General features: G+C 40.3%; 6 protein-coding genes and 1 long non-coding RNA gene across 8 annotated transcripts in view; 3 read left to right on the top strand and 4 right to left on the bottom strand.

Annotated features, from left to right (window-relative positions):
* Positions 1-28271, top strand: part of hs3st1l2 (heparan sulfate (glucosamine) 3-O-sulfotransferase 1-like 2) — a 34469-nt gene extending 6198 nt beyond the window's left edge. Inside the window, exons 2-3 of the mRNA XM_072386923.1 lie at positions 24333-24724; positions 26147-28271. Coding sequence (XP_072243024.1) covers positions 24464-24724; positions 26147-26812 — 927 coding nt within the window. The 5' untranslated portion in view covers positions 24333-24463 and the 3' untranslated portion in view covers positions 26813-28271. The remainder of the gene's footprint in view (positions 1-24332; positions 24725-26146) is intronic.
* A 9418-nt stretch (positions 28272-37689) lies between these two features.
* Positions 37690-40458, bottom strand: h2az2a (H2A.Z variant histone 2a). Its single transcript, XM_072387359.1, has 5 exons — positions 40354-40458; positions 39300-39377; positions 39054-39167; positions 38836-38965; positions 37690-38661 (listed from the first exon to the last, which is right to left on the bottom strand). Exons 1-5 carry the CDS (start codon positions 40354-40356, stop codon positions 38600-38602), a joined length of 387 nt encoding a protein of 128 aa, XP_072243460.1. The 5' UTR covers positions 40357-40458; the 3' UTR covers positions 37690-38599.
* A 608-nt stretch (positions 40459-41066) lies between these two features.
* LOC140309491 (transcriptional regulator protein Pur-beta) lies at positions 41067-44362 on the top strand. Its single transcript, XM_072387358.1, has one exon. The coding sequence runs from the start codon at positions 41089-41091 to the stop codon at positions 42004-42006; it is 918 nt and encodes a 305-aa protein (XP_072243459.1). The 5' UTR covers positions 41067-41088; the 3' UTR covers positions 42007-44362.
* Positions 44363-63126: 18764 nt separating this feature from the next.
* Positions 63127-70144, top strand: LOC140309490 (uncharacterized). Its single transcript, XR_011916384.1, has 3 exons — positions 63127-63217; positions 64767-64844; positions 69870-70144. It is a non-coding gene; the product is annotated as an uncharacterized lncRNA (long non-coding RNA).
* ckap2l (cytoskeleton associated protein 2-like) lies at positions 68748-83175 on the bottom strand. Its single transcript, XM_072387357.1, has 9 exons — positions 83089-83175; positions 80561-80627; positions 80413-80467; positions 79005-80206; positions 78659-78854; positions 74308-74466; positions 71160-71220; positions 70464-70611; positions 68748-69128 (listed from the first exon to the last, which is right to left on the bottom strand). Exons 1-9 carry the CDS (start codon positions 83123-83125, stop codon positions 68816-68818), a joined length of 2238 nt encoding a protein of 745 aa, XP_072243458.1. The 5' UTR covers positions 83126-83175; the 3' UTR covers positions 68748-68815.
* A 1388-nt stretch (positions 83176-84563) lies between these two features.
* On the bottom strand, positions 84564-86712 carry LOC140309488 (interleukin-1 beta-like). The gene is made up of 5 exons (XM_072387356.1): positions 86652-86712; positions 86105-86346; positions 85707-85871; positions 85315-85448; positions 84564-85187 (listed from the first exon to the last, which is right to left on the bottom strand). The coding sequence occupies exons 2-5, from the start codon at positions 86322-86324 to the stop codon at positions 84966-84968; spliced, it is 741 nt and encodes a 246-aa protein (XP_072243457.1). The 5' UTR covers positions 86325-86346; positions 86652-86712; the 3' UTR covers positions 84564-84965.
* Positions 86713-96786: 10074 nt separating this feature from the next.
* On the bottom strand, positions 96787-140049 carry LOC140309500 (metal transporter CNNM4). 2 transcript variants are annotated; one of them, XM_072387371.1, is made up of 7 exons: positions 138613-140049; positions 122527-122670; positions 122092-122226; positions 119181-119350; positions 109744-109840; positions 103077-103255; positions 96787-102448 (listed from the first exon to the last, which is right to left on the bottom strand). In XM_072387371.1, exons 1-7 carry the CDS (start codon positions 140018-140020, stop codon positions 102191-102193), a joined length of 2391 nt encoding a protein of 796 aa, XP_072243472.1. In that variant the 5' UTR covers positions 140021-140049; the 3' UTR covers positions 96787-102190. The 2 variants fall into 2 exon arrangements, with proteins under 2 accessions (XP_072243472.1, XP_072243473.1); XM_072387372.1 differs by lacking the exons at positions 96787-102448; positions 103077-103255 and adding an exon at positions 106400-106973.
* Positions 140050-144179: the final 4130 nt, after the last annotated feature.

The raw sequence follows: 144179 nt of genomic DNA, 5'->3' as shown, positions 1-144179 counted from the left end.
GTGGAGGAGAACAGACACGTGCTACAAAAGTCTATTGATGCAACTCTTTCAACCTTACAAGTTTATCCTGTAAATGTTCCATATTAATATCACAACTAATCCAAAACAACAGCCCTAAAGTGCCCCCCCGAGAAAATACACTCTGTCTCATATAACTTTTATCTTGCATAAAGAATACAATAGTTTTAAACTTGAATTATTTTACACTCAGAAAAGTTAAAGCTCTCCACAAATACCAAAACAAAACAGGATCACAAACCACAAAAGCAATTAAAACCTGAGGCGATAAACAGGCAAATCAATTAAAAAGCGATTAGAACATAAAGTACTGTCGATAAAGTGCAGACAAGCAAAGCAGCAGCGATAAACACTCCACCCAAAACTGATTTTATAGTTTTTCAATGCTTTTTTTCAGAAGTTCTCAAAACACATGGAATGAGTCTGATTTTCCCCGGAAAGCTGATAAGATTTCAAACTTAGAAGGTTTAATGCAAATCTTTGTTCAGTCAAAATCCTACATCTCCAGAAAGCTGGCGCCTCAGGTTATAATGAGGGGGAAGAAATGCATGCTCTTTAACACTGTATTCTGAGTATTTTCTGTCATAAAACGAAGAAAATGACATGAAGAAATGGTGAGAAGAATGGGGGAGGAGTTGGAAACAAAGACAAAGGAAAATTAGGAACAAAGCGAGCAAAGTTTGAGGGGAATAATGTGACATGGTGTGAGCAAGAGCACTTTAAAATAAAAAGGTTATTTTAGAAAATTGGGAACATGGGATGTTTTTACGGGTGAGAGCCTGAGAGCAGCAATGACAAAGGCTTTGTGTCATGTCTGGGGATGGAGGGTTGACGTCTGTGTGTGAGTGGGAGGGGGTCTCTGCCACCTTGGTAGCAGAGAACATTATGGCTGTTTGGGCACATTATGGGGCATTAGCGATAGGAGCATCTCTGAATAATGCATGGCCTTTACTTATGAGCAGAGTGCAAATGTCCCCTGAAGAGCATTAAATCAGGGCGCGCTCATTCAGTCAGATTTCAGACTTAATCTAGTCATATCTATAACCCCTAGCTGTCTTTAACCTAAACTTATCCTTATTTCAAATCAGATCTTTACATTTACATGATATTGTTTACTGTGTAAGTTTTGATCCACCCCTCATTCCTTTATATTTTCCTTCCAAGCAGCCAGACTTTCTTGTCATCTTTTTAAGTGATCTTAAGCAATAATTCTCTAGGCTTTCTGCAGGTCTTTCAAAGTTTTTCTTTGGACATGGTCAAGCCACTTAAAACTGATCTATGAATCATTCAAGGATGAAAAATGCATCTAACTCAAGGGATGAACTAGTGTTGTGTACACTCATGATAGACAACATAGCAAATAACCAATTTTGATCTGTACCCTTAGCCATTTTAGGCTAAAAAAAAGATAATTTGTTTCCCTTTTCTTTAGTTGCATCTATGACAGATTCCAAAGATAACACTGTTTGACAGACATAAAATTGTGTTTTTGCACCAACAAGGTGTTTTCCAAAGAGCTATTATCTGAAAACTTGGCATATCTCAGCATGGTGTGCAGTGTGTCCTTAAGAAATTGAGGAAACTAATGAAATTGAAAGTAATTTTCAAAAGAAATAGGAGAAAATCTAGCAGACCTGAAAGATGCATCTGGATTTATTGTAACTCCAAAAGGTAGGGCAAAAAACGGAGTTTGCATGGTTTTAACAAGAGTGAAAGACAATATTTGGTCTGAGCACCTTCATTCTTCAACACAGTCTGAACCCTCTTAGACAAGCTTTCTGTCATTTCTTTAAGCAGTCTTCAGGAATAGTTCTCCAGGCTTCTTGAAGGACATCCCAAAGTTCTTCTTTGGATGTTGGCTGCCTTTTTGTTCTGTTCTCTGTGAAGAGAACCGCTTCAATAGTGTCTCCATAAGACCTGTTGCCACCGATTTTCTGTCCAGATCTTGTGTCATTTGGCATAGCTCAGCCTTTTCTCCCTGTTTCCTATCCTGCACCTGTCTCCTATTTTCCTGCCAATATATAAAGGAATGAGGGATGGCTCAAGATTTTTTGCGCAGTACTATATGTCACAGTGAATGCATTGTGGTGGCAAACAAAATCCACCACAACACACACACACACACACACACACACACACACAGTCATGCCATCTTTTACACGGAATACAAGAACAAACAACTTGCCAAAATATGACATTCTCATAAAGTGTGAATTAAAAAAGCGACTGCTGTCTGTCTATGAGTTGTGACTACATTTCATCCTGTCAACATAAAAAGGTGGCAACAGACGGTTGCTGCATCCTGATGAATGATTCTTGGGTCTAACAATGCAGTCAATGAGCCCATTAATGTCTCACACGCTTTTAGACACACAATCAAAACATTTTAGTGTCATTTTTTATGATTGCCTCCTCTGACTTTTATCACAGTGTGCTGAATCTTGCTGCTCCTTCCGTTACATATTCATTCTCTTCCAGAATGAGATGTCACTTATATTTCTCACACAAAAGTTACTGCAGGCCTGAAAGGGTCACCTGAGATCCGAATTAATGTGTTTTTAAAACCTTAAACATTGCCTAATGGACTGGAGGATGCTCTTTCACTTAAAAGTCTTCGTTTTGATTCTGAATCATCAAAAACTGACTTTGAAGCTTGAGTTTGGTTTGTAGTCCATTCTGCTGCACAGAATGGCATCAATGGCATGTTTGTGGGTTTTCTTACATAAACCACTCCCTTCACGTCTTTTCAAAATATCTTCATTTGATGAAGGTCAGGACTTTGCCGTGGCAACTGGCAACTGCAAAACCTTAACTTTGGAGTTAGAGTTTTTCCTCGAATCTTCCCTTGTAGGTTTCAGAATTCATTGTTTTATATATGATGGGGAGCCATTCTTGTCATCCAAATGCAGACTCATGGGCAGGAGGCATGCATCTAAAAAAAACAAAATAAATATGAATGATTTACTGAAAATGGCAAAGAGCTAAAGGCGCTGCAGGAGCAGGTAATCCAACAAAGTGCAACAAAAACAGAATCCAGAGGCACAAAGAAACAGCAGGGCAGACAAGCAGCGCAGGAGGATAACAGGAATTACGACAAACAAACTGGCAAAGGACAAAGAAAACTAAGATGTATAAATACTGAGGACAGTAATGACTAACGAAACACAGGTGGCATAATCAGTAAACTGAATCCAGCTGTGAGGAAGCAAAGGTAGACAGAATACACAAGAGATGAAGCCAACTAAGATATCAAAGGGAAAACAAACGTTGAAATAAGACATGTAGGAAAGATGGCTGTAATGCACAAGAAAAAAGATAAACACACACACACACACACACACAAAACAAGACAAACACAAAGAAATGTCTGTAGACTACAGACATTTTGATTGGGATGCAATGAAACAGGGCAAAACCATGATGATACAGCTATATGTGCTGGATATAGCTGTATCATTTTCCAAATACGAATACCAAAAAGTTCTCTTTTGTGTGTGTCATCCATCCAAATCTTTTTCAAGCTGTCATCGGGTTTGATTATGTAATCTTCAGCAGGTTGAAGACAGGTTGCTCTTATCAGAGAGCAGTGGCTTTGGAGTCGCAGCCCTAACACTCACACTGCTGTTGTTCGGTGTTAAAGGTTAACCTGGGTTCTTTGTTATCTCACTGGATTAAACATCCTTCTCTCTGAGCAATTCCTATCACTCGAACACTCCTGAGGAGGTTACCAACAGTCATGTCTATATCTACATAATCTGAGGGTGGATTTGTGAAGATAAATCTTCCGAATGCTTTTCTAACCTTGTCCAAAGTGATCAGCAACTCTTTGTCCCATGCCTACTTAAACCTGCCTTGTTCATGATGATTCCATAAATATGTGCTGTCGGGATGGACTTTTCACGACTTCTGTCTCATTGATATAACAGACTACCCACTCACTTTTTTATGATTTATAGTTATTTTTGCGGGACTATAAAGGAAATCTAAACATTATCATTGCAGCGAGTACGGCACAGTGTTGCTCTGAATCATTATAAATCTATTTTAATCAGGTCATTATGTCGCTGGTTTGGTTGATCTCTTTGTCTGTTGTGTTCGTATCTGTTAGCTTGACTTGGTGTGTTGTTTTATGATGTTTTTTCTTGTTCGGCAACAACTTTGCTCTCTGCCTTGTTTTCTTCACACCTGATCTCAGTTGATTATCACCTCCTGTTAGACTTTTTCTGATCAGGATATATATCAGGACATATATATATAATGTAGTATATGTCAGATTCTTGTCTATACACCCTGTTTTCTCTCCAGCTATGTTTTCAGACCTGTTTGTTTGGATTATGTTGCCTCCTCCACATTCCTTATGTCTTGTCTTTTTTTTTGCATCAGTACTGTTTGGTGTTTTGCTTGAATATAAATGTTTTTTTCTTTTTGGTCTCCCTGCCTTGACAGCACCTGTGGTTTCACTTTCAAATTTGACTTATTCTCCATCCTCCTGCCTGTGAGCCTGTATTAGGGTCCTCCTTTTGCCATGAACCGTGACACAAACAAACTGATCACTTGAAACGCTGTGAATTATCTGTACCTAATGCGCTAAATGCATTTAAAAGGTATTTTGCATTGAGATATTTAACAGACGTCCTATTTGAGGATATCGTGTGTGGTTTTAAAGAGTGAGAGTGGAGGAAGGCCACACACGCAGGAGGTCAGTGTTAACAGTATTTGTTCAACCTTGTGGCGGGAGTTCATCAGCCTGGCAGCCGCCCACTCTGTCAAGGCTAAGGTTCACAGTGACTCCAGCTTAGCAGGAGAATGCACACACAAAAAACATGCAGACCGTAGAGGCTGTCACACTTCATTAGCCCCGAGGTGACAAGAACTCCTGGTGGCAGGCAGATGGAGAGGGCCAGCAAGACTGCGCGCACACACGCACACACACACACACTGGTAATTTGTTTTGTTATGGTTTCATCTGTTTTCAGGCCAAGACCTGCAGGCAGAGTTAAACCCCAGTGAAAAGGAAAGAATATAACATTTTGTCTCAACCTTAAACCAGACTTTTAAATGATAAAATTCCTCTTATTTTCTCAGTCAGTAGCCATTCCTCTCAGTATGGTATGGAAAAATGCACAAGCATCTGTAGAAACAAGATATTATTGTAGTTATATAAAGCATAAATAAAGCTTAACAAGAAATTATTCTTACGCTTAGAGAAATGCAAACTTTAACATCAACAAGGTTGTGACAGGTGAACAGCTCAATTTGCTTAGGAACACTGCGATGTGTGTTTTAGGGCTTCAGAACTCTGCTGAACGGAGGTAACGATAAGAGCGTCAGGCGAGCATCCAATGTTTATTACATACGTTTGAGTTAGATAAAATTCAGTCTCCAGATTGTTTGGCCATTCAATCCGTTATATTTTGCTAGCTATTGCTGCATTGATAAGTGGATGCATTTTTTTTTTCTTTTGGTTGTTTTCCTGCCAGCAGGTCAGCTGCAGATCAGCCACTCTGCAGCTGGCAGGGTTTCAGGGTTTTGCTCGAGGGCACATCAGCAGAATGAAATATCTGCTAACACGCTGGGCTCAAGTCAGAGACTCCAGGCTGCAGGATGATCTTCCCACATACCATCAGTAGGAACAGCATCACTTCACCTGTGTTGAATACTGATGTGAGTTCAAATGTTTTATAAGAAAATCTAAAAAAGTTTTAAAATTTGTCGCTTTCTGAGTTAACAGTTGCAGCAGTGGAAAAGCTCAATTTCCCAGACATTTCAATGTTTGCTTCCATATTTAAATGGCCTTTTTTGTTGTTATTGTTGTTGTGTTGTTTGACAGATTTCTTGATGGTTCAAGCGTTTTTGTGGCTTTTAAGAGCAGAAAGACAAATATCTCTTAAATTTGTCTTTCTGTTCTGGTCATGGAAGAAGTCAAATGTAAAAAGCAGGAATCTGACTTCAGAATATCACACCAGCAAAACTCATTCTGCAGCACCCTCACGGCCTTTTCTCCTTTCTGGAGTCCTGGCGATTAAAATCAATCACTACAGTCTCCCACGTATTGAACCGCTCTGTACAGTCATTAGACTTAAATCCTGGCATGCTCCCAAAATATAAGAAAAAATATCTCAGCAAGGTCATAAAAAGTGAAGAAAAAAAAACTTTAAGTCCCTCAGAGTTTTAGGGTGACCTTGATAGATTCCACACAGTCGGAAGGAGTTCAAATCACAATTGGTGGAGATATATGTGTGTGTGTGTGAGCGGTTAGAGATGGATCTCATTAATTTTGAGTTGCTGAGACCCCCTGAGGACTTTCTGTTCGTATGTGTGTGTGTGTGTGTGTGTGTGTGTGTTGTGGTGTGACAGGGAGGAAGGAGGTGGTGTGTGAGAGGGGGTTAAGTAGGAAGGCAATAAAGCCATTTAAGAGTCATAAAGTGCTTGGTCAATCAAAACCACCCCCTGCCAGGCACCTCATGTCCTCTATGCTGTGCATGTGTAAATGCACAAAGTGATATTGTGTGCACATTTGTGTGTGTGTGTGTGTATGAATTAGAGAGGTACAAAGTGCTCCAACATGTTCCTGCGTATCTTGGGGAATGAGTTTGTGCACCCATGTGTCACAGTGTGTATAAATGTGTGTGATATGTGTGTGTACGCGCTGAAGGGGCTTATCAAGCCAGTCTGGAGAGGCAGTGGGATACTGGGCTCAAAGAGAGAAAGAGAGCCAGGCAATAAAAAAAAAGGATGCACCACCAGTGGAGCTCTGCTAAAATAGCAACAGAGCAGATGTAGCAATGCAACAGTAATTTATCTGAATACATTACAATTTCTTTGTGTGTGAAAATACACATGCTTGCATTTGCACCCAGGGCTGTGCCTGTCAGCCAGATTTTCTGCTTAATTTGCAGCACGACGTCCATAATTTTGCTTGCAGACCAAAAAATACAAAAAACCCACTTTTACATCTGAATACTCCTCATTTCCCAAAGATCCACATGCAGACACAAACTCTGTCCTTTGTTCTGTTGAGTCTTCTGCAGACTTTAAAGGTGGGATTTATTATTACACCTCAGTTTTCCAAGCACTGCTCCACAGAAACAAATACACAGAGAGGAAAAAGTAAGGAGGAAAACTGCTTAGCATGATGAGTGATGAGTTTTAGAATCTAACGAGCTAAGGTTCACTCCTCTGCTCTACTTGCTGAACAAGAGAATATTCATGCTGGTAAGGTTTGGTACAATGTATTTGGAAGCTTGTTTTAGCACACACACATACACACAAAGAAAGAGAAATATACAAACAAACAAAAAATACAACAACACAACTGACACTGAATCCCACAAAAAAAGAAATTTGGTAAGCTGAATAAAGAGACCGAGCTGAAGCACAGCAGAGCGGAAGGGACCCGTAAATTGTATTTGTTCAAATTATAAGCCAATTCCACTATTTTCTCATAGCTGTCAGGTACAAGAAGAAAAAAAGCTTGAGTAAGAGCCACAGAACAGTGTCATAATGTGTTTTGGTTTCAATATTCACAAGCTGTAATTTTACAAGCATAATGCACAATTTAAGCATAATTGTGCATTAAACATTGGATGCAGTACATGTTGGACCTCTCTGCACCAAGCAGTGAACTGCACTGAGACTCACAAAAATGAGAACCAAAGTCAGGCAGTCGATCACTCCAATAGAACATCTGAGGTGTGGGATTATTACGTCTTCATTTTCTCCTTCTTCTTCCTTGGTATCTGCTAGATTCCATCCATTTGAACGTATCAAAATACTGTCACAGAGCGCTGCACCCAAGTTGAACTTGTTTTACCTTCGGTGAAGCGCTCATGGACAAAATGCGTGACCTTGGCATCTATGTTATTGCATTGTGAAGCACATAGCACCCACCAAATCCTGCATGAAAGTCCCTTTAAACACACTGATTTAACCCAGTAATCATGACTGTGGGAGCTGTCTCATAGTTTATTATAACTGGCGGGGAATGCATCTCATTTTTGCGTGTCCTAAATACAAAATACAAATACAAGAACTCAGGATCTTGGTATATGGAGAACTAATAGAGGGTAATCTGACACAAGAAAAAGCATTTGTGGAGTTAATGTACAGCGATTGAGCCACAAAGTAAATATCCCCATAAAGGTGTCTGCTCATATATCACCCTTAAAAGCTACAGGAGGGGAATACAACTATATAAATAAGAGTGTTTCCAAATCAAAAGTGAGAACCTCATATGGAGAAAAGATGGACCCTCCTATCTGGCACAGTTATAAATTCAAATATTTGAGGAGTGATCTGGGTTCAGTTAACAACATATTTTGCAAAAAAAACTTTGTCACCTCCTGTTTGCGTTGAGTAAATACATCTTCTGGTTAGGGTTAGAAAGCAAAAGTACCTGGGTTTTGGGTAAAAAAAAATGGTTGGTCTGAAATGCAGCCTCTCTACTATTCCACCATTGCATTAATGTCTGCCATGTTTACGCTTCATATGCAGTCATTGCATTTTCGCATACTGTAATTGTCAGTTATTTCAGCCAGTTTAAGAAAATGACCCCTGGTGACATTTTTGGAAGGAGGGCAATCTTGGTCAAACAATAAGCACAGCATCTGCACGAGCCCCTAAAATCAAACAAAAATGTGGGTAAGCCATGTCAGCCATGTTAACAGCTCTGTATGTAAGAATTAAAAAAATTGTGAAAAATGCAGAGAATTTAACAGTGAAGTTCAGGCTTTATTGAGCTTTTATGAGATGGAAGAAATACAATCATCATCTGCTAGCCAGCATTAATATTCCTTAAACATTTCTATGAATGGTGCAACTGCAAACAGAAAATAAGCCTTTGAAAGTATGTAGTTCTCACCTTAGTCCACGATACATTCAGGAAGAAATGTCTGATCATACAGCGCCTGATATGAAATTATTGATTCGTTCCTGGCTGGGAATCACATTGTATGAGTTGAAACACCATCACTGCTATGACATGTCTTACTCATTTCTGTTTTCCTCACAGAAGAAGCTCTTAAACTGTTAGGTTTCCCTTCAGCACCCATGGTGTTTGATATTGTGTTACATATACTTATGGCTTAGGTATTGTGAAAAAAAGGGCTTTATGATTCACACATAACTGCCGTCCAGGTATCGGTCTCCCTGTGTGTCTATGTTGACTTTGGAGTTGAGTAGTTAATCATCCATTTTTAACAAAGCAAACCACCAGCCGTTTTGGTTTATTACCGTCACTGTAGGACACCATTTGGCTGAAACACCACACCAACTGTGGCATCATCTGCAACCACCACCACCCTCCCTACATCCCGTGATTACTTCTCCACCACCACCCCCACACTCTCTCTTTTTCCATCCTTTCACACCTCCATCCTAACAATCCTCAGTCCCTGGGGTCCACTGCTCAGGTGAGAGCAACCTAAACAATTGTTGCCATGGTAAACTGCCAACACAAGTCCAAACAACAACTAATGATGGTGATGATGGTAAATCATTTCCTCCCCCAGTTCCCTCTCTTCTCATTGAGCCCTCACTTTCCACTTTTCATCCTATTATCCTCCTCTTTAACAAAAACACCATCTGTTTTTTTTCTTTCTCTCAGCTTGCACTGTTTGTAACTCCTCCAAAGCAAAACACAGTTCAGGACCTGGCTGATATTTGGGCTCGTTGGTCCGTGATTATATTAACCAGACACAACTTGCTCACCCCCATCTGTCAGCGTGCCCTCGTTCCAGACGCCCATATGTAAGCAAGCGTGACACACAAGTAGCAAAAATTGACACTGAATTTGCCTGAAAAACAAGTTAAGCGTGTCTGTGTCCCCTTAATCTTTTGTGTGCCAACAGGAACACCCCCAAAAACCTCCCATCCCATACCCCCCCAAAAAAAAAAAAAACAGCAGACAAACAAACACACAGTGTCTTGCACCCCTCGAGTGTCCCGCTTTTCCTCAGTGATGGTTGGACTAAATCCCATCTGACAGGTCAGGCTCATCTCATTGTCAGTCCAAGCTGTCGTGGCTACTGTCACCGTGAGAGAACCCACACATGTTGCATGTCTGTAAATATGTGTGTATGCAAACATTGATGCTAGCTGTGGGGTGGGGACTGGGTGTGAAATCTGTGTGTGGTCAGAGCAATCATACATCATCTAATTTTTGGTAATGATACTGTCATTCTACTATAGCTGTTTTCAAACGTGCAACTCACAGCTGAAGCTTTTTTTCTGGAGGGTTTGTATGTAGACACACATATGCAGCCAAAGATTTCACACAGAGTGAGTGTAGATGCTCATGTTTTCTGTTTCATACCCTCAGATGCTTGTCTGTATATCGATCTCCACTTATTCATCTATACTGTGGACATATCAAAATATATAGGGTAGTAATATCAAGTCAGAATCTCTTTTTATGGTCATGAAAAGTGAAACCAAGGCAGATGTGCCTGAAACTCACATTCTGTCTAATGGCCTGCAGGGGCAACTCCTGTGATTGCAAAATGTAGTTATAGACATTATGTCAGAAAGATATTCTCTTTCTCACTTGATTTATCATTAGTTTTAACAATAGGTATAAATTGTTAGTTTCAAGTCTTTAGTTACTGAGGAAGATGTGCATTTTTAAATATTTGTTCAGATTTAGAGTAATATAGACAATAAACAGCTTTGAGACCTGCCTATTTTGATGGCTTTATGGCAATGTTGAGCTTCTGTGGTTTGCACTCAGATTCTCCCCTCACTCTTTCCAGTTAATAAAATCAAGATTTCCACTGCCGAAGTGCTTCGTTTTGATCGTTTACAAATCAGTAAGTGACCTCATGGTCATGGTTTTATTACTGTCAATGAACACGTTTTACCTAAGTTTAACAACATATTACTAACTGCTCCTTAATGTAGCCAAGCCAGACAGCTGGTAGAGATTGAGCTGGGGCTTATTTTCATAGATCTGTGTCTGTAAAATTAAGTCCATCTGGGCAATTTAAGGGCATGAAGGGGTTGTTTTCATAGAAAATGATAATAGTATATGAATCATGCTATTATAGATATTAGCTTTCAGGAATTTTGTTTAGGACACACTCTGCTACATGTCTCACATGAAGAATTTTTACTGTTAAGTTTTGAGTGTTTTGACACCATAGACTGCTTTAAAAATAATTTCATCCATTGGTTTGATGAGTACTGTGTTAAAGTCTCTTTTGTTATTGATTGAAATTACATATTTATGCACTTCATTTCTCAGATTGTAATGTGATAAAGTTCATCTCACTCATATGAGGCATAGTGTTTATTAATCCTCTCTGAACATTTACCTCAAAAATAATGAAGCACTTTTGTCAAAAAATATCAGAATATGCTGTGTGGGCTTTTTTTTCAGCAGAACAAACTTCAGCTTCAACAGACTTCAGCTTCTGTTGTTAACTTCTGTAATTACATCTAAGTGCAATTCAATCCCAAATAGACAGTGTGTATAATTTTGCCAACTGAAAGTCACAAGTCATTGTTGTGTAGCTGTGTGGAGATAAAGAATGAAAGAGAAAGACAATACGGCTCATGTACATGACTGAGGTGATAACCAAGCACATTTTCTTTGTCCCACGTCTTTGTATCGAAATGGCATGTACTGAGCCTGGTGCCATGTGGCCCAAAACACACACATGCAGACATTCCTGCAGCGGCCATCCAAGTGGAGTTTATGCCAGTGGCAATACACATACATGTAGGCCAGAACATCCTTTAATTAGAGTAAAATTTACTCACCATCTTAACAAGCTTTTCTTTCTGGCACACTTTCTTTTACATACTGTGCACGCAAACACACACAAAACTGCAGAATTACATGGCTACTTTATGCATGCACACACATATATCCCTTTGATAAAACTGCGCATCTTAATCACACTCCCCCCAGTGCACTATCTGATAAAATAACGGTAGAGCCCCGACTTCTTCATCTGCGCAAACACACACACATAGACACGCACACACTGATTTACCACACACAAAACTAAGCATACGAAATAAGAGACAGAGCTGGCACATTTTGGTGTCTGATATGGCTGACCCAGATCTTGGAGCATGCATGGCAGAAGATGTGAGGAGGAGAAAGGGTATAAAGGGGGAGGGTTGAGGGTATCTGGGTGTTATGCATGTATGAGTGAGTAAGATGATGAGGGAGTTGAAGGATAGTGGGTGTCGGCTCCTGGGTTCCTCACAGAGGATGTTTTCCCCCCAAAAGAGTCTAATTTGAAAAGCGGCAGGGGGTTGGTGGGGAAAAAATTGTCAAAAATCAGTGAAGGTCAGAGTTTGTAAAACATGAATATACAGCAGAATAAATGGAAGAAAAATTATGTAGAATGTGAGGATATTAGGTTCTCCCTTTACTGATACCAGCAGTTGTAAGAGTCCTCAACTGGAATGTTTTTGCAAGTCTTAATGGAAGAACTTGGTTGATTTAATTGTGCTGCTTTTAGCTGGATACTAACCATTAATCATTTGCTTCAAAACTAGTTATATTAAAAAAAAAAGTCTTGATTCTGTATTCCATAAATGATTCACGTGCCAATGTGTAGCATTACGGGGCAAATATTGACCGAAATACCATATAATTGCGTATCTAATTTTCAGCAGTGTAGAATTGAATTGAAATAGCAACTATATCAATCAATCAATCAATCAACTTTATTTATATAACACATTTTTAAAAAACAAGTGCTTTACATTGAGAAACAATTTAGGTTTAAGATTAAGATAAAAGGCATAAAAACACAAACACAATAACACTTAAAAAATAGTGTAAAGGAACAAACAAACTCAGTGCGAGTGCTTTTTAGGAAATGACAGACAAAAATTTAAGGTAAGTTAAAGGCGATGGAATAAAAGTGCGTTTTTAGAAGAGATTTAAAAACAGGAGGCAAGAAGCCCTGTCTGACATTTAGAGGCAGCTCATTCCAAAGCTTGGGAGCAGTAGCGACAAACGCTCTGTCACCTCTGAGCTTCAGCCTAGTTTTAGGGACTGTCAGCAACAGCTGGTCGGCTGATCTTAGGGATCGGGATGGGCAGTAAGGCTGAAGCAGATCAGATAAATATGGTGGAGCAAGGTTGTTCAGGCATTAAAAACAAATAACAATAGTTTAGAATTGATATTGTGTTTGTTAGCTTGAAATAAGCAATTTATATCTACTAAGGTCTTCCATGTACTCCTGGAATTATTTTATTAAAGCCCAAAACAAAAAAAAAATATCTATGGATATTATATATGGATAGATCTTTTATATTTCTTAAGGTTTTGCAGCCACCACAGTTTTTCATTCATGTTTAGAATAGAAGGGTGACAGGAGGGGTATTTGTTAGTTGCAATCTGCAACTTCACCACTAGATGATACTAAATTAATTCCTTTTCACGAGTTGACCTCATGAGTTGTTTGTTCATGCAGTCCAAAACAAGCTCTGATTATGTTAGAAGTCTACCTCTAAAAAATGGCTACTCTCATGATGGTGACGTAGCACATAGAATGTATTTCAGTCCTCACCTGCCATGCAGCTCTGATTTTATAACCATATCCAAGTAATGTGATTGATTAAGTCCAACCTGGAAATGACAAAAGTGCTTTAGTAAAGTGTTGCTGGTTCATTGCCAAAACTTAAGCAGAGGTGAAAAAGCAGTTGTCAAATGTTGATGTTGAATGTGTCAAAAATGTAGGTGTGGGTCTTACTCAAATGTTTGAACAAACAACCTGTCTGGTTGATCTGATTGGAGGACTTATTGCATCAAGTCCTACTCACTGTTCCCTTTAATTTTAGCAGCTTCTGCAAATTAGTGAAAAAGTAACAAAATTCTATGTAATCAAGGTAGTTATAATGCACCTCATTTTGTCAAGATCGTTGGTACAGGAAGGGAGTACCCAGATGCAGACTTCAAAAAACAACTTGATTTATTAACAAAAAGCACGAGGCTGGAACAAAAGACGCAGCTGAGCCGGATATAAAAAATACTTAACTGTAGAAAAAGCAAAACAAGACTATGGAACTATGAGGCAAAAACCTGATTTGACGAAATTGTGACCAACAAGGCTTAGACATGAATGGTAAAGTGAGGATTTTGCAATGACTATGAGTGAACCTGGAAACTAAATACTGTGGGGAGGTGATTGGTGACAAGGTGCAGCTGTGGAACAGAAAACAGGCGACTTGAGTGAAACTAAGTGACAGGGGAAAAAACATGACAAGAAAGTAACCTGGAAACCTGAAAACATAACAAAGAACCTGAAAACATGATAACCAAAACTTAAAACGTGACACATTTAATTTTTATAGGACACTGTGTGTGACATCAGTGTCATTGACACTAGTGAACAATGCCCGTTATGCACTCTGTTTGTCATGTTTGCCTGTCTGAGTGAAGAAAATCATCTCTTATTAAAATGCTCAACTTTCACGTTGGAGCATGTGGGATTTTATCTTCATTCTGACAGTTGACATTAGTTTATATTGTCCACATCTGATCCCTGATCTCTGGTTTGTGAGATGCAGTGACATCTGGTGACAAAGCTATACGTTCCAACAAACTGAATAAATGTGCCTCAACCTTCCTATCCAAGAGTGTAGAAGAAAACATAGATTCTTAATTTCACAACAATGATTTCTGCCAAAAGTTCATCAAAAAATGTTACACATTTACAAAGTAATCAAACCAAACAACCCATGATCTTTCCCACATCCTGAACCTAACCTGCACCACTTCATTAAACTAGATTTACAAGATTTACTTTTTAAAATCTGAAATCTATTGGAAAGGCACACAGAGGATCTCGAAAGTTCTGTCCCTCTAGAGGAGTAAATATATAATCTGAAGTTGAATTTGGGATGTTTACATGCTTCTTAGCACAAGCGTTTTACTTGTCCATATAAGATTTAGCAGAGAGACTAAGAGGATGCTGTCAAGTTCGTTTTTGTTTAACTCTCTGCCTGCTTCATCTTTGCCCTGTCTTCACTTTTAAATATCTCTTAGCAATAGATTAAATCTGGTTCTCATGCAGGCGGCTTAAGCGTATCTTTCCCCAGGCACAGCAAATGGTGCAGAGTGCCTCAGACTCCTCACACAGACAGACTGAGTGCCTGCAAGAGGTGAATCTCCTTCAATTCAATAGATTCAGAAAAGGTCTTCTCACCCACACTTAATGTTTCTTTCATCTGATCAGTGAGCTCAGTCTTGGCAGTGGTTAGGAAACATTGCTTGGCTTAAAGGGGTCTTTGTGGCACACTGTGATAGGAAAAAGAGGAAAATGGGGCATCTCTTGAGTGTCTTTTCTGTGTTCATATATTGTCAAACAATGCAAACCACCATCCAGATTCCAACTGTCTGCCATTTTTTCAAAGTAATAACTGAGCAATGCAGGAAGAATGCTGACGGTCGTCTTGCTGTGTAAGCAGGACCGATTCACGTCTTTCTCTTTTTTGATTACAGACTCCCCTTTAAGTGTTGGCCATCTCCTCCTCACGCGAGTAATGGGAACAGGATGGAAAATAGAATCAGTCTTGTTACATTTCCTTTGTTAGTCTGAAAAGCAATCATGTCCGTGTGTGTGTGCTGTAATCAGTGAGTGTGATTGGTAGGGAGGGAGCAAGGTACAACGGGTTGTATGAAGACAAACAGAAAACTGAGCAAGTTTAGCTGTGGGGGAAGTTTGGTAGCAAAGAACGAGAAATGGCAGCGGAAATTAAGGTGAGACCCTGACGAAAGGAACGGAAGGAATGCCTGAAATGAATAGCAGAGAGGCTGAACGAAAGAGGAGAGGAAAGGAAGGGAGACAGAGAGAGTTTTATCTGACTTTCACAGCCTTGGTGATATGACAGGCTTGGCAATCCAAAGCGGTTCACCATGACACCCCCTACCAAGGACAATCTTCTTGCTGCCGTACATACACATTCTCCTGCAGAGCACACACACACACACACACACTTCAGCCCAATCCTGCCTCCTTACCACCCGTCTCCCTCCTCCCTGCCACCCTCCATCTCCCTGTACAGGATAATCCATCCCCCACCCCCAAATACCATCGCTCAGTTAAAAGATTTTTCCAAGGGCCTGGATCTCAGGCAGTCACATGCTTCATGCTCACACAAGAGACATAGTCGCTACACACATGCAGATGACATCAAATACACACACAAACACGCACATCAGAATTTATAGGATACGGGTACTGTCCCAAAATACAGATGGAGGCATCTGCCTTTCACAGATAATTAAACTCCACCCTTCCCTTTTTCATTCTTCCCTCCATCTCTATCTTCTCCAGCCTTCCTAGATTCGTATATTTGTCATTATGGGGAGTTCATGCATCATTACCGGTCTTGGCATTGCTGTTGTTTATTCAGTCCTTCCATGCTGCCTAATGTGAATCACAAGAAGCAAAAGACAGGGACTTGCTATGAGTCATGTGAGGCTCATTGAGCAGCGCTAAGGGGCTAACTTAGAGCTCATATGGTGCAGATAGAGAGAAAAGTCCAGCCAGATAAGTAAAACAGAAATGTCTTTGTTTTAGAAAGACTTCTTTCTAAATGCTCTCATGAAATGGGGGCTTATACATCTATAATTTAAGATACACTAAATGAAGGGTGTATATACAGTATATATGGAAAAATTAGAAATTTCTTTTTTTTTGCCATGGGTTGCCAGTCCATCACAGGGCCAACACAGAGACAAAGAACTACCGCTTACTCCTGTTGTTAATTTAAAATCAATTAACCCTAAATGCATGTGCTTGTACAGTGGGAGGAAGCTGGAGTACATGTAGAGATCCCAAGCATGAACAGGGAGATCAGAAAGGACCAAGTGATGTACTGCAGCAAATTTAAATCTCAGAATTATCTGCATTATGATTTTTTAAAAATCAAATAACCAACAAGAGACACAACTTTTGAATTGCAGTACATTGTTTTACGGAACTTTTACCTATCATGTCAATGCATCTTTAGCTTTTAGAGTTTGTTATTCCAGTTGTTTCCAGATAGGCAAACACAAACTTTATATCCCTCCAAACTTCAGCTTTGGAACCTCAAGGGGTATACAACTGAATAAGATTTATGGCTTACTTAGTTAATGGCTTTGTAGGATATTTTGAGGTTAAAGTCTCCGGAGTCATGAAAGAAGTTCTTTTTTAACCTACTAGATCACCAAAGTAACTTAGGCTGCACTCTTAACCTGCTCTGGAGCAGTTTCAGATAAAATCCTCTGAAAGAATAAGGAGACTTTCACTGATTCATGTCCGCATGATATCCCAGACAGCAAACTCAGACCGAAACAACCTTTTAAATGTCATCAGGCAGAAGTATTTAAAGCTGATGTCTGACATTGTAACAAAATTGAAAGGGCTTAATTGACAATTGTAACATTTAGCACAATAGTCCAATCACTGTGCAGAAGAAGCATCAAATGAAACCAAAGACGTTCATTTTATATCAGCGCTCACTGAGGCTGAAGGGGAAAGCCCAAGTGAATAAAGATAACAACCACCATCATAGTACAGTTGGTACAGCAGCACCTTTGTTCCCACTTTGTGCAACGTCATATTTTCAATGTCATTTTAATGTGTGATGGCAGTAAAAGTTGGCCAAAATTTGATAAAGATCATAATAGAAGGATATGAGCAAGCATCACGGCTTTGGTTGAAATGGTTGAAATATTTTTATTCAGAATTGTTTATGTTGCTTTCAGTACTTTGTATTAAAATTGACTTCATTGTACTTTTCTGTACTTTTCTGACCCAGTTATTCAATGCTTGCATTCAGGCCAAATAACATTAACCTTATTTCTACCATGAGTCAAAGTCTAATCAATGTATTTTATTTGCCTGGGTTTGACATGCCCATGGAGCAGTTTTTCATTTCTAGATGCAAGGCTGTCTCCTCTCCTGTTTGTCAAGATTAAAAGTTCATTGACTCAAAAATATTTCAGGGCAAAAAGGTACAGCTTGTGTTTTATTTATGAGCAGCTAAGAGGCTGCTGCAGGGCAACCCCATTAGCATAGTGCTGGGGTTGTTAGTTGATCTATTTGAACACGGAGAGGAGAGAGTTGGGATCAGGCTGAGGACAAAGAGGAGCAAAGGTGACTTAAAGAGGATAGGTGAAGAGGAGCAGGAGGATATGGGAGGCGGACGAGGGAAATGAAGGTCACGAAGTGAAGTGGAAACAAAGGCAGGGGAATATTCCAGTTTACAGAGGAGTCACAAGAGACTCATGCAACCACTTAACACAAGGCATGTGTGTGCATCTCTTTGTGCAGCACAGACAAATTCCCAAAAGATCTCTTTGTCTGAGCTGCTCTCACACACACACACACACCAACTGAACACTCCCCACATCATGATTGGCATCAGCTCACAGTTTGCCACTTCACATCACAACGATGACTGTAGGTGTTCTGAATCAGACAATCTCGTTGACAGCAGCTAATCTACATGAAGCAGTGTTCATATGTAGGACAGATGATGATGGCTGAACTCAAAAATTGGCAGTGTGTAATCAGAAGATACAGCAGAGCAAGGTGGTTGAAAGTGGTGGTGGTCAAATACGGGATGTTGTATAATTGCTGTATGATGACAAAAGTGTGATAAAATGAAAGACAAAAGAAAAAGCATTGTGGTTTTTGCCAGCTGTGTTATTCTGTAGATCAGTTAAGGTCAATTAATCCATTTTGCATACAACTAAAACAGTCACCTGGAACAGGTCAGGGTTTGCATCACACCATAAGCATTCTTGGATGTCACCAAAGAGGACTATTGTCAGATCATGTCTTTAGAAACCATGGATATGTGACAGCGTTGGTCACATCTTTTATATTTCTGAAAACAGCTGCATCAGTGTGCACAAGTTCAGGCCTTTTAAACACAAGAAACAAACACACATTTTAAGATTGTCTGTCTTGGAGCTCTAATGTCAGCTATGTCTGGACGCCTGATTATGAATCCAGAGCGACACCTAGATTAATCAATCTTGGACACAAAGAAGTTCTTTTTTTCCATTGTCATTCACTGCCTGGTTGAATTTTGGTTACATTTAGGCAGGAAAAAAAGGACTTGGCTATTATCAGAAAAATATAACGCTTTGGTGTAAAATACAACCTTTAAGAAACTTCTCTCTGGTGACCAGGCAGGCTGATCACAAGCTTTAGCCTCATAAGACGGATGATGCAACCAATTTGCATTAGCAGAAGATCAAACACTGCCCACTGCATCTCTGGATATGCACAAACTGTTCTTTGGTGCTGGTGCCCTGACACAGCAGCTTAGGAAATATTAGTTGACAAGAGCAAGCACTGCAAACATCACTCCTTTTCCCAAGCAGACAATGTAAATTTGATCATTGTTTAATATACCTCTGTAAGATCAGATTGGACAAGTGGTACTCACAGGTAGTTGATCAGGCTCAGGTTGATGTGCACTGAGCACTGCTCAGAATTACAAGCTTATGTCTAAGTTGACTTTCATGGTGAAGGTGTTCAAAATAAGTTTATAAGCTTACAGATGTCTTGAAGGAGAATAACGCTCTCAGTCGTGCTTCTGTTGTCTGCGTACAACTGAAACAGCTCCTCTTAGAGTTTCTAATGCAGAGCGATGCAGGAGATTGTTCTGTGCAGGTGCTACTTGATCTCAGTTCAGCATTTGAGACTGTAGATCATGATATTTTGGTTGAAATTCACAGGCAGTCAGTGGCTATCTTGGTAAATGTTCGCATTCATCTAAACCTTTGTTTTCAGGTGTTTCCCAAGGTTCTGTTCTGGAGCCAATGCTTTTTGCCCTGTACTTACTCCCTCTTGTTTTCTTAATAATTATTTTCATAGGTGTATCGCACCAGATAATCTTTCTTTCTGAACAGAATTAAGTTTTAGAGAGTGTTTAGCTGACATTGTTCTTTAGTTAAGCCAAGAAAATACAGATGCTGGTTTCTAATCCAGCTGGCCCAAAAGTGCTAGTCTTGATTTTTGGTCTTGCTTGTTGAAAACAACTGTGCATAATCTTGGCATTTGCATGAGCCAGGGTTACTTCAGGGCCGTAGACTGTTATAGAACATTCTAGATTTAATTTATAATGTGAACAACCAATGCAAAAACAAAAAATTGGAATTGAGCATTAAGACCTGCAGTGTGAACGTAGCCTTAATTTCTTTATACCAGCTCAGAGCGCATTTAGCCGCCAGTCTTGTTCTGACATTCAAAGTCTTGCATGGTTTAGCCATTGCATATATAAAAGGCTCAATGAAGCCCTGCAATGGCAGTAGGTCCTCTAATCTAGGTTTGTTGGTTGTTCCTCAATCTCTTGAACAGAAAGAGACAGTGCTTTTGAGGTTGTTACTCCTAAACGTTGGGACTCTCCAGTTAGACCTGAGATTAGTAAATGCTATATTGCCCCTTTAAGAAGCAGTCCATGAGCCATTTGTTTGAACTAGCTTTCATTTAAATGTGTCTCATTTATCTGGTCAATTGGTTTATGTCTATTGTTTTAGTTCTTGTGTGTTTTTTTTAATAATTTTTTTGGGCAGCACTTTGTTCTTTCATTCTTGAAAAAAGCTATAAAATAAATTTTACTGGCTTTCTTATTTACTGACCCATCTTTGTTGCAAGGATGTGGAACAACCTCTTTTTCGTCTTTTCTCTTGGTGAACATGTAAAATGAGTATGAAATATAAAGTGATAGTTATTTAAACAAAGAAATGAAAAGTGACGAGTAATTTAAATATAAGACTAAGTATGTCTGATTTCTTATGCTCAGCCTTTTATTGATTATCCTTATTTAAAACTGAACCATACCCATCAACAAACAAACACCAAACACACGGCTGTACATTCAAACTCCTGTACAAAGGAGATGAGGGATGCTAAAGGTCTGATAGATGACGTCACTGTCGCCAAGCCAGGGTATGGCACAGAAGGTCGGGGATGCAGTGATGCTCCCTGAAGGTTCAATTAGTGCTGTGCTACAGGAACAATGCTAGACAGGGTTTGTCCTCTGAATCAGAACATTATTGCTCTAATTAATAACTTAGTCGCTTTAGCATAATAACAATAACAATAAAAACGGCAGCAACAGGAAAAGCATGGAGCAAACGGAGCAGCGTGAAGAAGGATTTGATGCTTTGTTAACAACTCTGTGCTGTATTGACTAAAATAAATCCTCATTCAATGTTTTGAAAATGGTCAAATTATAGCTTCAGGTCGTGTTGTTTTCTTCACTTAGCCCAAAGTAAACCCCACTTTGAAATGTTTAAAAGTAAAAAAATATAGCACTCCATAAATTGCACAGTGAACTTGATTCAGTCTCTGATCTCTCCCTACATGTAGTTTCACAGAGTCCGCGCTGTATTTTTCCGATTTGGGAGTGTGCCACAGATTTACTTAGAGTCTGTAGAGGGACAATTCAAATAGAGCAAATCAGCTATAAATTATATTGTTATATGTTTCGTGCAGTTTGTTTATAGGTGAGACGAGCTTAAAACAAGCTGTTGAGCCCCCTAAACTTTCTTTAAATGTAACAAGATGTGTTCCAGTTTTTGTTACTTACAAGGAAGTGCTTATATTACACAGCTGATGTGCTCATTTACAATAAGTCTTGTATTTAAATGCATATTTATGTAAGGATAAGCCTTAAACTGTGCTTGTGAAGTATTAAAAGTAAAAGTAGTCATTGCAGAGAAAGAGCCTGAGTAAATGCTACTCTTTTGTATTATACATAATTAGATCATTGTAACTATTAATGGCATTTTACAGTGACAAATAGTTCAGGTGGAGCGCATTTAAAAAAAAGAAAATGTGCATATTGAAAGAACATGTTGTCTGAAGTGACACCCTCCCATGCAAATTTTAAAATGATGGGAAAAAAAATTAGAAATTACTTATTTTTCTCAGTATTTCGATTGTTGAATGAAGAGCAGCAAAAACCTCTAAAATGTTTATGAATGAAAGTAAGAAGAAACAAGAGCTAAACATTTCAATAAATTTACATATTGATTTGATATGGTGTTTTATCGTTGGTATGTTTGAGGTTGTTTGGGCACCAGCAGCTTTTATTAAAGGTGTTGAAACAGGAAAGTGGTTAAGGACAAAAACAGTGCATGGGTGTCTGCTCAGCAATGTGAGCTACCCAGCAATCTGTGTTTGTGATGTTTATACTAGTCTGAACAAACAACATGTACATAGCATCACTTAAAACTCTCATATTTTCCTGACTGAATTTTTTCCAGCTCATACTGCTGTTTTAGGACCTCCTGACATTGAACAAGAAACACACAGGTGTGAATGATGACAGCTCTACCGGTACTCAGGAACTGGAACACCTAAATAGACTGCAGCCATCATCAGTGTGATTGCTTCCATCTGTGGTTAATGAGCTGAATGCATTGGGCTCATGCTGCAACCGCTCCTTCTCCTGAACTGAGGAAGATCATTTTCACGTAAAAATCAAACAGGAGTTCATGGAGTTATCTAAATATTTCCAAACTCCCCAGAAATGTCCAGCAGAGCACACAGAGACAAACTAGGGGCCAGAATGAAAGCTAGCACATGGAAGCGTGTCAGTACAATGAAAGAAACTTTTTCTAAATTCACAAATTATACATGAAATGCTGTCGTGTAATTTCAAGCAGAGCAGGATGTCTCCTGTGGACAGTGGAAATGCCAAACCTGAAAATCTCATTGTGTTTCAGTGTTTTTGTCGAAAGACCATAGATGATAAAGTTGTTAATTATGACATTTAGAGGTGCTGGTTGCCAGATTCTTTTATTTCTTGGAACACATTCAGTCTATTTTCAGTGTATATGCCAAGCTAAGTTGACTCAGCTCCAACTTTATTTGAACACCACAGGACAGATGTTTCAATCTTCAAATCTTGTTCTCTACAAGGCACATAATTTGCAAAAATGGCTAATTGCTCCTTAAGTGAGGATGATTTGGAGCTGGATGTTTTCAAGGGTTTTTTGTTTATAGTTAGTATTCGTGTTGATCTGCCAGTGACTCATGAGCAGGTAGAACTATATGGATCACATAATTTCCCCAAGAGCTCCCTGTTTAAACGTGTCTTGGGTTGTCACACCTAACATCTTGTCGATCAGACTTTAATCAGGATTATTGCTATAAAAGCCTCTGGAACAGCAGCTCTTCCCACAGAGAGCTGCGATGAAGCAGCTGATCAGATCAGTTCAGATTATTTCCGACGATGTAGCCTGATCATGTGATGCTGATCATGTTTGTGTCTTAATGCAGCAGACAGGTGATGTTTATGGCTCAAATAAAACTTTCTTGGAAGAAAGATCAGTTGACTCCTCTAACGCTTCTGTGAAATTGTGTTTTCAGAAACGTTTCAAAGACTCACCAGATTACTCTACCACCCTTGTGCTTTATATTGCAGCATTTATACATTCAGAGCACGCTCCAACTTGTTGTAAAAGTGGTCCAGATTGATATGATATTGGTCCTTGAGGAGAACCTAAACCTCACTGGATTGTTCATTCTCAGTGCATCTCCTTGCCGTCTACCCACAATCGCATCACTGCTCCATATTCTCATCTGAAGCCACTCCTGCTTGGACTGAGACTTAAATAAAATGGATTATTAAAGTGCAGAGCTGTCTCAGACATGAGGAACCATAAAACTGTTGAACAAGCACATATGTATGGAGCCACAGCATGCGAGATGAAAAGAAATTACACTGTGACCGCACTGTGTCGAAATTGTCGAAACGGCACCCTCCCTCACTCAAAGAAAACAGCAGATAACAGCTCTGTTGGAAACATCAGTTACTCAGTGTGTGCATGAGCTGCAATTACATGAACCTGTGAGACAAAGAATACGTTAACTAACAGAATATTGAACCAAATAATGATTAAAATTAACTTGTATGGTCAAATAATACTGTTTTGTTGCAGCTGTTGCTTTATATCATACTGTCACTTGCTTGTACTTGTTTGGCAAACTCTTTTGTTTGTAATATGTAAACCATACATTTTATTTTATTCTTATTTTAGACTTATAAACATGAATTTCATATAACAGTTTCCCGGTATCAGATATCTGACCTAAATTGCGTTAAGGTTGTTGCAGTAAACTCGATAAAGAGCAGGAAAAGTCTGATTTCACCCCCCAGTTTTATGTTGCTTGGGTATAATGATCCCTGTTCTGAGTGATTTACATTTAAAAGGAACACATTTTGCTTGTTTATCAGCAGCATTCTTGCTAAATTTATCACATTTTTATCAAAGCAGTGGTAGCAGAGAGTGAGGCAGCAAAAGTGAGCAATAACCTTTACTTTCTCTCTCTTCTTAGATTGTCAAATTGAGGAGCTCCCTCCTGAGGCCCCCTGCTGACTGATAACAAGCACTACGAGGGAGCTTCATGTGCGTGTGCTCATAACCACTGCTCCACCTGTGTGTGTGTGTGGGAGTGTGTGTGGCACCATGCTGTGGACTGTGCTACTAGCACTGCTTGTGCTTCTGCTGCTGCAGACTCAGCTCTCTGTGTGCTTAAGGGACTTGCGCACCAGGGGTTCCAGTTTGTCCCTTTACTCCCCTTCATCATCCTCTTCCTCCCCCTCGTCTTACAATGCTACCCAGCAGCGGCTGCCTGGAGCTATTATCATTGGTGTGCGGAAAGGCGGCACCAGAGCGCTCCTGGAGATGCTCAACCTGCACCCAGATGTGGAGGTGGCAAAGGCTGAGGTAAAACAGCATCACTTTCACCTCAACACTTTTAGTTTTCTTTCACTACATTTACAGTCAGTTGAAAAAAAGACACCCTCTTCCCATTTTATGTAACAACACATAAGGTCATCATAAGGTGGGGCTGCATAGTGGCGCCTCACAGCATCCTTTCTGTGTGGAGATTGCATGTTCTCCCCGTGTGGGTTCTCTCCAGGTACTCCAGCTTCCTCCAACCACCCAAAAGCATGCATGTCAGGCTGATTGGTGATACTAAATTGACATTAGGAGTTGGATCACGTGGGTATAGGAAATGGATGGATCATAAGGTGGAATATCTTCATGAATTAATTCCAGCTGTAAAGTCAAGAAAATTTATTAAAATGTAAAGTTAGGACTGCGTTGGAGCTAGTTTTAGCCTGAAACTGTTTTAGATGCAAACAATTTTAAAAGTAATGACTTTATCAAGCTGAAAAATAAACCAATTAACTTTTTTATTATTATTATTTGTATGTGTTTTATAGCATACGTATCTCTTTGTGCTGCTTTTGATGTGTATGAGTGTGAAAAAAGCTTGTTGTTGCTGCTTTTTGTTGCCAAGATAAAGAAACTTACTTCTGCTGCATACCCACCATCTGTTAAGTACCAATAAGTGTTTTCCACACTCTTGTCTCAGGGGCCTATGAGGCAATATCAGCGCTACAAAATAATCTTTAGTGAGAAACTAATGTAAAATTTATGCTGTCTTGACAAAGTTGATGAACAGTAAATGCATTAACCGCCTCGGTTTAGATAAAGCAGATCTCAAAACCGCCTGCACAAGCTTTTATAGAAACCGTATTCGACATTTAAAGAAATGTCATTGGTTGTATCCACGTCAAACTTTGGGTCCTTAAACCCAAATAAAATGCAAGTGATTCATACAAGCTGATCAGCTAACATACCATGAGTGTGGCTCGCTCTGCCTGAATTGATCAAATATTCCATTAGGTATTTATGGAATAAAATCAGCTTGTAAATCCACTTAAGCACTCAGCTTGATACAATGCAGTTGCCCCCATTATGTCTGTAACAAACCATGATATTTTCTGTTTGGTGAAAGTGATTGGACTGAACTTTTAATCCACATAATTACATAACAGGAACATGTGAAAAGCTTATATCCCACTCAGATCAAATAAAATGAGTAATACTGAGATATGCATCAGTTATCAGGTCAGCATATATAAGAGCAGTTCGGCTATGCTGTTTCTCCATAAATGCAGACATGCATAGATAAAATCAGAGCAAAGTCAGCTCAACCTATGAAATTTTAAGGCGAGGTCAGCAAAGTTTGAAGACTATTATAAAAAGATGGTGAAAAAAAGATGTCTTTTAAATGGTAAGGAGGGCCTTGCAAAAAAAAATGTCCCTGCCCTTTATCTTATTTTTTATCTTTGGCAGGTGCACTACTTCAATGTGGACGAGCACTATCGCAGAAGCTTATCTTGGTACCGAGCCCAGATGCCCTTCACCCTCCCTGGTCAGCTGACACTGGAGAAGACCCCTGGTTACTTTGCAGCTCCTCAGGTTCCTGTGCGCATGTGGGACATGAACCCTGCCGTCCGTTTGTTACTCATTGTCCGGGATCCAGCGGAGAGGCTGGTCTCCGACTACACCCAGGTCCTTCATAACCGCCTGACACAGCACAAGCCCTACCAGACACTGGAGGAGCTCCTGCTCTGCAAGGGCCACATCAACCCTGGATACAAGGCGCTGCAGAGGAGCCTGTACCACCAGCATCTGGCCCGCTGGCTAGAGGTCTTCCCCAGGGAGCAGATTCATGTTGTGGACGGTGACGCGCTAATTCGAGATCCTTTTCCTGAGCTGAGAAAGGCAGAGAGGTTTCTAGACCTACCGCCCAAGATAAACCCCAGCAACTTTTATTTCAACACCACCAAGGGTTTCTACTGCCTACTGTCTGCTGGACACGATAAGTGCCTGGATGAGTCTAAAGGCAGACCCCACGCTCCACTGAGTGCGCAGGCTTTGAAGAAGCTTTGTCAGTACTTCAGGAAGCCCAATAAGTTATTCTTTGAAATGGTGGGGAGATCGTTTTCCTGGTGCTGATCCAGCAGGGAAGAGCTGCAGAGGCGTCAAAGCACCTGAACAATGCAACATAATCGGGGGGATGTGGGGACTGTTTTTGTAGATAGATGAGCAGAGACATTTTAGCTAAATTAAAATCACCGACATCTTTTTTTGCTGATACCTTCTCAGGTATAAATGTGGCCAATTTGTGCAGCACAAACAACTGGAAGGACATTGAGAACTGAACATGTGGCCAACTAAAACTTTTACCTTGACCAAGCTGGTGCCTCCTCGGATTCACATGATGAAGCAAGAACAACTGTGCCATAACTCAAGTTTGACACTGAAAATACAACTAAGAGCTTGTTAGTTCTTAAAGAAGATGTGCAGATTTTGAAGTGACGTAGAAGTAGACAAGAGCTGAAAAAAGGGTTGCGTTGATAAATTTGTTGCACTATGACCCGAACTGCATTAAGAGTCAATCAATGTAAACTCAGACAGTGAAAGCAACTCCTTGCTTAGATTTTTTAACAGGTGTAAAGGTTGTGTGCGTTTGTAGAAATGATTTAGTCGTCATCCTGTTTACTTCCTTCTTTTTTTATGGTAATTGTTTTACTGTATAATTAGAGAAAATATTACTTGTTTAGCTCTTTTGAAAGTAGGCACACTTTGATTTATTTGAATCATAAAGGTCAATAGTGTTATTGCTAGCTTGTGTGTGTGTTTTTTTAAGATGTCTTTCTAATAAATGTCTTGAGTCTTCAGTTGAGTCTCCTGCCTGAACCCAGAGATGAAGTTTAAAGGGTTCGAAAACATCAAACATAAAGACGCAGAGATGAAGAGTCACTGACAGGCTTCTCTGGAAACTCTCAAAGAGAATGAATATGTTCGCTGTCAGTATATGTCAAACATGCTCTTTACATCAAGGATCAAAGCGAGCCTATGCTTATTCTCACCATTATGTTATTCCTGTCGAGGCATTACATCAAGTTTCACCACCACATGAACAAATGACACCTGTGGGTCACCAGAAGGGCTATGTGTGTTCAGTTCATCCCTTTGTTCAAAGGCCTTAAACTCAATTTAAGTGCATTTTGAAGGGCCAGATCAGACTAACATGGCACGACATGGAGACATTTTAAAGCACATGAATAAAAGATCAGTGGGTAACTTTAAACCCCGACATGAAAATAGTCTCATCACAACACCTCACACTGGACGATGTCGATGGGCGGAGCAGTTCATGCCAATGCCAATGTTGTCCTTTGTCAAGAAAAACCTTTGTCAACAAAAATAAAAGATGATTCCCCTTCCACTTATTGAAGAGTTGCTGATCCTGTTAAGAATACAAACGAAATGCGATTTTTTTATTTTGTTTTTATCATCAAAACTTTAAATGATTAAAAAAATAGGCATAGTAATTTATTGTTTTTTTGTGTTGATCAAACACCTTCACCTGTAGTCTCAGTGTCAAAATGGCATTACAACATCAGCGTGTCACTGTAATGTGCCAGGTCTAATAAATTCAATAAAAACTGAGCTCAGTGCTGTAAGTGTGTAAGTAGCATGTGTAAAGGCAGAACACTTTCTTTGTTTTGTCTTTAATAGTACAATGAATATCACAATAACCATATCAATTTGGTTTCTAGTTCATTAAAAAGTGTGTTAACAGTAGGAAAATCTTAGGTTTGGATCCAACTTGGGTTCCCCTCTACAGTGAAATAACTTCTACATGTAATTTGGAATAAATATTTTCAGTATGTTGGTGATTAAAAGTGCACCTTTGAACCAATTCAGAACATGTTTTAACAGGTGAGTATAGCTGTTTCTCAAATGTCTTTTCAACTGAAAAGTCCTCAGTCGGTATATTTCAGCTTGGGACATATTTTGCATGCTCCCCTTTTACCTGTTTCTGCTTCACCCAAAAGAAAAAGAGGAAGAAACAACATAAAGAAAAACATAAATCCAAAGAAGTACAGAAAATGCCATGATAAAACTGAACTTGACTTGGCTGACCATAGAGATGACCAAAACAAAATAACTAACTTCAATGATGATCAGGCAAAATAAAAACCTCAGTCGCAGTCTGTAAAAATACGATTTCATTTCAGTCCCTGGTTCAGTGGGGGAAAAAAAAAAGAAAAAGCAGAACAAAATGTTTCATTTTTATATATATATATATATATATATATAAAAATGAAACATTTTGTTATATATATATATATATACATATATAACCTGTCCAGGGTGTACCCCCCTCTCTTGCCCGATGACTGCTGGGATAAGCTCCAGCCCCCCCCCCGCAACCCGAACGACGGATTAAACGGGTATAGAAAATGTATATATATATATATATATATATATATATATATACATACAGAGGAAGGAGATGAAAGAACATGTAACAAGTTTGTGGTAAAACAGTCATTTGAACCAAGGTGAAAGGAAAAGCTGTATCAAAAGAAAACAAGAAATAGAGCTAATACCAACTTAAATAAAAATAAAATAAAATAATGATTATTTTTTTAAAAAGGTTCAAAGTAATCAAGACTAAACATAACAAAACCAGATGAACTTAACAAAAAAAAACATAAAAACCACATAACGTGACAGGAGACACTTTATATTTTTCCTTCATATCAAGCTTTTGGCCTGAAGTTCAGTACAAATTCAAACGCGCTTAGTTTTGATTTTGTTTACTTGTAAATAACATGATTTGCATAAATTTGAGAAGCACATTATGATTATGTTCCAAGCAGTATATTTCCTTAGGTACAGTTGATCTGTTTCATCAACAGAACAGCCAACTGAGACCTTGAAAAAGCTTGTTGTCCTTTTAGAAAACAAAAGCTTGAAGTTCAAATTCACAAGAGAGTGACCAAAGAAAGAAAATCTCATTCATAGTCATCTTATTCTTTTCTAAAAGTTTATCGCATTTCAGATAAATGCAGCCTTCCTTATATTAACATACAATCTATAGTATAAAGCATCTGTAACATCTAGAAATTGATCATTTAAACACACTCTTCAAAAAATATTTAAACTTAAGAACTCTTCTTTGATACATTAAATAACTAATTTCAGTATTTTAATATCATGTTCTATACCATCACATGTTACAATATTGTTAAACAATGCATATTTTCATTAACAACATTGAGTTTTAGACCAAAAACAAGACAAACAGCATTTCTAACATGATGCAATCGTCCCCAGGGAAAGACATCTGGCTTCTTCCATTCAAGCAAATGCAGTGAACATCAAGAGCTCATCCTTAAACATGTTTACATCAGACAGATGTGACTTTGACATGTAATGTCTGGGTTGTTGTTGTAAGTCTTTGAGTAACAGAGAGAGATGCAAAAGGTGTTGCAACTGTCCCCAGCCTCCCCCTGTATCACAGAATGGAAGCTGAAGGTTGACCTCTGACTGTCACCCTCCCACCACCCTCTGGAGAAAGCTGTAAGATGGAGACGAAGGAAGATGTAAAGAGTAAACAGACGCTTCTCACTCTTTGAAGATGTGAAGCAGCTCCATCTTTCATGTGTTCCCACAGAGGCTCACACTCATTTGGACAATACATCTGATGTCACTTTCAATGAAAGAAAGCTTTACTTCATGTGTTGGGGCTCCTGAGTTTGCAGCAGCTTCATTTTAAACTTTGTGTTGACCTGAGAGTGATTCTCAACAACAGCTTTACCTAAAAAGGGCGGATTGACTGAGTAAATGCAAATCTGCAGGACCAAATGTTCTTTTTTAGCATCGTATTTGATTCAAATCACTGGCTGCTCATGTTCTGACAGTAACAGCTTCCCCTGTTTGCTTTTAGCAATGCAAACACCCAAAAGGATGTTGTGTTTTGATCGTGAGCATCTTTGGTCCAGACTCAAATAACTCTAAACCTACAGGTGGGTTGATCATTCTGATTTGAGTGAATACTCTGAAACATCATTTTGATCGAACTCTTCCCCTTAAACATCTCTGCTGGTGCCACCAAGACATTTGTGGTTGATACGGACCTTATAAACACATTTTTTAAAAAAGGTTGGGGACACGGAGAAAACACAGAGACAAGATGCAATGGCTTGTTAATCATCTTAATCATTTAATTTTCCCCAAAAAATGCCTATTCTCAGATTATTATAGGAAACGGTGTATGTTTTCCAATCCAAGATTATAATGATTATTATTAAAAAATCTAAAACTCTGACAATATCAAAACTGAGCAATTTCTATTCTATTGTTTGTCTATTTAATTATGTGTTCATTTTAAATTTTAAACGTGTTTCAATAAAGTTGGAGCAGTGGCAACACAACACTGGAGAGGTTGTGTTAATGGTAAAAAGAGACACCTGGTGGAACATTGAACAGGTAATTAACGAGCAGCTGACATGACTGGTTACTAAAAGAATATTAAAGCGAGGTTGAGACCCGAAGGTGATATGAGAATTACCTCTCTGTCAAAGACTGTGAGGTCAAATGTTTCAGTGATTTAAAAATCATGGAATTAACATAAAAACTGCATATTTAACACTATTAAAGTGAAAAAAACAGCTTTGTAAGAAGTAGATGAGTAATAAAGGTGCAGCTTGTAAAAGGTGGGGGCAGGAATTGATGGTATGAGTGTAAATGTTCCCACCTTTTACAAGCTGCATCTCATAGGCTAAAGAGTTTATGATCAATTAACAATGGTCAGTTCAAAAGTCAGCATCCATGATTATAGCGGTGCATTAGTTATCACAGCGTCGTTCACATTAATGCTAACTGAGATATGTGGGAAAGTGGGGAAAGATGAGTCAATTTTTACCCATGAGGTTCTCAGGATGATGGAAAATGAGGCAGAAGTTAAATTAAAGCACCCTACCAAATTTCAGAATGTTTTCTATCAGTTATACTTATAAGACTACATCCATGACAAAAGGTTCCAAACGTATGGCTTCTTGTAAAAGAAAAAGTGCTGCTGTGGCTCAATTTGTGGCAAGGGTTAAGTTGATCAAAGTCAGTGAGGCTCACTGACTTTGATCAACTTAACCCTTGCCACAAATTGACACCATCCGGGGGTAAAAGCCAACTATCTCATTGAACCCACAAAAATCAGCATTTCCTTTCTTCAACCAAACAAAGCTATAATACATTTTGTTCATTCATTTTTCTTAAAGTATTGGTGAAATAAAGACAGATAATGCCTTATTTAGAGGCTGCATCGTCCCTGCCCCATTAACTCCGTTATATGTATATAAGCCGATCGCAAGTTTTCTAAATAGCTTTCGAAGGACACGACTTTCGCCAAACTGTTCTCGGTGAGTAAATAAATGTATTTCATGCCAGGAATAAGGTCTAGGTTTAAAAATACCGGAGTTCCCCTTTAAATTTCAATGTCTTGAATTGTTATAACCTTACCGCAGGCAGGAGGCTGCGGAGCATTAGGAGCAGGACCTGGCTTCTACCTGGAAGCTGTGAGATTGTTGAAGTCTGGAGGACCCCTGTAGTCCCTGCTGCCCTAAAAACTAAAGTAGAATGAATAAATGAATGTCCGTGAAACATCTGAAACTAAACATTAAGAATGTGTGAACAAACCAACAACTACATTCCTCCAACCTAGTTCAATTTAACCCACAGCACCTGGCTCACTTTGGCTCATTTTGGCCCCATAACTTTAATCTGGGAGAAAACTAGCTGGCTTCAGGCTAGTTTTTAGCTACCTGTTTTGAATTGTTTAATATGTTGGCAAATCCCAAACATACATTATAAAGTATTTCAAATCGGCTTTGACATAGCAGCTATTACAACTGATATTTTTTTCTTCCTTTTGTCCTAATAATGCTATCACTCCTCCCTCGAGTGTCTTTCCACAGTCTGGCACAAATGATGAGTAGCTCCAAAATGTATTAAGCTGATACAAAACACTCAAGTCGTTGCCAAACTTGGCAGCAGGTGCTGAGCAAAACACGAGGATAAACCATAACAGAAAACCAAAGAAGAATTGCAAGCTGCCAAGATGGTTATATGCATGACAATAAAAGTGCATGTTGCCAAGATACAGGGGATTTCTCAGATAACTGACAAACAATCTGGTGTTGAACTGCTGCAGCCTCCATCCAGATAAAGCCTGGTCTATGACTGCCTGATGAAGAGCAGCCAGAGGAGGGACTCCACACAAGTAATCCCCCACAGGAAACTATGCCCAGCACTCCACCTAAGGCTCAAGCAACACAGTTAAAGAACTCAAAACATAATCCAGCCGTTCTTCAACAACTTCTTCTTCTTTCGGCCTCTCCCTCTATCAGGGGTCGTCACAGCGATTCAATCTTGCATCATCAATATGGCACCCATGACAACAGCAAAACAAAAAATTGTCAGAAAACCAAAGCATTTGTAAGAATTTTATTTTATGTTGAATGTTATGAGAGTGTCCGTTGTAAATTAAAGCCATGATGTTTTCTAGCCATAAACACGTACCTCTTAATTTCTAAACCTAACCAAACAGTAACTGAAAGCAGTACAGAGCGAGTGAAAACCTAAATAAAGTAGGTGCAAGTGTAGAAAGCTATGGGCTGGACGAGAGAAGTTCAGATCTCCTTCTTGACATTAATGTGTGTTGCTCCCCCTCAAATCGTTTCTAATCATTAAATACAAACTTTTTCAGTTATTAAATAGGATGACTATTCCTTCAAAGAAAGGCCCCATTCTCAAACATAAACATGCCCATATTCCTACTGTTTTGGCACGTGGTGTTTGCATCAAATTTCGAATTGTGCATGAAATTTAAAAAAGAAAAAAAAGAACATTTCAGAGTTTCAAGATCTGTTATCTTCTGGTAGCACTTCCAAATAAATAAAGAGCTTAAAAATTATTTGGTGTTGCATTCTGATTTAATTTATATTTTAAACAGCATCTCAACTTCTTTGGAAACAGGGTTTTAGTCTATTCATAGTCTCGGGCCAGCTGAGGTGACTTGGCGCTGAGTTCAAAGCTCTACTGTGCTTGAATAAAACCTCACAGAGCCGGTTTCTGGACCACAGATTTTTAGTCTCTGAAAAGCTTCTTTCAGAGAAAAGGTAGCAGACAGACAGAAGGTAAAAAATGATTTAGAAAAATGATCTGTTCCTCCAGCTGAATCTTAAAATACACCCATTTGGGACTCTTTTTTGCTGAAAAGTCGACAAAATGACATCAAATAGGGGTGACTTAGATCTGATGCTTAAGGTTCTTCAAAGTAATCAAAAGATCAACTGTTTTTCGGGATATTTGACAATTTACCATAAAAGTCCTGTTTGTGTGGCTGTGATGTACTCACGATCAGTGCTGGGTAGTGAACCACCACTGATCCGAAGCAACATGTCTCATCATTTCCAAATAATTTCACCTCTGAGTCAGACATGAGTAAACAAAACTTCAGAGGTGGCAGTGAATATTTTTGATAAGCCAGTTTTCTGTTCCTGTCAGCCTGAGAGCTGATTGTTCCTCTGCTGTCTCATCACTCATTGCTCCACATCATTTTTAGCTCATAAAAAAAGCATTTTATGACACTTCAGCCAGCAGGAACTGCAAATGAGCACACTGATGTGAAACATAGGAAGAAATCAAAGTGAGAATTGTTGTTGGTTTTTGTCAAGAAACACATGATATACGAGAAAGAAACAATTGCTACAAATGATGACTGAAAATACAGAAAACCATCATATTGGCTGTGTGCTGCTACCTCTTGAAGTCTCAGTAAATAGACTGGAACATCATTTAGAAGAAATCATTTAAATAATTGAGTCCACGCCCTGGCACAGGGTTTTGGTAATGGGTTGTGTATGGGTGGCATATGGTGGCCCTGAAATGTATAACGTAACCACAGCTAAATCAATAAACGACGTAGCAATGTTACAACAACAAACCATAGATATAGAAAACTCTTTTGAAGAGATCCATTTCATCTGAAATTTGACACCCCTGCTCTAAAAGAAAACCAGCGAGTATTTACTTTGAGGGAGCTAATGACTAACACAAGGCAGGTGTGGTAACTGTCAGACGGAGCCCAGGTGTGCAGGGAGAGCAGAAAATAAGACTTAGACAATCCAAGGGATGGGCTGAAGCAATACAAGTCAGAGAAGAAAAGACGAAACACGAATACAGAAATCAAGGAAATCAGAACAGTGAAGTCACACTGAAACAGGACCAAAAACACAATCACACTTTAAAGAATAAAATGTATGAAAATGTCAACAACATGGAAGGATTTCAGAAAATACTATGAAAAAATCTGAGAAATTTAGTTTAAACTAAATACGCTGCGATCTGAAATACCGAATAAACTGCCTGCCTGGTCACACCAGAAAATGTGTAACGAGTACATCTGTTAAATGGTCCAGTGTCATTATCCATGGTTGTAAACTGTGAAACGGAAACGTATCCCTGGGCTGTTTTCAGGTCGAAGCACGAAGCATTAGCAGAAAAATGTGTATAGTCATAACCATGTAGATTAAGTGTTAAACCGTGTACAATGCAGCAAGTAGACCTAACGATGTAGTTATCTTTTCCACTGCACACCAATCTAACCATTCGCACATTGCAGTGTAGTCAAAAAGTAAGGAGTCGTGAGTTGGAGGGAGATGGAAAAGTGCAGGCACTGTTTTTAAACGGTGTGCTTGACAAAACTCAAACCAGTGGCTGGTCGCATGTAGGCTCACGGATCAGCGCCATATCACTTTAAGAGTTTGAGGCTGACACATCCCTGTCTTAGCAGGATGTCTTGGGTCGAATGCTCAGGGAGACACAACACGGGCTGGCAAATTGAAACTTTAGCTGTCTGTAGATTGTAAGGAACATTAGTCATTCTACAATTTTTGAGCCTATATTGTGAACCTGCAGCGATTTGAACTATGGACCAGACCAGTGTAGGTATTCCAAAACATGTCACGAGACTGGGTTAAAATTTCTGTTATGAACTCTTTTAGTCTTGTGTTTTCTGAAATATTGAGTATATATAATATTTACTTTTCTGTCTTGTGATTGGTCAAGAAGATGGTCAAAGGACTGAATAAAGAGTAAAAGTCTGAGGTAATGTGGCAACAACAAAGGCAGAGGGTCAGAAATGATAAAAACAGGTTAAATAGGTAAAACACCTCAACTTTTCATCAAACCTTGAGAAAGAGACGGGGAGGGCGGGGGCGCTTGTCTGCGCATGTGTAAAGTTTAATTTTTCTTTTTTAACAGTAAAAAGATGTAGCTAAAATCTACTTTTACACAACTTGTATGTGAAAGAAAATAAAGATCAAGTTAAAGAATTCAGTTCTTCTTTTGAGCCTTGAAAGGCCAAACTGGACCAAAGCAACCAGGACTCTAGAAACCACCACTTATTCATGCATGTGTACACAAATCATGGAAAGAGGCACATTTTCATTCATTGTCATACATTTTTTTGGAATCACAGGTTTAACCTTTAGCAGAAGTTTACAGCTACAGTAATCTGAGTGCGATCCACTGGCCTGACATCATAATAATCCTGTTTTTCAGGTATCGATGCCACTTGAAACAGGAATAAACACACATAGTGTCCTGAAAGTGGTTGGTTACTGCTTTTCAAACATCAAATCCCATCTTTCACAGCTTTTAACATTATCTTTCTTCACTTTCAGCTTGTCATCACGAACAAATAACCTGCAGAACATCATTGTAAGATTTATCACCACTGCGTTTCTACATTGTTGGAAAAGCCATGAGTAACATTCAATCCCATAAATTGTCTTTCTTATAAAGAGCTGTTCAGTGTCAGATTATAATTTGATGTGGATTTTGAGAGGGGCATCCAAACATCAGCCACAGCATTTAAACCACTGACAGCTCTTCTTAGTGCAATATTCTGCTGGCGTTCACATCAATGTTACTTGAACACATGCCACCTAAGTAAAGACCAGTCAACAGTCGCCAGCAGGACAGGAACGGGTCCCAGAAAAACAGTTTAGGAGGCATTCAAAGACTCTCAAGTGTGCACCCACCTTCCAAACTCCAGATACCACTCCAAGGGAATCTGATGGCAATTGTGGGAAGAAAGCCCAGAACACAGACATCTCTCCGCAATCCATAACATCCAAAGAATCTGTGGTAAACGCCGAGGACACACTCGGATGTCCTTTACCTTTGTTCTGACAGCTTGACCTACTCAATATTAGACCAGTGGTCATGTTTGTGCTTCACTGAGCTGTTGGTTGTAGCAGAAACTAAATAATATGATGCCAAAAAGTCTCAGCTCCAGTTATACATTATGAACTAGTCATTTGAGTTATGCCAATCAAGGGATGCATTATAAACAATATTAGAATATTATCATCAGTGGTTAACGTTTGTCTCCTCTTCACCGATATACCCCAAACACTTCTAAAAAAATAGCTGTTCACAGGCCAGAACTCGATGATTTTAGAGGATTATGTCAATGCAAAAAGGGCTTGTTTGATCAGTTCAGATGGCATTGTGTGGGCCAGTGGCTCCCCCTGCTGGGAATTTACAAGCCAACTCTGTGGTGAGACTACTCAACTCCAGTCACACTGAGAGGTTTTGTTTTTTACTTTTGACAATATCCATGTTTTCTCCTGATATAAAACAGTTACTCCACCTTCTCTAGATTGTAAAAATACACACTGTTCGTCTTTATCCTAAAACAAGTTCTTCCAGAGGAAAGATCAGTTTGCGCGTTTATGTTCAAGCATTAGCAGACGCAACTTACACTCATATCCCAGGTTGGTAGGACCCCTACTGGAGGTAGTACCTTTCATGCAGGAGTGCCAGGATTTGAACACAGGTCTCCCACATGAAAGGTGGCAATCTTACCACTACACTATCCAAGCCCATGCGTGTATGGCTGGATAATCACACCAGGCTAGAAGAAAATAAACAGGTTTCATCGAGAGGTTTCAAACCAAACCATGGACAACATGTCAAGGATATTTATTCAAAGGTTAAATAAACGGTCGTTGCCTTGAATACATCACTTTTAGAAAAGGCTCCGACTACTGCTCGAGGCATGTGAGGACATTGTAATTTGCCCATACATTTGTGGTATTGCAAGTAAATACTTTAAGCTGTAATGTGACTCAGATCTTTAAAACAAACTGGCTGACAACTGCACGTGTTAAGTGAGATTAAACTGACAAATGGCAGAACATTTCCTCCACAGTGAGGAAGATAATGCAAGATCAGCCTTCTCTGATCAGCCAAGGACCACACTGTGAAAAATGTTATTTCAAGTTTATCACAACTGCTTTAAATGCTGTAAACATTCACATAAACACTGTAGCAGATTGTTACAGTACGTGTTCATTGATATTTCATTTTGATGTAAACAAGATCCAACTTTTCATTTTACTATCCTTGTGCAGTTTAAAATATTACAGTAAGTCAAAAGGGGGGAAAAAGCACCATCTCACATTTAGTCTTTTTAAAAACCAAATTAACCATCAAAAACAATTTTTCTTTAAAACTGTTATGATTATGAAAACTTCAAGAGAATAACCACAAAACAAGTTCTTTTTTTATATAAAAAATGGTTTTAACAATTTTTTTTCAGTATAAAACATTACAGATTCAGATGCCAATCAAACAAATTCACTGTCATTTCAAATAAAGAACTCCCCAGTCAAACGTTCTACAATAAAATACAAAGGGTTCTGTTGGTAAGGGACTTTCTGTACTTTTTCTTTTTTCTAATTACGGGTAAAATATAACAACACAAAGCCTAACAATCACTCTTCGCTTGCTATAATATTAATAATAGAAAAGAACAAATGTGAACTCCTGGTCCGAACAAAGCCCAAGTCTCGAAATTTCTGGTCAACATGGCATCTATGCAGTCTTCTGTTGGCCCTTCTTCCCGATGAGGGATTTGTGGATGTGGGGAATGACACCTGGAGAAAAAAAAAAAAAAAAAACAAAGGAAAATTTTTATTGACTTCAAATGTTTCTAAAAAGGCCACTTTGTAAATAGCAGAGCACCTGAAATAAACTACAAAGCTACAATGCCCACGCTACAAGGACAAATAGTGTGATAAATTACAGGGGGTGCTTTTAAGTAAACTCACCTCCACCAGCAATTGTTGCCTTGATAAGGGAATCCAACTCCTCATCACCACGGATGGCAAGCTGCAAGTGACGGGGAGTGATACGCTTCACCTTCAAGTCTTTGGAGGCATTTCCCGCCAACTCTAGAACCTATTAAAATATGAAACTACATTCATGACAACATTCATGCAAACAAAGAAACAGGTTGTCACAAACATGCAAAGTTGGGAGAGCTTACTTCAGCAGTGAGGTACTCAAGGATGGCAGCACTGTACACAGCTGCTGTGGCTCCAACGCGACCATGGCTGGTTGTACGGGTCTTCAAGTGTCTGTGGATACGACCCACTGGGAACTGTCAGGAAGCAGACACAAAACTGTGGTTTAAATCAACCAATGCAGCACAATCTCTCATGATAAAAGAGGGTTGTGTTTAACACCTGCAGCAAACCCACAAACTGCCACCTGAAGCTGGAATGATATTTACCTGCAGCCCAGCCCTCTGAGAGCGTGATACTGCCTTTGCCTTGGCTTTTCCACTGTCTTTTCCTGCTTTGCCACCAGCCTGCATGGAGAACATTTTCAAAAAGGAAACAACTGAGCATGAAATCAGAGAAGAGAAGCAATCTGATAGAAATGAGTGATATGGTTTAAGTTTTATGAAACAGTGATTGGCAATTGTTTCAATTCCAGATATAGGAAGCAAGACTCAGAGGTGCACGAGACGTGTTAGCGCGTCAATAGGTAACGTTAGATACCCTGCTGAACAGTTATCGCTTTCCCGCCAATCTAAAATAAAACAAACTAAAGGCGGCATTTAGAGCGACGACCAAAATCACACGCCTTACAACAAATCGTAAACTAACCCACTCAAAAAATATATATATTACACAACCAAGCAGACAAAAAAAAGGCATAAGTTGTCAGATGGCTGATGACAAATACCCCGCGTCAAACAAAACAGAGGCGCCGCTTTGAGCATCAAGTTTTCATTCACCGATTTAAATAGAGGAAAAAGTTTCCCCTAACAGTCATATTGGCGCTCAGAGACCATGCACGCGGCTCTTCGTCGATTTACTTTCAAAGTAGCCGTTTACTAAAAGCTTCACAGTCAACTAGAAACAGCCGCTCAACCGTTAAGAGAATGCAATAGCTACACTTAGCCTGCTAATGATTGCTAATGCACCTTCCAGACATCCGTGTCAAAGAGGACTTTATGTGAATAAAAGTTTAGCCTCCCGAAGAAGCGTTTCACTTGCTCCAAAGAGGTTATATTTGAAAAACCATAACGTGGTGAAAACGAAAAGCTACCTTTAATGGAAGTCCATAAAACACAATACTTGCAACGGCAACGCGACTGGTGATGCTAACGTGTTAGCTGACAGTTAGCTCTTTTAGCAAAGCTTTTTAACCACATCAATTCTGGTCGAATTTTCTCAGTTAAAAAATTAAACCGCATTCTCTACAACTGCAGATCCATTCCAGCACAAATATACCAACATTTCGGGCAATGCATTGAGCGTTAACTTAAGCACACATACCATTTTTTTCGCCTCGTTATTTGATTGTAGAACTGAGTGGATAGCAAACAATTTCGGCTCCCGAAAGCAAAGAAACAATAAACCCTTTCGAAAATCTTTTGCATGCGACCCCTCGTGGGAGTCTAGACAGCCAATCAAAAAGTGTGTTGTTGCTTCGAATCTCCAGTTTGGCCAATCATCAAACGGCTTGCAAAAAATTCACCCATCCCCCACCCCAAGATCATCCTGCCTTTGCGCACGAAACCAACAAGTAGGCGGGACTTAATGTGTGGAGTGTCCTTCCAGGGACATCCATCTCTAAAATGTACAAAATAAATGGCTGTATTTTAAATTAAATATACGAGGCCGCGAAAAGTGTCTTTAGAAAAAAAGCGATTTTGTGCAGATGTAATCGTCTAACTTGTGTGATATCAGCAAATTCAAGACAGGGCAAATTAACTTAGAAATATATGTGTTCATCATGACTTTAATACCGTTAGGGAGCGCTGATATGGAGATTAACGAAGATCCAACCGAATGTCATCTGGAGGGCGGTTGCGTTTTGTTGATAGGCAATAGAAAGGGCGAATGGGGGTTCAAGCTCCTTATCTGATGTTGTAATTGGCAGCCACTGCGACCAATCAGGGCCTAGTACACAGCGTCCGGTTTCCTCCGCTACCTCGGCAATCAAGGGGAGAGGAGGGGGAGGGGTTGGGGGTCAAAGATACGCAGAGAAACGGGCTGCTGGTGGCGAAGATGGCGGATGGGGACAGTGGCAGTGAACGCGGTGGCAGCAGCGGCGGCGGTGGGGGAGGAGGTGGCGGGTTTCAGCATTACCAGCGGGAGCCGGAGACCCAGGAGCTTGCCTCGAAGCGGCTGGACATTCAGAATAAGCGCTTCTACCTTGATGTAAAGCAGAACGCTAAAGGCCGGTTCATCAAAATTGCCGAAGTCGGCGCTGGGGGCTCAAAAAGTCGTCTGACCCTCTCTATGTCAGTTGCGGCTGAGTTCCGTGACTACCTGGGGGATTTCATAGAGCACTACGCCCAGCTTGGGCCTAGTACCCCAGAGCAGATCGCTCAGTCATCCGGTGGTGATGATACCGGGCCTAGGCGGGCCTTGAAGAGCGAGTTTTTGGTGCGTGAGAATCGAAAATACTACCTCGATCTAAAGGAGAACCAGCGGGGTCGGTTTCTCCGAATCCGACAGACCGTCAACCGAGGCCCCGGTTTCGGTGTCGGTGTGGGTGGCATCCCTGGAGCTGGCCTGCAGGCCGGTCAAACCATCGCTCTGCCGGCCCAAGGCTTAATAGAGTTCCGTGATGCTTTAGCCAAGCTGATAGACGACTACGGGGGAGATGAGGAGGAGCTGGCCGGCGGCGGAGGAGCCGGGGGCTACAGCGAGCTTCCGGAGGGCACATCAATCATGGTGGACTCCAAACGGTTCTTCTTTGATGTTGGTTCCAACAAGTACGGAGTTTTCTTACGGGTGAGTGAGGTGAAGCCCAGTTACAGAAACTCTATAACAATTCCCTTCAAGGCGTGGGGCAAGTTCGGGGGAGCATTCAGCCGCTACGCCGAGGAAATGAAAGAGATCCAGGAGCGGCACCGGGATAAGATGTACGAGAGGAGAGCCGGAGAGGAGTCGGAGGGAGAAGACGTGGACGACGATTGATGCAGAGGGGAGAGGTGGCTTTTTTGTGATTGAGCTGACAACATGATGCAAAGCCTGGAGACAAACAGAAACGGAGAGAAGAACGACTATTTTGTGCATGACGAATCGACTATAAAATGCTAAAACAACGGAGTAAAATAAAAAAAAGTATATTTGACTGAGAAAACACTTTATGTAACAGAATCATGTTCTAAAGTTTAGGTGGATATTATAGCTAATTGAGTGTGGACTGCAGTAGTCAGCTCCTGTATGATATCCCCCCACTAATGGAAAAATATATATATATATGAATATATATATATATATTTAAATATGAATTCATATATATATATATATATATGTATAGATTGTCCAGTTTATATCCTCACGCATAGCCCAGCAAATTAAGTTTGGCAGAGACACAACAGTAGGTTAGCTGTACCACTTCCTGACTGATATCCAATGGTAAGAGCTCGCTCAGCGCTGGCCTGTAGTCTGTGTTGATTATGAGGCAGTGTTACAGTTGTGCGTGAACCTCAAACCAGCAGGTGCAGAGTGGGAGTGAGACAGAGCGCCTGCAACGCTCACCACGGCTGTGTGTGTTTTTGTCTAAAGTGACCTGTAACGCACGGCTTGTCCAGTCAGACTCACGACACCCAGAGCCACAGTCTCAGCTGCAGTGGGCACCCCTGGCATCGCAGGATATCCTCTCAGCCCAGCGAGGTCCCGTAAGGCGATCTGTTACAAGCACACGACTCATTTGGATTCGCTGCATAATCCAAATGAGTCCAAACGACCTCCCCTCTCCTCCTCCTCCTCCTCCTTTCACACCTTCCCTCTCTCTCTTCCTCCTGGGCATCCCTCAGGTGCTGACCTCCTGCTCCAATAGCTGAGGTGCAGTGAGGCCTGCTCACAGCTTGTCGTGTCTCAGGGCTGGAAAATCCCATCCATATACTGGGGCATATCAGCGTTACCTGTGCCTGTGCAATATTCTCAAGAGGTGATCTGGTCAGCCAGTTGCTGCAGCTGAGCCGTTTGTGGCAACTGATGAGGTCTCCTCTGATACACGGCCATGTTTGACCTGTGTGACCTTCTTGTCAAAGGGGACCCAGCGCGCTCAGGCCTCGAGCACTGGTCACAATTTTACCAAGTTAAAGCTTAATATTGCCGGGCTTAAACTACAGTCTCAAGGGTGTCCTTGCTGACTTACATAGGGTGCATTATTTGAAACCTCTATTCTTGAACTCAGACCATTTACGACTGAAGCAGTATTCAGTCTGATTGTAACAAAAAATTTGGTGCTTTTGCAACAGAAAAAAACCCACAATGGGATGTTGTACCTAAAGAAAATAAATATATATATACTGGAAGAGATTTACTAACTAAAAAAAAATAAGTATAGATAGAAATATTTTTCAAAAGAGATATATTGAAATATGTCTCGGAAATATGAGACATTTATTAGATAATGCTGCCTAAAGTGGCTTATTTAAAACACTAAACTTGGATGCAAAGGTCCAGGGTGATATTTCATACCTGCTTTTTTTTTTTTTTTTTTTTCCTAACATTTCATTTATTCCTTAGAGGAAATTAAAGAGTACAACAAATTGATTACTCAGTATGTTATAGCAATTTTTAAAGACAACTTCATTAAAGTAGTTTGTCGGCAAACACTCAGCACTCCAGTTCACTTTACAGAGCATCGAGTTCTCCCCTCGTTTCAGTCCACACCTTTTTACCATGTTTTGTCATGAATTGGCTTTCCATCGGTTGCCATAAGACGCAGACATACCTGCAGTCATCATTGCATCTTTAGCGCTCCTTTTTAAGAATATGATCATTTTTGCATGCCTGCTCTCACGCGGAGCTGCCTTGTGTTCTTTTCTTTTGCATATTTTGATTGCTGTATAATGGCATTTATCCATTTTTTTGAGAGCAGTTTCAAGTTTTATTTCTCTGTTGCAATAGACAAAAGAAAGTAAAAGTTTACTTCACAGCCTAATAATGAAAGAAGGAGGAAAAAACACACACACATAAAAAAAAAAGCCACAACATTCCCATGTTTTTGGGAAATGTCACTTTCATTGTCCCGCTCCCCTTAGTGTGTAAAAAACCTCTCGTTGAATTTTACTTTACCCACTTCAACACAGCAGAGAAATGCCATATGAGAAAAAAACCAAACATGGGAGCAATAGTTTTTTCTTTTCTATTGATATAAATATACTATATATGATATTACACATGCGATTGAACTACATCCTTCTTCCTGTACTGTGTCACGTGAAATGGCAGCTGTTTCAGTCATGTGTGTTCTGCTGTAATATTCTACCAAGTTCCTTTCAACAAGAAATAAAAAAAAAAAGGTTTTTGCTCAGGACACGTGTGGTGTTTTTATCCTCCTTTAGTGGAGGTCATAGGGTGTGCAACAGTTGTGTTTCTGTGTGTTTCTCATTAGTTATAAAAGAAGAAAAAAATGTGTTTCCATTATTCTGTCCTTGTCTGTAAAACATGAGTGGAGTATAAAAAAAAAGACAGTCCATCACAACTTTCCAGGCCTTAAGAACGTGTCTTTTAATATATTCAGTGTAGTACTACTCTATAATAAGAGTAAAGATACTAACTACTTACAACATAAGGAGGTGAAAACCGCTTATCTAGATTAACTTTAAGAAAATTAATCCAAATTTATTGCACAGCTCCTTATTACTTATAAAAGTGGTGGAAGAAATACTAAATAAGTAGGAAAAGCAGTTAGGAAGTGCTCAAAAGCTGAAGAACGTAAGCCCTTTGTTATGGCGTACATGACATCATCGTGATGACGATGCACATTTTCTGTTGCTGAACAAGTTTTTTTTAACAACTTTATGTTCGGTTTTTCTGTGTTTAGCTCAGTCGTTTCCAACGTGGGGATCAGATCCTTCTAAGGATTAACAAGATCGATTTAAGGGCTCACAAAGACTTGTGGGAACAAGTTATTTTCATCAGAGCTGTAGGAGGCGCCTGGAGCAGCGGGTATACTTTAATGTCTCCCCAAATTTATTTTATGCAGCCTGTGTTATAAACAGTGAAATGTAAAATTACTCTGATTTATTAAGTTAATAAAGAATGGGCTTGTAGAGTATACTTTTGATTGTGTCGCCGAACATCTGCTGTAAAGGTCATTATGAGAGTAAGTTTACAGACATAAGATCATAAAAATGATCTTATAAGCAAGAATCCCACAGAGCTACTGTCTGAAAACTTGTCATATCTCAGCCTGGAGTGCGGTGTGTCCTTAAAAAAGATTAAGGAAACTTGACGGGTGGAGGACAAAAGAAAAAGTGACAGGACTAAAAAAAACCTATCTACAGAAAATGAACAGTATCTGAAAGTGATGTCCCCAAGAAACAGGAAACAGGGAGGATTCATCCTTTCATAAGACCTGCTGCCACTGATTTTCAGTCCACTTCTTGTGTCATTTGGCATAGCTCAGCCTTTTCTCCCTGTTTCACTTCCTTAAGAACGGCTTCTTGACAGCCACCCTTCCATGGAGACCATACAGTAGATGGATCAGAGGTCCAGATGCGTCTCTCAGGTCCTGTGTCAGGTCTTTGCTGGATTTTCTCATATTCTTTAAGGACGTTATTTTCAGATCCTGTTCATCTTCTGTAGATAGTTTTTTTTAGGCCTGACACTTCTTCTTTCATCCTCCACTTGCCCAGTTTCCTCAAATATTTCCTCATGCACACCATGCTGAGATATCCCAAGCTTTCAGCTAGTATCTCTTTGGGAATCGCCTTGTTGGTGCAGATATACTATTCTAATATCTGTCAAACTGTGTTATCTTTGGTATTACTCATGAATGCAACTAAAGAAATAGGAACAAATGTGTCCTTGTGACGAGCTGATGGTCACAAAGTCTGTTATGTGTAGACAAAACACTGGTTCATCCCTTTATGCTGGAATGATTAATATGTCAGAGTTATGTGGCTTAAACATAAAAAAAAAGAAAACGATACAACAACTGGACTGAGGATTAGTGAAAAACCAGTGAGTGTCCAAAGAAAAACTATTGCTCAAGACCACTAAATGATAACAAGAGAGTCTGGCTGCTTGGAAGGAAAATATAAAGGAATGAGGGGGTGACTCAACACTTTTACACAGTACCGTAGGCCGGATGCAACAAGTTCTGGAGTTTCATATAAAGAAATTGTAGAGTTAGAGTAAAGATAATTTTTTTAGAAATGAAGAAAAAGATGCTGCGAAAGGCTTCCATAAAAATGACATCATGAAGAAATCAGGCTCAGTTATAAAGCTGATTTCACAACCGTGAGCAAAGTGTGTTACAAAACAACCAACAGTATGAAATGTCATGAAGTTTAGAAACAAAAATTCAGGTGAAAAAGACTCCTGACGTCATCAGGTGACGCCTTTGAAGAGTTACATCATTGACACTGAGGGTACGAGTGGAAGTTTTTCTTTTGGGTGTTTAATCAAAATCATTATGAGGCTGTTGCAGAGGTAGAAGGTGCTTGAAATTCTTGAAATGATTCTATATTTGTGCAAAACTATTTCCTAAAATACCATCAGACCTTCACACAGTTCCTAAAGGTAGATATAGACAACGTATCCTGTTGAAAAAATAGTGTGACTGGTCTTTTTTTTTATCTAAGGCAATGATTCAGAATCACACTGAACTGATGAACAATAGAATTAGCCAATAAGAAAGAGGCTTTTCGGACCCCTCTGGGTACTCCGGCTTCCTCCCACTGCCCAAAAACATGCATGTTGTGAAGCTCAGACTTTGATATATATCCTTGTTCTTTAAAAAGAATAGCTGCTGACTAAAAATACATAACTTCAACTTTAGATAAAATTGATAATTATAAAGGTTCACATACTTTTGTCATCTATCTTTTGAATTTGTTTAATTGGGTTCTCCTAATCTCCTTTTTGACTTGATTTGATGATGTTTTACATTGTTATATTTGGTAATATAGAGCATTCACAAGGGTACACTTGCTGTCAGGTACCAGGAGATCATAGAATATATCCAAATTCCCAAATCTCTATGGCATCTGTACTGAAGTTCTGCTATAAGGTGGAACAGTAACGGAGAACAACAATGCAATTTTATATAAATAAAATGAACATACGTTCCTAGGCTCTCCACATGTAGAGGAGTCCTTAGGTTAGACATTGCAACCAGTGGTGGAACAATGAAAGCACTTTGTAGGACCAAGCTAATATTAAATGGTGCCAAAAAACTTCAGACATTAATTAATACATTATGATAAATTTGTGTTGTTTCTTCAATATCTGATCTACTAGGCAAGTATTTGTTTGCCGTCCTCCCAAGCACCTCCCGTCCTCCACCACAGACTTCTCAGTAACGCTCCAACACCTGTCTGATCTTGTCCATGGACTTCTCTCACCGGTTATGCTCACTTACTATGAGCAGCACCATCAATGTATTGTGTATTGTTCAGTCTTAATATAAGAAATAAGAAAGTATTCGAACATCAAATATGCACTGGCATGTCAAAGTTCATGAACCCTTTTGAAATTATAACATTTCTTTGTAATGGAAAATAAAAAGAAGCCAGTTAAATAAATATATATACATGATAAATATATATATTATATATATTAAACTTGATGACTAATTCATAGACATTCGTAGAACCGCTGTAGTAATGTAATGGCACCTTTACACTGAACATCCCTAAACTGTGCAAGAAAAACATGTTTTTTTTGTGTGGTTTCCGATGCAGTGCTGACAACTGGAGACACTGCGGTCAGATACATGGCAGGTTTGAGTAAGCCATCAGATGCTTATGCAGCAGAGCTGGTAGAAAACATGGGCTTGAACTCAGAGAATAGCTGACCTTGTGTTAACATGCAGTGAAATGCCATTATGACACTGTTTTGCGACACTGAGACAGTGTTACTTTAATCTGGATTGTGATTATATTAACTGGAAAGGTGACCCTGACAGGAAGGGCAGCAGTTTCATGACAGCATGACTGTGTTGAAACTAATTTGAGAATATCTTGTAAAATTTCCAAAATTTCACAATCTCAATGATGAGTAATAGCAATTTTCATGTAAATCAAGGGCAGTCGTAATTTCATTGAGGCTGTCATTAAGGTCAGCTTGTGTGAGCCCTGCATTATTATAATCTAATAACCTGTATATTCTGCACCTGTTGCATCCTTTTAGGGGGGGGGGGGTACGTTCTGTCATCCACCTTGTGTGGGGAGGATGATGCTAAACAGATGCTACACACTCCTCTATTTGACTTTGGTAATCAACCAAACAAACATTAACCACTGCTCCTTCCTGGGCACATCTACCAAAAAATACCACCAATTTTCTTTTCACAAAGACGGCACCACTTACAGCTTTCTGCACCCCCTCAACAACGTAAATAAGTGCAGAGAGACGAAGAGTGTGTGTAGAGAGCCCAACATGAAGACCCATGGAGCACTAATGTGTGTGAGAGGGAACAGCTCAAGGACACGTAATACCACACTGAGCCGGATGCCAGCGAAAGAGGGGATTATTTCACATGGCCCTGGTGTCCTGATGGCCTGCACCAGAAATACAAGCCAGGCTAAGCTGCACATCCATCATTCAGAGCAGGTGAAAAGTGTGAGGCTGTGGATTGGATCTCTATGAGGGGGTAGGGTGCACTCCTGGTACCCAAAAAGATGCCCTATGTGCGCTCAGCTAAATGCATACATCCATGCATGCATGTGGCTAATCTTGCAGGGTGATACAAATGTTAATGAATTCAGTAAATTATGTGAGAGGGTTCCAGAAATGTTTACAAACTGGACTCATCCTCATTCTTGAACTGAATTCTTCAATTGGACTAGATCCAGTGCCTCGAGATGACATTGATTGTGATTTGGCGCTATATAAGTCAGACAGAATTGCATTTTTATTGAACTGAAGGCAAGGCAAGTTTATTTGTAGAGCACAATCCATAAACAAGGCCATTCAAAGTGCTTACAACATAAATGTATACTGTATATACCTTTATTACTTACTTGGATTACATGTTTTTCCCTTTCAAGCCTGATGCAAAGTGAATCCGTCTTAGATTTTAATTAGCAAGATTGCACAACTGTGTAAAATGTAAATAAAAACAGAATGCAATGACTTTCAGATCTCATAAACCAATATCCTATTCAGTATATAACACAGAAAACTCAAACTCAATACAGATATTTTACTGTTTTATGAAAAGGACTGGCTCATCTTGGACCAGATGGTGACAGTATGTCTTTTAAAAAGTAGGGACGGGGGCAACACAAGGCCAGAAAAGTAAGGTGCTATGAATATCATAAATGAATTAAAGAATTTGTTACAGCTAATCAGGCTGATTGACAGCCGGTAAGTAACATGAGGAGACAAAGTCGCTCAGAAATAAATATGGGAAGGAGTTCAGCAATCCACAGTTTCTAGAACAATTTCAGAATAATGTTCCTCTGTGTAAAACTTTATTATTCTATCATCTACAGTACATAACATCATCAAAAGATTCAGAAAATATGGAGACTTCTCCGTGCACAAGGGACACAACTGAAAATCTGCATTAGATGTCTGTGATCTTCAGACCCTCGGGCTGCACGGTGTTAAAAACAGACATGATTCTGTTATGGAAATCACTGCATGGGCTTCGGCATGGGTAGAGTTTCAACAATAACAGGAAAATCTGGCTGTTCACCAAAGAATTCATCATCAGGCCTAATATCTTTGCAATCCATTCAGAAATATATCTTCTCGGCTAAATCCGATTGTCAGGCATTATCACTTCTCGATTTTACTGTCTGTCAGTTCTCCCTTGTGTTGTGTTACAATAGTTACTACAGTTGCTGCGTCATGAGTATGATAGAAATCTCTACCCTACAATCTCCAAAATACATGGGATAGAAGTACGAAATACTGCAAAAAAACAAGTGTATTTCATTACCTTTACTCACAGTGATGCAAGAATATTTCTGTGTGTCACTTCTATTTCTCAGAAACTCAGAGAGGACTCAGAGAGTTACAGACAGGACAAATTCATTAGAAAAAAAAAATCACAGTTCCAGGAAAGTTTTGTTTTTCTTTGTTATAGAGACGGGAACATTTTTAAATGACTAGTTTTCTACAATGGCACAGAAATGGAGTCTAACCATGAAAAATGTTACGTTACATTTCTTAGGTTTCTTAAATATGAAGTATCTTAAGTAAAAATTCAACATCTTGCTTTGTGCATAACAATGTCAGGTTCTCATGACAATGTTATAGAATCAACACTGCTGACTATGCAAAAATGCTTAAAAGGAGGAAACAAGCGTGGTCAAAGGTCAGCATCTGCTGACTCCAATGCTACAGAGCTCAAGTTAGATGGACACTGCCCTACACAAAACAAAAACTTGAAGATGTGTTGCCATGTCAACATTAAGTACATTAAGTATGGATTGTGCTGCTATCTTGTTTTGGAGAAATGGACGCACCTGTGCAACACACCTGTTGCATATTTTCCAGTGAGAATGGGCTTGCTTTGTCAGTTTAGCTTTTCTCTCTGGGGTTTGTATACATGGTACACATGGTTTTCTGTCTCTAGATGCTCACTCTGAGACTGACCGTGCTTTCTGCTTTCCTGTGTCAGCTGACAGAGTCTCCATCAATCTCCAGTTCATTAAATTAGGAAAAAAGTGAAAGCTGACACATAGATGATCCAGTATTCACATTTGGGCCTAATCCAGGCTACTTATGGCACATATGGTTCAGTTACAGTGCTGGCAAGTGTTATTTAGGCCTGATGCGGGACAAATTTTCATGAGATGGGTCTAACTTTGGGTTATAGCATGTTTTGTATGAGACAGATGTTGCCTGAGTGTCATAAGCAGGCTTAGACATGTTATGGCAAAGGAAGTACAGATTTGGGCGTTGTCTGATGAATATGTGGCTGAGTTTAGGCAGATTCACTTTAATTATCTCCATGTTATGTTATCCATGTCATGGAAAATAATTTGCTCAACGTGTTGATATTTGTTTCAATGAAATGTGCCCAACTGGTATCTGTGATCTGGTTTTTGACTAATATGGACTAATCAGCAGAGCCATCATTCATTTAGTCATAAAAACAGAAGTGCACTGACAGTTTAGATGAAGCAAATTAAATATTTAGATCAGTGATTTGGATCAGATCTGCGAAACATTGACATTTATTTCATTGACCTGAAGCACAGTGTTTGTGCAAAATAATTCTTCTTTTGAAAGTGCCAACCTCCCTCCTGATTTTCCTGCTTTCTCTGCCTGATACAATCCACCAGCAGCTGATTAACAAAACAACATAATAGCTGCAGAAGATGGTGGAGTTGTGAAGAGAAAGAGTAATGGATCAAAGACGACAAAGCTGATGATGAAAGGAGGGCTGAGGAAGATGATGGAGGATAAAATGTGAGGCATACATCTAATTTGGAGCTGAGTGGCTGGGGAACCCACGCCTGCAGAGCAAATATCCTATAACAGTGAAATAGGGTCTTCTGAGCTATTTTTAGCATGTGTTGCCATGTGTGAGGAATGTTCACCGCTGTGCTCTCAGGCAACTGTACATTTTCAACACACATGACAAAGCGTCATCGTAATCCCACGCATGAATGGAGGAAATGATTGGCTCAGTTTCACAGAACTGGACAGCTGAGATGCAGATCAGTGAATGATGGGCACACACACACATAAATACTTTACTGTGCACCTAGAGGAAAATGTTGTTTTGAACATATCTAAATAAGGAAACGTCTGATCCTACTTGAAACAGACCAGAGACTGGTTGGAGGGTGACGATCTGTCTCATTCATACCTCTCAGGTTTTGGGTTCCTTTTTGAGTGTGAAGTATGCTGTCTAGGTGTGTCTCTACTTTTGGAGTAATTTTTGCTACAGATTAAAAGCTCTAATCACATTGACTGTTGGCATGTTTGGTGCAGATCAAAGACTGATTTTCTCGAGAAGAGCCTCATACAAACTGGGGAGAACTGTCACAGTCATCTGCTGGTTATTCACTGCAGCCCAAAAATCTTTTTTACACATTACACCTAGAAGCTGTATGTGTGAACTGAACATTGTGTGGACTTTAACATGTAATTTGCCTAATTCAATGTGCATGGGACGTTCAAATGAGCCTACACGTGAACAGAGCAGGAAATTTTCTGAGAATTTCTGAGAATTCAAGAGAACCGTGTATAATGATTGATGTTTGCTGCTTCACACTTTTTTTATTGCTTTTTTTCTATGTTGTATCTCTCTGTCTTTGTCTCACCTGTTCTTCTCGCTGCATCTGGATGGTTCATTAAAACATGGTCCTTTACCGACAGAATTTTTGCTGTTTCTCATATTCACTTCTCTATTTAACTGGAATGTGATGCACATGTGATTGGGTGTGTCAAGATAAGCAGTAACACTCCAAATACAAGGGTCTCTAAATTGCAGTAATTATGTTGATTTGAAATTACATTTTAAAGTTATCTTCATTGATGTTTATTATGGATATCATTGATAAGATCACAACTTTCTCAAAATGTCAACTCAGGGTAAAGAGATAATGCTTTCTTATAGTGGTGGGATGCATACCTCATTACCTCTAAAAGGTAACGGCAGTACCACATTAACACCACACGAAAGCAGCAGAGATCAACTGACGGTACCGCAGAGCAGCAGCTCACTTCATACAACCTGTTCATCCCACATGCATCAAGGTAAGCCACCAAGGCCGAGTACTCTATGTGCTTCAGGTGTAAAAGATTTTTGGAGCATCAGACGTTAATGATTACCAGAAACTGATGAAATGCTGTTTTTGTGACAACTCCACAATAGGATGGTGTTCCTCAGGTTGAATAGCTATTGCACAAAATGCACCAGTTTATTCTAATTCAAAGGCAAAATACAGTAGTTCTTCCTGTGTCAGGGAAAAACTCTGCACATCAGGGTTTTAAACAACAAGTTGTTGTTATATGTTGCAGTATGTTTATGAATTTAGCAATTTTACATAACTGCATATTGACCTTTGACTTCTGTTTTAGAGAAAGAGAATTCCAGCTTATATAAGATCCACACTCGTAGCTCCTAGTAGCGTTTTCAGCAAAGTCAGCTGCTTCCTGAGCTGGAAAGCATTGGGAACCAAAACCCAAGTTATTATCTGGAAGATGAACATGGAGCTAATGTAAAATGTTGAGTTGTATGATAATCCTCTGCTGGTTATTCATAGGCTACTTGCTTCACACATCTCAGTTGTGTAATTCATTAACTATTAATTGCATGTTGTGTCTCGTGTTGCTTTCAAATGAATAAAATACCATATAAAAATGTATTTAGAAAAATACCATAAAGGATGCAGTTTCTTCAGAGCTGAGCTTTCTAAACTGGGTGGATTGAGTAAAAAAAAAAGGTAATGAAGTTTGCTTTAGAGCCTGCGTGGATTTCCCAAATTATTTTAAAAAGTTATATCCAAATACTTAATACTGATTCCAAGGACATGGACCCGTAATCTTTTGACGTTGTCTTGAGCAATAGTGCAATTCAAGCAATAGTGCAATTCAGTACTTTTTAATGGACAGTGGCTGCTTTTTCTCTATTTTTGCAGTATTCAAATCCAAATAGTATCCAAATACTGTCAGTGAAACAGGACAAAAGATGCAGTGAGTCATTGAAACGTGTAAAAATACATAGAAGTTTATTGTATAAGGTAAAAAAGAAAGTTTGTACAATTGTAACAAACTTGAAAGTTAATTTCTGGTCAGAGCTCCTTTATTCTCCAACACAGCCTGAACCCTCTTAGACAAGCTTTCTGTCATTTCTTTAAGTAGTCTTCAGGAATAGTTCTCCAGGCTTTGAAGGGCATTTAAAAGCTCTTCTTTGGATGTTGACAGGCCTTTGTTCCGTTCTCTGTCAAGATGATCCCACACTGCTTCAATAATGTTGAGGTCTGGCCTCTGGGGAGGATTCATGCCTCCATCAGTCCTGTTACCACTGATTTTCAGTTACAGGGGTTCTCTTGGAGAGAGGAGAGAGTTTAGCTTTTCCATCAGATGTTGAGCAGGCAAGTGACTAGGTAATATACACTATATTGCTAAAAGTATTTATTCGTCTGCTATTACACGCATATGAACTTAATGACATCCCATTCTTAATCAACAGGGTTTAACATGACATCTGCCCACCCTTTGCAGCTGTAACAGCTTCAGTTCTTGTGTGCAAACTGTCCACAAGGTTTGGGCGTGCGTTTATGGAATTTATGACCATTCTTCCAAAAGTGCATTTTTTAGGTCAGACACTGATTTTGGACGAGAAAGCCTGGCGCGCAGACGGTTCTGGAATGAAAAACCAGAATAAAAACAAAGATTCATTGGAATATCTTGTGCCTGAGAAAAGAAGACCAAGTGTCACAAGTAATGTGAAAATGATGAGACACAAGCTTTAGGCTAATAAAATTTTCCATTACAGGTTTAGGAAACAAAAAATCATTTCTTCTGAAAAATGTCTGGTACTTCGGGACTGCAAAAAAAGAGAAAAAGCAGCCAATGTCCATTTAAAAAGTACTCTATTGCACTATTGCTCAAGACAACGTCAAAAGATTACGGATCCATCTCCTTGGAATCAAATTATTAAGAAATGAGGTGCAGCTCAAGGCCTTTGCACAATATTGTGTAGAATCAATAAAGTACATGCAATATCCACAAGGAATGCATGATACTGATATCTCATACTCTGATATGTTACTAATGTTAGAACATTTCAATTACTGATACATCTAGTTTTTCACTTCTTCCCTAATAATAAACCCCACTTTCATTGCAAGCTTCATGAGTGAGTAAATGAGTGGCAGAGTGGCTGATGGTTGGAGTACAGGCCAATCGGGCAGGGATGTCTTTACAAGCTAAGTTGAGTGGCCTGAATTTGGCCACTGTCTTTTCCACAGAGACCTGATGTGCAGTTTGTCTAGGGCCGAGTGATTGCTTTACTATTTTTTGGAAACCTTCCAAAAATTAAAAACCTTTCTGGTAGGTGATTTATGTATGTTATGTATGGGAAGCCCATTTGGCTGTCAAGTTTTAATTTAGGAGTGTAACACTTGACTCAGGAAATTAAGCTGAAGCTGCAAAAATTGAATCAGAAGTATTCATATTATTCTGGCATTCATCCACTGAGCAGCCAGTCACTGACCAGAACCAGTTAATCACCAAAACAATGTATTTTTGTGTGTGTTCAGGCATTTTTGGTACCTCTTTTGGGCCTTTTCTGGTGCCAACACAGATCTTGTCAGGACCAGTTGCACTCATGGGGGTCAAAGATCTGTTCTGATAACATTAGGTTTAAGTTAGAATTATGTATGGTTGTTTTTAGGGTTAGGATTTGCTTTGATTGTTCATGATGACTGGAAGCAAAAGCATTGCTTGAACTGTGCCAGCTTGTGTGAGTTTATAGAAAGCTCATGAGTACATAACAGGCTCCACGGAGCCTGCAGTTTGTTCTATTAGAGTTTGTTTTGAAACAACTTGGTGAAAGATGTTCTGCACATCATCAGTAAGTCACCGCCTAGAGAAAGAGGCGTTCAAGTCCGCAAAATCAAAGGAAATTTTCAAATACATTGATGTCTGCAGAGAGCTTCATGCACAGCCTGTGAGGACATTTATGTCACATTAAGAGACTCCAGCACACCTCTCAAGTATAGACCAGTACTGCCTATGTGGGTGGTATTTGAGAAATCTAGAAAATCGCTGTATCTCTTGGCAGTAGTTCTGGCCTCACAACTTGGGTATTGTAGATCAGTGCCATCACGTAAATATTGAACTTTCAGCTAAATAACAGTACTACATAGACAGTTGCTGAACTGTTGTCTTTTTCGATGACTGTGGAAACCTCAGGAAGCTCTTTAATGTAAACCTATTTATCACCATTTATCACAAATTTATCACCATCCTTTCAGTACAAACATGACTATGGCTGCTTATCTCCTTTGGATAACAGCCCAGGAACAGAATTCAGTGCAGATAACATAGTTTAAAAAGGCTGTGTCCATGGATACCTACTGTGCATTGCATCGACAATCATTTGAAAGAGCACACGACTTTGTTAATGCCTATTCTAATGATCAATAACCAGAGTCTGTTTGTGCCTTCCAAACAAATTTGTTTCATACAATAACATTCATTGTACTCATTGTAAATAGTAGAATTTATCACTTGCAATTGATACAGCAATCATTACAACTGAGAAACCGCTTTTTAAAGGCCTGTCAACATTCTACATCTTATTTTGAGTTTCATGTTTATGCATTTTAATGAATAGCACATTAAGCTGAGTCACTAACGCTTCTGTTAAGGTCCTCTATAACCAGTCCTGTGAAAAAGAATGAAATGCTAATGCCTTACATATCAGGTCAGAACACAAATAAGATGAACAATAATATCTCACATACTACATTGCGTCATTGTTTATTTAACAAAACTAAGTCAGAATGCAGAAACAATGTGTAAAAACTATCTACAACGCTAACGGTAAGAATTGAGAGCATTCAGGTGTGCCAAACAGGAAAGACATCTTAGAGAAGCAGTTGTTGCTGCTAATCATCCATACACCATTCTACAGTGAGAAAGATTATTCACAAGAGAAAATATTCAAGCAAATCTCCCCAGGAGTGGATGTCACAGCAAGTTCACCCCAAGGTCAGACTGTGTAATGCTCAGAGAAACTGAAAAAAAACCTCAAGAGCTTCATCTCAGACTCTGCAGGCCTCAGTTAGCATGTTAAATGTTAAAGTTCACGACAGTGCAATTAGAAAAAGACTGAACAAAAACTACTTGTTTGGAAGGGTTGCAGGAAAAAGCTTCTTCTCTTTAAAAATATAAAACAATATTGGGCTCAGCAGGTTTGGATATTTAAGGTTTGACTTCAGCCGAGACTCTAGATGATAATTTATTCATTCCAAAGGGCGGATTTTTAGCTGGAATTAAAATTCATGGTGGGACAACTATTCAAAAGATTAAATGCTGAAAAGATGTCACAAAATTAGCATTGCAGCACTGTTAAATTTGGACATTAAAATGCTTAAACTTGAGCAACATCTAAATGTGGTACACTGGTTTACTTTTATGATGATTAAACTATCGACTTTCTGTCAGTGGTTTGACAAACGGATGTTTGTTATTGAGCAATGGAGTGCTTTCAGTTTTGTTACAATTTCAGACATCAACTTCTATTACTTCAAAATCCAAGTAAAGATTTAAATCAAAGCTAATCATTCATTAAGCTGTGTAATGCAAAATTAGCTCTTATATGCATTGTATTGAGTGTTACTGTGTATAACCTGCAAATAACCTAGCTGCAAGGTACCACCCTGCCCTGTTTTTCTTAAATTCCTCTTTACAATAGTGGGCTATTTATAATGAGATAATTGCACGTTAAGGGGGACAGAGGTGAGGCTGATAGTAGCTGCCCACCACTCCAGTGTATGGCATCTGTCTCTTTGAGTGTGTGGCCCTATGCATGCGCATGTCTGTATCAACAGGGGCCAACCTGGATGGGTTAAAAGCGGAGGACAAATTTAGTGTGCTGCAGCAGTGCGCGTCGATGACGTCATCCCAATAGACGAGTGTGTAGAAAGCCCTCTATAAGCCCCCCATAGCCGCCAATAACAACAACACAGCAGCTATGTGCTAACAGTACAATAGTGTGCGTTCATTCATTCGTCTTAAAGTATTAAAGACAGATAATGCCTTATTTAGAGGCTGTATTGTCAGTGCCCTATTCTCTCCCGTTATATGGATATATATGGATCTCGAGTACTCTAAATATCTTCCGAAGGACGCCGACTTTCACCAAACATTTCTCGGTGAGCAGATAAACGTATTTCATGCCAGAAATAAGGTCCCCTTTAATCATAGACAAGATTGCGTGTCTCTCTACTCATGACAAAATGGGTACAAAATTATTATGATTATGACAAAAACGACTCAACTGCCGTTGAATCATTTTTACTATAATTTTTGCTTTGAGACACATTTGTGTTTTGTTAACATTTTAGATTGTTAAAAAAAAGTCAGAAAGGGTCTTTGAAATTAAGAAAAACTAGACAAGCTTCCATCCATCCATCCACTTTCTATACCCGCTGAATCCAATTCAGGGTCGCGGGGGGGCTGGAGCCTATCCCAGCTGTCGTTGGGCGAGAGGCGGGGTAATGTGAATGTCGCCAGTCCATCACAGGGCCACACAGAGGCAAATGAGACACACAACAATGCACACTCACCCTCACTAATAGGAATGATTAGAGTCACCAAATAACCTAACATACATGATTTTGGATGGTGGGAGGAAGCCGGAGTACCCAGAGAGAACCCACGCAAACACAGGGAGAATGTACAAAATCCACACAGAAAGGCCCCAGCCGGGATTCGAACCAGGAACCCTATTGCTGTGGGGCGACGGTGCTGACCCTAGAGAAACTTGTGAAAAATAAAAGTAAGTGTCCCCTAAGAGACAGGGGGAGAGTTTGGCTTTTTGCACTCCTCCTACATATGTGGCTCTTCAGTGGAAATCCTCGCCCCATGTGTTGTTTCTCAGTGTCTACAGACCACCTACGTACCGTGCAACCTTCTTTGATGATTTTACTGGACTTCCATCTGTCAATTTCAATTTGATTTCAATTGTGTACTTGTTGTTGGGGATTTTAACATCCATGTTGATTACCCTCAGGACATATGAGCAAATTAACTGTATTGTATTCTTGATCATTTTGGACTGACTCACAAAAAAACCACAAAAACACACTTGTGTGATCAGAGGGTCGCCTCAAATTCTACTCAAGCTGTATTGCCTTAATGGTAAAGTCCTAATACTATCAGGGTGGGCACACAGAAGAATTCATGATGCAGACTCGGAGACAAAAGTGGAGGTTCAAACAGGTTTACTACACAGGGCTAGAAGTACAGGCGAAGGTACAAAAACATCAGGCAAAATCGTGATCAAAAAACAGGTTCAAGGTCTGTAATCAGGTAACTAGAAGTAGACAAAGTAATGCTGGGACGCTGTACAAGACAGAACGAACTGGCGACAAACAAAGGAAGCACTAAAGTAGAGAGGGAAAAGGGGAGTGGAAACAAATGAGGGAGGCAGGTAATCAGGGAGCAGGGATGACACACAGGGGAAGGCGGAAACCTAAAAGAGAAGATGGGTAAGGAGAACTGAAAACATGAATTCTCAAGACATGACAAATACCTGTGTAATCGATTTTGTTGGATGAGTATCCACACTCCCTTGGAATCTGTATAGATGGAATAGGCTTAAATTGACATACCTTAAATTTAGCTGGACTTCCTCTGCTTCCAGAGGCTAATATATAGCTCCTGTAGTTAATCTAATAGCTTTGATTTAGTGTGCTGATCTGAGCGGTCTCTGGAGAATTGGTTAAACTCTTAATATCAATCCAGTTTCTTATTACGTGTCTCATCTAACAAGCACAGTAAAATATTCTGCCATCTGAGACCTTTATCAAGCTATCACCTTTGATGGCATAGCTTGAAGTGCATTTTGGATGGCTGCTCTCCACTTGGGGGTAAAATGTTGGCTATGAGAAAGTCATTAAAACATGCTGTTATTAGTTGGACTGACACATTGGCTTACTACTTGACTGTAGTAAACCAAAGCACTATGGAATGTGTGGACCAGATTTAGTATTAGATTTAAATGTCCTGTTTTGTCATTGTAGTTGAGATGTCTGGATTTAGTAATGAGTTGGAAAATTGATGCTGGAAAGATACAGCTACTACAATCATTGGCCCTGGCCCCTAGCCTTGTTGGATGGAAGTTAATAGAGTTTATTGTGCTACTGGATGGATTCAACAGACAGTTGCATAATGGTGGAAAAAATTTCATTTTACTTTTCCCTGAAGTGAGGTGACATGAAAAATATTCACATCCTGGTCTGGTTCAGGCCATGTTTATTTCATCAACAAATACAAATGAAGAAAATATCCATTGTTTCATCAACATCACAAACCATTTAAGGAATACTTTTACATAAAAAAATAAATAAATAAGAATAGTTTGAAAAAGAGGTTTAAAAACAACATTAACAGGAAAGCTTTGAGTATTAAGACCCACGCTGCAAAAATAGTGTTCTTTCATTAATTTTCAAACAGTTAAAAAAATAATATCATGCTGGAGCTTTTCTGGCAGGCATTCCTGGAAACCTTCTACTCCAAACTGGGTGGTCAAGTTGAGTGGGTGGTCAATCCAAGCAGAATAAATGCAGAGAAGGAGGACAAGAGCCAAGGAGCCGATAATCTGAGGCATTACTAAGCATATCAATCGCTGCACTGTTCAGGTGAGACACAAAAAGAAGAACCAGACTGTTACTCAGCACATTTACACACACAGTTGAGTCGTGGTTCTGGATTCGTCAGCCCGACTTTAAGGAGCTCGATTTTGGACAATTTTGATCAGAATAACATGTTTGCATGCTTTGACCTGGAAGTAATTGAAAATCATGTTATAACATGACAAAATTCAAAACATATGGAACTGTTCAATTTGCTGATTGACCTGCAGGAATTTGCTATAAATTGATTCCCCAACAGTCCTTGTGTACTGAGGAAAGTACACACGCACTGGTCCAATTTAATGGCCTCATACTGAGTTGTTTTGAGTCTTAATATAATACTGAATCATTGAAGATGTGATGAAGGCTCAGCCCCAGAAAACCACGACCCAAACTGAATAATCAGTTCAGAGTATTCTTCAAAAGGTGGTAGAAACTGTGCGAACAAAATGAATGTTTGAATGAAAAAATATCTTCACACCTTGGGCACGTGTGTGATTCGAGCACATTTCCGTTTGTCCTCAGAGAGCTGAAATTTGCGTTTAGTGATTGTGAGATACAGGGCAACGGAAACAGTTTTCAGGTGGTAGTATTTAGATCCATCCACCTTTTCCTTCTCAAACCAATGATTGTCAGGTCGATCTGCCATATTCTCCCCATCGACCTTCTCCAGCTGTAAACACACAGAACAGAGCATTAAGGAACGGTGCATTTTATACAGAACAAAGACAAAACAATTGTCAATAATATATTTCTTTGTTTGCCATCTCTGGCTTTTAACGCGATGAGCCAAAGTCCAAATTCGAATGCTTGTGTGCTCCAAAATATGCTCCTTTTTACTATTCCTACAAACTAAATTCTTTGTAAATTTGTATCCAGTATCAGCCTGCTGTGCAAATGAACAATAGGCTCCCAAAAGTTGCTTTGACAAATTCTTGTGTGTTTAAGGGTGAAAGCTTTTTTGATTTTCAGTCCACTGTTGATGCTGAAAAGCGAATCCATATGTGCTGTCAGGTTCATATTTACCTTCAGGGACTTTTCAGCCTCTTTCACAACAAAACTCCCACGACTATCCTTGAATTTGAAAGCCATTTGTTCTTTGCCATTTCGTTCACGTGTCTCTATGAACACCTCAGTGTCTGTGGACAGAAAAAAAAAACCATCATCTTACATTGCCACCATTATCTCCAATTATCCAGAATTAGATTGAACTTTCCCACCTGTTGCTGCATGCATTAGTTTTTAAGCTAATGATCAACATTTTGTCTGTTTATTTTTCAGGCAAACAGTCATATAACCAGTTCGGTCTCATGGCGAGAACGTGGAATGGATTGCTGCTGATAAACATGAAATCTGCATTTTATTTGGGCCAGTGTGCACGACTTTAAAAGCAATGTGTTTCAACTATTTTTTTTCAGGAACTTTTTTGGGTCTTTGGCTCAGCTGTACAGTAATTAGTCGAAACAATCTAACTTTATGGTGATTGGACCAAAGGGTGTAAGTGTTCGGTGACCCATTAAATGTAAAAACGCAACACCAAAAAACCTGTAGTCATTAGGGGGAAAAAAAGCTGGTCTTACAAGCAACAGCGCTTCTCAATGGAGATATTTTCACGCCTAATGAACAGATCAGGTTTCTGGGACTATTTCCCAAGTTTACTGCAAGGAAACAGCACAAGCTGCCAATCAACATGTAAAGATTGAAGAGTACAAGTATCCTTTTAAAACAGGAGAGCAATTCTTACCGCTTCCTTGATTCTCAACCAGACACAGTTTCGGCATTGAACTGGACCCCCTGACTTCAACAAATTTATCCATGCTAGCCTTCAGAATATAGCGTTCCATTCTGCGGAAAATTCAAAAATCCATCAACCTGCAGCACTTAAGAAACTGGATACACACAAAAGAAAAAAGACAACAAAAGCTTATCATCAAGCATTGCTGGAGTAGCTCAATGGTTATGGCAAATAAAATTTGCTAACTTCTGCACACAGAGATCACTTACTTTGCAAATGGAATAAAACTACAAAAGACATCTATCACAATATCTCACAGACTGAAACATTAAACTGGAAGATTTCTGGAATCTGGAACTTTTACTTAAAATAGGGACAGACATGAGAGTGAATCATTTTCTTCCTCTGTCACTCCTCATAGTCTGTCACCTTTGCCAACATGACTCAAACAAAATCAAGGCTGAAATGTCCACTTCATGAACTGCAAAGTGCCACTTCACACATGAAACTTTCCATTTTAGCACTATTAAAAAGTACATGATACACTCTAAAAGCTGATCATCTCTTTTTTTTTAAATCATCTTTTTTTTTGTCATCTGTCAAAGCAAATAAAGCTCTGTTTAAGAAATTTCAATTCGATTCAGTTTTATTTATATGGCGCCAAATTACAACAAACGTCATCTCAAGACACTTCAATAATATAGTCCAGTTCTCGCCACTTGTAGTTCAGTCCAGAAAAAAATAAAGTGTACAGTTGCAGCTTCTATAGCCACACAACAGTCCCTACTGCAAGATCATGGATCTTACAATAACATGACAACATTTTAACATAGGATTAAAACCTAGATTCTACAGGGTGGAGGACAACAGCGTTAACGCATGTTTGGATAAATGAATGCATGTCTCTCACCTTCGGTGAAAAGGTCGTGAAGTCGTGAAGTTGTGGATTGGGAAGAGTTGAAGCACTGTTCGGTGAGCAGCTGTGGAATTTACGCCGCAGGACGCGGAGCCTATTTAAGTATGTGAGGGCCTGCCGACTGACGCAGGCGCTCCACACGCAATTCCTGTTGCACCCGTGCGACAGCAGACTTCGACCTGGACGGATCAGATTCTGTTCACGGCAGACTTTCATTCCCACCACTCCTGGGTATGTGCAGACAGCGAGCTGCATTGTGTCACATGTAGATATATATGTTTTCAGCTCGTGATGTGTTTATTGCGTACTTATGTATCCGTTTAACTTGTGTACTAGGTTCTATCAGATAAAGAAGAATTTATAGCGTAGTGTATTTCCTGGAGGGACTGACAAGAGACCGTGCAGTAACCAAATAAATAAATATTTTTGTTTTTTGACTTATCTGCATGCCAGCGGACGTTTCCAGAAAAGAAATATAAATAATAGAGAAAAAAATATCTGTGGCTGATTTTTGCTCTTCCAGCTGTTTACACTGGTGTATTGTGTCACATGCATATAAACACGACTTTATCACGTGCTGTTTGCTGTTTGAACCAATGTGAAACAGCGGGGATGCGAAGAGGGAAAAACAGCAACTTTTATTATCGCAATTATATTACTATTATCGCGTCCATATCGCAAACGTGCGTCCATTTAGTGTTCGTAAAAGAACAAAGTCAGGTGATTTTATGCTAAGTCAAAGACGTTGGTGTATTTAATATACAGCAGACAGTCAGTGTCGCTTTAATGTTGCGTTTGCAATTAAGCTAAACTCATAAATTACGGAGGGGGTATTTTTACAAAACAAAATCAATAAAGAAACACGAGAAATGCGTCTTATTATGTAGAATTACCGACAGAAGACACAAAGATGATAAACTAAAATCAACAGCCAAAAGTGAATAATACAAAGATAACTGCATTTCTAAAACTGTCCAAAACAGCCCTCGTTAGAACTTGTCCCTCTGGTGGCCTTAAAGGGGATTGCATTGTGCTCAGACCTCTGTGGAAACTGGTCTGACTGGGACGAATGATTTCTGGTGTGGGGACTCAACTCAAAGATACAAAATGCTATTGAGCAATAAGATCTACACAAACACAACTGTTAAGTTTAGGCTGTCATCCCTAATTCCTCATCTAATCACTGGTCATTTCTAGAGAACCCACTTTCTCCTTCAAAAAGGTTTAACTGATCTGTTTTTAATGTTTAGAAAATAAAGCAGAATTATGATGAAAACTGTTCACAAATACTGACTGGAATAACGTTACTCCTGACATCTCCTACCAGGAAAATTGTTCTGTGAGGACTTAGTCAGATCCGATTACACACACAACAATTGAGCTGTGATGAAATTCCAACAAGCTAGTCAAAGCAGTGTTTTGACCTCCATCTCCATATAATGACAAAACCCACTTGTATTTTAAGCTATCATGAGTAATTTGGACCTTACTAGGCTAATACAACCTCAGATGACCCAAAACACAGGACGTATTACACATTTATTGAACAACAACTAAGCGAAACTGTGTCAGTCCACTCTTTACAATGTTGCTTCATTTCAGTGCAGTGTGTGGCATTTATGCTTGGTTCATTTAAGTGCCTATTACGTCATTTCATTTGTGTCATGTAAAAGCATCAGACTGGAAATCCTGCATTAATTACAAATCAACTTTGCTAAGATGACTATAAAACTCAATCTATAAGCACATCAATGTTTATTCTCTTTATTTTCTCTTTCAGACATTCTGTTGTAGATTTGCTGCTGCGTTTGGGATTATTGTCCTGTTGATGACCCACTTTCAGCCCATCATCTCAGAGGTGAGGGGACACATTTTTCAGCAGTCAATAGAGGGATTCATCTTTCCTCGCATTAGTGGCTAACCACTAATCTCTAACAGCCACAGAACAGCACCAGGGGACCAACTTTAGTTCTTTAAACTATGTACAAATAAGATCTAAAGTTTTAGCTGCCAAACTCTCCTTCAACCCCTGGGATGAAATGAAGCCAGGAGAAGTCCTCACACAAATCTTTTATCAGCCAACTTTTGACAGGCAATGGTCTTGGGATCTGGCTGATGTGGCTTCAGAGTGGCCACGGAAGATTCATCCCCTGCATTATCGCTGTCTGCAGGCTCTCCCTGACAGTCAGTCTCTGCCCTGACACATGGCCTTCTCCCTGCGCTACCTATTACAATATAGACAGAAAATATTTTGGAGTGTGACTGAGAGAAATTCTGAAATATCTGTGAAAACCCTGTCCTGATACCTGCCTGGTTTCTCCCTGCAATAGATATCTTTTCTCAGTAAGTTATAATCTCTCCTGACCCTGCATCGCCGTCCCTGCTGCTGGCTTCTGCTCGAATGCTAAACTTGTCAACATTATCTACATGCAACAGCATTACTTACTCAGTTTGTTAGGAAAGAACTGTGCAAAGTTTTTTGCCTTTTGCTGGCACTGGCTGGTTTACTGAACATGGTTATGATACACTGTGCAGCACTGCTCAGCAGCACGTCTCCTGCCGTTGGTGATTCACCAGATGCTGGTATTAGCTCGTGCACGCTCATGTACGCAAAAACGCGGCTGGGAAAAACACGTTACTACGTTGATAACGGATTAAACGGTTGAAAAAAGTACGGGGAACAGAGGGAACACACGTTCCACACGTACTCCGCGTCCGTTACGCTCATGGCTGTCCGACAACTCACATTTGACTCTGAGGAGTTCGCGTTGGACTCAATGACTGCAAGGTGTCCCGCACCTGTGGCTGCAGAACAAGCCCGAATCATCAGCCCTCCACCACCGTGTTTGACAGCTGGTATGAGGTGTTTGTGCTGATATGCTGTTTGGTTTTCCCCAAACGTGCTGCTGTGCATTATGACCAAACATCTCCACTTTGGTCTGGTCTGTTCCAGAAGTCTTGTGGCTTGTTCAGATGTAACTTTACAAACCTAAGCTGTGCTGCCATGTTCTTTTTAGAAAGAAGAGGCTTTCTGCTGCAACCCTTCCAAACAAGCCGCACTTATTCAGTCTTTTTCTAACATTTAACATGCTGAGGTCTGTAGAGTCTTAGATGTAGCTCTTGGGCATTTTTTGTAGTTTCTGAGCATTGCAGACTCTGACCTTTGGGGGAACTTGCTGGGATATCAGCTCCTGAGAAGTTTGTCAGCTATCTTGAATGTTTTTCTCGAGAGAATAATCTTTCTCACTGTTGAATGATGGACTCCAAATAATTTGGAAATAGTCTTATAACCCTTTCCCGATTGATGGGCAGCAACAAATGTTTCTCTCAGATAACGGATGTCTTCCCTCCTTGCATCTGTCAGCTACTTATCTTATTAATACTTATGGAAGCAGTTAGGGTGGACTATTATTTACATACCGCCTCTGCATTTTGACAGTTTAATAAAAACAGGTTATTATGAGACATTTTTGTCGTAATAAATAAAACCTTCGAATTACAAACTAAATGTTTTCAGAATGAGCTACACTCGTCTTCAATTTTGTTTTTTTGTGTTTAACATTTGGACCCAAACTCAGAGTAAAATTATAGGAAATCCGGCTTTAGAAAATCTTCAGGGAGAGCACTTTCCTGATGCTGCTCTTATCCAACCAAATGGGGCCAGAAATATTTTTCCAGGGAAGAAAAGAAAAACTGTTGGCCATCCCTTTTCTGATCCCCCCTGATCTCCACACTGGGAGTACAGTAACAATTTGTAAAAAAAGTGCATAGGCTGAAACCGTCGAAATTATTTTAGGTGCCAATACTGAAGGCATTAATGTTTATGCATTTAGCAGACGTTTTATCCAAAGCGACTTACAGATGAGGATATAATATTGGTCTGAAAGATCAGACCATACCTAACCCAACATGCCACCCAGCTCCTGGTGCAGGCCATGGTCATCTCCCGCCTTGACTACTGCAATGCTCTCCTAACTGGTCTCCCAGCCTGTGCTGTGAAACCTCTGCAGATGGTCCAGAAAGAGCACACGTCACCCCTCTGTTCATTGAACTCCACTGGCTACCCGTATCAAATTCAAGTCACTGATGTTAGCCTACAAAGTGCTTAATGGAACGGCTCCCATCTACTTGAATGCTCTTGCAAAGGCTTATGTCACAACTCGGTCCCTCCGTTCGTCGCAGGATTGTCACAGCCATTAACACTGGAAAAAGCAACTGCTGGAAATTACATTCTGAGTGGACCAATCACAGCTCTTGCAGTCCGCCTCAACGCAACGTGTAGTTAGAATTTTTTGGAGGCGCACGCCAAGCTACTGGGTAGGGGTCGGAGAAGCATAAACTACGCTTAAGGGTCAATGGGCAAATACGAGCCCACATTGGAGCCCTTTTGAGACATTGGAGACATCATTCAGAGTTTAAATGGGTCACGAAAGTTTACTGTTTGAAAGGGTTTGTTTTTCTTGTGGTGAGGTTACCCACAATAACGTCACACTACCTAGATTAACAAAAAAAAAAATACCAAACAAATTTCTTATACAGTCACACCATCTCCTGTACCTAGACATTATATATCAAAACGTCAGCATTTTTGTCTTCTTTCACGCAGTATGACCATCTTTGCATTGAGCCTTTCGGTTTTCTTTCAAAGTGCCTCAAAGCGCAGAGTGCATCCACCCAAGCTCCCGTAGAGAACCATTATAAATTAGGTCAGATTTTTTTTTTTTTTCTTCAAATCTGAAAGCAAGGGTCTATTTAGGCTGTGATAAAACTATATTCTAAATAGTAATTTAATAAAAACATCCATTGGATTTCTTTCATTACAACTTACAGTTTTCGAGCAGCGACTGCGTGAGGCAGGCAGGCATCACCATAGCAACCAGTTACACAGATACTGCTTCATCATTGGGAGCATCATGACTGCCCCATCGTAACATGTTTAATGGCAACCGTTGAGTCTCCTCAGTATTAATAGCATGACAATTAAATTACATGTTCAACTAGTTTTTCCATACAGATTAAGGACAGAATTTTCCCCATCAAACAACCACAAACAACAGTGGTTGAAATGTTTGCTTCAGGTTTGTTCACAGAAACTCAAAAACAGTGCATCATTATAGCAGCCTATGACTCAACTGGCCCTTATTCTTCCCATTGGTGAAGGAACCTAGCGAACCTTCACCAAACACCATCTTCAACATGTTAGATTGAATGAAAATTGATTTTGTCAGGTGCTTACACTTGATGCCACTTTATCTTCACAGGCCCTAAAATCAAATGTAGCACAATGCAAACCACATAAACAAGTTACGATTCACACCTTGTTTGAACTTTTTTTGGATCAATATCCTTCACTGATCAGAGGCAGAAGTGAAACTCTTTTGCATTAATGCACAACTCAGTTTCTGTTGTGGCAAAAAAAAATAATATCTGAGCTTTTTTATTTTATTTTCCATTTTAGTGGTTTGCAAATTCCATTTGGGTGTGACAGCCATTTTCATTGCTATGAAAAAGAAAAACAGGCCCAGATGCCAAACACAGTTTTATTGTTCGCAAGTTAGATAAGGATTGATAAAAAGCACATTAAAAGTTTTTTTTTTCTCCAAAAACGTACATTAGTGAATTAAAGACTTCAACTAATAGTCTCCCAATAGAAAAGTACTTAGCTTTAACAACTTATTGCCTAAAATAGCAAATTCTACCTTTAAAGAACAAAACTCACCTTCGTTTCAGGGAAATGTGAGATCTGATAACACCAAAATAATTCCTGTTAAAAATGAAAACATCTTTTAGTTAAAAGCAAAGTGGTGGTGATGAACTGAGCCGACAAGGTTAAGCACTGTCGTCTAAGACGAGCTGGACAAACACTTTGTCTTTTAGTGCCTCGTTCTCTCTGTAAATGTACATTGGCGTGTTGTTAGCCGACGGGCTGGTTTCACAAATGTCCTTTTCCTCTTCACCTCTATCACTGTCCTCCTCAGAGATCAGGTCATTGTATGAGGCCACACATACATCGTGGTCCTGCAGGGACGCTGGGTATCGGAGTGAGGCTCTCTCAATTCGCACCGACCGCCGAACCGGGGTGAAGAAGCGGACCTCTTGCCCATTGACCCTTACTGGTTCTCTCTGCTGGGTAGGGGGCCCGCTGGAGGACAAGTGAAACAAAATCAAATACAATTAATTTCAATTTAGATAAGTATATGCTCTGTTTTTAATCAAATGACCAACAATTACTTTGTTTCAGTTCTGTACTTGTCGTCTTTCGCTGATCAAGCATGTTGGATTGACTTCAAATAGACAAGAAATAATTAGTTATTTATACCGCTTTACTGCTACAGTACACAGACTGCTACACATTTGTTAACTTTTAAAGCTACAACACACAGTGCAGAAGCTACTCATCCGTGAATGTGCCTGACCCAGACAAATGGCTTCAACATGCGTTTGTGAGATGTGAGAGTTGTGCTATAGTCAAGAGTGCAAGAGACAGGAATTTGGAACTCGAGAGGGGTAAACCTTGAAGGGTTAAATAACGAATGTTGAGGGTCTGATATTACCTTTTAGTGTACACATTTATACAGGGTTGATACACTCCTTTTGGAAGGAAACAAACACTAACCGCACGGTGTGAGGGGTTAAAACAGGAGGGAGACCGAGTTGAGCGTTGAGAGAAACTCCTGCATGCTTACAGTTGGAGTCAACACAGGTGGGATGAAACCTATAGTGCAGAAGTACCGGACACAGGGAGATAGGGAGGAGTTTTCCCACACAGGGAGAAGCCATCTGAATGGAGCAGAGATGGGGTACGACATGGATGTCCAAAGCTCTCTTCAAAAGATTGTTTAGTTCTGCACAAGCCTGCTAATGATGCATTGATCTGATTCAGGTGTGGTGGAGGAGGGAAACATCTAAAAACTGCAGGACAGCAGCCCTCAAGGACTGGATGTGGACATCGCTGGGGTACGAGGCTGATATCGGACCAAGGACCAATCAGAGAAAGCCAAGTCTAAACCACGGCGTCTCCCCAACTTTTGGACCAATGATATTTACATCATGTTTGTATGGCAACATAAAAGCTTATTTTCTGATCAGACTGCCTGGCAGAGAGAGGTCCACAGCGCTGTGTAACTTGAACCACTTAATAAATTCTAAGCAAGACTTTGCTCAGACACACAAACACGACACAAACAACATCTCAACTACATTTTATGACGTTAAAGACAAAAAAACAGGAGTCTGGATTTTCACCTGGTGAATAAGCTTGTGAGTGATGCATTCCTGCAGGCGAGTCATTTGGTAGGAAAGAACTACGACTCTGCAGCTCGAACATTTGACAAAACATATCGAGTAATGTGCGCAACACCAATGATGCAGAAAACTTCTGTGCTTGGCTTTAGCAAAGCAGCTTTGAGGTATTACGCATGCTTATCACAAAGTGGAAACTGAAAGTAGTTTAGTATAAAGACTCAAACAAACAAACCCAGGAGTTGATGTGATTTTGTACTTGACCACAGATGAGCCTCTTTTCTCCCCATTGATTAGAGCTCTGATAGGTTTTGGGGTCATCATGGGGTTGTTGCCACAGTTAGGAGTATTTTCAGCTGTTGGAATATGGTCTTTCTCATGGTCTTCAGATGCTGGAAAAAAGGAAAAGGAAAACTTATTAATAAAGCTTACTTAGATAAGATTAAACTTAGATTTCTCAGCAGAAAATAAACTGGAACAATTAATTTCAAAGTTGGGAGATATGACTAAAATATCACTTCATCGAAAATGTGCATCAGGCTTTCTTTGAATTAACTAGCTAGCTAATAAAATGTGAAGTTGGAATATGGCAGTGTAGTCTAGGTTACGCACAGCGGTAATAAACAGAAAAGTCACTAATTGCAAACATAAATTTGAGGAAAACAACAAAAGCCAGTTTCCAGCAGATACAAATGATTCTTGATTATGTTTTGGTTAATTCTGATTAGTTTGTATGTTTGACTGACTAAAAGGAAAAGAGTGAGTCAGAAACAGTGAAGAGCCACTGCACACAGTGTGGGATTTAAAGATGTGCAACAGAATGAAACCATCAAAACTACTAAAAATCTGTTTAATCACCATCTTATAGCCCTGACTACTTGTAATCTTAATGCTATTATTATAATACCAATGGGCACAGAGGGCCAGCTACCTTGGAGCTCGTCCTTTTTCTTCAGGATGTCAAACACCACCGTTCGCAGCTCATCCACTGGCTGAAATCAAATGAGCACAAGAAATTGAACACAATGAGGGTTAAGTGTTACTTAAACTCCGATTTAAGTTTACTGACGGCAGAAGAACACGGGCCTGTAGATACATTGTGTCACTGCATCGATCAGATCAGTGTGTGGCTGCAAAAAACTCAGCTCAGGCCTCTGCACTGGCTTCCTATCGCTCAGAGAATAGACTTTAAAACAGCTCTGCTCATGTACAAGTCTCTTCATGGTCTAGCACCAAAGTACATCTGTGACATGTTAGAGCTATATGAACCAACCGGGACTCTGAGAACCTCAGGGAGGGGTCTCCTGCTGGTACCCAGAGTCAGGACTAAACAAGGTGAGGCTGCGTTTCAGGTTTATGCTCCTAAAATCTGGAACAGTCTTCCAGAAGATGTGAGACAGGCCTCAACTCTGACAATGTTTAAATCCAGGCTGAAAACAGTTCTTTTTAGCTGTGCATATGACCACTGAAAGCATTCTATCTGCACTATTCACTAATTTAATTAATTGATGATTATTTTTAGGTTTTATGGAATGATTTTATTTGCCTTCTTGGGATTTCATGTAGCTGTAAAGCACTTTGGATTGTTGTATGTACGAATTGTGCTCCACAGATAAACTTGCCTTAAGTTCGAATTTATCTGGAAACTATTTCAGGCCTTTATGTTGGACCAGCAGATAATACAATTAAAGACAAATTAGCATTCACATGCAAAAAGCTCAAGATCAAATACACTGTAGAGATAAATATTGCAAGACCAGTAAACCATAATGTGTTACGTCTGTTATCGTTTAACAAAAGTCTTGTGAAGTGCAATGAGGAAACTGTGTGTAATGTTAAAATCAAATAATCTGGTGACTCAAAAATTTATCAGTCTGGATCTTTGTTACACAACATCTCCCCTCTGATAGGGACTGCAGATGCTTGCAGGATTACTCGCACAGCTACAGCAAAACTTTTCAGAGGGGGAAGTTTAAAAAAAAAAGACATCTAATCATGACACAAAAACTCTCACGCATGCACTGCTTTCAGTTGCTAACCTGACAGCAACTGGGTACCAATCAGTGATATTTGGGCTTTTCCAAAATCATTGAGCCAAAAAATGAAAATGTACATATATATATTTTTAAAAGGCAGAACTCGTCATTTTTTACTAATAACTTTCAAAACAGTCACGTTAACGAGCAGGCACACCCAGCGGGGGGTTAATGTGGCTTCTGGTCAGAGCAATCAAAGTAACATCCTTAGTAATCAGATATAAATAAACAATAGCACGGTCCAAACTTTACTTTGTGGTTTTATCTGTGTTATTTTCTACAGCATCTACTCATCTTTCCCCACAGTGTCTGAGCCAGAAGAACCACAGAAAACTAACTTTTCTCTGCTCGATCAGACTACAAATCCTTTTTTTTTTAATTTAATTTTTTTACCCACCCACCCAGCATGTGTTGCATGAATGTGGCTTTTATTTTAACCCCTTAGTTATAAAACATTACCAGCTTCACTCTACAGGGAACCTGGATGTGTAAACACAGAGTATAACATACAGTCCTACGCAGCTGTAGATTCATCATACTTTTCATCTTCTAACACTTAAAGTTCCTATCTACAACCTTAGAAAAAACAAACTAGGTGTCACAGTCCGAAAAGAAACTGAGCCAATGTCTGAAAGTGAAATCTTACTTCAGATGTCTTTATGGGAGACTTTTTACCTGGATAAAGTACTTGACTCAGTGATAATAAATCTGGAAGCTTTCAGACTACATACTTCATAACAAGGATTTGCGTGCAGCCTGCGAGCGCAGCAGCTCAGAAAACTATTAACACGGACGAGGCGTGACTGACAAGAACATAATTTCATCACTATATTTTCCCATAACAAATTATTGTTTGTTGTTCAAAATATTATATATATATATATATTATGGCATGCCGTTCAGGAAATTAATCTTTGAATATATGGAATGAAACTTTGAATATATTGAATGAAGGCATGCTGAGGTTGGCCTGATAAACAGCTGCCTGGCCTGTTGTCGTAAATCTGCCACGACTTCTTCGTTAGAAGAACGGGCAGGGTTATCGGGAGGATTTTGGCCCGTACATGCATTCGCCAGTGTGTTAATGATGTCCTCATACTTTAATATTCCTCCTACAAAATTCCCAGCGGACTGACTCATTGTCATTTGCTTTTCGCCACAGTATCCACACCTTAGACAAGATGGCCGCAGGCACTTCCGTGAAGTCTGACGTCAGTCAAGTTTCATTCAATATATTCAGAGTTTCATTCAATATATTCAGAGTTGCATTCAATATATTCAAAGGTTCATTCAATATATTCAAAGTTTCATTCCATATATTCAAGGTTCATTCCATATATTCAAGGTTCATTCCATATATTCAAGGTTCATTCAATATATTCAAGGTTCATTCAATATATTCAGAGTTTCATTCAATATATTCAAGGTTCATTCAATATATTCAGAGTTTCATTCCATATATTCAAGGTTCATTCAATATATTCAAGGTTCATTCAATATATTCAGAGTTGCATTCAATATATTCAAGGTTCATTCAATATATTCAGAGTTGCATTCCATATATTCAGAGTTGCATTCAATATATTCAGAGTTGCATTCAATATATTCAAAGGTTCATTCAATATATTCAGAGTTTCATTCCATATATTCAGAGTTGCATTCAATATATTCAAAGGTTCATTCAATATATTCAGAGTTTCATTCCATATATTCAAAGATTCATTCCATATATTCAAAGATTAATTTCCTGAACGGCATGCCATAATATATATATATATATATATAACTAAATCTACTGCACAATATTAAACAAAGTTTAAATAGATAATGCTACATAAACACAGGGGTTAAAATTGACTTTGTGATTGGTGCTGGTCGGTAATGTTTCCAGCAAATAGCCCCAAAAATCCTGGTTGGAGCAATTCCACTGAAAAATTAATTATGGGGTGGGTTTTGCAAACTATGAACTGGTTTAAAAATACCTATTTTTTTTGCTTACATGTTAAGAACTGCACACAACTCTCCAAGTCATGGATGTTTTACCTCCAACACAACACGAACAGCCTCCTCAAACATGGGCAGGACATCCAGGTCACCCTCTTGTTGCATCAGACGGGCTCGACAGATCCAGTATTTGGCAAACTTCTGAGAGACTGCAGGCAGCCGCGAGAGAACAGACTTCACCTGCTCTGGAGGGCAGCCCTGTGGGTGTGAAACACACTGAAAGTAAGGGTGCCTGTAAACTCCAACCAAAGTTTTTTTTATGTGTCCAAACACTCCATTTTTCTTACTGTACTTGCCTTGACCAGACACAGACAAAACTGTGGTAAACACAACTTCAACTTGCATCAGTTTGACATACAATATACGATACAATAGTCATTTTTGTCCAGAGTTGCATTCATTTTTCACCAGGATCTTGGGCTGATGATGAAGTCTTCTCCAGCATGTCCCAAAGATTGTCAATGTGGTTACGGTCTGGGCTCTCTGATGGCCAGTGTGTGAAAATGTGTCACAGTCACATATAGCCTGAATCGCTATATCACAATTTGATCCGGATAAATCCAGGCAGGGTCTTCTTAGAATATCCCTGTCATTGTTTTGGGAGCACATAAGAATGAACCCCGGATCAGGTGTGGACTTTTCTGCCTTTTTTCTCTTCTGTAAAAGCAGGGTGTATGTGCACATCTGTGCTGCTGTGCGTCACTGCACACAGTGGCTGCCCAATGCATCCTGCTGCTGATCTGCTGAGTCCATCAGTGTCAGACTCGTTGGGTAGCTCACCGCTACTGCTGAGCATTACTTTGATAAAGTTTAAGAGATGGCAACATGTTTTTGCAGGTGTTAGACAAATATCATGAGGTTGTACTATAAGAAAAGAAGTACGGTGAGCAAGAACGTTTTTCGGTGTTGGAAGATTAAGGGGCACTGTGTGTAAGAGGCCTCCTATCTTTGCTAGTTCTATCCTCTGTATGAACGTTGACCTACAGACCAAAGAAGTCTTACATGATGTTATGATAGTAACTACACTGTACTCATCTAACAAAGATAGTGATAGGAGGGAACGACGGGAATGTCTCATGACCTCGTATGGCTGATAATTTTGTAGTAGAAAGGATAAAGAGCAGAAGTATCATTTTAGGAGTCAGACAACTCTGTCAGCTTTGTGATATGTTGCTTGTTTTCTTGCTCCATGATTAAATCTTTTTGTGAACGGATTCCAGAAACTCTGAGCCTCATTGGGGGAATTTTCTTAATGCTGTTAAACTGCAGCAGAAATGATGTTATTCCGAGGCCAGCTATTTTTGAATTGGTGGCCAGAGTCGCTGGATTGGTGGTGAGAAAAATAGTGTGATATTTAACTAAGACCTGTAAAAACCAGTGAAGGTAAACACAAGGGTGTGAATACCTTTTAACCAAGATCTGTAACAAAACAGTCCATAGTCTGCGTGAGAAGACAACAGGAATAAATAACTCTGTGTGCACATAAAAAAACAGAGATGAGAAATCGCGATATAGAATTGTTTGTTTGTGTATGAATGTGATGTGATAAACTGTGTTGGGTGGTGGTTATTCAGTAGTGTTTCGGTGAAACAACGGACGAGGGCAACCTCGCAGAAACCTAACGGTGACAACAAAAGCAATGTTTCTCTGATCGGACCAGTTGCTCTGCGGTACTCCAAACACACTGCTTGGCTACTGAAAGGATAGAAATGGGGGATACTTGTTGTAAAGCAAACAGGGATTGTAGTGGGAATGTTAAATACACGTTTCAATGGGACCCAGATAATATCAAATACTTAGAAGTTTGGTTTTGAAGCAAATCTCAGGAGCACAAAATTAGTGAAAGCAGTTGAAGAATCCCTTTCTGAAGGGCTGTTTACCACAGATAAGCAGCTTTGTGACCAAGCACGTGGTTAACTAATGTAAATGGACGTGCAGAACAGCTTTAAAAACAAAAGGAACACCAAGAAGGGACAAAACGTTATGGTGGCAGGTGATGAAGAAACAACTGTGGTGAAAGAGAGCAGAGACAGTAGAGGAAGAAAAAGAGGCAGATCAGGAAGAAATGCTGCATGTTTTGTGTGGAAAGACAGGACATTGGGCAAAGGAATGTAGACAGAGCAAGGTTATGACTAAGAGACTCAGTTATGACTAAGTGTAAGAAAAACAGAAACAAAGCATGTATCCAGAATAAAAACAGAAGAGCCAGAGGAACTTTTTTTGTTGAACTTAGAGGGAATAAACCTTAGACCAGAGATTACACTGAACCTGTATGGAACGGAAGTAACTTTTCTGTGTGACACGGTGACAAAAGAGGGATATATGACATCAGTGCTAACTCAAGCACATGAGGTTAAAAGTCCTGACCAATAGCCTACTACTCCTCTGGATTAGATGCAATGGCCAGAGTCCTGCCAGCTTGTGTTCAAGCAATAGTAGCAGCATCTATGAAAACGCAGAAATAACTATGTTTGTGGACGGGTCAAGCATGGAAAACCCTGACGGCACAAATGCTACAGGATTTGCTATAGTAACAGAAGCTGAAAGTCTCTTAAAACAACCATTACCAAAAAATGACTCCGCTCAAGCAGCTGAATTGGTAGCTCTAACTGAAGCTTGTAAATTAGAGAACAAAAAGGTTGTTAACATTTACACTCTGACAGTCAGTATGCTTTCTCAACTGTACATGTGTTTGCATAGCAATGGAAAAACAGAGGTGTGGTGACATCCACAGGCAAATCAATAAACTTGATTACCTGGATGGGTTTTTGTGTATTTCCCCACATGTACATAACAATAAATCTGATCTTAATCTTAATGAATGGAGGCCTGCGATCCTGGAGGAGATCACCACCATCAGTTTTATCACAGGAAAAGGACGCTCCTTTTACATGGACAAATAGAGCCACACCATGCCAATAAGACTTGATTTTAGCATTATAAGATGCTATTCAACTGCCAGATAAAGTAGCAATTTGTAAATGTGCTGCACATACTAAAAACACTGATCCTGTCTCAAAAGGAAATAGAAAAGCAGAGGAAGGAGCAAAAAAAAAAAAAGCTGCTCAGTTACCACCAGGAAAACCTACTTTCCGAGGAGGACACTCACATAGAAATAAACCATCACGCATTGTGTGATATGCAAAAAGCAGCTCCACAACGACAAAGACAGATGTGTGCTTGTATTTTTCTCTCTCATTACTCTGAACGGAATCCCGGAAAACTGGGAAAACCTGGGAATGTTGGCCCTATGTAAGTGCATTAAAATGCATAAGTAATGGGACAAAAACAGCCCTATATGGAGGCCTCATAACTCATCACGAAGACATCATTCGAAGTTTAAACGGGGCAGGAAAGACTAATCAATGTGAAGGCTGTTAAAAAATTTTTTTTTTAAAAATACCGTGCATAGGAGCAGAATAAAAATGACACCGGTGGCTTCTGCCGTCCCTTCTGGCGCTCACGGTTCAAGAATTTTTCAGATATGACTTATGGTTTTCGAACAGCGAGCCAAGATGTCTGACCTGTTATAACAGGTTTATGCCAGGTTCTGCGTACACAGCAGAAGTATCATTTCAGGACAACTCTGTCTGCTTTGTGGTATGTTGCACAGACTTGTCTTTTTGCTCAAAGATTAAATATCTTTGTTAACCGATTCCAGCGACTCAGGGAGAATTTTCTTAACACCAGATTTTTCATTTTTCATCATCAAATAGTTGGTATTTTGGAATTAGTAGAACTGATGATGGGCAGGATACACTGTGCAGCCACCCAGGGATACAAGAACACGCAGAGACATGAACGCTCTTTGGAAGAGAAAATATCACACCAAAGAGCACAACCATCACAAATTTAACCGGTGTAAAGGTCCATAATACAGCATATGTTTAAAACACTGACATTCTTTCTTTAAGTTGCTTTAGATGCAGAAAATGCGTTATCCGCAGGAAGGCACTGACATTCGACAGCACTTCACAGAAGCTCGCTTCAAAATAGGAGCAAAAAGTAGGAAAGAAAATGAAAAGAAAAAAAAAAGTCTTCCGTTTCAGTTTCACTGAAACAAATATTCTCATCAAAGATATGCTGTGACCGGCTGAGCCTTGATCAGTAAGAAGGTTTCAGTCAAGAGGTTGAATTCACGACTGCAGTTAATCACTGTAACTCAGAACAAACTGGTGCAAAATGATGGGCCCCCCTGTCCAAGGTACTGGACATGAATTATATGACCGCCACTTATTGCCCCTCTGCATGTTGGAACATTCACCGTCCATTAAGGTCAGACTAGTTGATTTGATTACACGGACTCCATTAAATAGTACCCCCGTGTATTCTAGTAACATGCTATAAAAAATAGGATAATCAAATCTAATTTTAAAGTCACACTCTATACCTCTGCAAGCAATTTGATGCAGTCAGCGAGGGATCTGTCCACGGCGCAGATGAGGGAGTGGGCATCATCTTCAGCCTTCATGGACGCCCAGAAAGGCTGAGGTATGGACACTGTGCACCTGACAGGAGGCTTCGCCGGCATTGGAGGACGCTTGTAGGAGATTCCCTTTGCTTCCCGCCATTCCTGTAGTTTTCTCCTGAACAACCAATCAGATCACGTGGTGTCGTTACGTGGTGTCGTAAATTTTCTCTGAATGTTTTTGCTTTTAGTTTTGACTTTTTGGACAGCACAGAAAACTAACTCAATGTTATGCAGTTTTCGGTGATCAAACTGTTAAACTACTTACTGTCTTTCTTCCTGGGCAGCAGTCATCTTCTTTCCTTCTGTCTGCGGAACAAGCCTAACCGCGACCTTTGGTGTTTTGGTGTCTGCGGCCCGGCCTGTGCGGCTGAGGGTCCTGGAATGTTGTGGCACTGTCTGCGACATTATTGGAGCGACTGTTGGTTTTGCTTGTGCTTTTAAAGGAGGGACATTTACTAAACTGTTCTCTTTCTTGTTATGCGTCTGTTTAGTCATCTTGGTTTTCCCTCCCAGCTCAGTCACAGCAGCCTGCCTATTCCCACTGACAGCTCTGGAACCACACTTGCTCACTGTCGCCGAGGATGTTTGAGGAGCAACTTTGCAAGGTTGCACATTTTTCTTTCCTTCAGCTCCAGATCTTGCCTTTGTGTAACAGACTGCGGGCTGACAAGTTGATTTCTTAGTTAGCACTCCCGCTGATTTTGAAGGTTCTGCTTTGCTCCTAAAGGAGGTGGATGCTACTCTCAATCCACTTGATAACTGACTTTTACAACCTGTCTGAGTATGTTTTCCCAATTGTGGTTTAGAGTTAGACTTTGATTTGTTTTGAGCTTGAACTTTATCCACAGTTCTTTGCACAGCCCTCTGGGAAATGGATGTCGATGGCATAGTCCTGGACTGTACCTTCTTAGCATTAACAGCAGTAGTGATGGCATGACGTGCTGTGGCAGGGGGATCTGTTCTATCTGACTTTGTGCTTCTTGGCTGGGTCACTGCAGGAATGAGTCCTGTTTTTGTTTTGACAAATGGACCAATACTCAGCCTGGTACGGGTTGTTTTCATTAGATATGATGCAGCACTGTTTGAGCTGAGGCTGGATTTTGAGTTTGATTTTGCTACGACTGTTCGAGCTGCATTTGAAGGGGGTTTGGCTGTTTGAATTCCTGTGTTTGGCTGCTTTTTGAGATGGCTGCTCACAGTCAAATTGGCTTTGGAAGGCACAGCAGAGTATGTTCTGGTGAGCACAAGGTTTCGATTGGGTTTTAGCTGAGCCGAAACACGGTTTGAAGATGGACAGATAGAATTCTGCTGTCCTGTCAGTGTGCTTCCTTTCATATTGATTTTGTTAGTGATACCAAATGATCTTCTGGGGTGGGGTTGACTGGATTGAGAAGTCAAGGTTTGACCTTTCGAAACATTATAATTCGATCTCTCAGCTGGGACTTTATTCTCTTTTCCCATAAGAACCTGTGAAAACAAAAAACCGAAGCCCGTCAGCAGTTACCACATTTCCTCATCTGATAAATACACAATGTGCCTGATTAAAGTCTGATTCATGACCCATTAGTCTGTCTTCCTGCAACAACAAAAACACAGGCGTGGGAGAAAAATAGTCACTTTTTTTCTCCACTCATTCTTGATGTCTATCAGAACTTAATGCACTCACACCCTACCTTCAGTGCAGATGTCTCAGATTTCGTGTCCTGGCAGTTATCATGGAGGTATGACCTGTAGAGTAAAGTAAAAGTTCAGTTTTATCTCAACAAAATAAACAGTCACTGATTGACCACAATGTGATCTCATGTAAAGTCGTAGTCTTACTTAGAACTGGGTGGTTTCAGCTTTCCTTTTGCTGCCAAGTACTCCATTAATTTTTGTTTACGCATCTCTGTGACAAAAGACAGAAGAAAATAACAGGACATCAGCAAAGTTCATATGACTGATAATCCATAACACAGGTTCACCATACAGATTTATTCTTAATGTCTGAAATATAATAACTTGGGCTTAACATCCAACTTCAGAAACGTGTGTGTGCATACATGTATGTGCGTAAAGTATCAAAAAGACTTGGAACAAGTTCTTCAGCTGATGTACGGACAACAATCAAACAAAATAATTCAAGGAAACAGTAACACGAAGTGTCCAGTAATGTGTTCGGCCACTAAGCAGGACACTGATCCCACTAATCTCTGGAAGTCGACTGGAAGGCAAGAAACACTTTCCCCAAAAGCACATTCCTTAATTCAATGTTTTGTCCATGATTTGTTAAGTAGCCTCGAGTTTGGTGACTGTTAAAGTGACAGCAGATTATTAATATAATTCCATTCAAGTTAAACCATACAGTGATTCCTCGTTCCCTATGAACGAGGCGGCCATTCCTGCCCCTGGAGGCAGTCCACCTCCTTTCCACAGCCAAGGTGCCCTTGAGCAAGGCACCGTACCCCCATACTCCCCGGGCGCTGTGACTGGCTGCCCACCGCTCCAGTGTATGGCCTCCATGAGTGTGTGACCCTGTGCATGTGTGTGTTCAACAGATGCCAACCTGGATGGGTTTTTGTGTATTTCCCCACATGTACATAACAATAAATCTGATCTTAATCTTAATGAATGGAGGCCTGCGATCCTGGAGGAGATCACCACCATCAGTTTCATCACAGGAAAAGGACGCTCCTTTTACATGGACAAATAGAGCCACACCATGCCAGTAAATTGCCTCCCCCTGCAGCATAAATAGATACCTCACTACATGGTGCTCTAGTTTGGGTTTTTCATTTCATTTGCCAACAATCTGAAAACGTGACTTTTTAAGTGAGACAAATCGAGAGAAACTTGCTGCCATCTAGCTGCAGGTTAATAACACATACACTGAAATGTCTCCACATGAGGAAAAGAAAATGCACAGATTTACACAGTTCAGACATTATTGTATAAATGGATAAGAATAATAACAAAATGTATTATTTCCAGTCCCATTCCGTACAGCTAATTAATCCAGCACTTAATTTGTTTGATGACTAAACTTTAACCAGAGATTGCACGTAAACAACCTTTTCTGTATTTCACTGAGAAGTCTGCCATCTTTTGTCAAATGTTATGATAAACTTAAAGAACGAATTTATAGAATGGTTTTATTTCATGTATCCCTGGCAGCATGTTGCCAGTAATAATGGACTACATCAGTCCTTAAAGTATTCATGACAAACACAAAGTTCTATTAATAACACAAAATGTGACTCCATTACATGTTAAACCACATCCTTGGATGCATGAACTATGCATTTCTGCTAGTTTGTGAATAAACGCAGTGTTGACCCTCTCAGTTTAGACTTCTTACAATGAACGTTTGTTGAAAACTGCCTTGTGCTTTTTAACATGCATTACACGCATTTAGCGGACACTTTTCTCTCAGGCGACTTACAAAGGAGGAATACAATGAGAGCAGAAGTTGGGTCTCAGCTACCGATATTATATTTGAAAGATGACTACTCTTTCTCCTGAGCTACAATCTCTCCATGAAAAAATATTGAACCAGATAACAGAGAAAGAAAAAAAAACTTGGTTTTGGCAGCTTATTTAGTGGCATTTATTCAAAGATCGTTCACTAAGAATGTCTCCAGTACAAAAATCATGATTTTTATTTACAAGATATTAGCTGCTCTTTGAAAAAACACAATCTTGTTCACCTTAAATTATTCTTTACTGCCACATAAGGAAATAAATCCTCATAATGACAAAATTATCTGGATCCAGAAAGCTGGCAATGGGAAATTTGTTATTTCTGCTCAAATCTTGACTTGATCACAATGTGAGTCGATCATTTCCCTGTGCGACATTTCATGATGACTTATTTTAGTGGCTGGAGACAACGCTATTCTATTCTACATTTTCATGTCAGATTAATACGCACCGTGACCCACACTCACAAAACATGCAACACCTACGAAATGATCCTACGAAGTATGCTAAAAAAAAAAAGATTTTCTGTGCCGTTTTCGGGCTTTCTATCCTCACTGGCTTGTCAGGTTTATACTCAAAGTAACGTTGTTACCACAGTGACAACTTGAACGCACCAGCAGCTGCAGTTACTATGATCGTGGCTCCGTTTAGGGCACACCTTCCGCTTATTTTATAGTTGTTGCTTTTTATTTTTGGAGCCTATACTTTAACGAGCCTCTTGTAATCAGCAAGGCAATACTAAGTCAGTCACATGAATGTTTAATATGTAACCAGAAATAATAAAGAACACATTAAATATTATATGCATGTTTATGTTTTCTAACTGATAAGTAGAAGCTACCAGCTAACACACTTAGCTCAACTTTATGCAAAATAATAAGTTCGCTAACCTTTTCTGGAAAGTACTGGTGCGGGTTCATCATCCATTTCTATTAGAATCCAATTTCCCCTTTCAGCTTTATCCAGATTTGTTACAAAAACACCAACAGTAAATAACACAACACGTTAAACTAGCTTCAACAACAGAGCTCACACATCCGGTTTTGAAATTACCGGGGGACGGAGTGGCTCTTCTCTGATTGGACGGTTTGAATTTTTTAAAACAAAGTACGCCTGCGCAAAAACTATACGCTGATTGGAGCAGAGGATGTAAACAAAAGGCAGCCACTCCTTAAAGGGGAACTCCGGTATTTTAAAACCTAAACCTTATTTCTGGCATGAAATACGTTCATCTACTCACCGAGAACAGTTTGGTGAAAGTCGGTGTCCTTCGGAAGATATTTAGAGTACTCGAGATCCATATAATGGAGTGAACGGTGCATTGACAATACAGCCTCTAAATAAGGCATTATCTGTCTTTATTTCACCAATACTTTCAGACGAATGAATGAATGAACACGTACTATTGCACTGTTAGCTTATAGCTGCTGTGTTGTTTTTATTGGCGGCTATCGGGGGGCTTATAGAGGGCTTTCTACACATTGTCAACTGAGATGACACCATCGACGCCCGCCTGCAGCATAGATTATTTACTTGTAAGATTACTCGTAAGTATGCCACATAATATATTTATCAAACAGCTGTCATTGACTAATAACAGCAGTGATTTTAACTGAACTGGTAAATTCTTTTTTACTTTCACAGCTCCTTCCAGTTTCTGTCTAACATTAACACATTAAATCACACAAACACACTCACTCAGTAGTCAGTGAGTAAGCAGTCAGTAGGGATAAATGGATGAGTGTTTGCTTTTAGACACAGCATAGATTTTTTTTTTAGTCCAAATATTATTGCTGAGCTGGATCGTAGGTCTCCCACATTATCCAAAAGTATACACAATACCCAAATCAAAAACTCAAGAGTATTCAATGAATAATGTTTACATTGAACCAGTGTTTCTCAACTCCGGTCCTCATGACCCACTGCCCTGCATGTTTTCGATGTTTCCCTCCTCCACCACACCAGATTGAAGTGATCAGCTCGTCATCAAGCTCTTCAGTGGCCTGATAAGGAGCCATTCATTTGAATCAGAAATCGAAAACATGCAGGGCAGTGGGTCATGAGGACCGGAATTAAGAAACACTGCATTGAACAGACATTTTACTCCCATGCTAATGGAGTGTAATATCAGTAGTTTAAATGGCCAATGACAAATAAAATACTTTATTAAATTATTATTTATTATTAAAACACAGAAACATGCAGGTTTGTCTCTGAGTTTCCTCTCAAATACTTTGCTGCTATTTGTGGTCTTCTACATGCAGAGGAAGTCCTAAGACTTGGGGAACGGTATGTGCTGAGGGACACCCATTTAGTAAATCCCGACAGAGCTCATAAGATAAAAGTACTAGTTATTTTTCATGTATAAGGCTTTATTCAAGATTTGTTGCACATTATTTAAACACTTCGCAGTTAGAAAGCGGATTTCCAAATAAATACAAATGTCAAGATTGTGCATAAATATATAGATAAATAAATACTTAAGAGCATTAACAACATGTCAAGTCATTCAGAGCAATAAATATAGAAGATGCTCACCACACAGCACAATGATGCCATCTTGTGATGAAATTTGACTATGTCAATACAATACATTCAGGAATTTCCTTCAGGATTAATACAATTCCATCTCATCTTGTCTTATCTTATATAAGCATTTGTCACTTTCTGTACTTGGTACATACGGTAAATACTCTCTTTGTAATTTTCTTTTAAGATGGCCAAACTTCAGCCTCAGTAGGACATCCACTTTCTGTCTGCAGTGGTTTTAACTCTGACGTTGAATTCTGAAGGTTCTGTGGCGGCTGGCGGTCTCCTGGCACATTTCCACCGGCTTGTTGTCTTGCGTTGCTGTGCTGATGTACCAGTTGGGGAAGAGGGCAGACATGAGGGTGCTGACGTTCAGCCCTGTGTCGTGTTTGTAGAAGAGAAACCGCACCAAGTCACTTTCCGCACTGATACTCAAGAGGCTCTCTTTGTCCGTCACAGTCTGAAGAGAGACAAGATCAATGTTAGATGGTTTTCACTCTGGACACATTGAGTGCCACATGCCCATATCAAATGTACAGTTTTGTGTTAGGTATGTTCACTGTGTGAGATACTTGTAAGGGCTTTACCTCCAGATGCAGAGTTGGTTTGCCATCAACCTTGTAGCAAGCCAGGTAGAGATCTGTGTCTTTGATGCCCAGAGCGACAGGCCTGGCCTCAACACTGGGTGTAGGATGCACGTAGGTCGACATATTCAGATGAACTGAGGAGGGAAAGGAGGATGCAGGAATATTGAGTCTGTCAGCATCAGTGATGAGACAAATGCAAAAACTCTATGTTGTCTGTTTTGTGAACAGATTCTAGGCACTTGTACCTTTATATCACCATTATACAGGGTAAAGTCAACAGCTAATAGATAAACTTAATACATTTATTTTTTTTAAAAACTCTAATGGAAATATCTGCAGTGAGCCAGAAAGAGAGTTTCTAACCGTCACACCTAAACATCACATGTTTTTACCTTTGCGGTTCTCACTGCCTCCCTGGAGCATCACAGCATGGAGCTCCATGGTGTTTTGGATCAGAATTAAGCTCCTGTTCTGGCCGTCAGTCACGCTGCACTGATGCTCATTGGTTCTGCTGAACTGAACTGGCGGAGCTGAACTCCTCTCGAAAACAATTTGCTCTGAGAGAAAAAGAAGCAGGCTTGTTTAGTTATATTGTTCTAGTTGGTTTTATCATGTTTAAACTTTTGTTATCTGGATTTTCAATTGCAGAAAAGCTGTTTAAGTAAAAATGAAAGCAGCATTTTTTATTTTACTTTGAGAATTAAAAAGGCCAAAAAGCTCATGATGGTCCCAGGTTCATATCATTTAATGAAAAAGAAAATGCAGCTGTGTTGAAACAAAGTTTTATCACCTTCAACGATGCTATCCAGCATGATGTTGAGCAGGTTTTCATCCCTGAAGTCAGTGCTCAGCACCTCTTCCGTCTTGCCACCCTTCAGCCTCTCCATTGCGATGATGAGGTTGGCAACGCTCCTCATTGTCAGTGGACACTGAGAAATCTCCAAGTCCAGTCCTTCTGGCATCTTCCTGCCCCACATCTCACTTGTGTTGCAAGTCATCTGGGATTCCATTGTTTTCAGAGTAAAAAAAGGTCTGAAGGAAGACAGAAATCCATTTCCAGTGTCACTTCACACACCATTACATCAAGCGTAGCTTAATTTTTTAAGGACAATTTCTTCCTTTTAAAAAGCTTGTTAAATTCTGTAATCTCCATTAGCCCTACAGCAACATCTGCAACCAAATACAGCCATTCAATTTCTGACTGCTGCTAAAACTGTGATTCACGAGTCTCAACAGTATCATCATCTCCAGCTATTAAATAAAGCTATTAAATAGCAAATATTCAGTTTAAAAGCCTCTCAGAGACAAAGCAGTCATGACAAGAAAAGTCAGTTTACCTGTAAAAGCCTGTAGATCTGAGCTGTATTAGTTTGTTTGCTTGGTTATCAGCTGTCCTGCTGTTCTGTCTGCCTGTGGTGACTTGCCTGGCTTTTATAGCCACTTGCTTGAGGGAATTTTTTTGAAGACAGGAAGAGGGCCAGTCTTTGCGGTTACGCTCAATGTCTTTGTCTACAGTGACGAAATACTGTACTTACACATTGTTGCCCAACTCAGCAGAGCAGCTGTAGATGTGATTGGGACACTGTGACACATATCAACGTTCCTAGCCGGTTAATAGTAGGATTTTTTATGTTGAGGAAAAGACCAGTGCTGGTATGTAAGCACTTTTTACACCTAATCATGCACATATAGTAGGAATAAAGTATTTTTCTATTCTATTCTATCGAGCTTTGTTCTTATTTTGGTTTATATTGTGCTTCTTTTTGGTTTCTGAATGATAATAAAATCAGGTTTTCTTATTTGTCTCCATGGGGTAAAATTTTCCACAGACAGTTGACTAAAGTAACCCAAGTCACAACAATCTTTTATCGACGCCCACTTATGCAATCTCAACACAATCACACGGTTACAGGTAAATCAAAAAGAAAGAAAAAAAGAACCAAATCACTGGTAAAACAGCTTTAAAAACTAATAGGAAACAGACAGTTAATGATGGTGCAGAAATAAAAAATAAGCAAATACCTCATTTAACATAGGAAACACTGGAGCATCCTTAAAAGAAAGGATATCATTTCATCCTACAATAACTTTTGGCCGTAATCTTCAAAGTGACATTCGATTATATTTATCTAATCGTACCAACAGTGATTTGTGATGACGAATAGATGACAGGAGGGTGAAAATTAGCAGTCTCTGACAACAGTGTCCTTCACTTTTATAAATGATCCACCCTGATAATACAGAAATATTCTATATCATATTGTATTATACTAATATGAAATATGCTTGACATAGCTTCTGTGTTATAACGTGTTCAGACTGCATTTGGCAAAGTATGTTAAGCATGTTCTGTTGGATATTCACTAAACAGGTACAAGTTCAGTGCATCTTTTACTGAGTCTTTAAGAGTTTCTCCGACCACCTTTCCTTAACCTCATGATGTTTTCCAGTGAGATCAAGAAGAAGAGCTTAGGATAAGATGATAGGAGCCGTAGCCGGTGTTTTATTGGTCTGGTTTGACTTGTTTTGTTCAAATGTAAATGTTTTCCACAGCCCAACATGTTGAGCTGGAGAAAGATTTGACTCTGGATTGCTCTTTATTATCTTCGTGTTTCTTCTCCTCTACACTGACAATTCTCCAAGCCCCCAATGCAGAAAAAAAGACTGCCACAGAATGATGCTGTCACCACCGTGTGTGACTGTAGGGATGAGGTGATGCTTAGTGCCCAATTTCATCCACACGCACAGTTAAGAATTATTATAAGTCTTTGTTCCACGATGACCAAGGCCCTTCAACACAGTAAATAGGTGAAAGCTCATTGAAGGAAATGCTACATTTTCGTCTGTGCTCTTTCCAAATCGTCTCACGTCTTTTACTGACTCTTTGGAGTTTTGGCGTTCTTTTGCTGTGAAAAAAAATTTCCACCAGATGGAGTGAACATGGTTGTTGTTTAGGGTTGCATAACAGTGGCTGAATCTGACATTTCCTCACAGCCCGCTTTTAGAGCTGATGGAGGGGAACTGCGTCATTCACAGACTTTTGAATGGATACAACCTTCAAGTCAAATCAAATTTAATTTATGTGGCTCTTTTCATGCTTAAAACGCAACACAAAGTGTCTCACCGAGGCTAAAAACAACAATGACAAAACAAATTTAAAAAGAAAACAACCCTCTCACCCCCATGAATACCCAGAGAGACACAGAGACACACAGCCACACACACGCACGCACATGCACACACGCTCAGACCCACTGGACCAATTAGACAGAGACATGGCCTTGTCTAACTTGACTAACTTGACTTGGATTCCAAACAACTGACGCTGCAGGGTTATATTTCCTTCTCATTAAATTTATATGAGATATTCTGCTTTCTTGCTAAAAAAGAAACAATTTGAAATGTATACAGGATCAGAACATTTTAAAACCATCAACCAATTTAGTTTAGTTTCGATTATTATGAAAGACAGTCAGAAATGAATTTAATCTCATACGTATTACTATCTATTCAGCACCGTAAGAGAAGGTTTTCCTCATCAGAGATGAATGTTTATGGCCACCATCAAAAGAAAACCTGTAAAAGATGTGTTAAAAAAAAAGAAAAGCCCAAATGCAAAAATGTACAAACTGTAATCATGTAGATTTTTGTTGAGTATGTATTCTGTAACATGTAGACCTAACTTCTAACATTAACCACGTTCTTTGAACACCTCATCCTACTTAACCAGTCTAGGTTAATTTTTAAGCTTTTTCCCCAAACTGAGCGCAGTGGAAAAGCAAAGGAGTGGAAATCACATCGTCATTTAAATCACTGAAATTAAGGTGTTCTGATTATGATATATTATTAATCTGGGGATTGGTACCTTCTCTGTTCCCCGGTTTGTGGCCAGGTAAACACTAATGAGATGTGGAAGTGGACTCATCATGTAGGAACACTTTTGGAGACACAGAACATTTATGTACATACTCATTTAAACTTATGCTGTATCACTGTGGGTAACAGAGCAATGAAAAATTAGTATTTGTACAATATTTGGACCTTTTATTGAGAGACTCACAAGTTTAAAGGTCCACATTCAGTCATTGGACCCATTTGGACAGAGATATACAGCGGTGCTATTTGGCTATTCATTTATCAACATCACACCTTATTTCTTTATTTTGTATCTGAAAAAGAATTCTGCCTCATCCACCTGGAAAAATACTGCAGATACATCAAGACATCCAGCATTCTCTGCATCCAAGAGAGGCGTTTGACCACTTAACAAGACAGAATGTGACCCTGGGCTTCTTTGTCTGTAGGCTGCATCTCTGACAATGAATCTACTTTTATTTTATGGTGAAATACTGTGAAGATAGAATTTAAAAAAACATGTCGCACCATTTATGATTCCTGTTTGTTTTAAATAAAAACCACTTAACATTACGGCACACAGCCCGTCAAGAAGATTTCTTAAGTTTCCCTGTTTTATATGGAACTCAACAACGATTAAACAACTCGTTTGGATTTGGATTTTTACCAATTTTGATTTCCGAGACCAGTATTTTCAGTAATGTTTGCCCCTGCAGCTGGGGGAACTTGTGCTTTCTCTTTCATAACAAGTTTAGTTGAGGAAGCTGTTGGTTTTTGAGGCTGTGATTGAAGAACTGTGTTAAATATTGGATCATGACTCGTATTGACCACAGAGTGTAAAGCTGGTATCAACAATAAACTTTGAGGAATCAAAAGTATGAAGCAAATGCTTATTTATCTACACTTGTTTTTCTGCTGCATAATTCCAGATTTCATCATTTCAGCGTCTGAGCTATTCAACAGTCTTCAAAACACAAAAAGGAAGAACTTAGAATAACTTCATTACGGCTAATGAAGTTATTCTAAGTTCTTCCTGCACAATTTTTGGGATGAAGTGCTTTGGGTTTAAGAAGGTAAAGAGAACTGTGTGAAAGTTAACTTACAATCAGAAATACGTGATGCCTTCATTAAAATGTGTAAAGGAGGAAACAATCTCATGGTTTGATACAGATTATATTTACATGAGTCTCAGTAAAAAACAAAACTACTGTGTAGATAAAAAAAAAAATAAGACAGGTCAACTGCAACTGCCCTGAAACTAGAGCATAATTACAAAGATAAGCAGCGAGATGAGGACAAACACGTAAGTCAGGACACCTGCAGTTTGAAGAGACCCTAAACAATCTAATTTTCTAAATATAAACTCATATTTGGGGCATCTAGACAAATCCTGGGGAATCTGGACCATCTTGTCTTTCATCAGATAAAAGAAAAGCAGCAGAAATGTTTATTCTTCTGGAGCTAAGATGTGTGAGTCCACATTAGACTTGATAGTCTGGGTGTGTTATAACCACATGATGCTTTGCATGAATCAGTGCTTGAATTGTGTAGTTCCTGTTGGCATCAGAAATTACAACGTTAGTCATAACTGGAGCAGCACTTTCAAAGCTCTTCGTATTTCATGACAGCTGAGGAAGTAAGTAATCACAGACGTGACACAGAGGAATCCCTGAAATTTTAAAAGATATGAATTTGTGTTATCTCTTCTGAGCTGAAAATAAATGATTAACAGTGTTGTACTTTTATTGCTGTGGGACAAAAGTTCACCATAAGAAACATGCATAAACAACCATCCTTATGATAGTAAAAACATTATTTATAGTCATGGAGGAGCAGCAAGCCTTTCTTTGACTGAAAGCAATGGGTGTACCCAAATCCTACAATCAAACTGTCAACAACAACCTTTGGAAACCATAATAATTCTTTATCATGTTTTAGTTTTTACTTACATGCTCATTTACCTCTTCTTTTGTGACTTGCGTGACAATATCATGATATGTGTGACTAACATGAACCAAAAAGAGGAAGCAAAGAAAGAAGCTACGTAATCATTAAACAGAACTCTTTCACAAAATGAAAGAAGAAAAAAACCTAAGAAACAAGAAATACAAGTAATTCTAAACGAGCCCTAAACAGGTAGTTGGAGGTTTCAGTTCACTTTGGAAACTGTTTTATTAGACAGTTTCATGTGGTGCAGCAGAGTCACCCATATGATTATCTCAAAAGTTAATGAGTGGCTGATCGTTGACATGGACAGGCTATATTCTGCCTTAGATGAACTGTCACACCAAAAACAACACCGTGATTCATTTTATAGAGGGCTATAACTCCCTGTTATCATAGTCAAAGAATATGTGGCCTCTAAAGACCATGAGACTGCATGTGAAGTGTCAGATTGGTACATAGAGTCATACAAAGAATGAGTTTCAGTCCTAACCATGATGATTCTTAATTCTCACCAGGTAGTTTTCAATAATAAACCTAATAGCATCTTAAAACATATCATAGTTGGGTAAACTCAAACTCAAAGAAAGAATTGAGTTGAGGTGTCACCAAGGCAACCAGTAAAATGGTTAGTATCGAGATGGATTAACTAAAGACCTATTTGACCATTCTGACGGGTCCTTGTTGGACACCGGTACATAAGAGCTATAAAAATGTTACCTTACTACACTTCCTGAGCTCCAAAACGGTTGTATACCTCCGTCATTGTGGAGGTATGAGGGGGTGAAGGGATAGCGTTACACCACTGCTCTCTATGAGGTATTATGTACATGATTAATACTATATGACAGATGTGTTGCCTCAAACTCTTACAAACAAACATTCAAATTTGATGGAAAACAGCCCCATTCCCCCAAAAAGTTGGGATGATGTCTCAAATGTAAATAAAAAACTGAATGCATTGATTTGGAAATCTCATAAACCAATACTTTTTACAGACCATTGAAAACATTGAGTTTTTGAAAGTGAGACATCTGATTAACTATTTAATAAAAAACTCATCATAAAAAGCTCATCTGCTTAGCACTCCTGCGTCTTCTTTGTCATGGTTTGCTTGCCACGATGGTCTGAATATTTTCAGTTGTTGACGTTGTGGAGAAAAACCAGATTAGTTAGGACTTGTCTTAGTGGAATTTCATTAACAGATTCATGTTACAAATCACCATAGCAGCATACAAGGACTCCTGAAGACAATAGATTACTGGACTTTTGGACTCTATTTGGCCAGTAAACACAGTTGATACGGTACCTGCATGTCTGCATCTACTGTTATATACCTTAGAAGATAACACCCTGACCTAAATCTCCTGATCAATGCAGAGACCAGACAGTATGTGGTATGAGCAATAGTGAGAAAAACAGCTTCACTCACACAGTGAAAGGTCTGAACCTACAAAGACATGCTGTCGCATTAGATGCAGAATGTGGTTTAGCATTCTCCTGCTGGAATATGCAAGGCATTCCCTTTAAAAGATCTGGATGGGAGTATGTGTTGTGCTAAAACCTGTATATACTTTTCAGCATCGATGGTGCCTTTCCAGATGTGCAAGTTTCCATTTCCATAAGCATTATTATATCCCCTAACCGTAAGAGATGCAGGTATTTGAACTGAGTGCTGGTAACAATCCAGAAGGTCCCTCTCCTCTTTTATCTGGAGAATGCATCATCCATGATTTCCAAATAGAATTTCAAGTTTTGAATCGTCTGACCACAGAACTTCACCTCAATCTACGTTAAAGGAGCTTTGGTTCAGAGAGGACAGCAGTGTTTCTGGATCATGTTCACGTCTTGCTTCTTTAACCTGAATCTGTGGATAACACCCTGAACTGTGTTCACAGACAATAACTTCTGGAAGTGTTCCTGAGCCCCTGCAGTGATTTCCATGACAGAACCATGTCTGTTTTTAATGCGGTGCTGCCTGAGGACCTGAAGATCATGGGCATCCAGAAATTATTTTGGCCCGTGTCTCCAGGTTCTCTGAATCCGTTGATAACAATATGTACCCTAGATGACGGAATATCAACTTTGTCGAGTCTTTGCATTTCGATACCGATTAACGTTGCTCTGAAAAAGCTCCACAGATTTCTGAACCTCAGCCCATCCTTTTTTCTGAGAGGCTCTGCCTCTTTAAGGTCCTCTTATCATACCCAGTCATGTTACAGGCATTATGCCAATTAACCTAATTACTGCTTTTGTCGCCCCTGTCCCAACTATTTTGAGATGTGTTGCTGCCATGAAGTTCAAGATGAGCTTATATTTTTCACGACAAAGGAAAAATGTCTCACTTTCAAGATGTTTTGGGAATAAAATAGTGATTTATGAGATGTGTAAATCATTGCTTTGTTTACATTTTACACAACGTCCCAAGCTTTTTGGAATTGGGTTTGTGAACTATCAAGTGTGCTGCTAAAAGAAAACAAAGAAAACATGCCAAATGAGTCAGAATTGTGACGTAAGAACATCAGCGCTGCTGCTGAAGTCAAACTCTAAAGGCAGGTTATGCGAACCATGTCAGCACTTCTCACTGCTGCAGACTCTTCAGTGCTGAGTCTGTCAGCCATAAACGTGTTTAAGTTGGATTGTAGGGTTGCGTAACAGTGAAACTTTCAGGATGCTGACAAAATCACTGTACGGATTTGAAGGTAGTTTAGTTTCTCTGCTACCATAAATCCTCCTCTAAACCCGGGGTGTAATCTATAACAATAAGAACAAAAGAATTAAATTATCCACTTAATATATGTCAGCCAAAAGGCTAAAGGCAGTTTCTGCATTGCACCTGCCCTCATTTAAACAGACCAGAGATAGTGTCATCACATCCTGTTTATTGTTTAAGAAGACACACATCTCCTCCCTAATCTTTGTTATTCCTATGATGTCTTTGTATCATCAGTTTCACAAACAAAATTCCCAGTGATGACAGAGGCTGTACCGTTGGGACTTTTCAAGCTCAGAATTTCACCCACTTCCCAAAACGGCTGTATTTCACTTCCTTGTCCACACCTTTCTGCTTCAACACGTCACTGACTGCAGTAAGCAAGCAAGGGCGGTTTCATCACAATGTGTTTAACATGCTACTGCACATATGGATCACCAGTGGTTTAACTTATCTTCATTTTATGACTCAACATTGGTGCGGGTCCTTGCTTATTAAGAAATGTTTTAGTTTCAGGAATTAAGTGCTTCAATGTTACAGATAACAAAATAATAGAATTTGAATAAAATCCTTTCTTTTAACCTATACCCACATAGCAGACGGGTCTGGGCCAGATCTGGCATCAAGCCAGCACTTCTGGCCTACTACTGGCATGGCAAGTGGTAAGTTAACCGGATGTGGGCCAGATCCTTCTATGGTGACCTGCAACTGGCCCAGTCCTGGCCCATGTGTGGACCAGCTCTGGCAAACTGGATCTGGGCAAGTAATGGGCCGTCATTCTTTGCAGTATGTGGGCCAGAACTGAGCAAGACCAATTTTGCTATGTGGGAAATCTTACGGTAAAAAAGGGCATAAATGTTCCTGGGTTGTCAGTCAGTTGATAAAATGAATGACAACTCCAATATACATTTCAATTACACATCTCGTGCCCTCATTTTCTCACTTTTTGGGCTTTGGAACACATCCAAAAGCCGCAAAACAACTGCGGCTTGCACAGATTTTGCAGACGCATTCCTCAAATAAAAGAATATGTACGCATCTCCGTGAATTCCCTCATATTAGCGCTATGGTGGAAATATTCATGTAATTCACAGACCAAGGGGGATATTTTCAATTTCCCCTAAATTACAGAGCAAGTTCAAACGTTCAAAGAGGCTGCTTTTGTGGGTAAATGCATGCTTTGTCTGCTACTGGAGGATTCGGCCAGTTTCCCGATACAAGCTTCCTCAAATGAGTCAAAACACACAGTAAACATTCAGGACTGTTTGTTCATTATCTATTTTAACATGGAATACAGTTTCTATATTTATTCTAAGCCTATTTAGATTATTTTAAAATTTTGGCTGCTGGCAGAGAGCTTTCTTGTTGGTCTTGCCAGAACCTGCAGTGAAAAGTGTTTTTTTTTTCATTTACATTTGCAGCATTGTGAAAAGAAAGCACACCCTCTTTCCTTTCTAAGGTTTGACATATAAAGACTTAATGAAAAGGCATCTGGTCTTAAAATTAACAAAAAAAAGACATATTACACTGTGTCATCATCCAAAATTAGGAAGCCATGTGTGAAACATTAAGTTAACCCTTATCCATAAGTATCAAGATAGTAAGTAGCAACTACGCGCTGCTAATCAAATGCACACGATTAGGAGCACCTCTTTAAAAGCAGAAGTCTTGTCAGTTTGCTGGTCTGGAGCATTCAGGTGTGTGTTAACACACTGTCAAGGAGGAAAGACATCAGCAATGATCTTAGAGAAGTAATTATTGCTGCCCATCAATCTAGGAAGGGCTATAAGGCCAGTGGGAAAGATTCAAGACCGCTGTCAATCTTCTCAGCAGAGGACATCCCTGCAAGTTCACCCCAAGGTCAGAACGTGCAACGCTCTGAGAAACCCAAGAGCTACATCTCAGACTCTACAGGCCTCAGTTAGCATGTTAAATGTTAAAGTTCATGACAGTTCAATTAGAAAAAGACGGTTGCAGGAGAAAGCCTCTTCTTTCTAAAAAGAACATGGCAGCACAGGTTAGGTTTTCAAAGTTAATCTGAACAAACCACAAGACTTCTAGAACAGATGAGACCAAAGTGGAGATGTTTGGTCCTAATGCACAGCAGCACGTTTGGAGAAAACCAAACACAGCATATCAGCACAAACACCTCATACCAGCTGTCAAGCACGGTGGTGGAGGGCTGATGATCTGGGCACCTTGCAGTCATTAAGTCCACCATGAACTCCTCAGAATCAAATGTGATGCCATCTGTCCAACAGCTAAAGCTTGGCAGAAACTGGGTCATCAACAAGACAATGATCCCAAACACAGCAGCAAATCTACAACTGAATCAAAGTGTTGCGATGGTCCAGTCAAAGTCCGGGCCTCCACCTGTTCGAGATGCATTCTGTAATCAAATGAAGGAACCATAATAAGCTGTGCATAAATGACTGTCCACCAACATCAGTGAACTGAAGCAACGTTTTAAAGAAGCCTGTGCCAAAGATTCCTCCATCACAATGTGAGACTGAAAACTTAGTTACTGCGGCTAAAGGTGGTTCTACAAGCTGCTTAATCATAAGGTGTACTTAGTTTTCACATAACGCCTCTGCATTTTTGCTTAGTTTTCGTTTATTAAGTCATGACACGGTGTAAAATCATAAAGACCTGCTAAGGACCAGGGAACTTTTTACTATGTCCTGATGGATCAAACCTTAGACCTGAAAGAGGATGTAATTTCTGTATGTGGAAGTCAGTCTCATTCGCCTTTCTTCACAACAGCACAACTACACTAACAGGTTTTAATGTAAAGAAATAATCGTGATCCTGGTTCGTAACACTTTAAACCCTGTAAATAAATGTAAAGGAGTAAAACATCATCACAAAGCTCCATAGAGAAAAATATCTCAGGTTTATTAATAACTTTCTTCATCTTTAAAACTCATTAAGACAGAAATTATAAAACAGTATTTACACCCTTTTTATCTGTTTTCTTTTAAGTTAAAGCATCATGCTAGAAAGAATAAAGGACAATCAGTTTAATTTCCGCCCAAATGCCAGTTGCTCCATTTGTCATGTTCCCAAATTAAATTCATGACAAAAAAATAAAAATAAATCAAAGATTGTTGTTTAACACAATTACTGACAGTATTCTGAGGTACAAAAACACAACTGAAACTGATACACAAATGCTCTCACACACACATTCACACCCAAACCCAGCACAATTTAAAACAGGGGGGGGGGCAACTCAAAGAACAAACATTTCTACTTCAGCCACACACATCTGCAAAACCAACAATAACAGTCCACAGAAACAGGAGTGTGTGTCAGAATGAGCTAAAATATGGAATGAATACAAAAATTCCAGGACAGTCATTAAAAGACAGCGAAGGCAACAGAAGTGTGGGTCAGTGAGCATCTCAAAATTTTTAATGACGTCGATGTAGGACAAAATGCAGCGTCATGTCAACGAGTCAGGAGGAAAAGAAATGGTTATGAAATCCTGGTCAGTAACTGCGTTGCGACAGAGTCGCTCTGCAGGCAACTTTGGCAAATTTTCTGTTTTGGGAAAATTCCTTTTTTCCCCCCCATACTAAAGCGCTGATGTTCTCTTCAAAATGGAGATGGTGGGACGTTTTCGTTTCAGGAGAGATATCCCAGAACAGGTTTACACAGAGGAAACTTCACCAGATGACTTAAACAAGAGCAGGTGAAGCAAAGCTCGCTTTAGTTTTCTGTCCACCATTCAAGTTAAGGATCTAAAGATAAACAGTGTCATTAACTGGAGCTCTACCAGGTGACTTGTGTCTCAGCTTAATATTAATGACTCTGTCGCTCCAATGAACCTGAAAAAAAAAGTCGAGACATCTTCAGTTACGTAAAAATATTCAAATTGTGATGCCTTTTTGCAACGGTGCCTCTGTACACTTCCACGGCAGATTTACATGAAAGATAATCAAGATCTTACTGGAACTTTCATTCAAGCTGTTTAAAATAGAAAATATCAGAGAAAAAACCCTGCATTGGCCCTTTAGGACTTACAGTCCAAAAGTAACTGTGCAACTGACAGATAAATTGCTTCATGTTGCCACATTGAGGGCATGTCTGAAGGCGATTCTTTGTGTAGAACTTGAATTTGACATGAATATTAGGACCTAAAGAGGGGTTGATGACTGTAAAGGAAGGCATTGTCATGCAGACACAGTGACAAAAAAAGAACAGTGACAGAAAAAGCAGAAACAGCAGGAGTTGCAACATTAAGTTTGATGCATTCATACACAGTACGTGGTACTATGGTATAATGATACATGCACTGCTCAGGAACAGAGAACCAAAGCAGAGGATCTTGGCAATGCGTGAGAAATGTACTTTCTGCTCATGTTTAGTCAGATATTGCAAAAATTCTTTACTTAACGACCAAAAACACACCCTACCCAAGAGCTAATTAAGGCAAAGTCATTCACTAACTTCAGCTGAACTGAAATCACTTCTCTTAACTGAAGACAAAAGTGAGGATAGAAAGGCCCAGTAACAGGCAGCACCTGAAGGCAGCTGTGGAAAAGGCATCATAAAAGAAGAAACTCAGCGTTTGGTGATGTCTGTGGGTTCGCTTCGTCGTTATTCCGCTTCGGTGGAGCTTCTGGGGGCAAAACAGCAACGTTTGGATAAAAAAAAAAGCTAAGTGTGTGTGTGTGATCATAAAATCAAAACGATTCGGAAATAAAAGCATTCGGATCAAAGTTGAGCAGAGAATACAGATTGCATGCAATACAATCGCATTTAGAACACTGTAAACCCAAGAAAGATTTGTAGATTCAACCAGCTTGTTCCCCACGTCTGTGCAAACCTGCTCGCCTCATGATCAAAGACCTGCTGTCAAACGAACGGGTCACAACTTTAAAATAGTTGCAGAAAAGATATTTTGGCCTGTGTTCTGCCACAGAGCAACTCACAGAGAACACAGATAAATCTCTCTCATGAAACCATCAAAGGGTGAAACTTATTTCCCATTTTCATCTTTATTTTGACCTGCTTCTTCCTTAAAGCTAATCATCAAACCAGAGCAAATAACATCACTAAAAATCTGCTGTGTAGTTTAACTCCACAGTGGAATAAGATTGATACGGCTCGACAAAATCTACATTAAAACAAACCAGATATTTCCACTGTGCAAGAAAGGAGGAGGGATACTGGACAAAAGATTCAAACTGAGGTGCTTTAAGGCAACGCTGCGGCTCAGACACTCCCAGCCTCCATTAACAGCCTCGAACAGGACTGAGTGCAACAGGAAAAAAAGTGTCTTTATTCCACTTGCATCTTTGGCAGTTTATACCCAAACACATGACATGAAGGGGCTATCAAGAGCTTCCATCCCGAGTTTATTCTGCCTGCTTCAAATGCTTGGTTTGTGTTTCCGTGTGTTGAACCTGCAGAGGAGGCGGAAAAATGTTTCCGTACTATTTCACAACACCGTGAAATCAAAGCTTTCCAAAGTATAAAAACCTGAAAAATGAAGAAAGCAAATTCCACTTAATTCAAAAACAGAAATGAGATCATCGTTTTCTCATCCTTTGGTTTCAGATTCAATTTGAAAATTAAATCAAAGTGCTTCGTATTTCTTCCTGTTTGAGTTGGAGAATTACTGACAAGGTTTAGCTAAAACCATGACAGAGTTTCAGTAGTTCTGCTTTTGGGAAATTTCACAGTTTGCACTCACTGACCGATCAGGTCATATAAAACTTGTTGTTTGGATGCTGCCGATTTGAGACAAGCAGGAATATTCAGAAGAAATCCACATCTTTGCAAACTATTGAATCTGAGATCCTTCTTTGTAAGTTGTGCAACCTGTGCTTTGCTCAGTAAGAGGAGCGAAACCCACCATAATCACCTCTGATTACTGTGCATAAAGAAGGGGAGATGAATAATAATAAGAGGGAAAAAAGTCCAGAACAGTGCAGTGTACCAATAAAAGGGCGCTTTGCATTCTGGTAAATGTAGTGTGAAGAAGAAATTCCATCACAAAATCAGCTTGTTTTCTTTAGCTTTTCAAAGAAAAGTGTGTTTAACTTTTGATGCTGGGTAGCAGAAAAATGTATGGAACAGAACTGTGGCTGTGCTCAAGATCATGGAACAACAACAAGAAAACAAAAACAAAAAAAATCACAAGACAGAGACGTTTTAGGACAGGTTTTTCTCTTAAAATCACCTTTAGGGTACCGTAAAATGTATCCGGAGTGCATGCGGGTCCAATTAAAAGAATGTATTGATAATAATCATTATTATAGGATATTGTTTTCTATAAAACTGACATAATGTGGTTGATTACACGGCTGGGCGGCGTGTTACACGGCTTTCTGTTCACTATGTTCATCCCCCTCGCCCCAGATTTATAAACAGAAACTCAAACATAACCGCTAAATGCAAACATTCTCAAATAAAATCTCACAAGGAGCCAAAGTACAGTTACACTTCCAACCCCCCCCCCACACTGACAAAAATATATACAAACAGTGAATGAATAAATAAAAGATCAGATTTGTTAAACTATTTTCTAGTCATGAGGTGATCAAGGATTCCTCTTTTGGTTTCTGTTCCCATCAAGTTATGTGATGGCCATGTTTTGGTCAACGACACACACACACACACCTCGACACACGCGCGCGCACACATACAAAAAAAGATCAACCCTCTCTTTTAAGGAAAGGACGTGTCCAGTCTCTTTGCTCTCAAACGCCTTCTTCTCTGAGCAAAGTGTTTTTTATACACGACCAGAGTATCTAAAAACTGCCCCGAACGTAGTGACAGGTGAACGTTTCCACAGAGGAAAGGCGGTTTGAGAACACGGCAGCCACAGTTAACGTACCCTACACATTTCACCGAACACATTCATATAATTCAAACTGATTGTCTTGATTACATTACAGACTGGCTGTCTATGAGGGATTAAAGGCTCTCGGCTACTCGCTGATTCAACACCCAAAGCATGTAGGAGAACATAGAAATCCACATCCCACCCTCACCCCCAACTAAACAACAAAAAGCAAAAAAAAAAAAAAAGCATAGACTTCATAAATAAATATCTCACTATTGACTTCTACAGAACATATATTACTTTGTTTAAACTCCGCTGACATGTTGGGGTCTTCTTTGTCTTCTAGCTGTACGGATGCTGTGGAGGTTGCAGGCTGCTACACATGCGGCGGCGGGTTTGCTTCGCGACTTTCGACCACAGTATCGTGTATTTGGGGTGGGGGCAGGAGGGCGGAGTCTCCCTGAGTCTCTGAACTGGAAGCAACACACAAAGAGAGGAAGAAACTCAACATCGGCAACACCTCCGAGTGCCGGCCGAACACGTGGAGTAGCTTTCTGGTCCAGTCAAGCAGGCTTCAGCGATCAGGTTAAGAAGCACAGAGACTGCCGTCTGTCGATGGAATACCAGATGACTGCTGGGTTTGTGGTGTGTCCGTTTATGGTTGACAATTGGTTGTGGCACGATACACTTTGGTGTGTGTATTTACGCTGATGAGCCAAAACACCAGGACAGAAGCAGATGCTAAAAGTGTTTTTGCATGTCTTGCACCACACATCACTTATCCGGCCAAAAAAGACAATACAACTCTGTTTTATAGGTATTCTTAATAGTGTTTTAAAGAAATTGGTTATCATGACTTGTTTTGCAATGTGTATCCAATGAAGAACTTTCTCTAATTTCAAATGTCAACAGCCAGTGCAGGATGGTGGGCGGAGCCTAACTGGTTTTATGTGAGATTTAAAAGTAATGGTTTGGCTTTAATGTTCCAACATAATAGTGTGGTTGTAAGGCAATAAAGCTGAGGCAGCAGGTGGATCTACAAGTAGTACTCTGCAACTTAGAGTTACCTTTTGTCAGAGAAGTCTGTTGATTTTGAAAGAGCACAGATGGAAATCACAGCTTGAACTGACACTGATTTTATTTTTAGGTGGGTAAATATGTTTTGCTGCTGTCCCCATCTGCTTAGGGTCTGTGCTGTTTTCCCAACGGGAAAAGAAGATGGGAGCCCACTGCCTGCTATCAACTTCCCTTCGTACAGCTTCAAAGCATCATGTGACATCTCTGCGACATAATCTGCGTTCCACTTCATCCGTAAGTTTTGGCTCATCAGTGTATGTTTGTTCTGTGTGTTTTTTGTTGAATCCTTGCATATTCACACAATATGCATGCACATGGCTTGTCTCTTAGAGCCTTCTCAGCTGTGCCAAGGCATGTGTCTGCATTCACACACACACACACACACGCACGCACACACACAGGCCTCCCCTCCTCAGCACACATCCGATCGCAGTAGTGCATGTGTGCAAACGTAGTACTCGGGAGTGCTGAGGATCGGGGCCGGCAGGGGGTCATATGCTGTTCTCCAGCTGGCTGTGGTGGTTGACCGTGAGCGGTAAGTTCTGCTCGTTGAGGAGGAGAAGCGTGGTCTCATCCGGGCCGTTCTCTATGGGGGTGGAGTCTACTCCCAGGTCTGTGATGGTGGTGTTGGCTGTGGCAGGGGGGGTCGTCTGTTCCAGATGAATTGCGTTGTGGCCGCTCTCCGGGGACTGAGGCGTGCTGTCTAAACGAGACGCCATCAGGCCGTTCTGGTACTGAGACCGCGTGATCTGAGGGAGAGATGGAAAGTGACAACATTGACATTTTCAGTTGATATGGATCCTGATGCCAAACACTGCAGAACATCATCATGGGCATTAGTCATCAGATCACGCTGATGATTAATGCAGAACTGAGTAAAGAAGAAACAGACATTAGCAGATGTTTAAATGTTTTTTGGACAGTGTAAAAAGGGAAACAAAAGAGATTTTCCTATTTTAAGTCCAAAATATGGTGTCATTTCTGACTAGTTTCTCTGTTTCACTTTCAAGCAGTTTCTTTCTTTTGTTATATCTTAAAAAGTTGTAACTTCTGGGGTTTTGAGAAGTCACACAAAATCTGTAGGACATTAGCAAAAAAAACCAAAAAAAAACGAAACGAAACAAAAAGGCTATATTTAAAGCATCTGTTTGTCTCGTGCCATCTGAGGTCGGGTCGTGGAGACAACAGGTTCAGGGAGGAAACCCAGACAAGCCTTTCTCCTGGCGACACACTCTCCAGAAGGGATATACAATCCCTCCAGCGAGTTCGGGCTCCTTCACAGGGTCTCCTCCCGATTGGACGTGCCCGGCAGTGTTGGGTAAGTCCACAGTAACTATATATTCACCCGTTCTGTGAAGATGAAAACCTATAACCAACCTTGACAAACTGCAGGTCGGTGAGGGCTCTGACGTAGAAGTCAGGTGTGTACTGCTGCAAAGGGATGCTGTTGTTGAGCTGACTGTTGCTGCCGCTAACAGAGAGAGACTCGGTCCGGTCGGCTCCGCTCAGAGAGGCTGTTCGGTTCAACCCGCTGACGTGGGACGGTGAACGAAACTCTGAAAGCACGCACACATACATGAAAAGTTAGCAACAGCTCCTCTTAGCAATGTAAAGACGTCAGCAACGTCGATCAGGCAGTCGTCTGTGCACGCATCCAAAAGTAAAGTGTTTCTCACTACAGAAAGCTGCGACGTGTGCCCATGAATTCATGGCTCTGTGATGTGAACGCAGATAAATGTAGACCTTTAAAGCACAAGATGCAGCGTGGCCTGCAGGTTAACTTCAATGGACGAGTAATTAGGAACGTACAAGGTGTAATGAATGCACAAAACAACAATAACCACGAAACAATGTCAAGTCTGAGACAGAGAGAGACACAGGGGTTGAACAGAAGCCAACGTTTATCCGTTTCATCCACTCGGAGCATTACAGCACAAACTCAGAGACATAAAGTTCTCCAACAGCGAGACAAGCAGTGGCTCGCTGTGTGTTATTCAGGGCACCTTACTCTGGTCAAACATTTTGATCAGTGTTATTAATGCTTTTAAGAAATATCAAGTCGTGCACAAACTGTCACGGGTTGTTGACAGAGGTGGAATCGATGTGCTAGATGAGGAATAAAATGTAAACTTTTACTACAAACCACTGCTCATTTAATACAAATCCTATTAATGTGAACATATTAGTGATAACAATTTTTCTAAGTGCCTTGCTGTGATAAATACACAAGTAATGAGTTAATCACTCATTTTATCTGCCCACATCAAAGATGACTACGCTTCTGCTGATGTAAAACTGAGAAAACCATCATTTAAGAAGCAAATGTTTGCCAATTTTTAAAGAAATATCCCTCCAATGATTAATTGGAAATCATGAAAAGGATTAGAATATCACTTAAAACTTTAGAGCATACTGGTAAAAAGCTAAAACTAACATACAGCCATGTATTAAAGCATTAAAAGTGCTTTCTTTAAAGTCTCAGTGAAATCAAAACAGTAGTTGCTTCTACTTCAAGTTTAACGGGTCTTTAATGAATGGACTCTTCGTCATAGTTATTTTCCACCTCTGCTTCCACAGTGACTAACCTCTGGCAAACCTTTTCATCAAAACAAAGCAAACACTCTCTCCAGAATGTGTCACACGCATACACTTCACAAGCAAGGTCGTTACCGTGTGTGTGTTATTATTACCAGTCGGCGTGAGTCGTCCAGGAGGCGGCCTCAATGAGTCATAGGAAACTGTTTTACCTGGACACGTCAACTGCGTTAGTCTTCAAGAATTTGAGCTGGCTTGTTAATCCTGGTCATCTACAGCTAGTTTTCTAGTTAGTGGTTAGATTTCACTAAATGAGGAAAGAGGGTTTTAATGCATAGGAACTTTCTATAATCCAGTAAGGCACTTTTCTACGGTTGGATACTGTAAACTCAAACTTTACACCCACATCCATTAAAGTAGTCGAGGCTTATTTAGGTTTCTCACCTTTTATTTAATGCACTGCTACTCTGATATTCTCACTGAAAGTCTCCTCAACTGTTATCTGTTCTGCTTCACGGCCCAATGACAAAAATCAGTTAATAAAATTCCTTTTGTATTTAAATGTAAATGCTTTTGCATTGTAGTGTTTGTCATTTCCTTGAAAGCTTTTATAAATGTTGGAAGTCATCATTTTGTGTCCAATTCAAACATTTTTGAGCTCCGACAGCTGATGCAAAATGGTGGGGGGTGGGGCTTGATCAGGCCAGAGGAGCTGACCAATCAGAGCAGACGGAGCTTTTTCAGAGGCAGGGGGCAGGAAGCGAGTTTCCATAATCAAATTAATTCCAGTCTTTTCATCTTTGATACACCATTGATTCATGTTGAGCTAAAACATAGCGCTTCCTTTCAGTTTCAGATAAAAATACTACCACAAAGGCAACAGTTTAACGTTTCTAATCTATAACTTCTCGTTGGATAAAATAAATGCATAAATAAATAAAGTAGTCCTATTTAAAGAAGCCTTTTGTTTTCATTTAATTCTAAAGAAAGTCTTGGGTATCGTTTGTGGCTGATGAAATTACCAGTGAGAAAAAACATGACTTCTGCTTTACATTTTATTGCATTTCACAGATGACCACAGATGAAGTTCGGATCTGTGATTGAGCAAAAAAAGAGAGAGATTCTTAGATATACTTCATAAGAATATAGCTGGATGTTGACATCCCTCACGTTCTCACAGCCGAAGACACATTACCCAACACAAACTGACGCAGACAGAAGTTACAAGTTGCATTGTTATGGCTTAAGGTGATGCTCAGACCCATCCGATGGTCAAAACCTACAGAAAAGTCCCCCATTGGATTATTGTGGGTTTTCTTATCTCGATTCGTCACAAGGTGTTTGCAGAATGAGTTAGTATTTCTGAATATAAGTCATTGAGCGAGTTAAATGATTTGTTGTGCTCTGAATTTACTAGAATCTGCTGCAGCAGTTAATACCTTCTAGTCTATTCAAAGCTAGGTTACATACTACACTGTAAGTGACGGAAGGTCCAAGAATACCAACTGCAGGATAAAAAAAAATAAATAAATCACAGGCTGCATCCGGATAGCTTCATGATTTCTCCTTCCCTTTTTTAACTGCTGCTACAGCTACAGAGATGAGTCAAATAAAGTGTGGAACGATCCATCTGAAGCTATTAGGATGCATCCAGAGACAGCTTCACCCCTCGGGGGGAGTCAGACCCCCATCTGGGTGTTTCACGATGTTGTCCCATCATCTCATGTAATTATTCCCTGCCAGTTTAATAACGACGCTGATATTTTTGGCAGATAAACTCTTTCATCAGCTGAAAAATGACTGTCTGGTTCATCTGACATCACCTGATTTCAGCTTTCACGAACACCGTCATGACTTCCAGGGAGGATCCTTAAAGGCCAGGCTTAAATACGTAGTTGTGTTGGCCACAGTTATGAAAACACATGTGTTAGCACACATTTTGTGCAATGAGGCAAAAATCTGAGGTTGGCTAACTGTCACAGCTCTGGTTTTGCCTCCATTCGCTCAAATAAATGCAGAGATAAAGGCAGAAATCAACAAAATAAAACTAATCTCAATATAAAGGCGTATAAAGGAACATGCTCTTGGAATCCACGCGTATGTAATGGTTAAACCCCCCTAAAATTGTTCAGTAATGCTGGTCAAACTTTTTTCTTTCAAATTCCAGTTAAATAGATTGTTTCAACAGAAAGAATCTGACCACATTTCAAAGCAGACACACCCTACGTGTTAAATCCACTGATTTGCCTTCTCCTCGATGCCTCATCTGCTACGCAAAGTGTGCATAGAAATGTTAACTCAGTACGACGAGGTGAAACGGAGGCGGTTTTGGCTAACAAAGAGTTTATTTGCCAAAATATAGCTGTCGTTCTGTAACTCCTTGCTATCCTTAAAAAGTAAATCTACTTAAGCTGGTGCTTTGAGTTGAAACCCGAACGTGCAGCACTTGCAGCTACAACACAGTCAGTGATACAACAGCAGCTGTTCTAAGCCAAAAGGCATCACTGATTGGGATGTAAACAGAGGTGCAAACCACAATCCAATTTTTGGGCTTTGTAATCAGGCATCTATTCACCCAGCCCGTACAACAAATGCCCCCCCATTCCAGCTCCAACTACCCAAACCTGAGCCCCGCCTGTCCTTGGTGTTAAAGGACCCAGACATGCCGGCGTTTACCTGGTAACCGAGAGAACAGAGAAAATCTCTTAAAGGAGAGGAGGCGAGGACGAGGTGCAGCCACTGAGAGGACAGGAGAGAGGGAAGGGAGGAGGAGGAGGAGGGACAGTCAGTGAGAGACAGGGAGACAGATCTGCTCGCAGACTGGGCGAGAACATGCGAATCCATGGAGACAGAACATCCTATCAGATTAAACTGCATGAAGGTGAGGTTCATTTTTCTGGGCCTGAATGGGCTTTTTTTTTTCCTCTCAAGTTTCACTGATCAGAAGTTTGATGGAATGAGTAAATGAGGCTGAAGAGGGAGGAAGGTCACACACAATGAAACAAAAATCATGCTTTGCACATCTCTTTGGCTCTTTCTCTTCCCGAAGTATCTGAAAGAGTAATCGAGTGTTATACGAGGCAAAGAATGGCAGGAAAAGACACAACATCAAAACACTCTGATCAGACATTCACGGCAACACACTGAATTAAATTAATCTTGGCTTCAGCATTGTAATGACTGACATATGAAGGTGATCAACGGAGGAGGCTGCTGCATATTTACTGATGCTGATATGTGCACTTCTGCAACAGAACTAACAAAGGAAAACCCTGGAAAAGAAAAATAGATGTTTCTATTAAAAAAAAAAAAAAAAAACTGGAAAATGTACTTTTTCTACAGTCACACGTGTGCTTCACAGCTCCAGATTTTCTCTTTAAACACCATGAAAAACGAGGGAGAGAATAAAAGGGAGGAGCGGGTTTGATTTTCTTTGCTACAAACGTACACATTATGTGAGTGTATAATAGGCCCAAATTAGATATCTGCAAATTCCAATATCACGCATCCCTTACATTAAATCTATCAATAATTGGTGAATCGGACACATTTTGACATAACTATCCACTCCAGACTGCTCATCTTTCATCCTTCCACTATGACACACTCGAGGATCAGAAACCACTAATGTTTGTTTATGCGTTTGTAAGATGCTATCAAAGGCGAATTACAGGGAAGGATCTACACTAAAAACCCAGGTTAATACCATACAGCGTAGTCACTTCAGGTCTGAATGACTCTTGAGTGCATGTCTTGTCATAGCTATGAACATACTTATGAATATAAAAATGTCTGCCATCGCAGTACGAACCCTATTGAGAGTTAGATTTCCCTATGAGATATGCATCCTGAGACCAGTTTTGATTACGTATGCCAGGTCCTGTTAGCACACATGTATTCTTAATTGGGTTTCTTTTGATGATCTCTTCCAAACAGGATCTCATAAATGATCACATCTGTCAGACTCAGCTGTTTTCAGACTCACATCTTGTGGCTTCATCCAGAAATCAGAGTCGCCAACAGAAATGTGGAGACAGCAGAAAATTAACAGACAGGAATGGAGAGGAGGAAGTGAAACAAGCCAACAGCCCATTCCAACAACAGATCTTTGACGTTTCACTTCCTGATCCAATACGTGAGCTCTGTCCATGCAATCGGAGGAACTTAAAAACTTTTGTCCCCCTTTAGTAAATCCAGATTTTTTTTTTATATATATATCATTTGGTAGATTCTCAGAATTTATTTTTCTTTCTGCTGGTAGATAACGGGAGGCTTTGTTGGAGAGGTGCATGTTAGTGGTGCAACGGGTCATCATTGATCCGTGATCCGTTCGGATCAATATCTTCGGTTCGGCACACTCGTGATCGGTGGATTGATTTATGAAAAAAAAAAAGAAAGTTGTGCGCATGTTCAGTCCACTCACAGCGTGGTCATGGCGAGCGGAGGAACGGAGGAGCTTGAACGCCCCGCGTCATTTAAGTTCCCTGTATGGGGAAAAGAGGTTAGGGGATAAAACCGTGACGGTGTGTCGGCACTGTGGCACAAGAGAGTCAAATGACAGTGGAAACACATCAAGCATGGCCACCTATTTGAAGCAACATCACCCCGGTTTCACTGACAGGAGTGAAAACGAAGGCTGCTCAACAACTGTTTATCTCCACGGCAATAATGCAGCCCCGTGTTGCACAATCCGACCGGGTTAATTATGTTAAAAAGAAGAGATTATGCCTTGTGCACATTAAGATGATTTTATATATTTTAATTTAATAATCTAAAAGTGTTAATAAACAAAAAGACCAAACTTATGTTTATTGTCTTGTCTTTTTGCTGATCTGAAAAATGATCCGATCCGTGCCTCTGATCCACGAAACGATCCGAACTGTGAGTTTTTTGATCCGTTGCAGCCCTTGTGCATGCCTTATATTGAAGTTATATTCAAGCGCAGTATGCTTGTTTGAGTGTTCAAATAAGACCAATCAACTAGCAAGGCTTGAACTTGTGGAGCACTGGAGACAATTTCATGCACGATGGAATGAAGTGAAACTTTTAACGTGTTGTGTCATGTGAGTAATATTGATAAAACAAGAGGGCAAAATCTATATTCTCTATTAAATAGACAAAATGGCAAAATAAAATGGAACTAACCTGCAATAACATGTTTGTATGTACATACAGAAAGAGAAATCAGAGGCAACATATTGTAGGCACGATTTAACAGACAGTAAGGAGCCTTGACAGAAACCCTATAAGCTCTCAAACATCTGGAATATAAGTTAAAGAGTCTAAATTTCACAGCTAAGATCACGGTCTTATGAGCAGGAACTCTGGCTATGAATGGATGAAGCTGTGCAATATTTTTGCCACAAGGTGGCAGTAGAGACACATTCACTTACAAATGAATCAGAGTTCAACCCCTAGATAGAAAGAATAGTGCATCAACAAACTATCAATGTGTGCTCTGAGTTAACCTGTAAAGCAAAGAGGGGAGTGATGGAGGTTTTAGACTCACCGAGTGTGGGAGCACTGAGCGCCATGACGCCGTAGTAAGAGAAAGGTCCAGTCTCAAACTTCATGTTCTCGTTGCCGGCCTCCACCTCCACTCGACCCTGACAGATTCAACACACACACACACACACACACACACACACGGTTGTTGTTTCATTAAAACAGTTCCATTAACATTCCTTTAATATAACAGAGGATGACTCGTGGAAGTCAACCTTAATACTAAACTGGTAACTGTTCTGTGAAGCACGCAGTATGACGTCAAGAACACGAGAGAAAGCAGCCAGACATTGAAGCTCATTAAAGCTCAAACCAGACAACATGGAGCTACTTCTACACGTTATCCCTTTTCTGCTGCAGTCAATAATTAACGAGCAGCATTTCATAGGTCACTTGTATAATTCAGCTGCCAGCCCCATAGCAAGGAAGTGACCAAAAATATTGAGCATTTTCAGGCTTTTTTCCTCTCATTGTAGGATCGCTGCGGGTCTAAACCGAACCAGAGACTGAACACGGGACTGAATATTTACCTGTTATAGAGAGAGACCGGTATCTGCTTTGTAACGCTGACTTTTAGTTTTTAAAAATTACACTGCTTGGCCTCAAGATGGTGTTGTAATTACAGGTGAAACAAGATGACGCACCGTTTATTGGTGAGGTCCTCTGCAGCGACTCTGCCTCATTTGTTTACTTTGTTTGCTTTGGCCTAGATTAGACACCAGCGAGCCCTGAATGATCAGGCTTCACTCCTGACAGAAGCTGCATCTAAAGAGGGATGGAACTAAGATAAACAGGAGGCAGATTCACCGAGGATTCTTTGCAACGTTGAAATGAGATGGAAGAAGAGAGGACACAGGAGAGGACGGGAGGGGTTTAAGGAGGCCTCTGTGTTGGCACAGAGAGTTGGCCCAGTTTGGCCTGCTGGAATGTGTGAACTGCAGCAACAACACAGCACAGTTAATCCATGCTGCCATGCCTCCTTCCATCCATCCTCCCAACCCTACCCCCACCCCCGGCACCCACAGGTCTGATGAGAGCATAACAGGTGGCGAATTAAGAGAATAAAAAACTAAAGCGGACCATAAATGGACCATAAGGTATCAAAGCACTTAATTAAGGTGAACCCAAAGATCCAATTTCTTTCCAGACATTTCAACATTAGTTATCCCTGTGAATGAGCCTGATTTTTGGAGCATGAACCTGCCGAAGAGTTCAGTTTTAGTATCATCTTAGATTATTATCAAAACTTCATGAAGCTTCATTAAAAACAACTGAAATAACAATAAACCCCCCATGTTGTTCAATCTGCCTGTTAAACCAGGAGACAAATTACAACAATTCCACTAAACATGATACGTTATTGAACTCCCAGAATCAACAGTTTTAACAGGAGGCAACCAGCAAACCATCCCTTAAGCAATTTAAGGATACGCGCCAGTTTAGAAAGCTGCCTTTGTCATCACTGTAGAAGCAAAGTATTTCAAGTGAATCAAGCTCACAACATCTGCGGAAACAATGAAGCACTAATCTGACAAAGACGAACAGTTCCTCCCTCAACAGATTCACCCGATGTAATCCAAACTTGCCATTTCTGCACTAAATTACATGGATACAAGCCTCATAAAAGTGAGAACTAATGAGTCGTGTTGTGGATGCCTTGGAAGCTCCTGTGAGGGGGCGTCTGATCATGTGAGTCCAGGTAAGAAAAATGTGCACAGTCATGGCTTTAGGCTTGTAGCTGTAGGCTCACCTGCTTTTCCTACTGTCATTAACGTGTGACGTGCACAGCCCTCATCGCTGTCGTGCTTCACCCAAATGCTTTTACTGTCAAGCAGTCGCTGAGCAATAACTGAAAACATGTCAGTCTGTGAGCTCTATGTGAAACGTGTTCTGCCTTCACTTGGGAAGCATGAATCTCTTTGCTCTGGTTCTAAATTGGTCAGGTAACGGCCTTTCAAACCTGCCAGCACTCCTACAGGCATCTCCCAGTGGCTACAGTCATCAGAGGTCACATAGTCTGTTAAAGGAAAGTTTGTCTTTGAAAGAGGAGTAGAGATTTACAGCAGATCTCCTCCAGCTGCTCCGCTTTATTGCCACAGACAAACAAAATTTAGAAAACAATCACCAGGACGATTCAGCATACTTCTGTTGTCAGCTTTTTGCCAATCACAGCGTTATCAGTGGAGCTGGAAAGTTACCCATCACCTCTCAACATATGGTCAGCTCTGTGTACGTCGGCGGTGCTCACGTGTTCAGCCTGCAACACGTGCATGTAAAAAAACAACTTATGATTGCCTCGCAATCGTGCCGGGCGCCGACTCTGCATTCTGCAGGCGTCCACGCTGCTGCACGGTTGGAGTTTAATTTACAGGGAGGCACTGGGTCGGGGGAAAAGAGAGCACAGGAGCTAGAGGCGTAAAAGCTGAAGATGCTTCAGTCAGACGCCTTCTGCACTGCCTCGGTTACCCACAATTCCACATGCAGTGACGTAAACATCACACTCACTATAGCCCAACAGCCTTATGCATAATAAATGGGTCACAACAGTCACGGGTAGGCAAACGGCCTCAAATCTGGGAGGCACGGCAGCTGAGCAGGCGCTTCTGTAATGTGGCCCTTTACTACTGAAAGAGTGCAGCTGAATGCAGATCTCAGTGGATCCTCGATGCAACCACATCTTTACATCCGAATGGCTCCCCAGAAGTGCACATTCACGTCAGGAGTAACAGGGGAAGTGTCACCGTGTCAGAAAAAGTGTCATCTTTTCCTTCACAAGTATCTTTCTGGCTTTCTGGTGTCAGATTACAGTCCTTCTGTGTACTCAAGTCTTTGACTTTTTCTTATATCTAGTGTACTTTGTAAATAAAGTTAAAAGTAGAAATATGTCATAAGGTACTCAACACACCTCATCAAAGATAATTATTCACAGTCATAACCTCAGTGGCCTCAGAAGACAAGCTACTTTGACATCATTACAGCAACACCATCGCATACTGATTTCTAACTTAGTGCACGATTTAGTTTAAAGTTAAGCAGCAGTGCGAGTGTCTGGTTTGTGAGCTTTTGCTGAGACACATGCGAGACCTGAACTGTAGGTGGTTCTTGGCCAAAGTTCAGCTCTGAGGGTTATGGCTCATAAACAACATGAGCGAGAACTCTTTGTCCCTTCTGAAGTTCCTATCCATCAAACCAGCAAACAAACACACCAATGCCCCGACAGGTTTTATAACCCCGGCCTCTTTGTGACCATGAGTGATAATGTATGCTAAGGAGGGGGTGAATCCGGCATGCTTTTCAGGAGGATTTTTTACTTCGGTGACAAAACATATCAAGGTCAGTGAGGGCAGAGAGGTAGAGTAATGAAAGTAGGGTTGGAAAAAAAGTGGAGCCAGAGAAAGTATTATAGTAGAGCCTTAAGGGGATTAAAGCTGAGCTGCAGAAACGTAGCTTGTTATAGTGTTGAAATGATGAGGCCTGGAGGTTTATAAAGGAACACTTTATGGCCCCCACACAGAGCTTAAATAAAGTATAATTCTTTTTCATTACAACTTGGGTTCATTTTAGAGTTTGGTCATTGTTTTCCTCTGTCAGGACAACAGCAGAGGTCCAGAAGCCTGACGAGGCAAAGACAGCACGAGCACTCACATGACCAGAGAGTTTAAAGAAGCTAACGTTTAAGTAAGGCTGGAGAGAAAAAAAGGAAAGGGAAAAACATGATAAATGTTTACAACTATAACTTGAACAGTAATTATAAGGTACGCCTTTGTATTTACTCCCAGATCAGTTTTAAATAGGCTGGGGAATTGTTTTGGAGCTCATTCTTGGACAATGTCGTCATGGTCCCATAAGAGAGACATTATGTTGGAAGTACTATGTCAGCAAGAAAAAAAAAAAGCTGTAAACGAGTGGACTGGATGCTTAAGGTTCATTATTTCAACACAAACAAAATAAAAATAAGATGCTGAATAAGTAAATAAAGACTATATTTCTGTAGCTATATGTGCTAAATCTAAAAAAGCAAGAACATTACCCAAAGTCAGCCAGATAATAAGCTGTTAATAACAAAATGAGAGCGCACAGAGAACTGGAAAATAAGTTTGGGTGCATTCACATGAATTTTGAGTGACACTCTTATCGATATACAAGAGCAGGGCCGTCCTGTGCGAGCTGGTAAATGCCATGCTATGTTTGTAAGACAGTTGTATAAAGCTCAATGCGGGGGTGCAGCCCACTGTGTGTGTGAAGCGGAGACGAGCCCCCGCAGAGGTCTGAGGATTCACTGTCACAGGTTTGTTAATAACTTATAACAAAGCCAGCAGGGGACCCTGCCTGAAACCTCACACACATCTTGGCAGTATGTGTGTGTACAAGAGGAGATTGTGGTCTTGTGCTCACACGCGTGTGGTTCAGTTTGTGAGTCTAATCGCTGCCTTCAGCGTTTAGTGGTTTATGACCGTGGGCCATAAAATGAACAGCTGATGTCAAACTTGCAACAGTTTGGTCAAACAACAAGCTCAGGCTCAGGCTCAGTCTTACTCTGAAGTGATGATGGTGTAAGGTCTCACACACACACACACACACATTAACTGGAGCTGTCTCCTTTTAAGTGCAAAGACATTATTCTCAGAGGACTCCATTTTTCCAGCTCTTGGTCACAACAAGAAGAGCTGCTTTCAAATGATGCTCTGATGCAATTATTGTGGAATGTACTGCGTTTAAAATAACAGTGTTTACATGACAAATCAAGTACAAAAAAATACTATGTGACTGCACTGACAGAGACTGTTAAATGTGACAAAAAACAAACAAAAAGTCTTTGAGAGACTGAACTATAAAACTGAACATTCGACTCAACAACAGCAACACTGCAGCTGGCTGTGACTACTACCTGGAGCAAGGCGTGACACAGAAAGCTACTGCATAGAAATATCTGGAGGAGTTTTGTGTAAATCTCTGTGAGCTGAACACACACAGATATCCAACTTCGCCTGTGTACAGCTCTTGTTTTGTGAGAATCACAGAGAGCATTTTTATAGACGCATGAATCATGGTGGTCATAAACAAACAGCCAGTCTGATGATAGAGATGATCACGACCAGTAACACACACACAAAACCGTTCACACACGCACTATAAAAGGAGTGGAATGAGGACATATCTGAGGTTTTTTTTTTCATTTTTGTTTTCAGGAGCTGACCAGATCGACACACATCCTGACCCAACTGTAAAAGACAAATAACACACACACACACACACACACAATCACACACCGTTGAGAGTTTCTGCTAAATTCTGTCGAGAAAGGAAAAAAGGAAAAAACAGTTGCAGAAAGAGAAAGGATTTTACTGAATGTACTTTTTCCAAAGCGCATTAAAACCTGGTGCCTGATACACCCAAAGTACAAGTCTACTGCCATCTGCTGGGCTGCAGGTACAGGTGTGTTAAAAAGTTAACACACCCACTGGAGTCTTGTATGATCTCGACATATCTTGGAATGATGGTGCCTCTGTAAAATCTTCTAAATATTAGCAGATGACACAACGTGCGAAATAGTCCGGACCAAACTGTCCACAATTTCTCCTGAAACTTTCTAATGTTCATGTGTGAAAATTGTCGCGTTAGCTCAGTGTAGAGGATGGATCTGAAGGCTTGAATTAAACTAGAGGATCATATGGTCTCAATCTGAGAAAAGAACTTTGATGTTACTGTGCAAAGATACTACTGGCACTCCTCGGCACCTTTTCAGTACTACATCGGTTGAAGTTCAAAGCGATCTGATGCGATTTAAACAGACATGTGACAACACATGACAAGTCCTCACTTTGGGGCTTAACAGCGAAGTCTCAGTGGCTGATGAAGTCCTGCCAACACTGCCGCACTTCTCTGTTCTCTCGGGAGAGAAATAGTTTGCCAATCTGTGGGCACAGATTGTAAAACATAAGATATGGATATCCCATCTGTGCACACAGATCATATTTCCATGTGCTTAAACTATGAATCCAAGAGCAAGTTAACTAACCATAAACACAGACAAGGACGTGTAACAGAATGCAAAGAAAAGAAGATATCTTTACCCCTGTGCATGTCATATGGACGATCTTCATTTCTACACTATAATATTTCAATAGTACATGCAGAACACAGTGCTAAAATATTTAAAATACATTGTGGCGTAGGTGAAATCAGGTCCCTTAACCACAACAATAAATACTTCATACTAGCAGTTGCACCTGGAATGAAATGGATCTTATTTAATTAAATAGCTTTTAGGTTAAATTTATCCCTGTTTTCTCTCATTCATATACCAGCTGTAACATTTCAACATGAAAAAACGCTAAAAAAAACAAACATTTTGAATAAAGACAAAATTCTCAGCCTGGCATGCCATCCTCCCCCAGAGACATTTCAGTGGATTATTCCACGTGTGGGGTCCACGATGGCTTCAATATCAGGCCTCCCACCAGGAAAATCTCCCACAGGAGAGTGGCTGGTAATGACTGTTTGGGAGCTGTGACATAACCGACTTGTGGGAAAAAAAAGTGTGTGTGAAAGAGTAGAGATTAAGACAAAAGGAGTGCAGTTTTCCCACCCTGTAGGATTTAAGCGCTCATGTACATGTACACAGAGTGGATACAGCAGGAGTGCAAAAGCAGCACTGATGAGTCTTTGTTTCTGTGTTTATGGTGTGTGAATGTGCACAGCGCCGTAGAGCTTCTGAGACTCAATCATGTGCATTTGGGATTCATTTCCTGACAACCGAGCGACAGCAGGTGTGTGAAGTATGGAGATCAGTTAGTGCAAACCAGAAACACGACCCACAACGTATGTTTGTTTAGTTTTGTTGAGCTTATCAAGAATCCAACAACTTCTTGGCGACATGAAATTTGGTTGTAAATTGCTTTAACTCAATTTTCTCCAATAAATGTTTTTTTTCTTCTTCTTGAAAAAAGATAAAACACTTTTACGAGCAGCACGATGACACAACACCAGAACACAGCTATTACTACGACTTCAGCTGCTGGTTTTACGTCTCTGTTTCTAGCAAAGACACCATCAAGCAAAGATTTCACAGTGAATCTAGTTATAGCTGCAACATATTTTATCTAGTTTGAAAAGGTCTTTGGAGGAATATGATTAAGATCAAGATCAGATCAGATTTTATTGTCATGTACAGGGAAATACATGAAATTTCTCCTCCACATTTAACCCATCCAGGTTGGCACCTGTTGAACACACACATGCACAGGGTCACACACGCATGGAGACAGATGCCATACACTGGAGTAGTGGGCAGCCATTCACAGCACCCGGGAAGCATGGGGGTGCTCACGGGCACCTCGGCCGTGGCCAAGGAGGTGGACTGACACCCCATCCAGCTGTCAGTTTCACCAATCTTTAGAGTGGCTTCCAAAGTAGCCTCTTACAGGTGTGCCTTAAAATGAATGGAATTAATTAGAGCAAGTATGGCAATAAAGTCAGAACCTTCAACCACTGCCAGAATAACCGAGCCCTGGTCTTTAAAACCCTTTAGAGGCGCCGATGCTTTAAGCTTCAGCTTTTACTCCATTTAAAGTGATCACATACGAATGGAAAGGCTGAATCATTTTGGGACTGAGAAGAGATGTCAAACTGGACATGTAAACAGTAATAATCTTATGCTTATATTATAAATTCTGAAAATATGTTTACCTTTTGTTGACAGTACAAAAATAGTGGGAATGCATGATCCTTATATGACTATAGGAATTAAATCATCTCAGAACCCGCTTTCACAGCTCAGGAGGATGGGGCCATTTGCCTGAAAACTAATCTGTATGTTTTTGTGGCATTAGTGTGTGATTATGGTCAGAGCAGGTTTTCTCTTGCTGCTCAAAATGAATGAAGAAAGACAAGAAGGGAGACGTCCGTCCTGGTCTTCCAGCATCATTGCAGAATCCACTCACTCACTCCAACAAATCAGGTCGCAAACCTGACTGACAAAAGGTAAAGTCATCCACGCTGATCAGGGCGTGGCTCCACACAGCAACCAAAAGTGCGATGAGATCATTTCTTTGGTTCGGGTATTGAATCTTGCACACACAAACACACATACTCTGCTTCACAAACAATTCTGGGACCCCTGTTGGGAGAGTGCTGTTTGACGCCTACCGCCATCTGTCACACGCTGCTGCCTAAAGATGCTTTTAACAACATGGCGGACACTCGGTGCGGGGATGACTCGAAGAGGAGGTAGACGCTGTGCAGATTAGGGTCGAAGAAAGGGAATGAGTCAGTCTAAGAGTACCGTATGTGGCTTTAAGGTGACAGCTTGACGGCAGACTGAGTCACAGACCTGCGCTTTAAAAGCACTCATCACATCACTGCATGTTCATACAGGGACCTGATCAAATGATGATCGAAAATAAAATGGGCGAAGAGGCCATAGTTATACATGTTCCCTCCAACACCTGCTCTATTATGCATGTAAAGGTTGTTTGTAGTCCACGCCTTTCATCCTTTACTAAAAGGCGTCATCGTGTAATACTTGAATAGCATCATCATTCGGGCATTTTTTGGTATGACTGACAATGAATGAAGAGCTGCCTCACAATACATTTGTTTCCACCAATCAGAACACACTAAACCGTTCGTTTTGGGGACCTTAAAGGGACAGGAACAGGTAATTTAAGACAGAAGTGCTGCATCATAAGAAAAACAATGTTTTAAGATCCTTAAACCTGTTCTAAACCTAATTTACTTGGTTTAAGAAATCAGGCATATTTGATTTATGATATTTCTATTAAATTGAGGCCGTTTGCTGATGGAGATCATGCAAGATGATCCGAAGCAAGACAGCCCCTGAAAGACAGAGCATGGATAGGAATGGACTGAGATCCAGACTGTTTGCTGGCCACGTCACTGCGTTGATATGCCTCTCAAGATGAGAAGTTTGTTCTGTGGCAAACTGCATTATCGTCCTGAAAAATGGCCTCGGCATCCTTTTAATTAATGGAAAGAGAGTCATTTACTGCAGAGGTAATACTGCCATTTTCCCTGGTCCTTTACCTGACATCAACCCCGGATCATATTAGCCTTTTTTCTTCGGGATATTGACTCCCGTCTCCGCCCACATGTTTTCCATCTCTTTTGTGGCGCATTGTCTATTTTCAAAGCATATTGCTTTTTGAGTTTTATTTTATTTTGAGCATATTGAGTTTTGCGTCCTGACACTTTAATGACTTCCGTGGTCGACCTGTAAGTTGATTTTTTACAACATTTGTTTGTACTTTTGTTCGCTACAAATTTTACTAGAAGAAGACAAAACAGAACTTGTTAAATCAATGTCTAACACAGGTGCGAGCAAACTGTAGATCTTTGGGTTCAGAAAGGCTCTTTCGCCCACCCTGAAGTAGCAAGTTGTGTCAGATCGCTACACATCCTACCCCTAAAATCCCTGAGTACCTGCAGGATGAGAATAAAGTAGTCGACAGGCTTGCCCCTCTGGTAGACGTAGTGATGGAGAGATCGCTTTTCATTCTCGTTGAACTTGATCTCCTGGATCACGTCGGGATGGCGTAAGATTCGCAGCAGCACCTTGTCAGAGATCAGCGACGGGCTGAACAAGCTCACCTCTGCAGGAGGAGAACAGAGAGTCACACAGATGCTTTACACCAACAGCCACCTTGCTCTTTTCTATTTACTGAGTAAAGTATGTCGACGGGAGTGAGAGCTGACCAAAGCGCTGCCTGAATGAGTTTTCATATCAACAGTTAATAAAACAATTCAATTCAGTTCAGTTTTATTTACCTCACTTCAATAAAATAGTCCAATTCAGGCCAAAGTGAAAGTCATTACAAAGGTTGTCCAGGTGGAATAAAAGTGTACTAATTTAATCTTTTAAGACAAATATATGGACAGGGCGTGTGTTGGTATCAATAAGACTCTAAATATTAATAAAAAAGATCAGCCAATCATCAAGCACGTGCGACCTTCAGTAGATAAGCTGACTAACGAATGAACAGGTAATAAAAATAAAAAAAATCAATTGATGGTTCCACCATGTCAAATATGAAGTTCTGGTGTGTTACTTTGTTTTATGTGGTAGCAGCACACTGAAAATCTTTGACTTTTAAACTTTTATCTGGAACAACTTATTTGACGGCTCGCTTTGAGCTGTATGACATCTTTTTCAAACACTTTACAGACCAAAATATAAGAAATACCAAGGAAAGAAGCTGTCCATTCGTCTCCAACTACCCACATAAGAGTGAAGGAACGTTCCTCAAGCAGTGGGGCCGCTTCAACACAACATACGAGGAGTTTTCCCATGACATTTTGGTTGTTGTTTACATCCCTCACTCCACTAAAACAAGCCTGTTTCCACAGAACTCTGGGCCACGTATCTCTGTTTCCCTCCGATTCTTCTTAAAGTCATTCCAAACATTTTTGAAAAACTAAACTCTGCTAAACGTGAGTCACTTCATAGATTTGATGCTTATAAATGAGAATAAGGATGTTTATTGGACTTTGAAGGAAAAAAAAGGTATTTGAGACAGAAATGGCTGCAGCTGTCTTAACACTGCAACTGTATAAAATTTCAGAAAAGGCAACAAGATGGACAAATAAACAAAAGACCTACAAAGGCTTAACACATTGACCATCAACAAATATGTTAACTTTCACTAAATCGATAGTAATAATTGTCATTTCGAATTCTAAATACATTTTATTGTATCGACCCATTCAGAGCAGAAATAACATCTGCATTTATTTCCCTGACAGATGTGGAGTTGTCCTTCAGTTCTGTTGGTTTGTCAAAACACACATCATGTTTGAGTATTTATGGAGATGGTGGAAAGGTTTATACGCTCCCTAATCATCGGGATAGGTTCAACTGTGACTAAGACAAAACAAGTTTTAATGGAGTGTAGTTAAAAAAGGAAACACAATTCACCAGTATTAGTAAAGCCCTGTTTTCAGCTCATCTATTGTTACACTTTTGTGTTTTTTCTGATTGAAGTCAGTGAATAAACGAAAAGAAGGCATGAGCGAGGGCTTAAAAAGAGCTGTTATGGGTATATCTCAGTCATTAACAACAGAGGTAAATCTTCAACAGCTTTATCTTCTGGATAACTCTCACACACAGTTGTTATCTAACGTGCAGTAACCATGTGAAAAAGCAGAAACCAGTTAAATGTTTTTGGTGCACATGGATTTCTCAACTGTTGTAAGTCAAACTGTCGCAATCAGAGGTCAGCCATAAGTACGCTGGTCCCCACCCAAGCTTAGAACAAAGAAACAGAGCACCAAGCAAACAAAGTCCAATGTAATACACAGTGAGAGGTGAGGCATACATGTCCAATGTGTGAGGTCTTCAAACACACTCCTTTCATTCTGGTTTATATAATAACGCAATGTGCTTATGTCCAGTGTGTTTCTGCTGTTGCTATCTGAGACAGCACACTTTCACTGCACATATATATATATATATATATATATATATATATATATATTTATATATTTCATAGCCCCATGTCTGCTTTTCACTGTTTTTCAGCTAAGACAGAACTCAAAAGACTAGCTTAAACTTACTTAAAGAGTAAGATAATAGAGTAATAATGCACCTGGACTTCTTCGCTTCTCTGTCTGAAATACGTGTCGTGGATCAGTGACATGACAGACATCTAATGGCAAATATCACAGGGAAGAGAGCTCTAAGAGACTCTTAAAAGAGCTGGGAATTATTAATCATTACTGTGAGTAGGAGCTGAATGTGTCAAATAAAACAGGAACAGATATTCAATTCAGAATAGAAGTGGTTGATATGTCCAATTCCTGCACAATGAAAACAACACCCTGAGAAAGAAAACAGAAATTAAGCCAGCAGACACTGATGTTATGCCTGCACAGGCAGACACATACCACGCTGTGTATGAGGGGTGGAAGTGCTACGTCATGCTAGCTTCAGCTAACTGCTTGTGGCAAAGCGTATCAGCTAACACTCAAGCTAAAACAGACAGATTACAACATGTTCTCAAGCGTGGAAGAGATGGCATCACATCCAGCAGACCAGAGTCTGCGCTGCTGTGGTGGTGAGCAGAGGCACACAAACTGCTCGTGTCTGAAATAGATCTTCCTTGAGAGTAAATATATTCTAACTTGTCATCTCATGTATGGACACGTCTTTGCTGTCAGATGACAGGTAGAAGGACAGAAACCATTACTAACTGACATCCTGGCTACATAATGAGATAAATGTTCAAAGGTTTGTTTGGCTTACAGGTTACAAATGAGGAACTCCCTAAATGTAAGCAATACTGTGATAAATGACTGCGTATGGCTGTGTGTACGCCTTCATCGAGGCAGGTCCCACCTGTGGCCAGGAAGCGATGGGCGGCCAGCAGCAGCTGAGGAGAGATCTTCACCTTTGATTCGTTCTCGTGTTTGAAGGCAGAGAAGTCTCTCTTGTTCTTATTGGGCGCCACTTTTTTCCTGGTGCGGTTATCAGCTGAGAAGCAGCACACACAGCACAAAAATGATTCATTACTCAAACTTAATATAACACTTAATATAAAAGAACAAAAGGGTAATGCAATCGTTGGCTCAAAGCCATCCTGAGCAGTCATTTTACAGCAGCTCAGAGGCCTGGTGAAAGAGCTACTTACGGATTAACCACGTAAAGAAAATGTTGGTTAATAAACACCTGAAATGTTCTGTTTTATACTGAGCCAGAAGAATAAGGGACTCAGATATGAAAGCCCTACTTTTAGTGAAAGTAAAGGTGTGACAAACATTACACCAAACTTACTGTAAAGGTCTGATTCATCAAGAATCTCCGATTTAATTATCTCCTCGATCACGTCTTCAAGGGTGACCAACCCCAGAACTTCGTAGAACGGATCTCCCTCCCCCTCGTTGTTCACCTTCTGGACAATGGCCAGGTGGGACTTTCCTAAATGGGACAAAGAAGTTGGATTATTACTCAATTTATTTATTTATTAACATACTAAAGCTGATGTCAAGCTCCCACTGCTGCTGGAAGCAACTCAACGTGAAAGTTTATTCCAGGAACAATAAGCACAAATGTTTTACTTCTCCTTCCATTTTTATTGCGATACCAGACTACTCTCCATCAGTTATGGTTTCCATGTAGTGATCAAGGAAATTTAAAGCAACTTCATGTCCAATGAACAAACTTGGTTATGCACTGTTGGAAAATGACAAAGCTTGAAGAAAGAAAAACAAATGAAAACCAGCTATGAAGGACAAACTGGTAAAAGGTCCTTCTGGGGAGGGGGTTCTCCAAGTGGATAGTAGGTAATTATTGTTTCATGTGAGCAACAGCTAGCCATGTTTTTACACTAAAGCACAGCCCGATTTATTCATGTGATCAGTCATGAGTTAAATGGGGGACAAAGTCAATCTTCGATAATAAAACACTAGTGGCAGCCTGCTGCGGTAGCTCTGGAGATTTTCTAAAGATTGAATGCTGTGCTACTGTTTTGATTTCTGCTGGTAACTGGGAATGTTTTCCAACTGTTATTATGCATAACCTTGGCAAGGGGAACGTTGCTTGTATGTGGGAGCAGCTGGTCGATCTTTTCAAAGCCAACGTAATGCCTAGGATAAGACCCCAAAACCTGATGAGTTGAACAGTAGATGTCAAGGATGCAGAGCAGGAACAAAATGGAGAGGAAGGAGGAGGAAGGAAACCATTTCTTTCCTCGATCGTCACAGAGAGTGTGAGATCACTGGTGGACAAAATGGACTTGCTTAGAGATTTAGAGAAACCTTGCTTTAGAGAAACCAGGGCGTTGGGTGAATAACAGGAAGACTTTTTTTAAACAAAGACATGAATGCAGGAATAATTCTAATGCCTTTTTACAGCCAGGTGACAGAGTTCACCTGTGTCACTTGTCAACGCTGTGTTTTAGCTGTGTCAGCAGCCAAGTTGTTGCCAAGCCACAAAAACAACACCCCAACCCATCCAAGGTGATCTCTGCAGATTTCAACCATTTCTTCTCTCAGCTGCACTTCAACTTTCTACATGTCTGTCTGCTGATTTTTATTCGATATACTTTGCTATCCATCTCTGACAACTGCATATATCTAATCATTTGTACTGCAGAGATATAAAAGACCTTTGGAGATTAATAAAGAAATACTCAATCGAACAATTCTTGTTTGTGCCAGTTTCGGAGGCTGAGAAAACGTTTCTGGTCAACACTGACAATTCTGCAGAGTTTATTCTACGACCCTCAGGTTTTACCAGCGTTTGCTTTCATTTGGTGTTTTAGTTGTTTGTGGGTTAAGACACATGAATGAAAACACGACCAGTGAGAAGAAATAGTAGTACTATTATTACTAAGAGAAGTACGTCATCTTTAAGTATAAGGACATAGAAAAAAAGCAAAAAAAATTCCACCAAAATCAGGTCAAATAGTATCTCAGATTAACAACACATCACATAATATATTATGTCCTAATCTATCAAATATAAACTAAATCAAAAGGTAGAGTCTTCTGGAACAATGTCCGTTCAACAGAAGAGATCAAAGTGGTTGTTGTCAATCTGAGATTGTTTTTACCTAATTGTTAAGATCTGGTAAGAAAAGTGCTTCACATGATGGTACATCTGAATAAAATGGCCGTGATTCCACATGCTACTGTTTGTCATTATGTCTTATCCACATGAATTTCTAATGAATTTCTGACTTTTTGTGACCCTGTGGGGTTTGTTTCCTCTGTAAACAGATAAAGACTCAGGTGAAGCAGATTCTCAGCGACTTGGTGCAAAAATCACGCCTTTCGTTGTCATCATATAAACAGCAAAGGGATGAAAACTGAGCTAAGTAATGAAAGCTAGCAGTGATGCAAAGCGGATACAGTATGTCTCAGCTGGTAAGTTATGTCAAATCTGTCCTCCGGAGTTTTTGACAGCTGTTTCCTAAAGATGTCTCCTCTGATGCTTAAATGTTAAAGTTTCAGTTTAGCTGTAGAATGTGTCTATTACCTAAGGTTGATGCACATTTAGCTGCTCATATCATACAAAATTCAAGTTCCATCCTTCTCTCTTCACCTACTTTAAAAGTGATATATTTGCACTGTTACTGAAGATCGATTAAATCACATTTCTTGCTTATAGAAATACATCGTACATCGCTTCTGAAACCTGCTCTGCGATTATATCTGATAACAGCTCTGTTCTAACATTAACTCACATGTCCACACCCTCTGCTTGCACCACAAATAGATGGTTAATGTGTACAGGTTGCTACAGTTATAGTCTGAACTTTGGCCATGAGTGTTACTGTACACACAGATACAGAGTCACACACACCCTGATGAAATCGTCAAAAGGCTGCAGCGTTGTGCCAAACAACTACCAGGCCTGTCCCGGCATGGCTCTGAATTATTAATGATATCAACAGACAAGCATCAGATAAACTGCAAACGATTCGTTCAATCTACCGCTCCGTCCCTCACACACACACACACACACACACAGAGAACAGACCATTTGGTATACTTCAGACAATTTCTATTTATATGTTCAACAAACCCACATGTTTTGAAGTCACGATTAAGACTAAAGCACAAGAGGAGAAGAGACAGCGTGAAAGGTCCAGCACCTGTCACTGCTTCCTAAATAAAAGCAGCAGATCAATGAGATTTACAAAGAGCTCATATGACCAGCAATTAGGTGAAGACTAAAGGCTGAGAGTGCTTTTGCTTTGTGTCTACATGTCCTTGATGTCTGCCTGCGTGTCCAGGCAAAGTGGGCACTGCTGCAGCGATGACAGAAACACACTCCACACATTCTCAGCCTTGACCTTGCTGGGTTTTTACTACATAAATAGACTTTAGGGACTTTGAGGAATTCATTATGCACTAGGATGGCTTTACAGTCCCATACTGCTCTGACGACAGGCGGTGCCAGGGCGGTTGGATGACATGACATTTGTTTACTATGAAAATAAGGAAGTTAAAGTAGAAAGGCTGGACATTTAATGTTCAGTGTCATCTTACAAATTGTCCACACATTTCCTATCATGGTATGACAACTGATGGATTATCCTCAGTCCAGGTTCAGGACGATTTAAATGAAGTTTTCCAGGCAAAAGTTACTTTTTTAAGAAAAGTTTAATGTGTCTGAGAAAAACTGCAAGAGCAGCATAAAGAACTTAAAGTTTCCTTGCTAATGGACACTTTTTGCCTGGTATAAAAGCTGCAATGAGAACTTGTATACACCAGTCATTAAGCTCCAGAGTTGCAAGTCCCGAGTCAGTTTTCATAAATATCTCATATGCAGCAACTTTATGCCAAATTTAACTGTGTTATAGACTTCAGAAAGATTCTATAAGGTGCAACTGTCTGTGAGACATGTTGAATCATGTTAAATATGATAACAAAGCTATCAATTTCCAATAAATGCTTCGGGTTTAACTTCCCAAATGTTTTTTTTTTTTCATGTTTGTGGTTTCTGCAGAGGCACAACCTTTTGAAGGTTTTAGACAAAGTCTTCGGTCTGAATGGGTTAAATACTGAGGGGCAAGGATTAAATAGGCATATTCAATCAACACTCATGTTAACCAGTCTGTTATATGCTCTTCCTCTTTTATCAGAGACATGCAATAAACAAAAAAGACAAAAAAAGGTACTGTAGCAGCTGCTTACCGCTTTCACTTCTATCAGTTTGAGCAATTACAATGAAAGCCAAAGTGTTAAAGCAATGAGTCAACTAATTCAACGTCTACAGGCCTATAACTGTCTCAGTTAAAAGGCACCGGACATGTAAAAAAAAAACCTTTTAAGCTAGCTTAGCATGTCCAAACTTTGGTCTGGTACTTTATATATGTGACAGAGTGAAAACAATTCATATTAGGTACTCTGTAAGAAATGATGGTTTCTATTGTTCCGATGTGTCTATCATAAATAAATATTCCATATCTTAAGCTACAGCAAAAATCAGTTTCATTGAGTTGTTTTTGCTAGCCGAGTCTGTGTGTGGGCTCTGGGAAAACAAGATGAATCTTTTAATGTCTTGTCACACCTGTCTAACCAAGTATTACCTCACACAAAGAACCAACGGAGGACATTTGTCAACAGTGTCCCACAATAATAAATCCTCCGAGTGCATTCATTAGACGATAGCTGATCATTCCACACAAATCACTGTAGCAACGAAAACAGAGATAACATGTAATGGAAAAGGCACTCTGTGAGTGTGTGTGACCTCTCCCTGTAGTGCTGAGTCAATATTTCAGAGGAAGTAGGACCCCAGGGGACGTACTTAACCCCGACTTACTGTGGAGTCATTTGAGAGCCTCTCGACTCCTTCAGACACACACACACACACGCAGAATTTAAAGGGAATGTCAACCAAAGAAAAGCCCTCAACATCCGACCTGTGAAACAGTCCACAGGCATGTGAAAAGGAAAGTACACCCTCAGTCAATTTCAAGGTTTTGCTTTGTTCGTATGACGCCAATGGTGTGATTTTCACACCAAGTTACAAGAAACCTGCTTCACCTGGACCTCCATCTGTTTACAGAAGAAAAACAAACATCACAGGGTTACAAATAGTCATTAGAAATCCATTAGAAATGACTGTGGTAATGACATAATGACTAACAGCAACATGAAGAATTTGAGCCTTATTAGTCATATGTGGGGCTGCACGGTGGTGTGGTGGTTAGCACCGTCGCCTCACTGCAAGGGTGGGTGCGGGTACTCTCCAGGTACTCCTCCCACTGCCCAAAAACATACATCTTAGGTTAATTGGTGACTCTAAATCATCCCTAGGAGTAAGGGTGAGTGATCATGGTCTCATTTGTCTGTCAGTGGGTCTACATGATGAGATTAATTCAATAGCTATAGTTGGCTGATGCTCCTTATTATGGCAATGGCAATAATCCAAATATATATGGCGGTGAATAAATGGAATCATTGGCACAAAGCCTGTCATACCCTGTACGATAGGTGGCGCTGTAGCCATTTTATCGCTAATAGAGCCACTTCCGGTTGACGTCTTCACCACCAACAACAACAAACTCAGGCATTCGAGAAAGATGATGAACGAAGAGCAAGATGAAGCTCCGTCCCTCTGCATTTGTGATGAGCATGGTTCAAACGATGCACAACGGCGCATTCTCCATCGAGTTGTTTCTTTCTTTCTGACGACGGCGACAACAACAGTAATATCGTCTCCTTCGACTTTCGGGTGACGATCGCGGGAAAAAATCTTTAGCATGCGCAGAACGTAAAGTCTAATTCGCAACGTGCTTCACCGTCTACAAGCACGTTTAGTCTGACTATCAACAGAGTTATCTCTGGGTCTTAATCCGACTGCGAGGAACCCGGTCCGGTCCAATTTTTAGTCAGAGTAAGGTGTATACATGAACTATACATAACCCTACTGACTGTGTGTGGCCCTGTGATAGCCTGGCGACCCTGGCGATCTCGTCCAATGACAGCTGCAATAGGCTGACTATCCATCCAGTCAGATGTGTCATGTGAAATAGAGGAGCACAACCTCTTTCAATTTTAAAACTGTTTTAATGTCTAATCGGGACATTAAAACAGGATGATCTGGTCCTTATCAGCTCTTATAAAACAAGCTCAGATAGGCAACATGTAAAACTAACTATACCCCATGATGCAACAGCTTGTAGAACCACGTTTAGCAGCAATGACTCTAAGTAACTGTTTTCTGTATGACATCATCAGTCTCTGGCATCATTGTGGAGGAATTTTGAACCACTCTTCTTTGCCATGTTCCTTTGCTCACTGAGGTTTGCAGCATTTGTTTATGCACAGCCCTCTCTTTCAGACATTCTGTTGCAGATTTGCTGCTGTGTTTGGGATCTTTGTCTTGTTAAATGACCCGTTTTCGGTCAGACTTATGGCCTCATACTTACTGATGATCAGTTTATAAAGTGTATTTGATTAGCAGAACCTGGCTGCTCCATGACAAATACCAATACCTTAATTCCAATGGAATCAGAGAGGATGGACTTAGTTCCTATGTCCTGATCTTAGAACTGAATCACGGGATATGTGATGCTGGTAAAAATAAAATAAAATAAAACGGGACATAATAGAGCCAAATCAGTGCATCACACTCACCTCAGGCCTACACAAACATACACACAGCTATCACTCATCAAACTGGGAATATGATTGAACGTTTTTTGGTAGAAATCCACCCATCACTCCTTCACTCGTCATATTTACCCCCACGAACTGTGAACTCAAGTGACAGTGGACGCCTCTGGTGCTTCTCGACTTTGGAAAACCTCTGAAGTTCCTCCTGAGGACTTGGAATGCGTCGACCTGTTTTGGGGTGAAATCAGCTCTACTGTTTTCTACACAGTTTAGACTTTCAGTTTTAAACTTAAACCGTTTCAGCTGAGATAAGTTGAAGGTAACAGAGGCAGCTGACACCAAGGTCATACACCCATACACATCACCCATTCATAAACTCCTCTTCCTTGATATGAGACATAAATGCCAGGCTGCATTCACTCTAAAAGAATGTCCATTTGGGATGGTGTTCAGGTTTTGCCAAGCCGAACCAAAAATACTCCGTTTACCATCAGAAAAGACGACTTAACCAATCAACTCATAATTGAAGCTCCAAATTAATCTAGGTATATAGGTATATCCATCTTGTCATTGTCCTCAACACTGTTCAAACCATCCTACTTACTTTTATTTGTGCTGTGCCTGAAAGGCTCAGGAAAGGTCATTTCAGACTTGTAGCACCACACCAGTGAACCTCTAACCGCTGTTATAGTTAACACCAGGAACAGAACATCTCTCGTCATTAGAAGACGACAGAGGAAGCACACAGAGGGACTTCAGTTTGAGTCCTCAGACATCAGACTTTATTCAAAACCAACGATGTGAGAGCAGAAGAGGAGCGTTTACTGAAAACAGGAACTGAAAAACACATTGACCTTTGTCACGAGTGCTAATGGCGTGTGAGCCACAGCTTCTCTTTTCACTGTGTCCAGCACTTCCACAACATTTTAAAATCAAACAAAGAGGAGCACTTTTAGGGGGTTCAATTACTGCATGAGGCTCTGGTTTATTTCATTTAACCAAGTTTCCGTCTTTAACCGTCTCTGGCTGAGATTCCCAGCAGGTCCACTGACCTTCCAGCCTGATTCTCTACCCTCTGGCTTTTCTGTCAGCAGCCAGTGAGCTGGCCTGTTTGTTGACATGAAACATCAGCGACAAAGAGACTGAGGGGGAGAGCGATGAGTCTTTATGAGACAGGAATGTCATACACACATACTGCCCGTGCACAAAACACAACTGGTCACCTGCATATCATTAGAAATTACCAGTCATCAATTTCAAAACATGGCCACTGCAACAAAACTACGCTGCTGCAAACGCACACCGTGGCGTAATAACCGCACACAGATAGAAAGGCTCGCTGTGTGAAACAGGTCAATCTCTTCCAACCCGTTTGTCCAGTTCAAACTAGAGTCCCACACCACCAGATCCTGAGTGGCAGCAGTGCTTTAAAGTAACTCCTGGGTGGTTATTTGCAAAGCGCCGGCTGAACCAGCGAAGTTTTTAAAAAGAGTAAATCCAGGTGGGTGTGTCGGTGTGCACATAATGCAAAAGACTATAAGAGCAACACGCCTTGTTCACATCTGAGGTGGGCTGTTACAACTCTGCAGAGCAGTTACTGCAGCCTTTCGCCTCGACAGCTGCAAAGAACAAGGCAGAAATCAGCATAATACCGGGGGTCACCATAAACTGTAAATGTTATCTTTTTATTTCCCCCGGAAAACACTCCAGTTTAGACAGTAACGGCTGTAAAACTGAAAGGATTTCAGACACTATCCTCTTTATGATTAGGACAGAGCGAGATCTGAAAAACCAACAAAAACTGCAGAGAGAGTAGAAAACAGCAGCATGCAGATACGAGGGAGTAGCTGAGCTGTGGTCAGAACTGATGATATCAGTTTTTATAATCCTCAGAGCTACGCTGTCACTGACTGGGGTCAACACACTCTTTGCCCTGCAGATGCGGCTTTAAAACATCCCCAAAATCTTTGCAGAAATGCACATCACCAACAACATCGAGGAGTGTCTTAAGACAAGATTTTGAGGGATTAGCTTCTCAAAACAATACGTTGTTTTTACTGAATCCGATGCAACACATATTAGACACTAAACAAGCTGTTTTAGACACATGTTCAGCGTCAGTGTGCCATTACTGGTAAGATTTTATACCAGCCACTGTGTGTTCCTGCTATAGGAGGCTCCTGAAATGACAGAATAATACTTTTCAAACACACAACTGAAACAATAACTGCAGCCGTAGAGGCTGGTCTGCTTTGTTTGAACATATCTGACTGGGAAGTTAAACCCTATCATATTCTTCTTTAAATATAGGCAATTAAATTCAAGAACGTTCCCCTTAATTGTCCTACAACTAACCAAAACTGGGAAGAGATAATCATTTTCAGAGTCATCTCCTAAACCAGAAACACCTTCCGCCTGATCTATTCATCCAAAACCATGTCAAACATGAGAGGAACTCCACTCCTCTGGTCATACGAGGCCTGGCATTAAACGATGGGACGTGTAAGTCAAACAGAAAGCTGTGTACACTTGTGTTTGTGCCATCAACAGACATGTGCTGAGTTGCTATTTCTTCATGCTGACTGATGTCATTGTGGCACACAGTCTAGATGTGTTCATTTGACTTGCGCACGTACACACACACAAACTTTAACACAACAGTCGCACTACTTCTGAGCTGAGTGGGCTACAGCTGCACCGTCAGCACTTCGAGCTGCACCGACAGGACAGGAAAAGACAGAGAAGCAGCAGACGGCTGATAAGAACACGGAAAGAATCTGAGAAAATTAGTTGCCACTGACTTCCAGCGGAGCCACTAAAGGCAGAATAAAAGTTCACGCAGTCCACGTCCAGCCTTGTTGGCGGCCAGTCTGCATTGCCAGCTGATAATCTAATAGTCTTTTATGTTGGGGTAAAGGTTGTTCCCACATATCATCAATAGATTTAGAAGTTTAAAGCCAACACAGACGAGATGTCCGTCTTGTGCACCGCAGTATTCAGATCTGAAGGCAGGTGCTGTCAGTAAATATTTATGATAAGATAGATATTCATTCAATCTGTTGCTGTTGTTTTTTAAAACTTTATCTTTTAAAAAGGGAAAAAACTTCATATCTTTCAGGTGTCCCGTATGAAAAGTGCTTTGTATCACAATAAGCTGTGGTTAAAAGTCTATAAAGGTGACATCAAACCCATTTAAGAGATCAAATATTCTCCTGCCAGTGTTTAGGACGGTCTGTTTTCAGAAGGTGTGACACATTAAGAGTTTGAGACTCGAGTCAGTCACAAAGGTTTTATCTTTTACAAATGAACCAAAGGGAGGAAAACCGGCTGAAAAAGGTGTGAATGAGCAGGTGAAGGTGTGTCTCTGTGTTTATTCTATCTGCAGAACACCTGAGGGGCTGCTCCTTTAAAACAGAGAAACAAATATTAGATGACAGGCACATGCAAGCACAATCACCAACATAGAAATAAAGAGAGGGAGAGAATGCACCTGAGAGGCAGCTGGGCAGTTATCTGGTGGGTAAATACTGTTGAAAAAGGCTGTAAATTTCAGAAGCTGCTGCGAGTTTGTCAACCTGTATATTGCTGCTGTGAACTCGTTGGACCAGAGCAACCATCCCATGACTAACACATGAAGAAAAGGACTTAAATCTATGACACGTTTTTACTATGACGAAACGTTTCAATTCTGTCGAGAGTGATCTTTTCCAGAACAAAGGGTCACTGAAAGGTTTCGTGAGTATGAAAACTATTGTGAATCACACGCTATGCCCTTCAAGGTAATCAGATCTAAAGAGAACTGAACGCTTAAGGACGATTTTGTACTATCATGTGAGGCAGCACTCAAACAAGGGGAACATCTTTTGAAAAAAGATTTCTGATACCTGCTGGCCCAATACCTCACAAGGACACAGAAACAAGCAGCCAGACTTCCTTCTACCCTTCATCCAGCCTTTCTGAAACTCTTTCAAAAATATTCTTTGGAAATTGGCAAATTCTTTGTCGCTCAATAAACATATAAAAAGGTATCCAACTCAAGGGATGACCCAGTGCTGTGTCTACATAACAGACAAGTTAGCAAATAACCATTTTTAAATTGCATCTTTAGGCTTCTTGTTACTAGCAGCCTGTCACAAAGACACACATATTCCCCACCCCCCCCCCATTTCCTCAGTTGCATCTATGTTAAAAATACCAAAGATAACAGTGTTTGACAGACATGGAATAGCATTTTTGCTCCAACAAGGTGATTCTCAGAATGCTTTTTGCTGAAAACTTTCCATATCTCAGCATGGTGTGTCCTTTCAAAAATAAAGGAAACAAGTGGAGGAAAAAAGAGGAAATGTCAAGATTAAAGTGGCAGATGAACAGTCTCTGGAAGTGATGTTGTTAAAAAAAATAGGAGAAAATCCAGCAAAGACCTGAAACAGAACCTTAGAGACGCATCTGGACCTTCAGCTGATCCAGCTACTGTTCACTGAAGCCTCATCAGAAATGGTCTCCATGGCAGGGTGGCTGTCAAGAAGCCGTTCTTAAGGAAGGGAAACAGGGAGAAAAGGCTGAGCTATGCCAAATGACACAAGAAGTGGACTGAAAATCAGTAGCAACAGGTCTTATGGAGGGATGAATCCTCCCCAGAGCCCGAACCTCAACATTATTGAAGCAGTGTGGGATCATCTGACAGAGAACGGAACAAAAGGCAGCCGACATCCAAAGAAGAGCTTTGGGGTGTCCTTCAAGAAGCCTGGAGAACTATTCCTGAAGACTCCTTAAAGAAATGACAGAAAGCTGGTCTAAGAGGGTTCAGGCTGTGTTGGAGGATAAAGGAGCTCAGACCAGATACTGACTTTCAAACTCCTCACATTTGTATAAACTCAGATTTGACCTCATTTACTGTATTTCTAGTTCATTTTGCATGTTTAAATACATTTCTGCAGCCATTTCCAGTTTTCCTTACAACATATAAAGAAATGCGGGATGACTTTTTTGACTATATAACATATCCTGTCGGCCACATCCACCAATGAGCGAGGAGTGGGAGTGGAGAAGAACTCTTGAATCTCCTGAATCTTTATCAGTTCATAAAACAAAGCAGAAAGGCATAACTCCTGCTTCAAATTAAAAATCATTTATGTGGAGTTTGACAGTGTGAAAAGATTCTAATTTTTCCAACCCAGCTGGATTCTCACTGCCAGGCAACTGCTTTCCACGTGATTGTGAATTTCTCATTCGACCCATTTTGGTGTCAGCCCATCCAGGGCGATCAACACTACCCTTCCTTAAAAAATGACCACACTGAAACACAAAGACAGATGGGCAGAAACGGAAGGGAACACAGCAAGAAACAAAGGGACACACCCATCGTGCAGAAGTAAGAGCTGAGACTCGGGTCCGCTCTGAGACCGGCTAATCTTTTACTTTACAGTTTTAAAACGTTGTTCGTTTATGCAACGTATCCTCGTACATGTGTCCTATCTCTCTCAGTATTTGGGTGAAAAGTCCAGACTATATTCAAGTTAGATTAAGACTTTTAACAAGGGGCTGAGTTAATGAATGTCCACTGATGTATGGCTGTGCCGCTGTGTTTCTGTGTACAGGGAGTGTCGAAAGCTCTGTCTCATTAAGAGCAGCGGCGAAGTATGCGTGCGCATTTGTGGCAGGATGCAAAGGTCATGAGGGCCAACATGTCAGGATACGTGACAAAGTCATTGTTAAGTGTTATGGAGAAAGAAATAGAATTACAGTGTGGCGGTCGTGCTCGCACTTTACATGTTTGTCCAGACTCATTCGGCGGAATTTAAGAAAAATGTATAAAGACTACAGATGTTTCCCCTCTGCAGCATTAAGGATTCATATAGAAACTCAAACTCTGCCTCTGCTGAGTTAAATCAGGTGTTAAACCAGGCCCAGAAGGTGATAGTTAGAAATTCTCATCAGTTCATCCTAAACTAACTGTGGGTATTTGCACCAGATTTCAACAGACTCACCCAAGGTGTCGTTGAATTGTCATTCTAACAATAATGTGACAGAAAGACGGATCTGATCAGCTAAAACCTCGACAAAGATTGTACCACCGAGGCTATATTAGTCTCTGGATCTACAAGTCTGAACAAACGTCTGAAAATCTACCAAGAGCCCACAAACGTTTTACACCAAAGGCAGCATTTCCAACCCGATCCCACCGACTGCTGTTAAGTGTTCAACAACTGAAGCACACCGCACATACTGACATACATTATTACCACATTTCAACATGTTGTCGTGAGAAATCTCAGACTCCGGAGGGAGTTTTTCATACTGTTACACCTCACTTACGCAGCCTGACTGTCGAAGTCGAATCTCAGTTAATGTTTGAATAGAGCCGAAGGAAACGTTCGTAAAGCCGTTGGTTAACGTCGCATGTGTCATGTATAAAAAGGGCGTTTTCTGCTTCACAGTTTAGTTTAGGTTTGCCAAATCATCGGAATAAAATAGTAACAATCATATGCTGATAAATACTGATGGACATAAAGAACTGCATGTATGCAAACGTTTGCAACAAACAACAAAGATCTGTTTCTGTATTTAAGACGAGGACATTTATCAGCAAATAATAAAACAGATAAAAATGACAGTCATAATAACAAAGATGACGGTCAGTATCATCTTTGTAAGCAATATGTCCTGCATAGACTCTAATTTCTAACCGCTTATCGGCTCTTGAATGCGTGTTTTAATTTGTTTTGGAGAATTGCAGCTATCTAGCGGTCAACAACCTGTACGCCACAGACCCCGCGTGCTTGCTGGAGCGGCCTGATAAATTCTCAAACCCTGATAAACTGCAGACAATGCAAACTGTCCTGACAGCCACAAACAAAACACAAGCTGGTTCATTTCCTGAAAGGCTCAAATCGTTGAAGCTTAAACTGGAATGCTGTGTTTAGTCTTGTCCTTGGCTTGCCCACTCATTCACATCCAGCAAGTCAATCTCAACACTAAATATAGCATCCACCAATCAAAAGCGGCCACGGGTTTTTGCACCTTAAGAAAAAAATAATAATTCAATTCCAGTGATTACTGATTAACAACTGAAATTCTACTAAATATGAAGGATGCTTCGGACACGCTCTCCCTCCATTTCAGTTTGATTTTGATCCATTAAATAAATCCATTAAGGTGTGAAATTATAACCAAAATGAGTTGTTATTAAAAGAAAATGGGCAATCCCAGATTTCACTTAACCCTACGCTGGCTTTATCAAATGAAGACCGAGTCCTAGTGGCTGAAATATGGGCTAATATAACCGAGCGCCTGGGGCCACAGCATGTGACAGTCTGTTGACAGAGTGCAGCGTGCCTCTGGGCAACTTCATGCTTCACTTGTGTTTGTGTGTCTTCTCCATTATGCCTGATGTCCAGTGTGCAGAAAGTCAAACCTCAGATGAAACGAAGGTAACACCAAAGACACCAAACGGCGCCAATTACATTTTATGAGGGGATTTATTACATTTATCAAAAATGGGTAGATGAGTAATTTTGATAAATGTCACTGTGTACCACCATAAATGCTTACATGCTTACATAATATTTCTTGTTCTTTCAAGCCTGCTGTTGCCACTTCCTGCACAGACAGAGTCATTAATATTTTATCTCAGCTAATAAGTTTGCTTCTTCATGCATCTGAGGGTTCGCATCATATTGACTGGAAAGGCTGCGGCGTGCACTAAACGTGCACGCACACCACAAACGGTAATAAAAACACGTCTGCATTTAGAGTCTTTACAGACGACTTGTCTGCGCCAGCCGACGTGACGACCCTGAAACTGACTCGGAAGTTTTGGTGAGAAAGAGTCCGACCAAAGGAAACCTGTTTGTGACGCTGCTGGATGCCATCACCGCGGTAACTGATGCCAAGCAGCAAGAGATTGGAACTTGAGATGCAAGCGGGGAGTCGGGTCAGAGCAGAAGCAGGGGGCAGGAAGGAAATCACGCACGTACATCATCACGCCAACGCAGTCCAACACCCCCTGACCACAGGCGGTGCAGTCACAGCGTGACGTGGCAAAAACAATGCCAGATCATCTCTGGAACAAAGCGCTCCATCAAACACTCTTGTGGGTGATGTTGTTTAACTATTGCAGCTGTTGGTGATGTCATTTGAACAAATAGAAATTGCTCATTCTCAAGGGAAGATCTACAAGATTATAACTAAATAGAGTATAAATAGATGAGTGGCCGGAATTAGACAACATCTGTTCTCACATGAACACAGCTTAGAGACAACAGATGCATATCACAACTATTTATCTAATTCTCCTCCAGACAGCGCCACTTGTACAGCACGTTCTCCGCATGAAGGATCACTCGATCATCACGATTTTATTTGATAGTCTCCGAGGATCACAGTAAAAGCTCTAAAAGTGCGATCAGATCAATAATAACCCCCTTAATGTGGTACATCTGAGCTCTGTTCTCAAGTAATACAGGCTGATCTTTATAAGATTGGCTTGGTTGAACACTTTTAACGATGACGTCACCTTTTGGCACATCGTTTGCTTTTAATAGACACCTTAAAGTGGTTTCAAGTAAAAACACTGCATTTCATTTTAAAGTCTCCATTTTGTGTTGAGAGATTTCATTTTAGCAACATGTCTTGTACTATCAAACTGGTTGTCTGTTATTACTTTAAGGTGTTAGAACTCTGTCATCTGACCACCCATACGGAGTATGGGCCACAAGTATAATGTTTGTTAAGCTTTGAGTGTAAATTGGTTTCAACTCTCTGTGCAGCCAGATTTAAACGTGTGTTTATGTGTGGGCACTGCAGCTTGTCGCAAATGCCTCCCACCTTGCATGCCGAGCCCGCTCACATGAGCTGCCTTTTAGCCAAATGTCAAACGCTACCACGCTCCACTACAGCAGCTCAAAAGTCAATTTATCTCACTTGATCAGAGACACATAAACGAGGAACAGCTAAAATGTTCTGCAGCATTTATGGAACCGAGACAGCCCACAAAGTTAGGTTAAATGTAAACTTTTTTTATATTTAAGCTTCCACAGAAAGAAGGGAGTAACAACTCAGCCCCTATTGTGCCAATATGAAGACACAGAAAGCCTTTGTGGGAAGTTTATGTTGCTGACCTTGAGACTAAACGCCTCAGACAGTGCCAAACACATGCAAAAGATAGCCTTGGTGCGAATACGTCCTCCTCCTGATTGAACGTGTGAATGTGAAGGATATGCGTTTGTGGAAGGCAAAAGCAAGAAGTAAGACGTTTTTTTTCGATATCCACCATCACAAACTGCAAGCTACAAACCTTCAAAGCAGAATATTTTGTGTCTCGGCACACAGCTTTGCATTAACAACACTGAACCCATTTGCTTTGTTCATTGCGGCTTCTACTTTAAAAGTTAAAACCAGACTTCTGCACAGTGACCCTAAGCAGCAGAAAAAGACTACATTTGAGGATGACATGATCATTAGACAGGCCTTCTTATATAAGAATTGGCTACAGGGGCAGAAATGTCAAAGAAAGGTGCAATAATCCAAAATACTGGAAACGCCATTACATGAAAGTTAAGGAGCAATAGGAAGCACTAAATATTAAAGCAAATACTATTAGTACTTCTGTCTGATGTGTTTCCACAGGACCAGAAAGCATAAATAATAACAAGTATATAAATAAGTAAAGTAATCCCTCTTTCTCTAAGGCAATAAGCTTTAGAGAAAGAAAAACTAAAGCCTGGCTCTGTGGACACAAAAAGTGACTCATCGGCATTAATCGTGACAACACAAGATTTCCACAAACCTTTCTTGAACTCCTCCAGCATGGAGTCCAGCTTGGTGTCATGGAAGACAAAGTGGACTGGGTGGTTGTAGAATTTGGTGATTGTCTTCAAGGTGGTGCAGTCGTCGGGGTCCACGAAGGCAAGGTCCTTCACGTAGAGGATGTCCACGATGTTGGAGCGCTCGTCCTCGTACACAGGTATCCTCGTGTACCCGCTCTCCATGATCTCAGACATGGTGTTGAAGTCCAGCACGGCGTCGCTGTGGATCATGAAACAGTTGTTTATTGGGGTCATGACATCCTCCACTGTTTTGGTCCTGAGCTCCAGTGCCCCTTGGATCATGTTCAGCTCCTCTTTTACCAGGTCGTTGTAAGGCTCGGTGACTTTTAACATTTCCACCAGCTTCTCTCGGTTGTACACGGTCCCGATCTCCTGGCCCAGCACGCAATCGAGGAGCTTGCTGATGGGCCAGGACAGAGGGAAGGTCAACAACATGAACAACTTTGTGACCAGGATCGTGTTTGCCCCGACAGCCAGACCGTGCCGGGAGCACAGAGCCTGGGGGACAATCTCTCCAAAAATCACGATGCCGACGGTGGAGGCGACCACAGCGCCGATCCCGGACTTGGTGAGGTCGTCCAGGAGGATGGTGAGGGTAGTATTGACCAGGACGTTGCCGAGGAGCAGTGAGCACAGCAGGTAATTGCCTTTCCTGCGAATGGGCTCGATCTTCCGGGCGTACTTCTTCTCCTTCTCGGTGCCACAGCTCTGCACGATCCGGAGCTCCATCGGGTCCAGCGCCATCAGCCCAAGGTTGAGCCCACTGAACATCCCAGACAGCACCAGCAGGAAGGAGATGAGGATCACCTGTAACCAAACGGGCAGCAAAGACGACTCCTTCTCCACCACCCGCAGTCTGCCGTCCTTATCATCCAGCAGGTACCACTTTTGCTCCACGGGGTCGTTGACGCACAAGCCGAACACTTTAACAACTTCACTTTTACGAAGTTGCTTGATGCTGAGGCTCACCACTCCGGACGTGTTTTGGTTGGTCACTTCCATGAGCCCATTCACTTTTATATCATCCGAGCGTTGGGGACAAGTCCCATTAAACGGGACCAAAACTGCGCCGAAAGCATCATCCTCCTTTTCACTGGCGTAAAGTTCACTGAACCCGATGAGCTCCGAGCTGTTTGGGAACAAGTGTAGCCCGTAGAACCTGAAGAAGATCTCGCTGCCCTCGGTCACCTGAATAACTCCATTCTCGGTGGTCTCGGCCGGCTTGTTGCTCTTCTCAAGCCTCATGCCAAGTATCCGAGTGACTTCTCTCGGATGTGATATTGCTGTCTCGGCCTCCCTGCCCGCTAACACAGTGAAAAACACGAAAAAAGTAAGCGTAAACCCCAGTCCACTCGACTCCGTCGCCATGTTTGTTTCGCTATCTGCCAACGAGGGGAACTGACGTCAAGTATTCGTTTCCACAAGCCCACCCCCTTATTTTCAGAACTAAATTGAGCCAATCGGTGGGAGAAACGTCACTCAAAGCCCTGGATCGAGCCCCCGTAGTTTAATTTTTTAAGGTAGACTGATCATTTAGTTTTAAGGTCAACCGCGTGGGAATCGCCATACTGTTGACTACATACTATAGAATGACAATTAATTTCATCAAACTTCTCGCGCTCCGTTGGTTTGTCAACGACAACAACAACAAAAGCTTTATTGGAAAATACACCATAGAAAACGTCTAGTGAGAATTTAAAGTAAACGTTTGGGAGACAATGACCACTGAACACAGGTGACATTCACACCACGATTGTATTACTGTTTTAATTGTGGATGTTTTGGGCAACACATCCCAGCTGCAGTTATATCAGCTCAGAGACAGACATCTTTATTCAAGGAGACAAACCTTGAGTCCCCAATATTATTCCTCCAACATGCCAAACTAAAAACCCATTTGCTGTCTTCCGTGGCTAGATAGACAAAGTGCTCAAATGAAATAGTGGAAGTAAACTTGTAGGAGAAAACAAAGATAAGTTGTCATATACTGATATAAATAACTTTATAAACAAGCTGAATCATGCCTGTGAAACTCTAAAAGACTCTAAACTGTCTATGAAGAGGACATACCGCCATCTTGTGGTCAATTCATGGACGATGCCACTTGATGGAGTCTCGGGGTTGAACTCACAGAAAATCTTCAAGGATGAATCATCGCATCTTTCCCATGTAGTAATGAACGATTTGCGTAATTCTGCTTCATACAGCGGGAACAGAGCACACAATGTTGTCATTATTGCAATTTGTTACAATCACATAAACAGAATATTTTCACATCAGACCTGGAAACGAAGCAGCTACATTACACCACTCGACTCGTCTTGTTGGTAGATTACTGCTCTAATTTGTTAGACACTAAACATGTTTAACCATATTTGAACATAGCTACTTACTTTGAGCAGCTGATAGAGAATTTGTATCTTCAAGTTTTACACTGCAGGTCTGTGGCAATAAATAACAGCGATCATTCATCTGAGTTTACAGCAATAAGAAGTATGATAATAAAAATTAAAATGAGAACTAAGATAAAGACATTGTGCAAAAAGCAGAAGAATGGCTGCAAGAAATGAGATTATGATGTTTACTAGTAGATGGTACTAAAGTGGTGCAACCAATAATTAGATCAAATAAGTGATCATAAACTGAAGATGTATTTTAAGATGTTTAAGATAACTTTAACAAAAGATAACCAAAGAAACTTAACTTATAGTTAATAGTTTTTAAAGAAAAATCCTTTAATATGCATAAAACCTGCTAATCTTGCTGTAGCTACAAAAATTCTACAACTTTGTTGCATTACAGTATAAAAACATGTATTTGGGGGGCACATTTTTAGATTCTAACTGATATGAAATGATGCAGTTTCCTCCCTCTGCTTTTGTACACCGTCCCCTCATCCTTGTGTCCCTGTCTCGGCCCCGTCTCTCGGCTGGGGTGTTGGGTGTTTCCCACTTTTGTTTATTCTGTACATTTCTGTATATAACAGTGCTGAGCGTGAGTGAGATAGAGATTTCAATTTCCCGGAGGGAATCTCCCAAAGGGATTAATAAAGTCGTTTATCTATCTAAAGGGCGTAGTTATAGCTGATCTTCTCCACCTGAGCCTCCCTTAAAAACCTCGGTCTGCTCTCCACTCACTACCAGTGTGTCAGTTTATTCCTTGTCGTATTGGTCAGGCCACCACAGTTAAGCCTTGTGCTCCATGAATATATTTTGCCTTGTTCTCGTGTGGAAATTCTTCTTCAATCACTCGGAACAGCTACCTCGCGTCATGCTAACCTGGATGACGCAGCCAGAATCTATATCAAATCTACCTACCAGTCAGTTACTCGCCTCCACTTTTGAAACCAGGAAAATAAACTTTTGGGATTTGGGATTACCCAATACTAACCAGCTTTTCTCTCTGGTCTGAGTTATTGAAGCCCCCAGTCAGATTCCAGCGACCCTCTGTTAAGGAATTATTTTGAAACCTGGAGTAAAACCCTTTCAACCTGTGTTAGTATCTGCTTGAGGGTCCTACCTTGCCTTAAGCTACAGTAACTTGTGTTTTAACAATACATCTAAAATGACAAATAGAGGAGTAAAATACACTCTAAGAAATTCTGGTTTCATATCAGTGCCTCATTTTTACTCCAGAACAAAATCATATGAGATTGACTAAATCAATGTTACTAACAGCAGTGCACAGAATCCATCCATCCATTTTGTATACCTGCTAAATCCAACTCAGGGTCGCGGGGGGCCTGGGGCCTGGAGCCTGGAGCCCATCCCAGCGGTCATTTAATTTGCACACGTGTAACAAAAAAAGTTCTGTGTGAAACAGACACTGCAATTCTTTGACCTAATTTCAGTAAAACATCCACATCCTCCTGTAATGTTACTTGGGGTGCAACAAATAAAAAAAGTGATATACTTTTTAATCATTCAGAGTAATGCTGGGGATGTTAATTTAGTCATTGCCCAGCCCAATACAGCTCCATCAAACAGATCATAAATCAGATTTATGGTCTTACCTCTCCAAGGGTTGATGCTCTGCTGCAGATATGGAAATTATCTATTATGATGTCATCAAGGCCAACGAACCCCAACGAAACCCCAACATCTTAATTCTGCTCTTCTTAACTCTGAAGCCAAAACTGGCTCTGTAAGGCCGGGAAGTCAACTGCAAGCCCTGGGCTTTCAGCCACACCAGCCATTAGATCTGCGCATCCTGCAGAGCAGCAACGCTTGACACTTTTCACCCGCTCAGTATGATAATCACTTTCTTTTGTGAGAGTTTCACAAATGATGGGAGCCTTTATCCCTCTGTTCACTTATGTTTGCACCCAAATGTCCAAAAAAAAGGACACATTTGAGTTCCGGGACAAAATTCATTACATTAATGTTTGTGAAACTTCAGTGAAACTGTGTTGTTTTATCTCCTCTTCATGCAAAACATTTCACCATATATAAGGCATTGTCTGGTAACAAATACTCTGAGCCCAGATAGAATGGGCGTCATTTAATCCCATTTAGGCATAGTACATCATTTAACAGTACTAACAGTACATGTTAGTCTACAAAGTCCTTAATGGAACGGCTCCCATCTACTTGAATGCTCTTGCAAAGGCTTATGTCACAACTCGGTCACTCCGGTCATCACAGGATTGTCGTCTTGCAGTGCCTACACCACGCCTCAGACAATCCAGACTCTTTTCATGTGTCGTTCCACGATGGTTCAATGACCTACCAAGTGCCACAAGAATAGGGTCTATCTGTCCCTGTCTATCTTCAAGAAACCCTTGAAGACCCAGCTCTTCAGAGAGCATCTCCTCCTGTATGCATAGTTTCTACACCACCTGTTTATGAGTTGCTTTGTTGGGTGTTTTTAGTGCATTGTCACACAATAACGGGTGTTTCTTGAAATTAGTTTGATTATTGTTCAGCAAAGTCTTATAAAAATTTCTTTTACAAGGATATCCTGGGTAGTCTGCAGTTGTGACTTGAAATCTGTGTTTAAATTCTTCAAAGTCGCTGGAGTTTGGGGTGGATACAGGAAGACAACCACAATAAGTTGACACTTATCATTACTGGTTCCCTATAAAATGATTGTGGTTTTCAATCACCAATGTTTTGGCATGCAGCTATTGTATCTATTGTACTCCCCTGCAGACGAGATCGCCTGTCACTCTGATGTTGTCCAAACGGAGCAGTTCCTGTCTGCATGACAAATTTTCTGAGCACAACTTCCTGTGATAGTCGCACTCTTCAGTCCCATTGTGTTACTCCCACTAAGAGTTTCCTCACACATCAGCTTCTGCTTTCAGACTTTATTCACACATCTTTCTTATATTGAATTAAAAAGGGCAACCAGATAAAATGTGTCTACGATAAAATGCGGTTTACCGGTTTTCAGTGTGTACCACAGAGAGCCGAGCAAAAGCGAAACCACTGTGGAGATAAGCAGTGACAAAAGTACAATATCAAAGATAACATATATTGAGTACTCAAAGACCTTCTGACTACATCGGCAAAGAAGAGAGAAAATG

Source organism: Leuresthes tenuis, unplaced genomic scaffold, assembly GCF_036924035.1.
Source record: "Leuresthes tenuis unplaced genomic scaffold, fLeuTen1.0.hap1 SCAF_6, whole genome shotgun sequence".
Classification (NCBI taxonomy): Eukaryota; Metazoa; Chordata; class Actinopteri; order Atheriniformes; family Atherinopsidae; genus Leuresthes; species Leuresthes tenuis.
This window is presented reverse-complemented; position numbering and strand designations above follow the sequence as displayed.

Coding starts and splice junctions, on each gene's coding strand:
- LOC140309488 (XM_072387356.1), bottom strand. CDS start 86,324: ATGGAATCCCAGATGACTTGCAACACAAGTGAGATGTGGGGCAGGAAG. Junction 85,872..86,104: donor GCTGGATAGCATCGTTGAAG/GTGATAAAACTT, acceptor TTTTTCTCTCAG/AGCAAATTGTTTTCGAGAGG. Junction 85,449..85,706: donor AGGCAGTGAGAACCGCAAAG/GTAAAAACATGT, acceptor TTCCCTCCTCAG/TTCATCTGAATATGTCGACC.
- LOC140309500 (XM_072387371.1), bottom strand. CDS start 140,020: ATGGCGACGGAGTCGAGTGGACTGGGGTTTACGCTTACTTTTTTCGTG. Junction 122,227..122,526: donor TGATGAATCAGACCTTTACA/GTAAGTTTGGTG, acceptor GCTGCTTCTCAG/CTGATAACCGCACCAGGAAA. Junction 109,841..119,180: donor ACTTTATTCTCATCCTGCAG/GTACTCAGGGAT, acceptor TGAATCTGTCAG/GGTCGAGTGGAGGTGGAGGC.
- h2az2a (XM_072387359.1), bottom strand. Junction 39,168..39,299: donor CTCAGAGGGCTGGGCTGCAG/GTAAATATCATT, acceptor GCTTCCTGACAG/TTCCCAGTGGGTCGTATCCA. Junction 38,966..39,053: donor TTGAGTACCTCACTGCTGAA/GTAAGCTCTCCC, acceptor ATATTTTAATAG/GTTCTAGAGTTGGCGGGAAA.
- ckap2l (XM_072387357.1), bottom strand. CDS start 83,125: ATGGATGATGAACCCGCACCAGTACTTTCCAGAAAAG. Junction 74,467..78,658: donor GCATCAAATTGCTTGCAGAG/GTATAGAGTGTG, acceptor TCACACCCACAG/GGCTGCCCTCCAGAGCAGGT. Junction 69,129..70,463: donor AAAATCACATCAACTCCTGG/GTTTGTTTGTTT, acceptor CTTGTCCTCCAG/CGGGCCCCCTACCCAGCAGA.
- LOC140309491 (XM_072387358.1), top strand. CDS start 41,089: ATGGCGGATGGGGACAGTGGCAGTGAACGCGGTGGCAGCAGCGGCGGC.